This window comes from Sparus aurata, chromosome 18 (assembly GCF_900880675.1).
Source record: "Sparus aurata chromosome 18, fSpaAur1.1, whole genome shotgun sequence".
In the NCBI taxonomy this organism is placed as follows: Eukaryota; Metazoa; Chordata; class Actinopteri; order Spariformes; family Sparidae; genus Sparus; species Sparus aurata.
The window spans coordinates 10,368,096-10,510,663 of record NC_044204.1 but is presented as its reverse complement, the minus strand read 5'-3'; the positions used below and the strand labels follow the sequence as shown (position 1 = coordinate 10,510,663).

Sequence of the window (142,568 nt, the reverse complement as noted above, 5' to 3'; positions counted from 1 at the left end):
CGGAGTGTGTCACTTTAGGTCCAAACACCGGTAATCAGAGAATCGAACACTGTTTTCACTCACAGCATCAATAAAATACCCCGCAATAATTCGGGGATTGCTGTTGGTTTTGAACACCTCGAGCCATATCATCTTTCTAGAGAAGACATCTATGCACCCACTAACACATATGCCGTAAGGCTTCAACTTGTCGTACCCGTCCACATGCCAAACATAATTTGGACCACGGCTGACATAAATGCGCGGTCGCAAACGGTTGTGCGCACGGAGATCGACCCCATTTCTGTCCAGTAGTCTCATTAATTGGCGCACAGTTTCCCTGTCTGTGATGAGTCCGGCCATCCAACATTTCTGGTGCATCCATCGGTATCCGTGCTGTTGGCCAGATGTTTGCAGCTGTTGGGATATGAAGGAGGCCACCTCTGCTTCATCTGTTTTATTGCGTCTCCGCCAAAGCTGGTTCCTCTGCAGCTTTCTCTCCAACGTCCAAAGGCTTAACTTAATGTCATGTACTTCTTCCAATAAGGTTAAAATCTCACGATTTGCAAACCCACGTCTGAAGTAGTCTTCAATGATGAGATCCATTTGCGTTTTAGACTAGACTTAGCGTAGCTACGGTTTCGTTTCCTGATTAGTAGGCTATCTCATAATTGTGACTTAGCTATCTCATAATTATGACTTAGTATCTCATAATTATGACTTAGCTATCTCATAATTATGACTTAGTATCTCATAATTTTGACTAAGTATCTCATAATTATGACTTAGTATCTCATAATTTTGACTTAGCTAAGTCAAAATTATGAGATAGCTAAGTCAAAATTATGAGATACTATCTCATAATTATGACTTAGTATCTCATAATTTTTTTTCATAAGTGGCGGAAATGGGCTTCCATAAAATCCCTTGAGTTTGAGCCTCAAAAAGAGAATCCAATTAGGTATTCCTCACCTGAATCAATAGGATTACAGGGGGAAGTACTCAAGGGTTTAGATACCACGGGTGGAAGTCCTTAAAAAGGTTTGAAATAAAGGCCTGATCTGCGTAAAATGGTACCTTAAAAAAAAAAAAAAAAGTTTACTATTGTGTTGCATTGTTATGCTGTGTTGAATTGCTGAGAACTGTGCTGAATTGCTGTGGCTTGTCTTGGTCGCTGTGTTATGAGAATTGTGGTTGGTTCAAGGTTGTTGAATGTGAGAGTGTGGGAAGAGAAGTAGTCACAACAGTGTCTAGATTCTGAGGACAGTGGTGTCTTGGTGGAGCGAATTGTGGGAAACCCAACGGTAATAACGTACACAGCATCCACAAAAAAGGCTTGTTGCTCCGGTGAACTCCATACATCCCGGCTGGCCACTGAACAGAGAATCTATAGGGTCAGTTGTTTGGGTGTATTCCATATAAACTGACTGGCTGTTGTAGACGAAAGTTTTGTGAAGGGAATAAAGTTTTTGAGTGGAGGAGTGATTGAGGACACGCATGGCGATTGTTGAATACTTTGGAAGGAGCTCTGCCTCCATCTAGTGGGTATAATCTGACATTGCTAAAAGTAAGGTTGAAATTGGATTTTTGAAGGAGTTTTGCCTCCATCTAGTGGTCAAACCCGGACATTGTAAAAGTTTAATTAAAATTGGGTGCTTGTCCCCCTTGTGGACTAAAATAAAATGACACCCATTGGTCACTCTGCCTCCATCAAGTGGGCGCACAATAAAAGTGTAAAGTAAGACAACTGATGTAATCATCCTGTGATCATAAAAGATATTAGTATAAGTACATAGAGTAAATAAATTATAGACAACAAAACATTAAATCACAACAAAGACAAAAGAGGTAAAGAAGCGACTGTGTTTTGGACGGTCTGTGTATCTTTTGGTCATTCGATTTTCCTGTCAGAAACGGGTATTAAAAAACAAAAAACTAGTGGTTATTCGATTTTCGTTTTAAAATTTAAATTGAAATACAAGGCGTTTTTTCTATTTAATTGTCAAAAAGGGTTGAGCGAAATTATAAAAATGATTTGATATTCATTTTCTATTTCATATAACAAAAAATTAAATCACTAGAAATCAGAAATGGAAAAAAGGCCTGTTTTTTCATATTCTGAGACCGGATGTTGTCATTTTCCTCTACACATCTAAGGAGTATACTTGATATCAAACATTTTTGCTGCAGCAATGTGGAGAAATTCAACAATAAAAGTCCCATATTTATACCTGGAGATTGCATATTTGACCATATCTGAGCTACTGTAAGAACACTTGTGTAGAAGTCAGATATATCACCCATAGCTAGGAATTATTGAGCAAAGTGGTTTTACAGTAGCTCAAATACGGTCAAATATGCAATCTCCAGGTAGAAATATGGGACTTTTGTTGTTGAATTTCTCCACATTAGTGCAGTAAAAATGCTTGATATCAAGTACAGTTGTAGTCTTAGATGTGTAGAAGTGAAATATACCATCCATAGCCAGGAATCGTTGAGCAGTGTTTTTACAGTAGCTGAAATATATGAAAATATGCCACTTGGAGGTACAAATGTGGAATTCTATTGTTGAATTTCTCAACATTGGTACAGTGAAAATGCTTGATATCACGTATAGTTGTAGTCTTAGATGTGTGAAAGTCAAATATACCATCAGTAGCTAGGAAATAATGAGCAATGTGTTTTTACAGCACCTAAATATGGTAAAATATGTAATCTGGAGGCATAAATATGGGACTCTTATTTTGGCATTTCTCCACACTGGTGCAGAAGAGATACTTGATATTAAGTGTTTCTTATTCATCATGGCCGCATCAAACACTTTAATGTGACATGTCGTATTTTAAATGTAGGTTCGGATAATAGCTTACTGTTCATAATACCTTTATTATGAAAACCGACAGCAAATACGCTGTTTCTCCGCATTTACCATACTGCTGAGAATACTTGTACACTCGAAATTTAAGTGCGGCTGATTTGACCACGGAGCTTGACGGCCAGCTTGACCGCAGTTGCATGTCCATGTGTCACGGTAGATTACCCCGCCATAGCCTACTGTTTGTTCTGCAGCACCGTCCTGTAAATGACAACATCCGGTCTCAGAATATGAAAAAACGGGCCTTTTTTCCGTTTCTGATTTCTAGTGATTTTATTTTTTGTTAGCCTAGGCTATATGAAATAGAAAATGAATATCAAATCATTTTTATAATTTCGCTCAACTCTTTTTGACCATGAAACAGAAAAACGCCTTGTATTTCAATTTAAATTTTTGTATTTTAAAACGAAAATCGAATAACCACAGGTTTTTTGTGTTTTAATACCCGTTTCTGAAAGAAAAATCGAATGACCAAAAGATACACGGACCTTAAACCAAGGTACGTTTTAACCGTTTGTTTTTTTGGCATAAATGACACATTCAGAAACAGGCCGTTTGTTCGTTTTTCTAATTTTGGGCAAAAAACAGAAATCACCAATTCGGTTCCATTTCTTGTTTTTTGTTCGTACTGACAAAATAAATGTATGTGGCTATACAAGATCTTTAATAGATATTTGACCCTGTGTGTACTTCTCACTGTGTCGAAGAACAAGCTGCTGAAAATAAAGTGGTTCAACACCTCAGTCATCAGTGAGGGCTTCACTGTGCTCTACAGAGGATCGCATTCTGTTTCAGCAGATGCATTTGAACGAGACATTTGAATATAATAATGAAAAAAAAAAAAAATTCAGTCTGCTGTTCCTGTGATTCATTTTACAGTTATCATGAAAATTCTGCTTCTGTTTCTCAGGGTTGTTCTTTTTTTTTTTCTTCTTATAAATGTTGTCCTTTTATTTCACTTTCTCGAATCATATTTAAAGCACTAAATGTGTAAGGGATATAGAACGGCGGTCATTATCGGGAAAATAAGTCCCGACAGGACGAACCGAACCTGATTAGTCCTGAAGGGACTTATTTTCCCGATAATGACCGCCGTTCTATACATTATCCCGCTTATTACACGGCTACTTGCCAACACAATAAAAAAAACTTAATACAGTGTGTTGTTTTACAATTTATTTGTTACCGTTCATAGTGTTTTTCAGCAGAGAAATGGCCTATAGTTCGCCAAACCGACGACAAAGACGTTGAACAAAACATTCTTTAGAACACAGCTGATGAATCATCCGCTGAAATTCAAGTCCTCTATCCAGTCTTTTAAAACTGACTTGGCCCATACCGTGCTCTTTTTTTGGTGTTCAGTTCATTTCGATCCTCTTTTATATTATCAACGTCTCTGTCATCCAAAACTTTGTGCCGTTCCGCTTCTCCCTCTTCGCTGCTTTCCTCTCTTTTTCTTTGTTTGACCGGTGACGACAACTCAGCCTTTAGCCATGACTCGAAATCACCGTATTTTCCAAAAATATTAAAGTTAATGTGAAACTCATCCAAGCCCCCCCCCCCCCCCCCCCCCCCCCAAAAAAAAAAAAAAAATTCAAAATAAAGCATCAATGAATAATATGTAATCTTTATATGCATTACGCTCATTTAACTTAACGACGTTAGAAACACCTTGACACCTTTAATTATGCATGATTATGAGATTAGGTTACAACAGCAAGGCATCCTAAAACAAAGAACTGCAATGTTCATGCCATCTTTATTCAAAACAAAATTGCTAGCTGACATCGTCAACACCTCACCTGAAACTCTGTCTTGAGTCATCATCAGCTGCTCTACCTTCATGCTGCCGTTTTTCCTGTGTGCAGTGATTCATAGTTACTAGCCAGTTACTCACTAGTTTAACCCTTGTAATTGCTAACACTGGTTGAAAGACTAGAGGGGACACAGTTAGCATTACAGAACCCACAGTCAGTTAGCTACTAGCCTTCGTTCACTACACCAACACTGTTCTTTTCTTAACTAATGTTAGACTAGGAGCTTCCTTGTTGTGTCTGTTGCAGTGAGGGGGAGATTATTTTAAGCCATAAAAGGTTGATAGAGAAATCTTAAAAAAACAAATAAAATTATAAACCAAATAATCACAAACTCACTAAGACAAATATATATATATATAGGCTAAGTAAAAAACAAACAGTAAAGGGAGGGAGAAGATCAAACGAACTATGTACATTTTTACAAGATAGAGGAACATCCTAATCTGGACAAAGGGAGAGAGAGAAGATCAAACGTGATCTAGACTCAGCAGTTTAAGGTTATCACCGGTAAAGTACCAGTGGAACCGCGAAAGACTAAGAAGTCAGAGAATTAACAGATCAGAACAGAGTAAACGGCAGCTATCCGGAATCAAATCCACAGAGCGAGCGGCCGCGGCGTCCGCTCCTGCTGCCCCCGCCTGCGCAGCCGCGTGAGAGGGGAGAGACCCCGGTGCTGCTGCAGAGGAGCCGTGGACTGCGATGACTCTTAGCAGCATGTGAATTACAATATAATCTATTTCTCGCCTTTCCCCTGATGATCTAAATAAGTTGCTAAATTTGTCGCTAGTCGCTTTTTAGCAATAAAGTCGCTAAGAGGGTCTGAAAAGTTACTAAATCTAGCGAGAAAGTCGCCAAGTTGGCAACACCGGTTCATGTGCTGAGAACGTGATAACCCTTCAGCCAATCAAATGGCAGCATATATAAACGTGTTGCCTTGCAGGTTACACTGAAGATTGCGATGAGAGGGCACGTCGGAAAACAGTTCTCTACATATGCTTAATTCTACGAATGAGTTTGCAAAAAATATTAGGCTATACTCAATGCATTAGGCCTATGTAAAAAAAAATAATGTATTAAAATATATCAAAATATTAGGGACAACTCTGTCTTTCCCAAACTTTGGTTGCGACTTGTCCCTATCGTCCCTTACGCCCTTGAACTCATCCATACTATATGAGTACCTACGTTGTTTCCGATATGAAGTAGACAGATCAGCTTACGTCGCTTATCGACCGAATACGCTGAGGTGATAAGGGACCGGACTACTTGCGGAGCAAAGATTGCAGAGCGCGGAGTGCTACGAAATACATGAATCAGAGGCAAAAAGGCCACTTTCCTTGACGACGGTCAAATATGCTTAGCAACGGTCAATTAGGCTATACGAAAATAACTGACCGCCCAACGTCTAGAAGGCTCTTTAACCCTCCTATGATGTTCCGGTCAAATCTGACCGATTTACAACTTCATAAGATCCTAAACATTTTATTTTTTTTCTGATTGTCTCGAGGCTTTATGATATCCTCCACACTAGGCATTTGAACATATCAAATTTCTGATCAGCACTTTCAACGAATTTTGAGTCATCTAATCAATTTTGTAACACCCATGGTGTTCCCGGTCAAAATTGACCGGCATATGAAATGAATGGGTAATACTAGATTATGTTCATTCCTTAGATGGAAAACATCCCCATTACACCCACACATCTACATCCACAACCACAAACATCATCCCACCCTCACACACACACACACACACACACACACACACACACACACACATACAGTATATATTCCCCCACGCGTACCACACATTCCAGACTGAAGAATTAGATGTCATTTATGGGAAACTGTCTCTTTCTCGCGCTTATATTCCCACCTGGGAGCCACACACACTCTCCAGACCTAACAATGTATCATACCTGTTCAACGGCCCAATATATACTGATTTACACATTTCAAACTCAACAATTAGGTGTTTGTTATAGGAAACGATCTCTTTCCGATGCTTATGTGCCCATCCCTACACGTGAACCACATCTTCTCATAGATAATCTATATAAAACTTTATTTGTGCCTTTCTGTCATTTGACTCTGTGACCACTATGAGTAGGAAATTTACTGTAATAGAGGCTCTGGACCGATTTTTTGAATCAGATGAAGACGAGATGGAAGTTTAACTGGAGATAGAGGAAGATGTGTCAGTAATGGAAGACAACATCCATCCTGATTTTGATCCTTTATGAGACTGACCAGTCAACAGATGAAGAGGCTCCAGAGGAAGAGGCACATGGAGAAGAGGCACGAGAAGAAGAGGCACCTGAGGTGACATTCCAGTCCAAGGGTGGCAACTTGCTCTGGTATTCTTCCTCCCAGGACAGAGGAGGCAGAGCAAGAGTGGAAAACATTGTAAGGATGACGCCATGGCCAACACGATACGTAATATCTCGTGTGGATGACAACAAGTCCAGCTTCCAACTCTTTTTACCAGAATCCATGGAGGGAATTGTACTGGACATGACAAACCTGGGGGGGAAGTGTGTGTTTGGGGACACATGGAGAGAGTTGGACCAGGTAGACCTCCAAGAGAGTATAAATAAAACAAGTTAGCTACAAATGTGATGCTTATGTTTGCAAGGCACACTCCAACCTGATTGTACAATGCCACTCCTGTGTCCTATTCCAAGGCTGGTGAGCGTTCCTCCAGTTTATGTTTTCAATTTCGAGGACTAGACAATGGGTGGGGGTATTTCACACTGAGAAAAACAGCTATTGATGGATTTACAAAAGAATACGGAAATGTTATCAAAATGCACCCAGAAGAATACATTTTAGGTTGAGACAGAGGCGCACACACACGCACACACACACACACACACACACACACACACACACACAGATGACTATTCATATTGATTTTCTGATGTTCTGAGAATTTGGTCTCCGTTTTGATTATTATTATAATTTTCAGTGTCTATTCTTTGTATATTCACTGCAGTTATGCATGTTCACAACTAGTTGGAAACATTGTTTACAGCATTAAAGGGTGTTAAATAACATTTGGTAAATGATTATGTTCTAATTATGTTTTTTGTGGTAATTTAAGAGCAGTTAAACCTGACCGGTCAAATTTGACCGGGAACACCAAAGTAAGGGGGGAGAAACGAACATAATACAAGGGTTAAAGTGAATGGAGCATTCTACAGTATTAAGAAGAGCCGCGTAATAACAAATGTTATTTTATTATTTTATCATAACAAATCAGAGATTTCCTTGAGCGTCTGTATCCATAAATAAATCAGTCCTTCCTGGTTTTCACAAACAATCCAAACCAGAGGGTTCTGATGGCAGTCAGTCAGTCAGCACCATGTTTCTGGGTCCACTCATCATTTAAAGTTTTAGTTCGGGGCTCGGAGCTTGAAGGGCGTAGCATGGTGGCGGCTGGGACCAAGACATAGCGGTTCGAATGACGGCGGAGCTAAGGGGAGCTCGGCTCCCCTGAAAAGGACCTGAGCTCCCCTGAAAGCCTATACGACATTTAGGGGGAGCTCTAAAACACTGTTCATTTTTGTGTCACATATAAATTTTTATTTTCTGTAGGCCTGCATTAAGGTTCCTGAAATAAATAATAATAGTAATAATGTGTCAATGTTGTGTGTTTATTCGCTCATTACATTACTATTTCCGAACATCTGTCTCCACTAATAAATGCGCCGCTGTCCATGGTAGGCTACTGAAACAGAGCAAACGCACTGACAGCGTCTGACGCTCGCGTTTTGAAGTACCAATTGTTTTAAATGGCCGAACACGCACCAGAAGCGTTATGACGCGGAGATAAAAGCAGGTTATAAACCGTTACAGTCCGGCGGGAAGGATCGGAGCCTCCGCCTCAGCTCCGCCGCTCCTCAGCTGTTGATCCTCGGTGTGACTGCGGCTGCCGATGCCGCTGCCACGGCCGGGCTCGGCTGCGCTCTGACCGACCGGTAGCCGCACCGCAAGTCGGTGTCCGACTCATGGAGCCTGCCATATAAACCTAACAACAGCGATTAATTAACATAGTGTAGAATCATAATTTGGTGTGCTTTATGTGACTTTAACCCAGCTGGAAGAAAATGTAAAAGATGAAATGAGATGGCTGGTCCGCTGTGGCTTTACCGTTGTTCTGAGGAAAGTAGCAGCACGCACCTAACAGTTGCCCTCCTGCCTTCTGTAACTTTATAGGCTATTATACACCCCGACCATTATACATTGTATTATTACATTTGTGGGAAGTTATTACAATAAAGATGTTCACGTCCCCACAAAGAAATCCCTGCAAACGTAATAGTTATTACATGTGTGGGAAATCGCGTGTTACGTTTAGTAGGCAGCGGCTCTTGTGGAAAATGTACATTTGTGGGTTTATTAGGCTACATTAAATGCTGAAGATTTTTATTACGTTTGTGGGTTTATTGACGATGTTAAATGACGATGTCTGTCTCTTAGTACCATACAAAGCCTCCTGTAGGCCTGATGCAGAAAGACAATAAAGCCAAGAAATTATAATAGGGAATGTTGTACCTGCTCTAACAGTCTATGCACACAGCGCAGGTCTTGGCTATAATATCTTAAACGTAAACATTACTCAGTAGGCCTAGTGAGGGAAAATTAGCTTTATTTGTGATTAAAATATGACGATGAGGACCCCAACAATTGGCTTTCCTTTCCTTCTCAAACTATTGCATCTTTAAACAGCCCAATTTTCAAAATGTCGAAATTTCCCCGGACCCTGTTAAAAAAAAAGACTATCTGCGGGCAGTGATGCCGGTATCTGACCACTTTTTTCAGTAATGAGTGTCTAACACGTTAATATTTTTTTGCTTAGATTAATAAATGTATTCTTTGATTTTGAAACAGTAGCCTTATAATGTTGTCATTTTAGCCTCTCTGAGATGTCATTAACAGTATTAACTGTCTGTAGTAGTAGGACAGTAGAATGTTTTTCGCAGTTACCCTGCAATTGATCGCGTTGCTGCACATTTCCATGTATGTGTGTGTGCCATGTTTAGTAGCGGTGCGCACTGGAAAATAGGGCTCCCCTGAAAGTGGTATTCGAACCCTGAGCGGAAACATTAATTGTCTTGCTTGAACTGAGCGCATAGCCAAAAGACTGAACTACTGGGACAAAAACAAAACAACCAACGATATCTATGAATTTAAATCATCAGTAGCAGCCATGAGAAACATTTTACTCTGCAGAAAAGTTGGGAGAAGAAAGATTCACGTATTTATATCCCGGCCACAACACCGTGAAGTTGAGCAAACGAGCCAAAAAACAAACAAACACATTTCTCTCCTGAATGCCGAGAATAAACAGAGGAGCGCACGTACCTGAGAGGAAAAGAGCGAGCACGGTCCCGAGGAGAATCATCTTTGCTGTGTTCGGGACACCTGGGATGAGGTGAGGGGGGCTCAAGTAAGGAGAAGCCTCGGAGGAGCGTGTCGGAGCGAAATACGCACCAGAGAGGCAGCCTGTGAGCGTGTGAGTTTGGATGATTGTGCCAAGTCTCCAGCTCTCACACTGCTGGCCTTGATTGGGGGGCAGTAAGAAATGTTGATTGGCCACCAACTGCCACTGAGTTGAGAGCCATGGGGATGACGTTTTTTTGTAGAGGATTGAGAATGTTGTGTTGTGCTAGGAGATGTCCTCTAGGCGGCAGCTTAGCCAAATGTTGTTTACTCAGTAGTCAGAGTCTATAGAGTGGCGAACACCCGCCCTTCCATTTCTGGTACATGGGACCTCAGACGTTAATTATTATGAACGAGAGTCAATAGAGAGATAAGAAATGGGCTACTTTCTGCTCCCGTTTGAATTGTGCCATTGTAACACTAACATTAAGAGATGTTAGTCTGAGGCAAGGGCGCTGCCAGGGATTTTGGGCCCCATGAAAAGAAATCTAATTGGGCCGGCGAAAAAAATGTGATGCTTTTTTATATAAAACTATGCATTTTAATGATATTTGACTATCATTCCCATATTTGTGAAAAGAACAACATGACAGCTACTTGGTTACTGCTCACTGTCTCCCTTGTAGTCCTGCATGCAGGGCTAATTTATCCCCACAACTGTAGACACACAGGTGGTGGCATTGGATTTGGGGTGAAAAAATACATATATGTGGCTATATGTTTGTTGCGATTTAATATATAATACATTTCTGTGATTGTATTGTCACACAGTCTGCATGCACCAGAGGGGTAGTCCCAAACTACTGACCAAACATTCTATTTTAGTGATAGCTGACTTTGAACTGAAAAACAGTTCTGAAATAAAAAGAGCATATGCTCTTTTTATTTCAGAACTGTTTTTAATACATGAAAATCAGAGATGGACAGAGTACTCGACCCCAGTACTTGAGTAAGAGTACAAATACTACTGGTCAAAATTTACTCTGTTACAAGTAAAAGTAGCTCAGTCGACATGTTACTCGAGTAAGAGTAAAAAAGTACTTGCTTTTAAAGGTACTTAAGTATCCAAAAGTACATGCTTTTAAATTTACTTTAAGTAAAAGTAAGAGTAAGAGTAAATTTCTTATTTTTCACATCTATGAATTACTATAATTTTTTCTAAATGAATTTTAAGGACCTTTTAACTCTTGTTTCTGAGAATGAACTCTTTGAAACCACCTGCACTGATGTGCTTGCTTTTAGAACCACAATGTTATATAAAGCCTGCAGAAACACCTATAAAAACAAATAAAATGAATGGGATCACAGGAGGACAGCAGATGTTGCAGATGCAGATGTTTTTTAACAATCATTAAAACTGTAACCAAATGAACCTGCACCGTCCAACTAACTCTCTATCATTTAGCTAAGTTGGGAACTGGAACCCCCTCAAAGACCAATGTTGCCCCCAGACCACTGGTTGAGAATCACTGCTTTACAAAAATCTACATCTGATGCAGCCATTGTCGCGGTTTTGTGTTGACAAACACAGTCGAGAGCGTTGCTACTTTGGTGGTATCCTTATGGGGAGGGATGACGTATTCCCGCTTTTACGTAGATCCCAGTGGAGAGCGTGCACTGTGATAGGTTTCCTTCTTTGACAAACACAGCTTGTGTCCAATAGTATTTTAGAAAAAAAAAAAAAAAGAGCAGACCTGAAAGTAACGAGTACTTTTCAGCCTTCCTAGAAATTAACTCGAGTAAAAGTAAAAATATTTGTCTTGGAAATGTATTCAAGTAAAAGTAATAAGTACCAAAGAAATCTAATACTCAAGTAAAGTACAAATCCTCTGGATGTGTACTTAAGTACAGTACTCAAGTAAATTTACTCCGTTACTGTCCACCACTGATGAAAATCATAAATATGGATTATAGGCTATTTTTATTTTATAGGGGGCTGACAGACAGCTGCTGCTGCTGATGATGATGATGATGCACTTGACGTACCTGTTCGACCGACATGTTTATTTTAATTAAACTCTGCCTCATTGATCACCATGATCTTAAAGTTGGAATTATTCTCCACATCAGTTCTTGGCTTTCTTGGCCTACTTTTAACCCTCTGAAAATGATGGTGGATCATCTGATAGTAACATTACTGTCTTCTGAAGGCCAGCACGGGCCTCAGTTTTTAAGATTATTTTTAAGCCATAAGCATTGAAATGAATCCGCTGACACCAAACATGTCATGCTAGCTTACTGGGAAAGGAGCTAAATATCGCTCCAAATTTGAACAATTTTTACCGCGAGGTCTGCGACCTTAATATGAAATGATTACTTGTAATAATAACTTTCAGTCAGCACTTAATGAGGGATGAGATGAAGATGAGGAACCTGCTGCTGCTCAAACTGAGAAACTAGACTCATGGCTGTCTGACCGCCTTCAATCTTTACAACTGCTGACATTATCATTAGCTTTAACTGTTCTTAAACTGTGTTAGCTGTGAACTCTGAACTTTGTGAGGAGTTGCCTTCCCTCTCCTTGCTTTCTTTCCCTTTCTGCCGGTTCCTTTCGGTTAAGGCTCCCTGATTTTGCTTTCTTGGGGAAAGACATGTCTTGATGGGCAGCAGTCTCTCCACTCCTTAAGCTGTTTGGAGACACATCTTGGCGCACCTGCAGCTGCAGGGGTGGACTGAACCATTATGTATTGTGAGGGGTGAGAGGGGCCTCAGACAGCCTCCACTATTTATTTTTTTTCATACAGAGTAAAGTCTCTCATCCGATTTATTCTGCCAATTTTAAGTTCGTCACGACACTAATTACTTAGAAATTTAAAACATTTAAAAAATAAATAAAAATCAGTCTCAGTCCCACTTTTCCCCCCAGTTCGACGCCCCTGAAGAGGACTTCAAGGGGCGGACGAGCACGCCAGAGAGGTGCCGGGTTGGCAAGAGGAGACCAGGGGCCTCATTTATAAAACTGTGCGTAGGATTGACGTCAAAAGGTTGCGTATGCACGAAACACAGAAAGTGTGTAAGCACAAAAATATCCTGATTTATACGCCGATTTCCCTTTATAAATCACACTCCACTCTAAATGTGGCGCACCTGCGTGCGGGTCATACCACGCCCATAGTCGCCTATGAATATTCAGAGAAACGCCCCTAATTAATAGTCATTCATGACTGAAAGCATTCCGAAAGCAGAGAGAAAGGCGAAGAAGCGCAATTTCACCCAGTGTGAGGTGGAAGTTCTTGTCGGGGAGGTGGAGAAGAGGAAGGCTGTATTATTTGGTGGACAGAGTGTTGGGTCGGGTCACCAATGCCAAAAAGGCTTTAGAGTGGCAGCATGTGGCAGACAATGTAAATGCTGTTGCCTCAGAAGGTCGAAGTGTGGCCAAAGTGAAAAAAAAGTGATCAGTCATAAAAGTGGAAGCAAAAAAGCGCCTGTCGTCACACAGGCAGAGCGTCAGTGCCACAGGCGGGGGAATGGGCCAACCAGGAATTGGCCCCATCTGGCCCCCCCTATGAAAATGTTCTGGGGGCGCCACTGCCCTTCTGAGTGATGTGGTGATGGAGGTGGAGGGGGACACCGGTGCCGGCCCAATTCATTCTCACTCGGTGCTCTTATAGCAACATGAGTGCAGTTAGTGGCACCGATTACATTTGGGAAACCAGACATTGCTGCAAATTGCGCATTTTTATTTGCCTGTTCACCAACCATATAAGGAAACTTTATGTACTGCTGCGACAAACCAATTATACCTCCTAACACGTCTGGCATAACACGACTAAAGGTTGGCTGGGATATCCCTGACCTGACCCGAGTGTTGTGAGCACTTGAAGCGGGACTGGCACGGCGTGGTTTCTGCAGGTGCTCCTCTCTACGCTGGGCTCATCAGTCACTCATCACTGTTGGCCAGTGATGAGTGATGATCTTGCTGGTCTCTGGGTTAGTTCCGCTCCCTCCGTATCCTTCTGTTTGTCACATCCTCCAACAGTGCCAAAGCAGCCATTGTTCGCCATGATGCATAGTGATTACATGCCTTTATATACCCATCTATTAGGTAAAATCTGCTACACATGTGAGAATAATCTAATTGATTAACAAGATAACAAGATTACAAGATAATTATAGTCTTTATTTGTATGGCAACAAAACAAATGTTTTATGCGTTATGCATTGAAAACGGTGATGAAACGAAATGGTCTATGATATAGGATATTAATATATTAAACTGCATTCATATCAGTGTAAACGTAATTTGCTCTACTGTTGTCTTACTATTGTTCGAAATCATATGTTTCCCGTGTGCACTCCAGGGAGTATGTTTGTTTATTCATTGTAGAAAAAAAAATTTTTAATACATTTTCACACAGTTTCTCCCGTTTCTTTCTTCTGCCATTAGTGGCGCAGTTTCTCCTTACCCCAGTTATGTGCGTACGCATGGGTCAGAGTTTGCGTGGAGGACCGCACATTTTCCCGTCAAGTTCTCTTTTTATAAATCCCACGGTGTGCGTAGAGAGTGGCGTACGCCTTCTTTTGTGCGTTTATAAATGAGGCCCTTGGTCTGAGAGGCCCCGAGTGTGTTGAAGATGGGCCAAGACAGCGCGAGCACCGGCCGAACATAAGGAAACCCAGAGCGTTACCACAAGACGTACTTGCAGCGGCAGAGCATAGTGCTCTGCCTGGCGTGCAAGTATCCCTTTGGGCCATAGTAACGCTCTGGTGTGTGCAGTACTGGTTCACCCAATACCCACACTACGCACGTTGCGTAGGGCCCCGCAAACTAATCCACCCGTTTCCTCGGAAGCCTGTGGGGGCTGCCATGACAGATAACTACTTCGCCGGCGGATTTCTGTTTCCAGTTGCCTTGCAACTGCATGACTGACCGCTGCCGCCAAGCTAGCCCTAAACAACTAGCGTTATGTCATAAATGCTAAATTGTTTTTAAAATGAGCTCAGGTACAACATGTGCCACTGTTGGTTGCCACAACAATTACATTTTCAGAAACGTCTCGTGTAGAACATCAGCAACTTCGACAAACATGTCCGTGCCCTGCACCCTACACGGAATGCTGAGGAAGGAGGAACGGAGACTAGTGTCGCTCGCGGCTTTGACACTAAAATAAATATTTGGGTTTATGAATATCTTCCACAGAATAGCTGCTGCTTGACTGCATGACTTCCCTAACCCAGCAATGTCCGAGCAGCCGCCTGTCTCCACGACTCCACTTTCCTTCAGCATTATCCGCGCTGTATGTTTATCTTGACTGACGCTGTGGCTGGACTCCACTACTGCCTTCAGAAATATAAACTTGCTGTGTTTCTTCAACAGTCCTTTCCCTATTTTGTTACTGTGCAGGTAGTTGTATGCTTCTGTGCTTTTGTAACTGCGTAATTCTCCGCCGTCAACATCTTCAGAAAATATCAGATAATTAACTATGTCGATGTAGCTAACGTCGGGCTAATGCTTCATGTCTATGGCTGGTGGATAGTGCCAATGCAAGGATTACCAGGAGAAGGAGAAGGAGCAACCTCCCCTTCAGTCACAGCCTGACCGTGTGGATTTTTGAATGGGAGTGAATGGGACAGCAGATGAGAGACTGGCAGCGACCTCACGGCGAGTGCATTGAAAGAACGTGTATCGACGGCAACGTGACGACGGCATATGTTAGACTTACTAGAGATGAGCGAGTACAGCATTATCTGTATCTGTATCTGTCAATTATATGAATTATCTGTATCTGTACTCGGAGTGGGCGGGACCTCACCCGGAAATGGGCGGGGCTTAACCCGGACGTGGGTCTGGTTGTTTTGAAATGGCCGTGGCTTTAACCGGTATGTTATTTTAAGCATGCAATTGATATGGGTTGATCAGAAATTGTTATATTTATTGCTGATTAGAAAACAGAACAAGTTTTGCAACAATGAATACAACACATGCAGTTGCAATTATGAAGTAAAATGTAATGAACAAGAGTTTTCATACTCAACATAACTTTCTTTTTTTAACTTTTAATTTTTTTTTATGATCAGTGTGATTTTTTTTTTGGTTCTTTTTAATTTTTTTTATTTCCACACCAGGTGTGTGTGTGTGTGTGTGTGTGTGTGTAGCTTAATTTGTAATATTATTTATACCACTACTACCTTTATTTTTTTTATGAAATACAGCAAGAAAGTGTCAAAAAAACTGGTTAGAGCCAGCTGATGGTTTAAAAAAAAAAAAAACACCGATGACTGGCAGAGAGAGGGGAAGAGAGAGAGAGAGAGAGAGAGAGAGAGAGAGGGAGCCAGCTGACGGTTAAAAAAAAAAAAAAAAAATCTCCGACAGGCAGAGACGCAATGCAAGCCACATTCTACCAGGCACCACGTCTGAACGAACCCACGTTTATCAGAACTCTACTGGTTAATAAGTGAGAACAAACCGAAGTAAAGACAAACCTGAAGCTGACTAAACCCTAAACGTTAACGGAAAAGACCGCGAACCTGAATGACTCAGTGCGTTTACATGCACAGCTTAGTCAGATTACAGCCATAGTTCGACTATGCTACTCAATCGGACAACTGCAATTATCCGAGTATACATGCCAGTGAGAAAATCGAATTACTGGCCGAAAGCATGTCATACCCCGGTACGATAGGTGGCGCTATACCCATTTCAACTAGTGTTAACGGCGCACCTCCGGCTGACCTGTTTACGTCACCAGCTGCCTTAAGGCATTCAAGAAAGATGGCGTACGAAGAGCGAGACGAAGCTACATCTTTGTACACTTCGTATATGGTGTACATGATAATTACACAAACTAGATGCACTCTGGCGCTCTTTCTTGCCGTGATTTCGGAGGAAAGCCGCCGCCGCCGCCGTCCGTCTACTTCCGGCTCACGGCCCCGGGGAAAAATCTCGCGCCTGCGCAGAACGCAAAATCCGATCCGATCCGCTGGAAATGTATACATGCAGGAGTAATGCAACTTTGAATCGAATAATCTACGTGGTGTAATTCGACTATGAGAAATCCGATCTGGTCCGATTTTAGTCAGACAACGGTGTATACATGCATCTTAAAAATCCGTTCATAGTCAGACTAACGCAGTAATTCGGTCTTCTTGAGTGTCATGTAAACGCACTGACTGAGGGAGAGACAGACAGCTGTTCTGTGTGTGAGTGAGCAGAGCGGGACACAGAAACACATCTGTATGTGTGTAAGGGAGCGGCGCTGTGACTACTAGCCTGTCACAGACACAGTCAGCTACCCAATGAGGATTTTCAGTGAGGTTCCGGAAGTGAAAATGCCATTCATATTCTGCATATAGATTTTGATTATTGGCCATAATGTCGTAACCATCCAAAGTAGACTTACCACGAGCTATCAGATTGTCAAACGATGATATATGATCCTGTAGAAGCCACAAGTCCGTATGATATCAATCTTGTTTTGAGAAAAACATGTTTTATTCGCGATATCATGGATAAGTACTACACTACCCACAATCCTATAGTGCAACAGCAACGTCTCTGATTGATGGAGCTCACTGTTACCATGGAAATGTTTACCAAACCCGCGAATTTCATGTTAGCTAGTTACTGCTAACACTGAAGTCTACGATCGTTTACCACAGAGCGATCATGATTTCACTTTCTGACCTACTGCGTTCATTTAGTGATGAGGAGAAGAGTTTATTAAGGATTCAGCCAAACATGAAATTTGCGGGTTCGGTAAACATTTACATGGTAACAGCGAGCTCCACCAATCAGAGACGTCGCTGTTACATTCGCAATGGTTTATGGGATGAGTAGTTGCTTTACTCTTAAGATAATTATGTACACAGTCTTGTACCTTTGCTTTTTTCTCTGTTTTCCAACATTTTTTTTGCGCCGAATTAAATGTTTTATGGTCACGATTCATCTGCTAGCTGATTGGCTTGGTTCCAGGCCTAAAACTCTTTATATAAGGATTTTATGAAACGTCAATGGAGTAAATGAATGGCAAATTCACTTCCGGAACCGGAGCCGTTAAAAAAGTGGGCGGTCACTGTTGAGCTCTGTAGACTCGTATTACTCATAATACTCATACTCGGCAAAAGTGTCCGGCTAAACTCTAATGTTTAACGAACTACTTGTATTACTTATAATGCGAATATATAAATTGCTGTTTGCTAAAAAAATATTGAAATTTACAAAGTTATACGTAGTGATATGTTTCCCCCAGCTCCTTCCTGCCTGCTGAACATTCAGCAGTCTCCTCATTGTTTTGCCTCATTAAACAAAAAAAAAAAACAACACTACACACTAAACTAAACACTACATAACACGCTAACAATAGCCTCCAAACACGTTTAATGTCCCAAACCTCCAACTCTCAAAACTCGCCATCTCTGTTGCTGTCACCGTCACTGTCCCTCCGACAACTTCCCCCCTTTCCTAAGTAACCAAATCACGTAGTTTGCCATTTAATTTTGTGATTAGTTGGTGGGGCGCCTTTTTCCACCAATAAGAAAAGGAGTAGCACAAAGCAAACACTTCCTTGCTTCTTGAGAGAAGCCCGTTTTGACTGTTTCTTCCTGCACCAACCGCACAGCAAATGTGACCGCAATGTTCGCGAAAAAGCATGGCAGACATTATTTATCATAAGTCCGGTTTTTCTTGGCCTATCAACACGATTTAAAAACTGGTATATAGTTTGAAGGCAGCTCCAACACATACGTGGGAACCGAGACTTACGGAGAAACATTCACTCAAATGACTGAAGTATCAAAAGTGTCAATATTTTGATTTGAGAATCGATTTTAGAGGATAAAGATCGCGTATCGGAGGTATCGATATTACAGTATCGATCTGCACATCACTAACGCACACAGCAGCCTCACACACATTCAAGCTAGCAGAGGAAAGCTGCAGCAAGTCCGGAGGTAAAGTTGGCGTTTTCAAAGTGGAAGTACAGACACTACTTTAATCTCCTTGAGGTAAAAGGCAGGGACGTACATGTGAAGTGTATATTATGTCCCAGAGCGAAGTGTTTGTCCACGTCAGTTGTAAGCAACTCTAATCTGATGAAACATCTCTCAACGGCACACGCTTCTACAAAACTAGTTGCCAAAAACACCGTTGTTGACACTGTTGATGATGACAGCAGGCCAGGTGTGGCTAACATGAGCTCTGCTAACAAAGAAGGACATGGAGCTGTCCGAGCAGCTAAAGCTGGATCTTTCTACTCCAGCTTCACAAAAGCTTCACAAAAACTTGTGACACAGACTGAACTGAAGGTTCTGTGTAGGTACATGTCTGAAAAAAGTAACGCAATAGTTAGTTTCCCCGGTACCTAGTTACTTTTGTAGTGGAGTAATTAAGGAACTAACTCAATTACTTTTTGGGAGAAGTAACTAGTAACTATAACTAATTACTTTTTAATAGTAACGTGCCCAACACTGTTCATCATACTCATTCGTTACATCCAGATGTCCCCTGATGAAGAAGTGCACTGCCTTGGTTTCCTTGTTTCCCATGGCTCTATCTTGTGGGAAAGAGAGTGCTTACTGTTCCTGCCACCAGTGCACCAGTGGAGAGGGCGTTCAGTCACAGAGAGCTTATAATGCCCGCTCACCGAGTCAGGCTTAGTGCAAGGACACTGCCAAGCTTGATCTTTTTAGAAATGTAACCATTCTGTTTCATAAAACTTTCTACGTCTTTGGCCACTGGAGGACTTCTGACAGCGTGCTACTGGAAATGTCTGGCCCATAGCCAGCACATCAAGAGGAGAAGGACAACCAGTCCAATCTTAATGCAGGCTGAACAGTTGTAATTGTTTTATGTTTCCATCCTAGTCGGGTTGGTTTGTCAGCAGGATTACACAAAAGCTACTGATGGAGGATGGGTCTCGGCCTAACATAGACCCAATTCACTTTTGCTGTGGATCTTGATCAAGGGACGGATCTGGGAATGTTTTCTCACTTTCTTCATTAAAGGTCCTCATGAAACAGAAGGCAGAGTAGGCAGCGGCTGCTGAGAATTTTGATTAACATTTATAGTAGCTAACAGTGTTAGCACTAAATGTGAATTAATCCCACTGAACACAGCAGCTTAAGTGATGAGAAGGCTGCCAACCACACACGCAACACAAGGCAGCATTCGAGACCGACGGCTGCCAATTTGAGGTCAGGTAAAACGTTTTCTTGGCAACCCGAGGACTAACGTTAAGGCCTTTTCACACTGCCTCGCAGTAACTCGCCACCTTCAGTCATTTCAGTGAGGGGCAGGAGGCAGAGGGGTTAGGGTTAGCCCTAACTGTCAGATTGTATGACAGTTGCAACAAGTAAAGCCATCTGTTCATAAGGAGACTTAGCAGCTGGAGGATATTGGAGGGAAAACCAGAACAAATGGAATTCACAGTCTCCATAAAATGTGATCCGGTTTCACCCAAATCAGTGAATAAAGTTTTAAATGAGTGTTTTGAATAGTGATCAGTGAGGCCCGTCCACAGAAACACAGAAACACTGAGACACTGAACTCTGAGCTCTGTGCCGCTCGCTCAATTCTTAAAAGTGAAGACTGATTGATGCTGGATGACATGATATTATTGGTTGAAAGTGTACGTTAAAGCTTATGTAAGCACACGTGACATTTTGTTTTACCCGAAGAAGATATGACTGGATTCTGATATAAAGATACAAAGAAATAGATTTTAATTAATCTGTGTCTTTTTTAATACCCGTTTGATTGAGACTTGAAACCGACATGGCCATACACATTTAATACACTGTGCTAATTATGTGTAAACTTAGAACTGATAGCAGGAAGAAATCCTTGGAGAAAAGCATGGTTTGTTGTGATCATTCTAAAACACACAAATGTCCTTCAGGATAAAAGTAAGTTGATGTTCATGAACATCACTAACCTGTTAAGTAACACTGAGGGCTCTAACTACAAAGATGTTACAGTTTTAAAAGCCGATAACAAGAGTGAGATTGTGTCATGGGTTTCACAGAATCATGTTTTGATTTCCCCAGTTTGTGGACCTGCAGTATAATTTTCACTAATTGTAACTTGAATTTAGCGACATTCTGATGTTTCACATTGTGAGGATGTAAATTATGACATCATTGATGGCAGTATGAGCTGACGAGGTCAGTCATCACGATGACTCAGCAACAGCCGCGTGGGTCTCTTCTTCTCTAACGAGCATTTCAGTACTCGGTCTGTACTGCAGCTGTATCTTCATATTACAAGACAACATACAGTCAATATGTTTTCACTGTGTTTGGTTCATTTTTACTGTAACAGCCTTTTTAATGTGATCAGATTCCAAACAACTAGTCAGTGCTGATACTGTCCACTAACAGAGGTCATGCTTTGACTTCCTGAGAAATAGCTCTGCAGTGTTCCAATGGAAACCTGATAGCATGCAGCAGAAGAACCATCAGACACTTGAGACTTAACTTGTACTGTAACTCAGAGGGCTTGAGACTTGTACTTCATCCTGTTCGTGAGCGTGAGCGCTGCACACAGCAGAGACCTTTCATTCTTGTGAAATGACGTGTGCTCACAGTTTAAAGCCGCACAGAAGGTGAGCTGGAAGTATTGATTATATTTAATAACGGCAATTACAATAAGTAACTTGCACTCACAGCTTTGTATTGTAGTTAATAGCTGCATGGAATAATCCTGCAGTTATTTCACCTCAGGCCAGGTACTGTAAGCTTGAGCTATTTCTAAAAATTGCTAACTGAAAAGAGTCCTAATTGTACCTGTGTACAAGCCGGTGCTGCTGCAGCTGCCGCTGTTTTGGCTTTATAAATTACCTGAATCATTCGCCATTACAGGATTTCATTTTGCTTTTGCTTTTTTGTTCTCATATTTGATTAGCTTGCAGGGGGTTGAGGGCTGTACTTTTCCCTCACAACAGAAAATTATAGCATCCAAAATAGAGCTATGGACTTAAACCTATTGAACAGAATATTATGAACATTTCAAAGCACCCTTCTGTTGGAAACCCAGTTGGTTCATGCTTTTGCCCCTCAACTCAGAGTCGGCCAGCAGTGTTGGGAAAAAGTTCAGTTCACACATTTTAAAATGAACTAGTTCAGTTCATAGTTCATAATACAACATTTTGAACTAAGTTCACAGTTCCAAAAATGAACTAGTTCATAGTTCTTTTTTTTCCCAATATGTTGCTGCGGAATTATAGCCACAGCCCATATAGAACCACAGACAGCAATCATTTGTTCAGTTTTAACACTGAAACTGCAGCTCTCAGACAATACAGTATACTGCAAAACCAGGTTGTCCAGCTGCGGCTTGGAGATGAAGACTACTACTGTACGCCGTTAATGTGATTTGGGTGGTAGAGAATCTGGCTCGCCATTGCCATGTCTTTTGATTTTTTATTCACTCTCACATACCTTGAAAAGGCTCGCCGGGTGCTTTAGTTCAATGTGCCATTTCAGGTTTGCTGTTGACGTTGTTGATGTACAGAGTTGCTTCTTGAAACCCGGCAGGTTTACACAAAATGGTCAGATTTTTCCCACCTGGATCATCACTGACCTTTTCAGTAAATTGTTTTAAGTAATCATACAAAGATGCTGTATTGATGGTGGAGGAAGAGTCTGAGTTAGTGCTGCTGCCTTCATCTGTTTTTGCCTCCATGCTTGGCATTTTGATGACCCATGCGGCGGTGCGACTCTGTGGTGGCTGGTGTTGTTAGACTGGGTGTTTTTCCCGCTACATATTAAGGCCTGTTTACAATGTGTTTTAGCCAGGTTTTCGCCTGGAATGCTCTGTGGAAATCTGGCACTCTCTTGAACGAAGTCAAACTGAGAGAGAGTTCCGTTCACAAACGTCAGAATGACCTCGTTCACAATAACCTTTATCGGGCAGAAATACAGAACGTTCAGTTTATGTTCGTCCACAATATGAACGATTTCATGATCGATCGTTTACTGAACACATTCAGGCACAACACTGTCAGCCAGTGTTACGATTGAGTGATACACATCCAGGTAGTGTTCCAGTCTTTTCATCAGGATTTTAGCACTCAACAAGTTCAATTAAATTTAGTACATCTAAGCCAAATTTCATATTTATACATGGATATGAACATGTCTGTGTCATGATTTTGGTTTCCAGTTTAGATATTAGCTGCATCCCAGCGGACTGACGGCTCTCGTTAGGACCAACATGGTGGCTCGTTTGGAAACTTCCTCTCATGTTACCAAAACAGCTCAGAGAAATGTTGCACTGGACACCCCTGATTTGCATAAAGTAGCCAAATTTCAACTTTATATAAATGAGGAGGAGCAATGCGCCCAGCAGTACGACTGACTTCCAGCACAATGCAGAAGTTACACGCCTCTTTGCCTCTTTGTTTTGTTCCTGGTGTCTTTGAGTTTGCTCCAGGTGTTTTCTGAAATCCTGCCTATTTTGACCAAGATCCATCCTGGTTTGTCGTCATCCAGCTTTGTATTTCTCTTTAATTTCTTTTAGTTTTTTTATTTGCCCCAGTGTAACCATGATTAGCATAGCCTTTAAGCAAAGAAATATTAAAGAAAATAAGGTCAAAACTTAAACTGCACATAATTCCAGATTTAATGTGACCTAAATTAATGATATCAGGTGTAAGGAAACAACATTAAAAGTTGCCTACACTGTTGATTTATGTTATTTTAATTTGTGTACTGTTCCTTCACCAAGTGCAGCGATAACAAACCAATCAGTGTGGTTACAGCGCCACATGCTGGTGAGAGAGGAAAGAAACTATAGCTAATAGAGACATTGACAGGGACGTGGAGACGGAAAATAAGAGTCAAGAAGCAAGTTTGTGTTTACCCTTATATCTTTGCTGGATACTGTGTTTTGTTGCGTTAGAACGTGTATTTGGTGTGTGGAAAAGCTTCTTCTTCAATTACCATGCCATGTTGTTGCTGTTTTAATCTGAATGTGCACCTGGATTTGCCATTAGCTTAGTTAAAATAGCTTAAATAAGTTTTATATTGTGTTCTCAACAGCAGGAGCTGTCTGGCTCTCTCTGCCGGGGACAGACATTGTTTTTCAGGCAGAAGTGTGACGAAGAGTCGGTGGGACAGCCAGGGTGAGACACTTTTCTTCATGTAAGACACTGAAGACACGACCTGCTCCCACATTACTGTTGTTTGGTCTTGTAACGTGTCTTTGTGTCTTTTATTTGATGAGTGAAGGATCTGTTCAGTTGTCAGACTGACACACTGTGATGTTGTTGACAGATTGTGTTTGTTTCATTGTTTCTCCTTGATTTTTGTGCCTCTCCTGCGGATGAGTAGGCTATGTGCGGCGAGGCTTAAAAAAATCTAAAGTTAAAATGATAAATTAAAAAGTAAAAATGCATTAATGGGAATAAAGCCAACAACACCACCTAGGTTTGAGAGCCTAGGACTCCTAATAAAAACACAGGTTCTTAATTAAAATCAGGTTTAAGCAGAGCTAAAAATCACACGTGGAATCGACAGTGCACACAAGAGTTATTATAATAAAAATAGATGAACCCAGCCTGAAGTCTCTCCTGAGGATCCCACAGTCTCTGGATAGCCCGACTCTCAGACCAGGCCGAATTGGCAGACCCTCAACTCTCAGAAGTGGTGGAGGAGGCCCTCAGTCACTCCAGAGCAGACACACAGGGGACAGAGACACCAGCCAGGATAAACAGTCAGGCTACAGTCATTCAGGGTCAAAAAGGAGAATCCCAGGGTCTAAAATCCTGTTTAAAAATCCAACTGGTCTGTTAAAATAGGCAAAGAGGGTACTTGGCTACAACGTCCTGTTATTCACCCGGGCTGGAGTTGTCACACCGAACAGACACAGGCTCTGGGTTGTTCTTCTCCTTCTTCTCCCTTATTTTACCCTTCTTTCTTCTTCCTTAGTGTTCTGTTATATCCTTTTAATTAACCCAGTTGAGACAAGAAATCTCAAAATGATTCTCCTCCCTTCCCTAGATTTTCCACATTCTAATATACTCTTGTTATTTTCCCTTATTCCTGCCTTCCGCAACCCTACACTCATCATCTCCCTCTCGCTTTCATATCCAGGACATGCTACAATCACATGTTCCACTGTCTCCCTCTCCCCACAGTTACACCGACCAGTTGCATGTTTCCCTATTATATTAAGTGTGTTATTCAACGTACTGGGCCCTGTTCTTATTCTGCTCATGATTTCTTGTTCTGTTGTTCTCCTGCTTCACTGGAGCTCTCTGAATAAAAAGGGTTACACCTGCGCTCGCCACCACCTGTGGCTCCTTGTGTTAATTAGTCTGCTGCTGAGAGCCCATGTGTAGTTCAAGGTCAGTTCATAAAAAAGAAACACTACATACGATTCAACATAAATCCCAACTGAGTCATTCTATAATCAGGGGTAATTTCATTTCAACCAAAAAGTCAAAATATCAGTATTGTTTTTTCATAAATAAACTAGATGTTTCCATAATGTACAAGCTTAGTGTGCTAAATTCATTAACTGGCAAGCTTAAGGTCAAATTACTTTTTAAATATCTTAATGAAAATAAACATTTGATTCATTATTTGGTCACCTGTGTTACGGACAAATGTTGTGTCATATAAAACATATGAAATACTACACATTTAATGACACACTTTTTTGAAAGTGTTTGAGTCTATTCACCAGCAGTTCACCAGGGGTTTTGAGGTTATCTGTCAAACTTATTCAAAAATGTGAATTTTGAGCTTCATGATGGACATTCTGTGAGATGCCATAAAGAAGGATTAAAGATTTTTCAACATAAATCCACATTACGCTGAATTTAGTGTTCTTCATCATCCTTATGTAAGACTTGCCTCTCCAGAGATATCACCCATCTTTTTTGTTACAGTTTTTCCAAAGTTTCAAAGATTTATGATTATAATAATAATAATCATCATCATAATAATAATAATAATAATACATTTTATTTGATGGCACCTTTCAAGTCACCCAAGGTCACCTTACATAAAATAAAAGCATAAAATAACAACATCAAACATTACTAAAACCAGTCTGTTGCTGAGTTTTGCGGGCAGTCTGGGTGATGTTTTTAATGTGAGGGTGGATTTGGAGCCGATGACCAGGGCCTCGGTTTTATTGCCGTCTTCAGGAAGTTCCTGCTCATCCAGCTCCGGATGTCTTCCATGCAGGTGAGGTGGGAGGGATGGCAGCGGTGGGTTTGGAGGAGATGTAGACCTGTGTGTCATCGGCATAGCAGTGAAAGTGGATCCCGTGATGACTGAGGATTGTGCCCAGGGGGAGGCGGTAGATGATGAAGAGGAGTGGACCCAAGCCTGACCCCTGGGGGACACCCAGTGAAACACCCGAACACCCAGACTTGTGGTCCCTTATTTGCACAAAGTGTTGGCGGTTAGTGAGGTATGATGTAAACCGGCAAAGTGCAGCACCACTGATCCCAATGTCAGCCAGGCGATCCAGGAGTATTGTGTGGGAGATAGTTTTGAATGCTGCACTGAGGTCGAGGAGGATGAGAATGGTAAGAAGTCCGGAGTCAACTGCACGGAGTAGGTCGTTAGTGATTTTGACCAGGGCTGTTTCAGTGCCATCTAGTTATTATACAAAAACCACATGAAACACAGTTGACAGGAGTAACAGTTTGCAGGACAGGAGAACGAGAGAAACCTTTCTTAAGAAAAAAAACTTTTTGATTCAACAAATTTGAATTTAATTTCATATTTCAGCAAGTAACACAGTTGACAGAGATTTCTTGGACACATAAAGTGGATGATTTAATGCACATGAATGAGCAAAATAGATTTTAAAAGGCCTTTCTCATATTTTAATAATTATTTTGAACAAATATTTATTTAGGTATTTATATATTTAGGTTTAATCTGAAGAGCAAAACCTGACATTTAGCAAATCGGACAGCAAAGAAAACAACAAATTCAAATTTAGTATATGCATTTTTTGCTAAATAAATGGAAGGATCTGTTGACTTTTTGTATTAATTAAAAGTGTGCCCTGATGTAAAATTGATCATTGTTTGAAGTGAATAAATAAATAAATTGATAAATTGATAAACAAAGTCTATGGACATGACATGTACCCCTAATTATAGAATGACTCAACTAAGTAATCAAACCCTGCAATATAACACAAAGCAACACAACATCTATCTATAAATGCACGGAATCTCTGTCTGTCTGTGTGTGTGTGTGTGTGTGTGTGTGTGTGTGTGTGTCTGTTGGTCAAATATCTATGCAGATCAGGATCACACTGACCTGAGACTTTCAACATGGCTGCTGCGTGGTTCAGTGGCGTGCATCTAAGCATTTGTTTGGACTGCAATGATACCGTGAATAAATTATTTCATAAATGCTTTACAAATTCCGCCAAGCATAGTCCACCAGAGCCACCACAGTCACGTGCGCACCAGAGCCAATCACTGCACACCGTGGCCACGTGCGCACCAGAGTCAATCACTGCAGAGCTCAAGCCCACGACATACCTGAAGAAACAAGCGGATTTATACCTGCAGCGGCGCGAGCTGGACCAAGATTTTGCCGGCGGTTCGGTCCATTCTGTTCTGTGCATCTAAACTGACTGTTGTGGATTAATGAGATTAAACGAGTCCGGACCGAGTCTGTTCGGGTCTGAGGAGATCCGGAGACGCGCGGACAACAAAGTGGAATCGGAATCTGTGGATGTTCATGTGTAGCTAGCCGCTAGCTAGCTACACGGCCCACCTCCCGAGGCGACGGACCGGCCGCATCGGCACGTCCAAAACCGGACCTAGGGTAAATAATGTCTGCCACGCTTTTTCGCGAACATTGCCATCATGTTTGCTTTGTGTCTGGTGCAGGAAGAAACGGTAAAAACTGGCTTTTGTCACGAAAGTTTCCAAGCAGCAAGTTTGGTTGTTGAGGAACAGGAAGTTGTGGGAGGGACCTAGGCGGATGATTGACAGGCAACGACGGTTGGACAGCGATATTGAGAGTTGAGAGATTTGTTACATTTAGCATGTTTGGAGTGTGTAGTTAGTGTGTTATGTAGTGTTTGGTGTAGTGTGTTTAGTGTGTAGTGGAGTCGGTTTTTTGTTTAATGAGTCAGAACAACGAGAAGATGCTGAATGTGGAGCAGGCAGTGCAGCTCTTCATTCAGCCGGAAGGAGCACAGGCAGACCTGAGCATTGCCTGCATTTAAATGTAAATAGTTACATATAACTTTGTAAATGTTTTAAATGTATGCACAAATTTAGCAAACAATTTATATTTGCATTATAAGTAAAAAAAAAAATGGTTTGTTGTAAATATGTTTATTTGTGGTTTTCACAGTAAAAAAATCAAACTTTTTCTACTCAGATTTTATGGGTTTTTTGTGATTTTAGGTCCATTGTGTTAATACAGTTTGTCAAAATAAAAAAAATAACTGTACAGTCACACATGTGAGGTTGTGCTAAAAATAATGACACCGAGTAAATAGTTTTTAAGGTGAAATATAATGGCAAAATCAAAAATAGTCAAAAACAGCCAATTATACCCTGGAATATCGGATTTCACAACAAACCTAAATATCCCTGACGTCCCACCTTCAAACACAGCCTCATTTGGCCATCCATGAAAAAGCTACTTAACCTCCCACTTTTTTATAGGAATACACCTTTGTTACGGGCACTGCACTAGTACAATGTAACACAAAGAAACACGACATGCGATAGTACATAAACATTAAATCACAGCAAAGTGAACAAAATAACAAAACCTGCAACACTAAAACTGACCCTGTCACATACGCAGGTAAACTGTTCGTTATTTGTCTGTTTTAGGTGTGTTTATTGTTAATAATATAACATGACAGAGTTGGGCCTGGTGGAATCTGGGGGACAGTGTCTTGCGTTTGTGTCTTTTTTCAATAACCACAGCAGTCCAATTACTATTACAAAGTGACTGATGAGATTGCCGCTAAAAGAAGTGGTGTTTCTGACCATATTTTTTGGGCACAATGCTCTGAACAAGTTAAAGGCACCGGCTTGTCAATTCTTTTCATCGTTCAATTGGCACTGAGCTCGAGAGAGAGAGTCTCTCGCTGCAACATTGATTGTACCAGCCCACAGCAGTTAAGCAACAAGCCTGTGCTCATCAGAACAAAATTATTATACAAGTGGAAATGAAAGCAGCTTATAACGACTCATATTAACGTTTGTTGTCAGCCGGCGACCTCTAGTGGCTTTAGTGATTATTACAGCTGCAAAGGAGGAAGTGAGGAGTAGTGGTACAAAGCATGAAAAGTCAGTACAGGGAGGAGTTTATTTATATATTATGATATTTATGATATTTGTGTCAACACAAGAAGACAACACTGAGTTCGTTTAGCTTACTAGTGAAGTTACATCACATACATAACATAGCATATGGTACTTGGGTAACGGAGGTATGTTTGTACATTATTCACATGGATTGAACCAACCAATTATTTTAAACTGAAATCAGTATACAGTCAACAATTATATTGTCAATAAAATTATAATTACAATTATGTAATTAACAGTGTGTTGAAACTAACAATCTAATTAAATTTGCTTAATGTTGAACACAGCACCACCCACTGGCATCATGCAGGCTAGTTGTAAACACATGATCAGCTCCCAGCCAATTATAAGAACACTGCTTATGGTTTCCATTCCACTCATTTAGCCCATTTCAAAATAATGGCATCCTTTCAATCAGGATTAAATTCAAACTGTCCTCCAGCTGCCTTCAAAGGACCAGGCTGACACAGGATTATTAAGGCTATTGTACTTAACATACACTTAACATAGAATTATAAGGAACGTGTTGTTAATTTCATCTGCCAATCTTTTCTCCAAGTAGAAAACATACTCGGAGTTTCCTGTAACAGCCCTACTTACAAAATCAGTTCAATCTTTCCATCTTTTCCATCAGACTAAACCAAGAAACGCATAACTATGACAAATAATCTACAGAACTGACAAGACATATATATCCATCTACCTTTCCATCCGTCCGTCTACCGACCGTTAACTTTATTTGGGAGGTCTCCGCTGACTGGCTGTGGCGCAGAGCGGTGGTGGGGCAGGGGGCCGGACACAGCCTCAGTCTGATGACCCGCAGACAGCTCCAGGTGCGGCAGACAGCAGACAGCAGGCAGAACATGGCGATGACCAATACCAAGTTCAGTGAGGTAACTTTCAACTATCCCTTTTAAAGCTGGTAGTTTGTAAATCGGACAGAACGTGAGGAGGACATTCAACTCGTGTGAGCAGCAGCAGCGAGGCCGCGGGCAGCCTACCTGAGAGGGCCGCTCGGTTTGTATCGCTACATTGTTCATACTGTGAGGAACTAAGTGTCAATACTTTGTTGCACATGAGCGTTCGTACCGTGTGGAACACTCGGTACGAAACACTAACCAGTGTTTAGTGGCAGCTGCTCAGAGGTTTATTTGTTCGTCTTGTTGTGTGTGCTCTGTTAAACGCCTGTTAAACAACTGCTTTACTCGTGTGTTGGCTCCGTTCACGACACTGCTGCTTGTTCAGCCCCACCTGCAGCTCATTAGCCACATTAGTAAAGAATCAGTAGCCACATTAATAAAGAATCTGTAGCCACATTAATAAAGAATCTGTAGCCACATTAATAAATAATCAGTAGCCACATTAGTAAAGAATCTGTAGCCATATTAAGAGCACATCAGTAGCCACATTAAAGGAGAACTTCGGCCGTTTTTAACCCATATCCCTGTTGATTGAGGTTACCGAGTGCTGTCATTAGGAAAAATAACTAGAACATTTTGCACAATATTTACCGAGTATCAGAACAGCAGCTAAAGCGAACCTATGGGGGCAGACATAACCGAAAGTGAAACTTAAGGATGTCTGCCCCCATAGGTTCGCTTTAGCTGCCATCCTGATATCTGGTCAATATTGTGCAAAGAATTCACGTTATTTTTCCTACTGACAGCACTCAGTAACCTCGATCAACAGGGATATCAGTTAAAAACGGCCGATGTTCTCATTTAAGAGAGAATAAGTAGCCACATTAGTAAAGAATCTGTAGCCACATTAGTAAAGAATCTGTAGCCACATTAGTAAAGAATCAGTAGCCACATTAGTAAAGAATCAGTAGCCACATTAATAAAGAATCTGTAGCCACATTAGTAAAGAATCTGTAGCCACATTAATAAAGAATCTGTAGCCACATTAGTAAAGAATCAGTAGCCACATTAATAAAGAATCAGTAGCCACATTAGTAAAGAATCTGTAGCCACATTAATAAAGAATAAGTAGCCACATTAGTAAAGAATAAGTAGCCACATTAGTAAAGAATCAGTAGCCACATTAGTAAAGAATCAGTAGCCACATTAATAAAGAATCAGTAGCCACATTAGTAAAGAATCAGTAGCCACATTAGTAAAGAATCAATAGCCACATTAATAAAGAATCTGTAGCCAGATTAATAAAGAATCAGTAGCCACATTAATAAAGAATCTGTAGCAACATTAGTAAAGAATCAGTAGCCACATTAGTAAAGAATCAGTAGCCACATTAATAAAGAATCAGTAGCCACATTAATAAAGAATCAGTAGCCACATTAGTAAAGAATCAGTAGCCACATTAGTAAAGAATCAGTAGCCACATTAATAAAGAATCAGTAGCCACCTTAATAAAGACTCAGTAGCCACATTAGTAAAGAATCTGTAGCCACATTAATAAAGAATCAGTAGCCACATTAGTAAAGAATCAGTAGCCACATTAATAAAGAATCTGTAGCCACATTAGTAAAGAATCAGTAGCCACATTAATAAAGAATCTGTAGCCACATTAATAAAGAATCAGTAGCCACATTAATAAAGAATCAGTAGCCACATTAGTAAAGAATCAGTAGCCAGGTTAATTAAGAACCCGACAGGGTTTTACTAGAAATTTCGTCGCTCCAGACATTTTTTTATTTTTTACCTCTGATGCGAGAGTGCAATGGAACTTGGATCCAACTAAGCAAGTGAAAGATGTATCAGTGTCGACTTCACCGACGCAACCACAGAGAACATGTCAGCAGTAACTCTGACCTATGACCTCATGTCGTGTTTGTGTTATAAAACATGCGCTCACTCCTCTCCTCGCTCATAATGTGTTCATCTGTTAAATTAGCTGTGGCTTTATTAAATCTATACAAAAACTGATAAACAAGAAAACATCCAATCAATAACAGAAGGCAGTTCAAAACAGTTCCATCAACACAGACAAAAACCAGCACAGCCAGTTCTGTTAAGAAGGGCTGGTCTTCCCTCGTATATCCTCTTGCTGTTGCTGAGGAGCTTTTCCACCAAGCAAAAAACTTCTCTTTGTCACTTTCCACGATGCATGTTGGGTCAGGATCTCAATCACAAAATATTATAACAGCATCCACATGGTTATAATAGTCTGAGCGCAGAGACATGCTAAGATATACAGATAGAAACACGCAACAACCAAAAAATCCACAGATCTCAAGGTCATGATGTGTACCGTCACGCCCCTTTTGGTTAAGGCTTTTGATTCTCCTGCAGGTGCTGAACATTGAGCGGGTGAAGGAGCTGGAAACCTGGCTGAAAACAACCAATACGAAGCTGACTCAAGTTAACGGCCAGAGGAAGTATGGAGGACCGCCTGAGGGTGAGAGAGGCTACCCAGCTCCATATTGTTTGAGCCTTCTGCTGCATATAATTCATACTCAGTCAGAAATGAGAACTGAAGTGACCTTCATTACAAGATTATGACTATTTACAGGATTTTTAAAATGGACCTGCATTGGTTTGCATTTTATGACTTTGAATCGAATAAAATTTGTAATAAGTTTTCTTAAAAATGCTGAAAATCTTGTCTCTATCGTGAGCCCAATACTGTGTATCGTGTCGTCTCATGAGCTGAATGTATCGTGATACTCCTATTGCATAACGATGAATGTAGTAATAACCAGGTGACGTGACCCACCCCTATCTCCTCTCCATTGTGCTGTCAGTGTGGGACGGACCCACCCCAGGACCCCGCTGTGAGGTGTTCATCAGCCACATCCCGCGGGACGCCTACGAGGATCTGTTGATCCCCCTGTTCAGCTCCGTGGGACCTCTCTGGGAGTTCAGGCTCATGATGAACTTCAGCGGCCAAAACCGTGGCTTCGCCTACGCCAAATACGGCAGCTCGGCTGAAGCTACCAGCGCCATCCGCCTGCTGCACGGTCACCTGATGGAGCCCGGCTTCCTCCTCAGTGTCCGCCGCAGCGTAGAGAAGAGACATCTCTGTATCGGAGACCTGCCAGCCGTCACCAGTCAAGAGGACCTGCTGCAGGTACGCCAGCTCTGGGGCTCCTCTGTGTGATTGATGGTTTGTGTTTTATTTTTAAGCTGAAGTTGAAGAAAACTCAAATGAATTAACTGTCACACCCAGCAAAAAACCAAGAAAATCTACCACCTTTGAATATGATATGTATCTTAACTTGACACCTTTATGATGGAGGTCAGACCAGAAGTCAGTAGCCAGGTTAAATGTACTCACGTACTGGGGCAAGGCAAGCGGGACAGGAATTAAGGTTGAGTTGTGAGCATAAACTGTGGGAGCTATTGTGGCTACACACTGAAAATGGCAAGTTGCCCTAACACCTGGTTGCTGATGGTACACATGTAAACAAGCTTTGTTCTACACAGATTTAGCCATTTTAAGGCTTTAACCTGTCTGGCTTATAGGAGGCAGTTTTTGCTGAAGGCTACCTTGAAACCAAAACACTATCTTGAAAAATTTATATTGTTGTAGGCTGTATCTTGTCTTTGTAACTGCTTTGCTCCCAGGTGCTGCGTGTCCTGACCGAGGGCGTGGAGCGAGTGTCTCTGAAGGCGGGGCCTGGTATAGAGGGGGTGAGTGCTATAGTCGCCTTCTCATCCCACCATGCTGCGTCCATGGCCAAGAAGGTTCTGGTGGAAGGTGGGTGAGCTCCTTCTGATGGACATGGACTTATCCATGGGATCAGTGTATTACTGTAAATAACATCAGCCCTGACAGTATGTAGATATAATCCAAATGTTTTAATCAAGCAAACATATTTTCACAGTGTTCAAAGAAATGTGTGAGTGTAAGAGTATACACTTGTGTGAGATGACCTTAGACAGCCTGTACAGCTGGTCCAGTCTAATCCACACGCTGTATTACTACTTCTCTGGCTCTGGCACAGACAAGAGGTGTGAAAAAAGTCAGTTGACTTGACCACTTTGTAGATTTCCGACCAGCCCAGAGGCTGCTGCACCGTACAGATACTTGCTGGGAAGCCCCAGCACGGGCCCTGTGTCGAAGGGCTAGTGGCACTGGGCTGGACCGACTGCTCTTCCTATTGAGCCCGGAGGTTGTGGACGTATGTGTTGAAATACCCGTGAAGAGTTTGGATCCAGGAGGGCAACTGAGCAGGCGGTGACATGGTAGAGGACAGGCCACACAAAATAATCAGCAAAAAATGTCAGAATGTCTAAAGATTTAAACTCTACAGATGGACAGATATGAGAAGATGGTAAAACAGGAGAGAGCAATGATCTGTTGGAGCCCAAAGGTACGATGATCCAGATCCATTTTACCTGCACTCAAAGACCCATACTTCTTTATCCAACTGTAACTCTCTCTCTCTCTCTCTCTCTCTCTCTCTCTCTCTCTCTCTCTCTCTCTCTCTCTCTCTCTCTCTCTCTTTTGTGCGGTAAATGAGTAGTCAGTGTTTCTTTCAGTTTAGTGAGTCTAAAGTGTTTTTTTCAGGCGTTTGATAGTTTAATATTTGATAAGAGAGGCATGGGCATAATATAAGACATCATTTTCACACATGGTCCAACAGTCCAGATCTTGGCAAAAAATGTTTGCATCTCTGGACGGAAATAAATGTTTTGACATTGCATAAGCTCGTCAAAGCGACACCACGGTCAGTGCATGTCATAATCAAAGCTCCAACAAAAGACAAATCAATGTGTTTTTTAAGTGTATATTTATTAGTAGACGCCATAATAGAACTTGGAATGGGTTCAGTCGCTGTCTGGTCACCTGAAACAATAGGTTGATTTTGGTTAATGGGATAAAAACGTGAGAATCTTTGAAATGAGAAAATTCATGATTGTTCTTTAGATAACAGTTGTAATATTCATTAATCCCTTTATCAGCTGCTGTAGAAAATTGTTGGGTTTTTTTCTTCAGCATTCAAGAGGAAGTTTTCTCTGACTATCTCAATCAAGTGGCATTCTGCAACGAAGCCGAGCTCAGACGAGCCACTTCCTGCCCTGACGCCTTCAAGCGGCCTCCTGCCGTCACCCATCAAGCCGCCGCGCCACCTCCTCAACTCTCCACAGCCGTCCATCCTGCCTCCTCCCCTGGCCCGTCGTCCATCCACCCCACCGGGTTTCTGCAGAGCAGTGGGAGGACCCATTGTCCCCAGGTACCCTCCCTCCCCCAGCTCCTTCACCACCTCCTCCTCCTTCTCCTCCCAGGTGTCTCCAGGATCATCAGCATTCCCCATGTGGCTCCTGTGTGAGATAAGTGAGGCGACTGAGATACACTACAGCCACGCTGGGCCTGATGGGTTCCTCTACTACAGTTACAGGGTGTGTATCCCTGGGATAACCATGGCCTTTGAAGGAGAGGTAATGATTTTGCCAGGACCCGATGAGACCACCTTGATGAAGGAAGCCCAGCAGGCTGCAGCCCAGCAGGTGCTACACAAGGTGTACAACAAGGGGCTCACCCACTGACCAGTGTGTCACAAACGGCGCTGTTGTCGGTTCTGTTCTGTTAATGATCTTTACAGAAGATGTTTGATCTTATACCCAGTTTGTTAATTTATGCATGCTTTTATGAGTAGAGGACTTGTTTGTGTTGTTTGAACTTCTGTGGTTTGTTTTATGCATGTTTTTTATTGTGTGTTACTGTTCTATAGGTTCCTCATTTAAATTAAATGAGATTTGCAAAGAACGTGATGGTGGCGTTATTCATAAAGAGGGCTGATTAACAACCACTTACCAGAGGCAGCAGAGAGTCCGTCCTGTCCTGTTCTTCAAACGTGGTCTAACCAATCCAAACATGTTGCCGTCAGGCTAAAATAATCCTCCAGCTCATTTGATTCTTTCAGTGCAGTTTGAGATTGATGCATTAAACCAGGATAAGGTTACCTTTACATAATGGAATAAATGTATTCAATTTAACTTACTTGTATAGCATCATCTTCTTCTGATGACACTAATCACTGGGATTAATCAGTAAATAGACTTCTTCATCATCCACTGTGATATCCTACTTGTGTTTGTCCCCGTTTCCATCCTGAGAAGTGGTTAAAAAAACCTGCTCGTCCTGAGACACTATAAGACAGCCTCCTTTGAGAGGACTGCTGGTTGAACTCTTGTGCTGTTTATTCGGTAAATTCTGTCTCTGTGATGAAGTCGCTTTTCTATCTCTCAGTGAACATGTTGAAAACTTTGAGTCCATGTGTTCGGCTTTAAAGATCTCTGACATAAAATATAAAACCAAACCAGCAGATTAAACCACAGCGGCCTACATGATAAAACTCAAATGTGAGTGGGAAACAACCTGTTCACTGCAGCTAGTGTCTTCACCCAAAACCAATCATGCACAAAACGGCATCTCAGTCAGCAAGCAGCTGTTCTCAGCATTAAGCAAAACGATGAATGTTTTTATTTTTGGATACTTGACAGTACAGGCATGTTTGATACAGGTACACATGAGCCTTTGTTATAAGCAAAACTGAACCGCAGCAAATAATCCGATGTGTTCATGTTGAAGGTAAACGTCTGACGTTGGATCCTTGGACCTCGAGAGAAGAAGCATGTCTGGCTGAGCACAGCTCTGAAAAAGGATTTTTCTACTCTGAATCCGACCAAACTGATCTCCAGCAGCTTTCTGAGACTAAACAGATCGCTGATGTTCATTAAATAACAGGACATAAACTGTAACACATTTTCCTGGATGCTGTTCTCTAATGACAGTGTTCCTTTATAAAGACGCACATCAAACTTTCAGTTAGCTTCATTACTTTTGGCTGCCTGCCCTGTTACAGTGAGCAACATAATACCAGTCTTGTTTGTCTGGTATGAAAATGAGGCTGGATGTGTATTTATGGCTGCACGATGTCCAACATGCTCCTCAGAGGGCGAGACGGGAGATTCTGTACAAGAGTCTGCAGAGTGTGTGTTTAAAGCAGTCAGACGATGTGATGGGGTTGTAGCTGGACAGACGGGAGCAGCTAGGCCTCAGAGGTCCTCCTCCTGATCTCATCTATAAGGTCTGCTCTGGAAATATCAGCCTGTGGTATGAAAAGTACGGTTAGTTCTAACCACTGTAGATGAAATGGCTGTTTTTCAGTCTAATCACACAAGCAGCAACCTCCTAGGCTGAAACATGAAGCCAACATTGAATTACCAAGAGTTCCTCGAACATGTTTACAGCCTGGTGCAAGAAACAGGTGCTCTCTGTAGCTAATTTGTCCCTACATAACAACTGTTCAGGGGGTGAATTTTTATATACATCACTCATCTGAGTCGTATTAAGGCTTAAGGTTCTGCCTGATTCAGTGTGTAGCCACTTTGAGTGACATTAGGGACAGTGAGGGCTTCACCTCAGCTCACTGCAGTCACTGATCTTTACCTCCCAGGTATGTTTGTGGTGTTGGTGCCTTCTGGAGAATTGATTATGCTAATAACGTTTTGCTGTGCAGTGAATTGGACTACGATTCACAGGAGGGACAGACGGCAGTGCTTTGGATTAATGAGTGACCCTGAATGAGGTTGTTTTTAAAACTTTTGAAAAAACTACATTTATCCTCACTCTCACCTGCCATAACAAGCTGCAGAGGGACCAAAATCCACTTAACTTTCTGTAATTCTTTTTAGTTGACTACTGAATGGAGGGAAATGTACTTGGTAAAATGAAAAGCTTCTGCTGGATAACAGACAGAAACTGAGTCTCTGGTGAGTGCCGACTTTCTTCAGAGACTAAACTGAACACAAACACAGACACACACACCCTCAGTGCTGGTTCTTGTTCCCTTTCTTACAGCTAATGTACAGTAAGGTATTCTGACCGTTCAGGATGTTATTACATTGATCTTTTTGCTTGTTTTACTTTTACGATGTTAACTCTGACCAGGAACAGTAGAAACAGGGCTACTGTTCCTCTGTGTTTTTACAGATTTGTTTTTACAATACGTGTGTACAATCAACACAATTGTCATTCAGATGCTGCTTTGTATCTGCATGTATGACAGCAGAGATGCAGTGTGTGTCCTGCATCAGTGGTGTACCTCCTCTCTGGTGGCCACCACACGGAGTTTGACCACCCCGTCCTTCAGCTCCTGTTCTCCCAGTATGGCCACCAGGGGGATCCCAGACTCCTCGCAGTGCTGCAGCTGACTCAGCAGTTTGGGGTTCTTCTTGTACATCACCTCTGCCTAGACACACATATACACACACACGCGCGCGCACACACACAGACAGACCACCATATAAGGTGTGCTTTAATTTCCTCATTAGTAATCAGATACATTATTTGAGTGACTATTGAAAGATTTGGCTAGATGAGATCCAGATTGTGTGTGAAATGTGGAAACAAACGTGTGCAAAATGAGATCTTTCCAAGTACCTCTTTCTTTCAAATCACACTCGAACCTCAAGCCTCCACTTCAAAACAGCCAGAAGCTGTGTCATTTACAAGTGCTGCTCAACAGCTGTACTGAAAAGCCCTCATCCAGATGAATGACTCCTCAACTGAGCTCAACTATACCCAGTAATCAGCTTTGCATTGAAAACATAATTTCAGTGATTTATTAGAGTGGGGTCCTTAAAGCGAGGAGCCGGGGTAAAGTGAGAGAGAGATGACGGGCCACATGCGGTGCTTCACGGTCAGTAGCCCTTTTTGGATAGAAATGGCGGCACAGTTGCTCCAAGGTAAGGACGGTAATATGCCGGCCTGTCTTTCTAAAACGGAGGCGTAATATTCCTCCTTTTCCAAAAGCCGTCTCTGGGGTAGGCGTAAACATGTGACGTGACGTGAAGCTCGGAGTTGGGCTGTGAACAGTGACAACGAATTTGTCTTCAAAATAAGAGCTTTACATTGCACCCCATTGGAGTTTAGAACTGGGTTCTTAGCGGGGGGCTTTTAATTTGAAAGTAGCGACCGTTCTTAGCCTGCCGACACAACAACAAGCTAACACAACCAAACAGCTACATAGACTGAGGAGACGCTAGCATCTCCTGGATCTCAGTGGCTGTCCAGTTGCTCACCCTAATGTCCGCAGATGAAGTGATGGACTGACTGCTGTGATCAGCTGTTTCCTGGTTTTAAAACTCCTCGGCTGTGGGTCGCACTACAGTGCAGGTCATCAACACCTCCGCCCACCTCACGCAGAGGCCGGCACATTGCCGCCTCGTTTTTAGATAGCAGGCGAGGCGGCAATAAGTGTTCCCTCCGAGGCGGAAAATCGGCGGACCAAAACAGACCCCCAATTTGCCGCCCTCTGTCTAAAACAGCGGACCGAGCCGCCAAAAGGTGCTCTGGTGCTCTGTCTAAAAACGGCTACTGCCTAAGGTCAACTGTTCACCAAACGCACTCTTACACACCTTAATGCCGGCATTCCAGAGCTCGGTGATGAGTTTGAGTTTCTCCTCCAGCAGGTTTTTCTGAGCAGACGCCACCATGACCTGGACCTCTGTAGTACGAACCTTCTCTGCTGAGGCCTGGACGACACAACACTGTTACAGTCTACACACACTTATTATCAACACGCTCCTTCAGCCGCACACACTGACAAGTTACCTCAGCCTTCTGCTCCATGATGGAGAAGACCCTCTCGATACCGATGCTGACGCCCACGCACGGCACTTTCCTGCCCTTGGGGTCAAACATGCCCACCAGGCCGTCGTATCGCCCTCCGCCAGCCACGCTGCCCACGCTGACACTCTCTTCTCCAGGCGCCCCGTTTTGGGCCTCGGCGGTTACTGGGGCCACGCCTGCCTGAGTCAGCACTGCCTCATAAATGATTCCTGTATAATAGTCGAGGCCGCGGGCCAGACTGAGGTCGAACACGACCTGGAGACGATGGGAGTAGGTAAAGACAGAATAACATGGTAATGAGAGGATGTGTAGTGAAACAAGAAACAAATACAATGGAAACAAATTGTGAAAAAAAGAGTTATAGTGTGCCTGACTAGCAGCATGTCTCACCTTGTCTGTGACCTGGAAGAGCTGCAGGTAACTGAAGAGCAGCTTTATGTCAGAGAGTCCAGCACAGGCCAGCTTACTCTGACACATCTTCTGGTCCTGCAGGAGGCGCTCTGCTAAGTCCATTCCACCTGCAGCATAAACAGGAGCACAGCCAACAGACAGACGGCAATATTAGTGTTCATCTGGACTCCAACTTGTATCCACCTGATGAATGGAAGCACTTCATTTACTGTCCGTCTAGCTGCTAAATGCGCCACTGTGTTCACCTGCAGGACCCTACATTCACCCATTTTACTCACTTTGACCAGTCTACTAATGCAGGAACTTTCTCTGCACTGTATATGATGTAACCTCCCCTGCATGATGAGGAAGTCATTTGAATAATCCAGAATTAGGTGAAGGTCAACCCATGAGCTGACACACACACAGTCATACTGTAGGTGTGAGTAGCAGTTTTAGGCGCATTACACTGACTTTTAGAGCTGGTGTGGCTGCTGACATGCACGACACCAGAGGGATATTTCACTGACAGATTACATGATATTACTTCAGTTTATAAACTAAAATGGCACTCAGTGGAGCGCATAACTCCACCACAGTCCCCTTCAAATGAGCAGTCTGTAGTTTTCTAAAAGAAATGTGAATGAGCAGAGAAAGAACCTCATTGGCTGATTTTTTTTTCCTGCCTAAACAAACTAAACAAGCAAACGCTTTGTTGTCATGACTGAATATACTGAATAAACAAACTGACCTTAAAGGACAACACAATTTATACCATTTTCCTTTGTTTATATGTGGCGGACCCTGCCACCCCCCTAGCTTTAAACAGTGTTCTCGAACTTTATTTTCCTCTGAGAACACCTTGTGTATTCATATATTCTTATGGATAATGTTTGCATTATTTCCGCATTAGTATTGTAAATATTAAAATTCTGGGTTTGGATTTCTTCTCCAAAACTACATAGTGTCCCTTTAATACATAAGCAGTATTTAAATGTTGCAGCTTATTGAGGTGGAGCTCATGTTATCTTTGTTATTTACGATGTAAATTTTGGTCTGCAGTACTGCATCATATTTTACAAACTGATGTTGAATCAGTATCTGGTAACTGTAGCAGTCAGATAACTACTGTGGAGTAAAAAGCAGAATTCCCCCCTTTAAAATATGAACAGCAAACTGAAAATGATGGAAACATGTATTGTTGAGGTAGTGATTCCCATGAATTAACGAGACTCTGGCAGCCACCATAGTGCAGGTTGCTGCACTATGGTCTCAAATTGATCCAAAAATGTTTTTCAATTGTCATTATAGGGCTAAAGATCTCCAATGTTTTGCGCTGTTGCTTCGTAAAGTGTCTTTAATTCTCAAGCAGTCAACCCCCTCACATCAATAGATTGATATTGACTATTGATTATAGCTTATAGGCTGGTGCTAACATTGTATAGCCAGAGCTGTGTAGTTTAAATTGTGAGGACTGGACTAATCACCAGGCAGCAGAGTCTAAGCTTGGTGTTATATTTGATTATTTTCTACATTTCATATTCTCCACAATTTCTCCCAAAGTCCTCCAGACTGAGCCACCATAGTCTCAGGAAATCCTGTGGGAAACACTGGTTGAGGAACAGCTAATCAGTAGACAGTGAGACCACTGATGTCGCACTTCTGGTTGTGAATTTAGGGAAAGTCTCACCCTGCATACTGACGTACTCCCCGATCTGGTCAGCAGCCTCCTCTGACAGGCCCTTCTCATTCACCATTTCCTTCTTCACGTCCTCCCAGGGCATCTAGTTTGGACAACAGACAATGGCAAAACAAGATGTTCAGATGGTCCAGTATGTGGACATTTTACAATTTATTTCTCTATTTAAGTATGTACATTGCACTATGCATGTGAAAGGCAGCTGTAAACAAAGATGAATGGTTAAACCATGTCAAAAACAAATCCCATGTGGACATTTATTTTCTTTCTAAATTAGTCAAACACCAGAAATCCAAGTACATTAAGCCCTGCAGTGCAGTGAAAATCTAGCGTTCATACCAATATCTGACCCCATGAACCATTAACTTGACCTTCTGTCAGGGACCAGGGCTCCAAATGAGCGGCAGGCTTTGCAGAATTGAGTAGAACTGAACAGCACAGCAGGAAGTCTCTATACCTTATCCAATTTATCCACCGTTGAACAGATGGTGCGGAACTTGTCATCTGGAACGCCACACACGGCGAACATCCCGTCGAGGATGCGTCTGTCGTTGACCTGAAGTGGAGGACGCGGTTACAGAGATGACACCCACTGATCACAGCCTGCAAGTTTGATCTGTAGATCTCACTGACAAACCTTGATGCGGAAGTCACCAAGGTCCAGCTCGCTGAGGATTTCGTGCACAATCTTCAGACACTCAGCGTCTGGAATCATGGCGTCATACTGGCCCGCAATGTCAAAATCCTGAAACACACACACACAAATGGATTGAGTAACACACAGTTTCCTAGCAAAAGGGAGATTTAAGTGAATTCAACTAGGTCTGTAATCTAATCAGTCAAGTGTGAAAAGACATATCTGAAGATGACTCACACATTGGTAGAACTCTCTGTAGCGTCCGCGAGTCATGGCTGGGTTGTCGCGGCGGTAGACCTTAGCGATGTGGTAGCGCTTGATGTTGGTGATCTTGTTCATGGCCAGGTAGCGGGCAAAGGGCACCTGAAAGAGGGCAGGTCAAGGACAACACACCACTCTTTGCTTTGATGGAGGCATTCCATATTTTGATTTGATCAACTGAAACTATGACATTAATGACTGTTTATCATGGAACAAGTGGGACTAAATATAATGAAACCTTTGGAAATGGAACAATGACACCATTTTATTTAAAATTGTATCAATTCATTAAATCTACAAAATAATGTGACAGACAGACAAATGTATATTTTAAGGCCACATTGCGATACAGGATATATAGATTGACATTTGAAAATCTTCTCAAATAAAAAAAGTGTTAAGACTAAACAAAATGGAGTAAGGCTGTATTTTTAACCCTGTTACTGAATATTTCTCCCAATAGAAATTCCCCCAAATTATGGCAAAGCACATTTTTTCCAAACAAAAAAAAATGTAGAATAACCAGCAGGAGACCACTGATGTGTGGAGTGATTTTGGTGGCACTACACTCTGAATAATAGTGAAGTTATTGAATATTTTTTGTAGTTTCTCTTTTCGGTGTTGCACTTTGTAGACGGTCCCTGCGCCCTCGTCTCACAGCTGGCTGACCATACAGACCAGAGTTAATGTCCAGACGCTCGTTTGGATGAAAATACGGTTGTAGCTCGTTGTCTTCCTCACTACGGTAGGAAAGAGCCGTCAATTGTGTTTTAACAAGGTTGCACTTATGAGTTATTGATCCGTGAAGTTCGAATCTGTGAATATATTTCCAACTTTACCGAACTAAATCCTACCACATAAGTCAGTTACGTATCATATCAAACTGGCTGCGCTCGCTCGCTGTGCTGCAAGTTTCGTTCTTCTGTTTTGAGAAGCTGCCACTGTCTGAGAGGCTTTCACGTGAGATCATCGTGATGATGAGACTCCACCTGCGCGAACCGCGGACTCACTGAAGTTACTGTGAGTGACTACTGTGCACTCGGGTGGCTGTAATTCAAGGCAAGCTCGCTACGCTGACCGGTGGCCGTGCGATGATTTATTTTTTTCACGGGGTATCAAGGCCAAAGTGCGGCGCAACGGCGGCCACCAAAGTGTTTGTTGAAGAGTGCCGGGGTGTCTGTTCCAGCCCCTCCCCTCTCTGTGTATGAAGGAGGAGGGGCGCGGGGAGCAGTGCAGAGAGCTCCGGGTCAGCGGTTTGCCCGGAGCAAGGACCACAGCGCAAATTTGAACTATATCGATGTATGCGATATGGTCTAATTCCATATCACATTTCAAAAATATATTGATATAAGTTTTATATATATTTATATATAATATATTGATATAAGTTTTATATCAATATATCGCCCAGCCCGACTTCCAAATCAAAACTGCAAGTATTAGAACAGTCTGGTAAACTCAGACAGTTGCACCACTGTACTGTAATGCAGACTTTGAAACCAGGACAAGACCACACTATCACCATGATCAAAATCTAAGGCTATAAAGTCTCCTGTCACGATAACATTATCGTAAGTACTGCCCAGCCCTACATCAGTGAAGTGAGAGGTCTGCACAGAGACCCAAAGGATACTACAAGACAACACTGACCCAGCCAGTCTGTTCACCCTCCTGCCATCTGACAACACATGCAGCAGTACCTGCAGCCTAACCGCCAGACTACAGAGCAGGGATTATTATATGGCGCAACTTCACCATATGTCAATATAAACGGTATTGTCTAAAACTTTAACTCGCTTGTAGATATATCTTTAATAGTCTTTATATCACTTAGCCCCTACAACTAAACACTGACAGTATTTCAAAAGGAAAGTGATTTAATCTGCTTCTCAATGATTCACCGCTCTGAGGGAGCACACGAGCTGTAGTGCTGCTAATGCCAAGTGAGCAGGAGTGTCAGAGAGAGAGTGCACTTCAGATTTGATTATAATAAGTGGATTTACTGAGATATTGATTTATCACAGCACAGCAGAGTAACGTCGTCTGCCCTCTGAAGTGGGATGTCACAAACTTCTGTTTCTTTTTTTTCAGCAGTCTTTTGTCGTGTTGCCTGCGGTCCTTCCTCAAGCAGAGCTTGTTTTATTGTCATAATAACAACCACATACTGAGAACAATGAACATGAAATGTGTCCGCTGTGTGTAGTGAGTGTGTTACCATACCTGCTGAACTCTGGTTAAGACCTGGTTAAGACTGAATATTAGACCACCTGAGCACCCCGTTCACGTTCAGCCGGCTGATGCTAGTGACTGTGTGTATTTGAAGGATACAGTGAGGTCGTATCTGAGGGACAGCAGCTCTCCTCCTTGGTCTTTGAGGTCGTAGATGAGCTTGGAATCTTCTCCATACTTCCCTGTCAGGGTTTCCTAAACACCACACAGAGATAACAAACATTCATGTTCCAATATGGAGTGATCTTGTGTTTTCCACAGGCTTCAATGAGTGGCCAACCACGTTACGTTGTGTTAAAGTGTGTGTGAACATGTACCTTCAGTTCAAAGACAGGTGTGTCGATGGTCTCTGCTCCGTGGCGTTTGAAGCAGCCGATGATGGTGTTGAAGACTTTCTCTCTGATGGCCATCTGCTTGGGGTTGTAGTCCCTCGTTCCCTGAGACAGAAAGTCATTTGCTGTGTTTCAGTCTGACTGTGAAACTAATTGGACTAAAACTTGAGAAATGTTGCCAAACAACATTAGAAATAGGTTTGCATCCATCGGTAGGGTGGTAGTGAATAAACTAAGATCAAATATGTATTTTAAGAATTTAATGCTCTCCTAACGATAATGTTTCTTGGTGTCAGCTACTGTTTTTATAATTTTTCCATGTTAACTGAAGATGATAATTAAAAAATATGAATATATTATGACATAAAAGATCAGCAATGATTTTTCACATAATAACCAGATAAATGTCAGATTTCAACACTGTAGTCTCACCTTTGCTGTCTTGAGGACAAACTGATGTTTGCCATCATCTCCTCCCAACTGAGCCTTCAGCTCCAGCAGTTTGGCTACCTCTTCATCAATCTGAGACACACACACACACACAGAGGAGAGGTAAGGAGATCATAAGAAACTTTGTAAACAGTTACCGTAAGATGACATTTAATTACAGGATATTTTGCCACAAACACACACACACGCATTACCTGAGCAGCAGTGATCCCAGTGATAGAATGCACAGATCGGACACGTGTTGCAGTCCGACAGCCCGCCAGACGAGAGCAAGCACGAATACAAATCATGCCCAGCATGATCATTCCACAGCACACGGGAAACAAAAAGACGAGGGCCCAAAAAAAAAGTCCAGAAATTGGACAGGAAAAGTTCAGGAGTGCATCATGGGTACATCAATGTACAGTGGTATTGTCCAGGGCCAGCCACAGAAGCCAATCACAATGGTCAGCAGCAGGAGAGCCAGGAAGTGAGTTGAGCAACGATGTCCCCCAACGGTGAGGTAGGTGATGGTGATGATGAAGGAGGAGGCAGGCCGAGGTCATCCGGGGTCAGGCGGGAAGAACAGGAGAAAAGTGGTGAGCAACCCTAGCACTAGGGGAGGGCGGGGCATGACGCATCATCATCATCATCATCATCACAGCGTGGAGGATAGAACATGAAACGCACCAAGTCAATCAAAGCAGCGAGGTGGACACAGCCCACACACACGCACGCACACACTCACACACACACCACCCTAGTATCAAATCTATGTGTACAGTGTATTTAGTGTGTCTAGCAGTTTCACGAGATTCTCAAACGTGAGTTTCTGTCTGCAGCCTCCAGCTCATGCTCACAAAGAAATATATCAGTGTAGTTCCTTCTGAATTAGCCCTGCTAAGGCAGTGTATCAAACCTCTGTACTCTTTATCACAACAGCACATTTGTGTCCACAGTACTAAGTTCTCAAAAGTGTGGATTGACTACCAACTGATGGCATTGGATCCCCGATCACATTGGTCATCACGTTTACTCCTGATTACATCATTGTTTAGAGTAATTGTTGCACTTGCCAAAGAGCTAAATTCATCAGGCACTGCTGGATTTTCAGGCTTCATTCAGAGTTAAAAGTAGATGACGTAACAGCTGAGAAGTCAAAACCAAACAACACACAGGCAGTGAAGGACAGGAGAAGCTTACAGAGAGTGAGATCAGAACAGAGATGAACTGAGTCTGTGGACTGGTCAGCTCATCTCCTAACACATGCACGTTTTTACCATGTCACATTTGTATGGAATTATTTCCCTATCGCATCACACATGTTAAAATAGCGGGACGACACCTGAAGAAACCTGATTAGCCATTAGCAAGTATCTGATGACATATGCTAGCAGGTTATTGCGTCAGCTCCCTTTACACGTCTTGGATGGAGGCGCATTAAGTGACAGAGTCGTCGAAAGACCTCCCTCTGAAGATAAACTGAACTACACCTGATGTGTGGGTCGGGTGGATACTTAGCCTTTCACACCGCTACGTTAGCTCTAGCTTGTAAAGCTAACTCGACACAGCTAAGGAGCGCGGCCACTGCTGGCGAGCCGCTATCATCAGAGGTAACGCTAAGCTAACTGCACCTTGCAATGAACTAATGTGCACCGTACAATATGACAGGTGACATTTAGTAAATTATTGGTGTTTTGCTCTGACTTCGGCAATGAAATAGCAGAGGGAGAAGTTCTTTAATTAAAAGACTTTTTAATGGGTGTTTCGACTATGACAGGCGGCGTTTTGGACCTGATGGATGCCGAATAAAGCAGCGACTCGTTAAATCAGACAGCAGGGAGTCAGATGTGGGCAACATGATTTTCAAAATAATCTGACAGAGTTGGAATGACTCTGGTGTTGGGATTTACAGACAGCTGTGCAGAATGAATGGAGTTCTTGTTGGTGTACAGGGCTGTTCTGACATGCTCCTCACCGCATGTTAGGGACTAGCCTCACTCTGACGTCTACATTAACCTCTCAGTCTGAGTACTGACCTGGTCTTTGCTCGCCTTCTCTGACTTTAACTTCCGGACGACTTCCCCTTGGCTTTTAATCGCTTCTTGTATCTGTGCTTTGTCCTCCATGGCTTTTCATTGATGTCTTTCCACCGTCAGTTTCCCCCCGGCCTGCAGCTGTCAGGACTGTGGCAGTGTCGTGAAGCGGAAACGGAAAACAAGGCACACTTCCGGTCAGGATTTTCTAAGTAAAAGACTTCCGGCCGAAGCTGCAGGAGGCCCAGGTCTCCTCGTGACAGAACAGGGCCAGCCCCCAGTTACTTTGAGGATAGAAAAACTTTCAAAGAAACATGGAAAGTATGTTTTGGTGTTGTGATTGTGACTGAAAGCATCAGTAGAAACAGATATTCAAATATTCAAAGACATAAGAAGAGCTGTAATATATTATACCAGCACTAAGAACACTTGTGAGAAGGTTTGTTTAGTTTCTAGGTTACATTTGTGAGTGATTAAACCAGCGTTAGCTCAGGCCAAGAGAAAGGTCAGAACTGGACTGTTGTAGAATGTAAATTGCATGGTGATGGAAGGTGTATCAAGGTTGTTCAGACCTGGTCTCAACTTCTTTCTTGAGTGAGTCGATCCCAGGTGGACAGCTCTGTGTGTGTGAACCATGAGGAGGCTCGTCCATAGAGGCAGAGGAGGTTGGTCCTCCTCTATTTTTGAGAGGCAAGAGGAAGATCAATGTTTTTTTTAAGAAAGAGTAACTGGTTGAAATAAATCATTACCAAATCTCAGTATCATTTATAAAATATTATATATATATATATGTATATATATATATATATATATATATATATATATATATACATATATATATATATATATATATATATATATATATATATATATATATATATATATATATTATATCATTAAAAAAGTTTCTTCTTTGGAAGAAAATCCACTTAAAACGGTTCAACAGTGACAGCTGCAGACAGAGGAGACAGAGCAGTCTGTGAGAGGAGCAGGGAGCAGGAAGGTGAGGCTAGAGGAGGACGGAGGGCTTCTGTCCTCCGTGGGAGGGATCTCCTTCCATTCACTCAATGCATTCAGGATTTTTTCATGCTGATCTATGATTGGCTAAGACACGTAAAATGACGTGCTAAGGGAGGACGTCCTCCCTTACCAATCAGCAACCAGAATACAAGATTGACAGCAGGTTGGTCCAATAACAGTTCCCAAATTTCATTCTCACATTTATACAACCGTAAACAAAAAATACTTTTATGTATTTTAAAGCTTTCACTGCCAGCCATGCTCGGACAAGAAATATGGAGTTTTCAGCGATATTGGAATCGGTTTCAAAGGAAATATAAGCAAATTTCTGAAAGAAAAAAACTGTTCGGAGAAATCAGAGAGAAGCAGCCAGAAGGATAATTCATAGTTTTCGTTTTCAAAGGAAAATACAGGACTTAATGTTAGCGCAGTGGATAGAGCAGTTACTTGCAACGCAGGCGACCGGGTAACAAATCCCAGTAGAGGTACATATTGATATTTTTTTTGTCTTGTATATTAGCCATTTAATGAAATGTTTTTTAAAGAAGTCTTGTAAATCATTGTTTTATTGCTTAATTTTCATTGAATATAAGAAAGTAGGCATAAGTAGTTGACTGATGAAATAACATGACACCGTGGACTGGTTTTCCTCCTGTCCTCCCCAATTTTTGTCAGTCACCAGCCGCCACTGGTGTGAACATGTCCAAGACATGTTGAGGACACATTTGGGATCTAATCAGTCAGACCACATTCTCTTAGCAGCGTGGACGCACATATGTCCTGGGCAGTGTTGTGCCTGAACGCGTTCAATGAACGATCGTTCATGAACTCGTTCATATTTTGGGCGAACGTGAACTGAACATACTGTATTCTGCCCGATGAACGTTATTGTGAATGCGTTCATTCTGGCATTTGTGAACGGCGCGTTCTCACAGTTTAACTTCATTCAAGAGTGTGCCAGATTTCCATCGAGCCCTCCAGGCGAAAACCGGCTTAAACACACCGTGAACAGTAATATGTAGCGGAAAACACCCTATCTGGCTTCTTTCGATTAAAACGAAACTTAACTATTTCAGACAGAAACAGCTGCATACCAAACATGCAGTGAGGCATTACCAAACGAACACAGATTAATTCGTCCTGAACGGATATTAACACTGGCAACACCAGCCACCACAGAGTCGCACCGCGCATGCGTCATCAATGGAGACAAAAACAAATGAAGGCTTCACATCTGTTTTTTTATTGTGATATATTTAAAAAGTTTTGGAGTGATGTTGAATTTCATTTTTTTATGCTGCTCTCTGTCCATTCTCTTACCTTTAAACATATTATTTGCTATGTTAAAGGTTGAATATGTAATATGCTTATTAAAAGCTATATTTTTCAAAAATAATACATCCACGGGGTGTTTAGAGGGGCGCAGATTAAAAGTAATGCGTTTCCTTGAAAAATTATATTTAGTCTGAAATAAATAATTTAAGAAATTTTGACGGGTTCGACAATGACTTCCTGTTCACATCGTACCAGCCAAATAGCGGCCGGCATTGCGGGTTGCCAATTTCGCAACCTCGGCAATGCTCGGCAAAGCTCGGCACAGCTAGGCTGACACTGGGTAAAATGGCGGAGTCTGCAAGCTCTTCAGAGCCCCAGCGAACGGTGTGTTATCTATCCCAGCAGCTGAGTGACCGGAGAAGAGCAAAAACCAGAGTAAATATTGGTGAAGCATACGCTCGATGGACTCAGGTAAAGGATTTCCACAGCATCAAAACACACGGGAAAATGGCAAACTTTCTCCTGGATCGGTAAGCTAACTCGCTTGCTAACTTAGCTCACGTTACCTGTCGGTCAAACTCCTCTGCTATACTTATTTTCATTATATCATGTTGATCCTAGATATGAGAATACTGATCATGACCCATCGACTTCCACACCCAGTAAACGGAGGAAACGGAGGCGGCTCAATCCTCCTGCCCTGTCCAAACCTGGCAACCCGACCGCTGGAATTACCTTTTTGTTGTCGCAACTACAATCTTGAGACACTAGATGGCGGCATTCAGCTCATAGTCCATATTCCACCTTTAACCCAGAAGATAATGCTCTTGAACACATGATGAACTTTGTTATCCGCAAAATGTTTTATTCACAAACAAAAATGAGCAAAATCACTACCTAAATTTGCTCCTTTTCTCCTGGAACTGAGCTCTTTGCTTAAATCTCTGATTTTGTTAAGTAACAAAAAAAGTAATACCTTACTGAGTCATTATGAAAAGTTTTTCCCTGAAGCCACTGTCTGAACTGTCTATTTATTTATTATTTTATTTTTCCCTTTCTTCTTCTTCTTTTTTTAAAATTATTTATTTATTTACTTATTTATGTATTTTATTTTTAATTTGAACTCTAAAGCACCCGGCTAGCCTTTCAAGGTATGTGCAAGTGAATAAAAAATCAAAAGACATGGCAACGGCGAACCAAAACAGATCCTCTACCGCCCAAATCACATTAACGGTGTACAGTAGCGGCTCCGCTGTCTTCATCTCCCAGCCGCAGCTGGACAACCTGGTTTTGCAGAATATTGTCGAAGAGCTGCAGTTTCAGTGTTAAAACTGATAGAATAATAGCCGTCTGTGGTTCTATATAGGCTGTGGCAATAATTTTGAAAAATAATAGCTCCCATCAACATATTGAAAAAAAAAAGAACTATGAACTAGTTCATTTTCGGAACTGTGAACTTAGTTCAAAATTTTGAATTATGAACTATGAACTGAACTAGTTCATTTTAAAATTTGTGAACTGGGGTTTGAACTTACTCTCTGTTTACTCTTAAGTTTAAGGGTCTTGGTATGGTCACTGAAAGACCTAGTGTTGGTGTTTGTAGATAGTTTTATTTCAAGTTTGGCCACTGTTTTGTTACAAGTTTACAATGTGCTCAGTCTGATTAGCTTATTAGTATATATGACAGTGAGTATTAGCAACAACCTGAGTTATGCTAAAGTTTATTTAATTTAGCTATGAGTGCTCCTCGTATCAAACTCTGTACTTGGAATGTATGGGGTATTCATCATCCAGTAAAGAGGAAAAAAATCCTCACCTCCCTTAAAAAGGAAGGTGTTGAGATCGCGTTGCTGCAGGAAACCCACCTGGAGGATCAGGAACATCTCAAACTGAAACGAGACTGGGTTGGCGAGGCTTTTTTTTCATCCTGCACCTCCAACAGTAGAGGGGTGTGTATTCTAATCAACAAGAAACTGCCCTTTAAACTCGAATCCTGTGTCAAGGACAGTAATGGACGTTACATCATAATTAAAGGCCTACTATATGGAAAATATATTTCAATTCTTAACATGTATGCTCCACCTGGTCACCCTACCGATTTTGTCACGAAGGCATTTTTGGAGTTCGCTGAACTTGAAACTGAATGTTCTGTAGTAGGTGGCGATTTTAATTGCCACCTGAACCCACTTTTTGATAGACTGCCGGCAGAAACTGGGGCCCCTTCAAAAAGAGCTAGAGCAGTAGCAGATACATGTGATGAGTTTGGATTTATTGACATCTGGAGAACTGTTCATCCTGATTTAAAAGAGTTTACTTTCTTTTCCAGCGCTCACAGAACTGGCTCCAGGATAGATTACTTTTTTGTTCCTAAACTGATGCTATCATCTGTGGTGTCTTGTGACATAGGAGTAATTTCTGTTTCTGATCACAGTCCAGTATTTTTACAATTGATGTTTAATGAAAAACAAGGTTTTACTAATTCCTGGAGGTTCAACCCACACCTACTCAGCGACTCCGAATTCATCTCATACTTTAAGTCAGAATTTAAAATCTTTTACACCATAAATAAAACACCAGATATCTCCCCATCAGTGTTGTGGGAAACCTGTAAAGTGTATGCCAGGGGCCTGATTATCTCCTATTCCAAAAGTAAAAAACGCAAATCCCTGGAAGCCCAAACTAAACTAGAGGGTGAACTATCCAACCTTGAAAAGACGTATGCCAAATATCCATCTGAGGCTAATATGAAGGCTATGCTGGCCACAAAAGCATCTCTAAATTCTCTGCTTACCCATAGAGCCGAGCAAAGTATTAGGTTTGCTAAACACAGGCTATACGAGTGTGGCAATAAACCAAATAAATACCTTGCAAGATTAGTAAACAGGAAGAGTGACTCTCAGACAATTTCATCTATTAAAGACACAAATGGATCTAGTAAATTTGATACAAAAAATATTAATAAGGTGTTTAGTGATTTTTATAGTAAACTCTACACTAGTGAGGAGCCCGCGGGAGTACAGGATTTGATTGATAAATTCATGTCTGAACTCACTCTGCCTAAACTAACAGATGAACAAAGACAAGAATTAAACAAACCAATTATGAAACAGGAGGCTTTGGAGGCACTGCAGACCCTACAGTCAGGAAAAGCCCCAGGCCCTGACGGCCTTAGCTGTGAATTCTATAAAGAATTTATGTCAGAACTGATAGACCCTTTTCTGGAGATGTTAAATGACTCGTTTGTTAGAGGATCTTTACCTAAGTCCCTCACCGAAGCTAATATCAGTCTCATACTTAAAAAGGGGAAACCAGCTGATGAATGCTCTTCGTATCGTCCCATAAGCCTGTTAAATGTCGATTTTAAAATACTTTCTAAAATATTAGCACGGCGCCTTGAGAGGGTACTTCCTAACATAATTAATGTCGACCAGTCAAGATTTGTTGTTGGCAGGAACTCTTGTAATAATATGAGAAGGCTGTTAAATGTAATTCAACTGTCGCATCAGCAGAAACTGACCAGCATGGTGATAGGTTTAGACGCAGAAAAGGCCTTCGACAGAGTCGAATGGCCTTTTCTTTTTTCTGCTCTTGACACCTTTGGGCTGGGAGAAACATTCTGCAGCTGGGTTAAACTCTTATATAACAGACCACTTGCAGCTATTCGTATTAATGGGCAGACTTCTTCTTACTTTCCCCTGGGCAGAGGCACCAGACAGGGGTGTCCCCTGTCCCCACTGCTGTTCACCATAGTTATAGAACCTCTCGCGGAAGCTATAAGGAATAGCCCAGATATTACTGGAATATCTGCTGGTGAAAAAGATCATAAAATAGCCTTATACGCTGACGACATTTTACTTTTTGTAACTAACCCACAGACATCTGTACCAGCTGTTTTGGAAACAATAAAACAATTTAGTGAGTTCTCAGGGTACAAAATAAATTTTTCTAAATCTGAGGTCATGCCTCTAGGTAACCCTCGTTGCCCCACTCCATCTCCATTTAAATGGTCACCCAAAGGTTTCACTTACCTGGGGATTTCAATTACTCCATCACTCGAAGCACTGTACAAGGCCTATTTTGAGCCTCTTCTAAAACGCATTAGGGATGATCTTGACAGGTGGATATCTCTACCACTGTCTATGTTGGGGAGGATCTCCTTGCTCAAAATGAATATCTTGCCGAGACTCCTTTATCACCTTCAAATGGTCCCTATTTTACTTAACAATAAAACTATTAAGAAGGTGAACAGCTGGTTTAGTACATTTATTTGGAACAAAAAGAAGCCTCGATTAAAGATGGCTAAGCTACAGATGTCTGTGGAGAAAGGTGGTTTGGCCGTCCCTAATGTTAGACTTTATCAGCTTGCTGCACAGCTTCGCTACGTAGCTGATTGGATTAATGGTGACTCGGAATCAGTTTGGTTAGATCTAGAAACACTTAACGCAGGTAGCCCTTTGCCAAGTCTGTTATTCGCCCTAGATTTAAAAAAAATTAAGAGTGTCTCAGTTAATAATATTATAGTTAAAACAACTCTACAAGCCTGGCAAGCAATAAGGAAGCTGGAGGGCCGTGCAAATACATTGTCTTCTCTAGCTCCTTTACACTGTAACATTGATTTTGCCCCAGCCAGCACAGATGGTGGTTTTAACATTTGGAGAGATAGAGGGGTCTTAACCCTAGGGCATTTATTTCATAAAGGAGTGATGCTCCCATTTACGGAAATTGAAAAGAAATATAATCTACCTCCACATAATTGCTTCAGATTTTTCCAAGTCCGTAGTTTCATTAAGGATCGAAATAGTCATGTCTTTGACCATCGGACTTCAAAGATGGAGCGCCTGCTTCTCAACCGAGGCAAAAAATCAGTCCTTGGCCGGGGTTATGTTGAACTTAACCTTGCCAGCAATATGGATACAGACTATCTACGGCAGGTGTGGAATAAGGATCTCAATCTCAGAATTGATGAGACAACATGGTCAGAAATGTGGCAACGGGCGAAAGAGATCTCTATTTGTAATCGAACTAGAGAGACCCAGTTTAGGATACTGCACAGATTGCAGATTACCCCACAGCTCAGACATAGGATGAATCCGAGATTGACTGAAATGTGCTCAAAGTGTCACATAGAGGTGGGGAGTTACAGGCATTGTGTCTGGTCATGTATTTATATTGAGGAGTACTGGCGTAAAATTACCGACAAACTCAATTTGATTTTTGATGTCCGTCTTGACCCTGACCCTCAGGCTCTGCTCCTTGGCTTAGCCAGCCCTCATATCAAAGGATCTGATCAAAGAAGGCTGTTTAATATTCTTACATTTGCTGCCCGAAAAAATATACTCCTTAAATGGATTGATAATACACCTCCTACAATTATAGGATGGCATAAACTGGTTTTTGAGTTAATACCAATGGAATATCTGACATACAGATTCAAATGTAAAACGCCAGTCTTCTTCAAGACCTGGACACCCTTCTTTAAATATGCTGGTAAAAGACTTACAAATATTGTTTTAAAGGGAATGGTCGACCGCAGCGCTGACAATTGGCAAGATGACATCTTTGGGCCGTGAGGCTAGATTTCCACTTGCTTGGTGATCAATTGTCATTTATTTATTGCTCATATTTTGTGTTGTTGCATCACTGTCAATTGAAATGGACTGAACGCTCCTGTGTCTTGATTTTTGTGGCCACTGTTTGTTTGTTTTTGTTTGTAATGTGTTCAATTTGTATGTTTAATGGAAAACCATAATAAAAACATTATTCAAAAAAAAAATTTGTGAACTGAACTTTGAACTAGTTCGTGTAGAAAGTGAACTTTCCCAACACTGGTCCTGGGTCCGTTGAAGGACCACCTACTCAACTGACATCCTCTGTGAAACAAAAAGAAGATGAAGAAGCCACAGCAACAGACAGGATTACACTCACTGATGTCAGCAGCAGATTTTTTTGAACACACTGTCTGTTTCCACTGATCCAGCCACTGAACTACTTACTACAACATCACTAGACTCCCTAAACAAATCGCCTGATTACAGGAGTTGTCGAGTGAGGAGAAACTGAACAAACTCTGCAACGACAAACGCTGACAACAACAAAGTCTAAACTTGCATTTATTCTGCAAACATTATACATGAAGCTATTTCTCATTGTGTGTCTAAACATTATTTGCAGGTAGAGCAGGGATGAAGACGTGATGTCAGATGTGAACAGCCTCAGGGCCTACTGTCTAGTAGTTTAATTTCCAATAAATAAATTAAAAAATACAGTTATATTTTAGATCACATATCAGCATGTCTTTTGTGACCAAATTCCTAATGTTGGTCCTTTAATGTCTAAATAGCAATATACAGAATACACATGCAGGACTTTAAACTGGACATACAAGCAAACATCTTCCTGTTCAAACAGTGACCAAAGTAAGTTCATAACCAAAGTCCACTGTCTGTTGAGTGAGCAGAGCGCCTGTCAACATGTCTGTGAGTACAACTGTATCACTTTGTTTTGTGGCTGAATACTTTATAGACTGTATAGTAGCAACATCATGAGCGATAGGAAGAAACAAGTACAGTGTGAGGAGTTGTTAATAGCATGATGGACTTTGAACGTCAGAGCAGTTTCTTAAGCTGACTGTACTCTGGTAATTCAAGTGCTACTTTCAGATGCCTCTTTGCTTTGACAAGTGTTTGGAATATCTCTTGCATTAATGTGGTCAACAGGGACGTGCACATGATTATAGAGGGGCAGGGGCTCAAAGTCAGAAAAGGGCAGTATGTGCGCGCGCCAAAATTATTTTCAGGCCTTAATAACACAATATGTACATTAACTTAAAATTAGTAAACAAAGTACTAACTGAAAGCTAACTACTTAGCTGTGTATCCTGTGTAGCTGTGAGTGATATGCAACTGCCAATTCTTTTGTGTCAACAAATTATTGTCAACATGAGTTTATTCACATCATCATAATACTGAGGTTTGGAAGACATGCAATTCAGCTGCAATTCTTAAAAAGCAATCAAACACTGGTATATTATCAGGCTATTTATTGGAGGGCAAGTGCAAACTAGAAATACAGGCTACACATCTAAACATGTGACAAAACCAAGAAATGACTACTGTGACTGCTACTGTGGATGTTAGTAGAACAACAATGTTTACAACAGCAAAGTCACAGTGAACTCAATATCTGGAAGAAGTTTGAGATTTGTGGCAGATAAACAGCCACACAGACAGCTGTTAGATTAGATTATTATCTCTCATTAACAAGCAGTTAGCTTAACAAGGACAAATGGACACTCTTCTGAAATATAACTCATATTTAAGCACGTTGAATAAGTGAAAGGCGACTTGTTAGCCTCCACAAGGAAGTTACGTTAATGGTTTATAACTGACAAAGGTTCAAGTCGCTCCAAAGCCACTCACTTCTCGATGAGGCAGCGGCTTCTCTCTCTCTCTCTCTCTCTTTCTCTCTCTCTCTCTCTCTCTCTCTCTCTCTTTGTCTTCAAAATAAGAGCTTTACATTGCACCCCATTGGTGTTTAGAACTAGGTTCTTAGCGGGGGGCTTTTAATTTGAAAGTAGCGACCGTTAAAAGAGAGGGATAGAGCGGACAGAGAACACACACACACACACACACACCATATTACGAGGAAATAAGTACGGTAGATAACCATTTTATACCGCCGTTTTTGGACATCCCTTTGCACAACAGGATTTTATGTATTCATTAAAAAACACACAAAAGGGCACTTTATAATACGAGGCAAAAGGGGCAGGGGCTCAAGCAATAAATATATGATCAAATATATAATAAAATAATAAACATTTCTGTGATTGTATTGTCACACAGTCTGCATGCACCAGAAATGTTCTCATCTGTTTCTACTGCAAAGCAGAGGAGTGAGAGTCCCAAACTACTGACCAAACATTCTATTTTAGTGATGACTGACTTTGAACTAATATATATAAAATACCTTTGTGAGAGTTGCAAAGTCCCCGAAGAACCTCAGACTTCAGCGTATGAATCAGATATATTATATATTATATTATATATTAGACCTTATTTTTGGAATGGCTGTGTGCTCACAGTTGAAAGCCGCACAGAAGGTGAGCTGGAAGTATCAATTATATGTCATTACATGAAGTACATAACTGACTTGCTCTTGATAACAGCTTTGCATTGTCGTTAATGGTTACATGGAACAATCCTGAACAATTTCCTCTGGCGAGGTACTGTGAAGCATTTCTTTCTGAGAAACAGTTATCCACAATAATTGCTCATTGAATAGAGTCCTGATTTAGAGTGCACATAGTGCACATGATTATAGAGGGGCAGGGGCTCAAATTCAGAAAAGGGCAGTATGTGCGCGCGCCGAAATTATTTTCAGGCCTTAATAACACAATATGTACATTAACTTAAAATTAGTAAACAAAGTACTAACTGAAAGCTAACTACTAAGCTGTGTATCCTGTGTGGCTGTGAGTGATATGCAACTGCCAATTCTTTTGTGTCAACAAATTATTGTCAACATGAGTTTATTCACATCATCATAATACTGAGGTTTGGAAGACATGCAATTCAGCTTCAATTCTTAAAAAGCAATCAAACACTGGTATATTATCAGGCTATTTATTGGAGGGCAAGTGCAAACTAGAAATACAGGCTACACATCTAAAAATATGACAAAACCAAGAAATGACTACTGTGACTGCTACTGTGGATGTTAGTAGAACAACAATGTTTACAACAGCAAAGTCACAGTGAACTCAATATCTGGAAGAAGTTTAAGATTTGTGGCAGATAAACAGCGACACAGACAGCTGTCAGATTAGATTATTATCTCTCATAGTCTCAAGTAGTTAGCTCAACAAGGACAAATGGACACTCTTCTGAAATATGACTCATATTTCAGCACGTTGAATAAGTGAAAGGCGACTTGTTAGCCTCCACAAGGAAGTTATGTTAATGGTTTATAACTGACAAAGGTTCAAGTCGCTCCACAGTCACTCACTTCTCGATGAGGCAGCGGCATCTCTCTCTCTCTCTTCAAAATAAGAGCTTAACATTGCACCCCATTGGTGTTTAGAACTAGGTTCTTAGCGGGGGGCTTTTAATTTGAAAATAGCGACCGTTAATACAGAGGGACAGAGCGGAGCAGCGGACAGAGAACACACACACACACACACACACACACACACCATATTACGAGGAAATACATATGGTAGATAACCATGGCATTTTTATACCGCCTTTTTTTGACATCCCTTTGCACAACAGGATTTTATGTATTCATTAAAAAACACACAAAAAGGGCACTTTATAATACGAGGCAAAAAGGGCAGGGGCTCAAGCACCCCTTGGGCCTTATGTGTGCACGTGCCTGGTGGTCAACATAAAATGCTGCCAAGGGTTACTGAACCTTAAACGCCTGAACTGAAGCATAAGTACTGACAGGGGGCACAGCCTCTCAGGGAAATTATCAGAACCAACACATGCTATTCACACCAACAGGTGAACCTGTCTCTTTTGCTGTAATAACAGTAAAAGAATTCACTAATTGATCATCAGAACAGCTAGCCTGGTGCAAAATTAAACAGTTAATCCCCCAAAGTATCTTTTCCACACATTTCTTTTTCACATTTGTCCTGATAACTTGTTAGAGTTGTCTTGTAAGAGTGATCAGTGTGATCAAAGATTTACATTAAGACATTTGGTCCAAGTTTCAAGCAACTGTGACAAGTCATTGTTTCTTGGGCAAGTAAAGTCATAAGTTGTCTCAACTCAAGTCAAGTATTTTGTCAAGACAAGGCAGGTTCTAATTCAAGTCAACCTTGCTTTTTTATGTGTTTATGTGAAGATTGACAGTTGAGAAGCCATCAGGCAACATGAGTTGGCATGAAATATTAAAGTTAACTCTGTTTGTGTGAATGTGTTGAGTGGAAGACCCCCTCCACCTTAGCTAACACCTCTGCAGTTCTGAAACATGTAACATTTTTCATCTCATCATAGTCAGTTGTTGACTGTTTGCTTCAGTCACTCTGCTCTCCTTAGTTTTGTTAGCAGCAGGTCACTGTAGATACTGTATCAAAGGCAACTGGACTTGTTTCAGTTTCTTGAAGATGTTTCAGCTCTCACCCAAGAGGCTTCTTCAGTTCTAACTCACTGGTGAGGAGTTTGACGGCTTTTTAACCCTGTGTGGGAGTGTCCTTACAGAGTCGTTAAAGACACATGTGAGCTCTGAGTTTCAGAGTCGTTACTGGCCCCTTCGTTGTCGGTCGTTGGTCCAACCGGCCTTCATGTGGGTTGCTAAGGCAAGGTGAGCCCAGGTGTGAATATTATTATTGAAGGTGACGTTCATCCAGGGCGTCACTGGCCATACTACCAGACTACAGAGCAGCTTCCATCCCCAGGATGTGAGACTCCTGAACTCATCGTTAACACTCCACCATAAAAAATGTTCTCATGTAAAGCAAATACAACTTATAATGAGCACCTTTCTTTGAAAAACCTTTGGAGATTGGCCTCGATGAACCAACGTCATGTAACAACTGTTTTCTGTCCACAGGGTCCAGTCAGCATGGAGCTGTCCCCCCCTCCCTCAGGTCTAGAAGCAGAGCACGGGACACTCTTCACCACCGACTCCCTGCTCTTCCTCCACGAGCTCATCTCCACATTTAACGAGGAGGTGGATGAGGTAGGACAGCTGAAGATAGCCCTTTTCACTGAATGCACATAAGATATGTCTGAATCAGCATAAGATTTCTGCTCCACTCTGTTCAGGTCCTGCGGTTAAGAGTGTCCAGGAAGACCCACTTGGACCTGTCAGGTGAGCTGCCAAGCTTTCTGAAAAGTACCACACATATCAGGAGGGACCCAGCCTGGAGAGTTCTCCCCGTCCCCCCGAGGCTCCAGAGAAGACACGTGGACATTGGGGACCTGGCTCCCTGCGATACCCAGCGCTTCATTAAAGCTCTGCTGTCACCAGCACAAGGCATACAGGTAACCACCTCGATCAAGTACCTGACTACCTGACTGCTACTGTGTATCTTATGTTGTAATGCTGCCACATGTTAATATGGAAACCATTAACATCTGACACATACAATACTCTAACTAAGCTGACCTCTCTTTTGTCTCGGCAGGTTGACTTTGACGACGGGAACTGCCCCACGTATCACAACCAGATCAGAGGCCTCCATAATGTTTTGAAGGCGGTTCATAACCAGTTCCCCGGTAACTTCCCCCGACTTATTTCACATTGTTCCTCATGTTAGTGCAGCTACATTACTGCACAGGGACAAGAATATGTGTGTGAATTTTCCAGGTGTGGGACGGGGTCAACACCGTGTTCCACATACGCTCATGTAGCACACCGTTCATCCACCTCCCATGTGTTTACAGATGCTCCGCACATATCTCAGGCTCCGGTGCTGATGCTTCGCCCCCGTGCCTGGAACATGGTGGAGCACAACATGATGGTAGTCCTGCGTTTCCTCTCCGTCACTTCCATCAGTGTTCAGTGTGGAGGTTTGATCCACTCAGGGCAGTTTAAAGTCTATAATTAACAAAACAGGGCACAGCTATTATGCCAATAACCACACCAGTAAGGACGAGGATTAGAGCCACTGTGAAACATTTGTTTGAGTTCTCAGAATTCAGCGGCCCTAGTCCTCTTGTAGGATAAAAGCTTTAGATATTTTCCACTAATTTCATTTTTGTCAGTGTGGAGAAAGATTTTACTTTGGAAAAACGGATTTTTCAGAACATTTACAGGTGCAGTATGAAAGAATTGTCTTTGAAAACATTCAGAAATGGACCAAGATCTACGGAAGTTAGCGTGCCAACCAGCTAGCTTTGGCACGTCCTGGCCCAAAGCTCCTGTGCTAACATTGAAAACACCACCACTCCTCCCTCGGGTGCACTCAGCTCCCATTCTGGACCGCTAGTTGTACGGCTAAATGAGCTAACCGGCTAACAGCAGCTAGCAGCTCCTCTAGTGATATAATGCCCCTTTACTGTAGGCTATATGTTCGGAGATTAAACTGAACACCGTCAGACAAAATAAGCAGATTTCAGATACCAGTCTAATGCTGTCATAACTTACTGTGATGAAGCTCCTCTGTGTCTGTCTGTCTGTCAGGTGGAGGGCAGGGAGCTTCCTGCTCCTCTCTTTGACTTTGGACTCCTCATGTTTCACTGTGGAAGCACCCTGTTTGAAAACAACAGCGGACCCTTTTTCTACCTCTCAAAGGTAACACACACACACACACACACACATGCAAAATCACTAAGCAAATGAAGCTCTGCTGTTTCTCGTTGTTTTCCAGGTGGAGAGCTTCATGGAGGCCAGACTGTGGAACAAGATATTTGTCTGGACACAACAGAAGGTCTGCACACGTGTCAGTGTTTATGTACCTGTCAGTCATCTGGTCAGCTCAGTTTGACCACAAAATAATCCAATATCACAAATCACAGTCACTATCTGTTTTAACCCCCCCATAAGTGCTGAAGCATAGTTCAGCAGATGGGTAGCGGTCTAAATGACAGAGTTTGGCTGCCTTTATAAAGTTATTACCTGCTTGTTAAGTCTTGCAGCTAACGTTAGCAGTCCGATTAGCTGACTGTCATTAGGTCTCATGTTGCCAGGAGACAAACCCAGCAAGAAAATCACCTCCACACTGTATCCCCTGTCCTCAAATTGGCAGCCGCCGGACTCAGATGCTGTGTTCGGTCCCACTTGGGTTGTGTTTGGCCAGCCAACTCATCACTTAATGTCAATGTGTTCAGTCAGATACTTTGACAAGTAGCTGTATAGTGGCAGCATGAATTACATTTAGCATTACCACTATTGACTACTTTTAACACCAATCAATATCCTCATCAATATCCTGAAGAAAGTAAGAGAAGGTTCCTACTTGCACGCCATGCAACAGCCAAACTGTGTCACTTTAGTAAGAACAAATGTTATGTGTGTCTGTGTGTGTCCAGCTCGGCCTGCCACTGGGCTGCATCAAGGCGACGGTGCTCATTGAAAATGTCCTAGCAGCATTTGAGATGGAGGAGATTCTGTACGAGCTGCGAGACCATTCAGCGGGACTCAACTGTGGCATCTGGGATTATTCAGCCTCCTTTGTCAACAAATTTGGTGAGGCCAACATGCTCGCTCATAGCTTCTCCGTACATCCCTGTGTTTCCCTCTCAACCTAGTAGGTATGAGGGGGTGTTTTTGTTATAAATACATTACAATAAGGAAATTGTCCACAAAGACACATTACACTGAAGAGGGGCAGTCTGTCTCACTAAACTGAAGAGGTCATGTGTTTTTCCTCCAGGTCACAGGCAGGCCTTCCTGCTGCCCGACCGCAGTAAATATGTCAACATGGAGAAGCGCTTTCTGCGCAGCTACATGGACCTATTGGTCCAGACGTGTCACCGGAGGGGAGCGCTGGCCACAGGAGGAATGGCCGCCCCGCTGCTGCCTCCGGGCGCGCTCAGCGACTCCCACAGCAGAGTGTTGGCCGCCGTCACCAGGTGGGATCATACCCACTCACACACATGTATGATCATGAGAGCGTTTGCTGACAGACTGACGGTGGCTGTGCTGTGCTGACCCTGTCCCAGCCACTGAGAAGCACCATAGCCTGCAGAATGACACGGCCACTCTGGTTGTACAGGCGGTTGACAAAGACGCTCGCTGCAGTGTTAATCACACCCCACTAACAAAAGTCTCCTGAGGAAAGCACTGAAGTTACTTTTACATAAATTATAGGCTACGTACATTGTACATTTTTCTACATAAATTACACCTCTCTCTGAAGCTTTCTCAACTGATGAAGGCTGAGGGTTAGGGGTTAGGGTTAGGGTAAATTTATGAAAAAGGAAACGTGGGAACATAGGGCCTAATTTTAAAAAAAATCCTAGAAATGTGGGAACATAGGGCTGTGGGAACATAGGCACGTTCCCGTGGCAACCAGGGTGAAGGTGCATCACTTCCACCAGAGAAACGGAAATGACTTAAAGCAACATTATGTAGTAATTCGTATTTTGTGTGATTTGGCTCCCCCACCGTCTCAGTGCAACACAACTGTCATGAATACAAATCCCAGGTTTCTGTCACACTTTGTCAGACGTGATTTACCGTTTGCTGCTATCGACAATCAAATCTCAACCCTCGACAGACATTATCCTCACACTGCCTGTGTTATTTAGATTCAAATACGTTGACAGCTGTGAGACTGTTTCCTCCCCCCTCTTAGACTGAAGTTGCTGGAGATCAAGGCAGGCGTGGATGGCTTCATGGTGTATGACCTGGGTCTGATCGAGCCCATGCAGAAGGTAATCCATGGATCATGAGCCATGGAGATTTCTGTTAGAATAGATCTGCTAATAGTGACTTATGTTTTCTCACCGTGGTGATTCTTCCCCTCTTCCAGCTGTTCAAGCTCCACACTGAGGGTGACAACCAGCTTCACCAGTTTCGTAATGATGTCACTGTGACCCCTGATGACCTGCTGTCCATGCCTGCGGTCAGTCGATGAGTTGTCCCAGAAACTCTGATGTGCTGATGTTATGTCAAAGCGGTCTCTGTACTGTGTTGTACAGCTCTAACGACTTTGTTGGCTTCGTGTGAAAGAACAGGAAATGCTGTGTAAGTCTCTAATTATAAAGTATAGTTGGATGTGTTTTGTTTTATCCTTAGGGAGGCGTCACCCTGAACGGTCTGAAGTATAACATCGCAGTTGGTGTCCTCTTTATTAACGCTTGGCTGGCAGGTATGTATATTTACTTATCCTTGCATTCTCATCTTCGCGAGCAGACAGGATGGAGTGAGGCAGAGCGGGAACAAAGTCTCATTGTGTAGTCTGTTAAAACCACTGTTTCCTAGGTAACGGACACTTCTTCTACAGAGGCCAGGTTGAAGATTCTGCCACGGCCGAGATTTCCAGATCACAGGTCCGTCTCCAGCGCCCACCAAGGACATACTCTGGACTCATCCATCCATCTAGTTTTTAGTTAAATCACACTGGAAACTTGAGCTGTTTCAGTCTGGGCAAAGAGCCGATGGACTGACAGATTAGTCTCATAGCTACAAACTAATCTCCTTCTTCAGGTCTTCATCTTGACGTCATGAGTGACAGTGGCTTGGAAATACAAGAACACGCCTCTAGTTCAAATTTAGCTGAATCCTGATCGGTGTGCAGTGTTTGTGTAAGTAAGAGTATGTTGACGTTAAAGGTGTTTGTGTGGTGTCAGGTGTGGCAGTGGATCCGCCATCAGACTCGGCTGGAGGATGACAGCAGGGTGGTGAGCAGGCGGCTTGTGACTGACCTCACCAACAAGGTCATGATGGAGCTGAGCGCTCGCTGTCCCTCTGCGAGGTGAGCAGACAGGCCAGAGGGACTCTGCAGAGGAGAGACATGCGTCTGCGCTGGATCACACACCTCAGTGGAATCAATTCTTACCTAACATTGACAGACCTGTTATATCTGTCTTGTGTCTCTCTCTCTCTCTGTCTTCTTCAGTGCCAAACAGAAGTTAAACACCGCAGCAGACATGTTCCTGGAGGTGGTCCTGAAGAGAGATTTCCCAGAGTTCATCACCACCTACCTGAATCAGGACCACACCTTTCTCTGCTCCCAGAGCTGTGGACAAGTGGAGGCTTTGGACGAGGACACACACCGGTCCAAACTGTGACGGTCCTGCTGGAACATTGATGTTCTCTGTATCACACTGAGGACTGGACTTTTGACTTTTTTTTTTTATTTGCAACAGCCAACTTTATTTGCTTTAACTTACCATTCAAGTAAAAAGTGAAAATGGCTGTAGAAGAATGACACCATTCCTTCTAGTGTACCCCATAGGACCTCATTTCAGGGAAATATTTGTCAGCAGCTTGAGACGTCTACATTTCTGATGCTGTTTAAATCGTGCCGTGAGTTGCACAGCAGCAGACTGGAGTGTGCTGTGACCCTGCTGTGTGAGGATCCAAGTCTCAAAGATGTAATAAAGTTGCATATCCTTGTTAATGATATTTAAACAGCTCGAGTCTGCTCTGGAAATGTTTGTATTGTATTTTACACGTACAAGAGGACATTTCAACCAGCAGGAAATGTAGGAACAATAGGATTCGTACTCTGTGGACAGAGCAAGAGGTCTGGGGTGAGCAGATAGCTGCCTGGGTTTGATTTTGGTGTGTGGCCCTTTCGCGGAGCATCGTCCTGTCCCTCTGTCCTCTCCTGTCAGATTCTCTGCTGCTCTAACTAATAAAAGGCAAAAAAAAAGGCCAAAGTAATAATACACATTTTCATTTATTTTCCATCCTTCACCCCATCACATTATACATTTGTAAGTGCCTTCATATTGTGTACCAGGGTTTGAATCAACGTAAAGGTAATCCTGCATTAAAATGCCTAAAATCGACTGGACCTTTGTTCTACATGTTAAGTTGTGTACTCGCATTATCCCAAATGTTTCCAACAGTGTTCAACTAAAGCCACAAGTTTGCTCAAGGTGACGTTCCGTTTCATTTGGTTGCCGCTGCCACATCTTTCATGACCTCATTCGTGCCTCAAGGACTAATGGTGGTTGCTGTGTTCACTACCCCTAAAGTCCGTTTGAGGAAGGATCATTGGTGTTGATCCACCCTCCCAAAAATCACGGATGTGTTTGTGGTTGAATTCAGATGAACTTCTGAATCAACTCTCTCCCCCCCGCCCTCCTCTCTGTTACATGACATCCATGAAGTAAAGTACATTTCCCTTCCAGCTCCAGGCAGCAGTCCACATTACAGAACACAAACACCCGACAATGGAGGTCGCCGCTACGGATCCCTGCTGCAGTCAGGTTGATAAACAGGAGTGAAGATAAATTCACTTATTGATCTGGATCAGAGCAGACTCTGATGTGACTCCAGGTGTTTTTATTCCACCAGAAGGTCTGGATCAGCACCAACTCTCAGCAGATATGCCCCCTCTGCCCTGCCGCTTTGCTTTGCTAGAGAGCTCCCTACTGTTTAGAAGATACATTATGGTTGAATGAAAGCATGAAAATACTGAAAGTAATCGGAAATTGAGACTTTGAATGTAAAAGTTTTGACTTAAAACAGAAAGTTGTAAATCTAGTCATTTCAGTTTCACAGTAGCAGTTTTGTCTTGTTATATCAGTTTATTAATCTATCAATATTTGTTTTCATTAATCTTTTGGTAGCTTGTGTCACTTAAAGGAAATGGAAAGTGATCATTCATGTTCTGTTGAATGTTTTACTGACATTTTACAGACGACACACTGCACCTCAGTGACAGACCGACAGTGACTGGATCTCTGCACTCCCTTCAGAACTCCTTGATTGTAGATAAACAGGAGGGGTTAGGGTTAGTGGTGTGTAGGATCAAATTGAAGAGGAGGATCAGTGTGAGGTCTGTGTGTCACACCAAGCACAACTCACTCAGTCCTTTCTGAACTGCAGGGAGCGGGCAGCACGACATCAGCACTCTTTTCTGTCTAATCCGTTTGTGGCAAACAGCGGCTCACATTCTGAACAACACCACCACCACAATGCTACCGTTTGGTTTTGCAAACATTGTTTTATTAATCCATTTGTCCGGTTTGTAATATATAAATTACTTTTAAAAACGTGAGAAGCAGATGCACCTTCGAGAAGGACATGGCGTGAAAACACAGGAGTTATAGAAAACCTAGACTGTGTTCACAGAAGCCAGCCAAGGTCCACTTTTCCCAGAATCTTCTTTTGCCTCCCCATACCGTATTTATCAGTGTTTTTTCAGTTACAGAACAACTGTGGACAGGGCTGTTTTTATTGTTTAAAAAAGTTAAATGGGCATCGGTTTCCTCCATGTGCCAGCTCCTTTTCCTGTCTCTCCTGTGGTGCTCAGTCCATCCAGATCAGTGCAATGTGGGGGGGGGGGGCGACTCACAGCAGCCACAGCCCAGGGACTGGAGGGCGGGCGGCGTTAGGGAACTGGGTGTGTTGGCAGACTAAGGCGTCTGGCAGCGGCGTGTTCGCACCTCCTTCTCCTCCATCTCCCCCTTCTCATCATCAGAGCTCACATTTCGTTTGCCATGTCGTCATGCTCTCCTGCCGACAAGTCGCCGTTGGCACTGATTGTGGTGTTGTTGTCATGGTAACCAGGAGGCATGAAAGACAGGCTGTAGGGGTAGATCTTATGGCAGGCGGCGCGGTAAGCCTCGGCAGCCTTCTGCTGGCCCTCACCCAGCTGCCCGTCACGCAAAGCCTCAAGCACCTCATCGCAGATCTGCAACACAAACACACACAGTTTATCTGGGGGCTTGTGGAGAGGGTGTGTGATGTCTGCTACCCTTACAGATAAATCACCACATACCTGGATGCCTCTACCAGTCAGTGACTCGTCCAGCGCCATAGCTATCTCACAGGCCATATTATCAGAGGAAGGCTCCAGGTAGACCATCATCTTAGCAGCTAGAAATACAGGAGAGACGAGCAGGCTGACTATCACATTCATCTTCTTACACAAATCTCACTTTACATGTTAGACTCATGACCGAATAAAAGCCTGTGACTTTCACACAAAAGTCACTAGCATACACCCAGTCTGAAGTAGGTTGGCGTGTTCCAGGGTATAAATCGTCAGTTTGTGATCTCGGGGTTCTAGAGACTTGGCGAGCTGTATGGAGCCACTTGATGTTTTTCTGGTCCCCAGCTACTGCAGTTGTTTAGGAGAATGCTGCAACACTGTTTAACTGTGAAGCTCCAGAAATGTTTTGTGGACTACGAAACATCACCTGACTTTCCATCAGCATGGCAGGAGGACATAATGAAGGATACTGATCTTTTGGTGAACTGTTCCTTTAAATGATATGTTTAAACACACACAGTTCAACTTTTGTTCTGCATTAATAAAGAGATTCACCAGATATATTGTCTTCATTATTCCACACATTCTTCTTCCTTGACAAAACCAGGTGCCTACATTACCAACAATGCAACGTGGCCGGTGGCAGTTTGATCAGAGATTCTGGGTTGTTAAGCTGGTAGCAGCTGATGACATTAAAAAGCCTACACATCCTTGTTTTTTTTCTTTATTTAACAGACAGAGAGATGTCTCCTGTATTAAAGGAAGCTGTGTGTGTGTGCGTGTGTGTGTGTGCAGCGTACCAGCCAGTCGGTGTGGGATGGAGTTGGAGTGTTGGCTCAGGTAGTTCTTGTTGAAGCTCTGAGGGTTGCTCTCCCCAAACAGCCTGGAGATCTCCTGCTTCAACACCGTCCTCACTGCCTCTGCCAAGTCCACACTCTCACTCACTACACAGACACACACACAGAATAAAACACATGTAAGGAGCATATACATGTATTGACAACTTTTTAGAGAATGTTTCTTTTTTTCTTTTGACAGCTATATGTCCCATTAACCCTGTCAGGCATAACCAAAAAAGAACAAGCAAGGAAATCTAGGTATAAATAACAATTCCTTTAAAAGCTGTGCAGCCACGTTTTCAATAGAACAGTTTAAAACAGTAGTGCAACAGTAACTTGTGAATATGTAAATGAGTATAGGAAAATATTATAAATGAATATAGGAACAAATAATACTTTAAAAATGTACTCATGGAACTTGTGACTCAGCAAAGACATGGAGCACACGTCAGAGGTCCAAATGTCAGTAGTGAAGCCGACTGGCTGCACGTCTCTCAGCCTACATGAAATGTTCCCTCACTGTCTCATAAAGTTTGGGCAGAGCATTTTTGCCCTTTCACGTGATGAATCTTCATATGCTTTATAAGGTTTCTGGTGTCGTACAATCCCCTCCAAATTACAGCCCTGCACATGGAACAGTTTTACTGGTGGGGTTACCCAGAGTCAAATAACGCCAAATAGCTGACATGTTGCTAGCTCTCTGACTCACATGAGAACAACTTCTTCTTTACAGCTCGAAAAACAATAAAAAGAATTGATTTTCGGTGCGCATCGTTAAGCACAGCTAACAGAGCTGACTGGGGAGTAGCAGGGTCCCGTTTCTAAATTACCTGGTATCAGATCGGTGTGTAGATTGATGTACTCGCCGATACCGATACCTGCATTTTCAGCAGCATTTCCGATTACAGTTATCAGAATCAGAACAACTGTAGTCACAATGTAATGACAACATCAGTAAAGATTGGTTCCCTATAAACCGAAGATTAGATTTTTCTTTTCTAACATTAAAAAAAGTAAGAATTACAGCTCAAGGGAAGCCATCTGCCATTTCACAACCAGTGTTGCACTTTACCCTTTAGTGTACATGATGTGCCATCTAGTGGTGAGATTGTAGATTGCAATGATCTGAACACAGCTCGCCTCACCCTCTCATAGCAGTTACTAAAACTGTGACAAATGAGAATGTCCATGTCTCGATGAGTGTCAGCTTTGTCTGCTCTGGGCTACTGTAGAAACATGGAGGTGCACCATGACTGAGTCTGTGGAAGAGGAGCTACTCCCTCTGTAGATATAAAAGGCTCAATCTAAGGTTACGAAAACACAAACATTTTAAGTTTAGGGTGATTATGCACTGATGAGTACTGTTTTCCTATTCTGCCAATGGATCTCCCTCAATCCTTCTGGAGGTTCCAGATGTTCCAAAGTATAGAACATCTGTCCTTAGTGTGACTTTGTAACAGTAAGTTGGCTCAGATGTCACCATTAAACATCAGCTCACCTCCTTTGAAGAAGCGAACTAGACACTGGTGCAGCCAGGGGTTGGAAGGCTCTATGGCCACAGCCCTCTTTATTGACTGCAGCATCAGCAGGTACTTCTCTGGAGGAAAGAACAAACACAGTTGGGACTAGCGTACTCAGTGTTTGTAACATGGTAAACTGCGGCTCACAGCATCCGTCTGACCTTTCCTGAAGTAAATCTCGAAGGCCAGGAGGTGAGTTTCGATCTTGTTGCGCACCAGGTTCTTCAGAGGTATCAGGAACTTCACCGCCTCCTCCAGAGGATTCTCTGGCTGCTTAAACAAGTCAAATTATTAATAATTTTTTAATTATTTACCAATTTGCTCCAAGACCTTCTGATAGGACAGGTAAATATGAGCCCACCTTGGCCAGTTTGTCTGGTATTAGCTCCTCTTTTGGCCCTCCTATCTCCTCATCGTCATCCTCTTTCTTCTTCTTCTGATTCTTCAGCTGTTTCTCTTTCTCTGCATTCTTCTTCTCCTCCTCTAACTGGGCCTTCTTCTGGGCTCTTCGCTGTTTGTTGCGCAGTTTCTTTAACTCCTTGTCCGTCAGATTCTCTGTGGAAAGCAAAAAATTAAATGTTATTTTTAAATTTTTCTAACAATAGTGATATTTTACAGGTACTGTCAGCAAACATATTGTTTTGCAACAGCTCCTCTTTCACCAAGTTGTACCGTGAACTACGATACCATAGAACCACAACAACTAAAGCAGATACTAAAACTATCTCTGCACACTCCTGTCTGTGGGTCCACTGCGCCTGTTGTCCATGAAGATGAGCTAAACTGCACACTTAAATGATGACCTGCTCTGTTTCCAGCTGGGGACCTTTGTTGTTCGTCATTACAGATCTCTCTTCCCTTTCTTTAATGTCACCATCCTCTTTCAAATGACTATTAAATGCTCAAAGAAAGACAACACAGAATTATCATGCCTTTGTATTTACTATTATATGACTCCGATAGTTGAACAGATGCAACAGAGACCTGCAGAGATGGAAAAGGAGAGGGACAGCACCTGTCTCCATATTAGACCACTTGCTGACTGATTAATGGTTATTTAGTGTAACTATTAGCAAATACACTTGGTTTTATTTAGAAACAACCTAACTTTTTTCTTTCAGCCTCCCAGAGATGTCTATCTCCATACTCACTGTAAAACCACCTGGGTGCAACACACTTTATCATGGTATGTGCAGCGAAATAAAGCCACCACTGGTCAAACTAATGTCTCACAATAGGCAGAAGTGTACACACACACACATACACACAAACACAGAGACTGACCGGTGTTTGCCTGGCTCTCCTTGCTGTCGTCAGTCAGAGGTTTGTCGTGCAGGGCCAGGTACATCTGGATGGCGGTTCGAGCAGCTTTATAGTAGAAGGGATGCTGTCGCAGGACGTCCTCCAGCTTCAGCAGGTCTACGTAGGAGCGCAACGTCATCTTCCTCATGCAGTAGGTGTGGAAGTCAAACTGGTCATCTGTGATCTCCACAAAATGCTGATGACAAGGAGGCGAGACAGGGGAGGAAGGAGCCCGTGTTTAAATGTGCTGATGTTAGAAGAATGAATTTGGGGAAGCCACGACAATAATAACAGCTCTGAGATTGCTGCCTGTTGCAGTTTTTCTCACCACTGTTTACTAGTGTTTGTTCATGGGGGAAATGTGTCTCTGTTAATAAATTAATCAAGGAGTATGGTCTAGGCCTGCTCAATACAAATGATTATTGAATGATTATGTGGTATGCTCAGACCACCGACTGTATATAATAGTGGACAGAATCACCGTCACCATCCACAGGTTTCTGAAGCGGCCAGTTTATTAGGTACAGCTAGCTCGAGCTAATGCACTTAAACAAGTTCAAAGGGGGGAAGGGGTGATGCTGATGGTGCTGATAACTGTCAGAGATGCTCACCCTCTCGATCTCGTGGCACTTCTTCAGGGCCTCTCCGTACTTGTTCATGGCCTTATAGGCCAAGGCACACTCTGTCTGGAACCACATGCACTGCATCTCATTCAGGTTCTCCACTGCAGACGTCCCCTCCTGAAACCAATCACACACACAGACACACACACACACACACACACACACACAAACCTCCATTATCACACTGTGTGGCCAAAGACAAACTGTAGCCGGGGAGCTGAATTAGAGTCATGCTGGCCCACAGAAATGCTGCATGGAGAATCACCATGTTGGTTTGCCTCCATGCATTCAGACACACTGGGCCTTGTGCAGCAACATATTAGTATTCTTACCAAAACCTCCCTTACCAGTGATCCTCACAAAAAAAGATTGTTCAAAGTAAGCTTCAGGATGAATGTTGTAAAGTTCATTTCAAACAGATAAATAGGAGCTTTATGTAGAGTGTTTTGAAAACAACAGAGCAGGAGATGACTGACGTAGCAGTGTCAGTAGTGGTACTGGCTGCATAATAATAAGCTCTCAAAAACACCTCAGTAGAGCTCAAACTGTACTGACACTGCAGCAGCGCTGATCCTGTCTGCAGCCTGGATATAAGACTATAAAACAATCTGGCAACTAAAACTTGAAACATGTTCCCTCGCGACTCTTACCCGTGTGAACTTGGAGCACATCTCCTCTGCCTCTTTGACGAGGCCAGCCTTCAGCATGTACTTGGCACACTTGGAGTTGATGAATCTGTCGGCAGTGTCCAGAGCCTGAGCCTCGTCCATCCACCGAGCTGCTTCCTTTATGTTGCCTGCGTGCTGCAGGTCCGAAGAAGCATGGACGAATGAGTGCACGCTCATTTATTGCCAAACTTTAATTACAATGACTGACATGATGCTCAAACCTTGTAGATTTTGGCCTTGATGAGGAAGAGCTCGATGAGTGTGGGCGTGCTGTCGATGGCCGCGTTGATGTACTCCAGAGCGACGCTGGGCTGGTCTATGAAGTCAAAGTGCTGCGCCAGGAAGTACTGCACCCACAACAGGGTGGTCGGAGGCTCCTCCTTCCCATCATCTGTAAACACGTTTTGACAAGTCCCAATGACTGTGAGAACTCAGAGCTCAGGTACACTAACCTTTGCCTTTCTATGTGATCAAGCTGGATAATGTGACAAATTAATCTGAATTAATCTAAAAAAAAATCAAGGACAGTGAAGGGCAGCACTCACCATTTTCAGTAAACATTCGACAGCTTTTTAGTGACGATTCATAGCCAACTACTAACTCTTCAATGATTGTGACCTGCAGGGGGAGAAAACAAGTTCAATGGTCGTTTCGTTTCAGAGAGAGGTTCAGTGTAGATGCACAAATCTTAAAATAGCTTACCTTTTCTTTGTCAGTGTAGAGGGATTTGAGGGTAGTGAACACAGGTGGGCAGCCTTTACTCAAGTTTATCCTCAGGTAGCTGTCCAGACATTCACGAAACTTCTCCCCTGGCCAGCACAACACACAGTAAAAGGTACAGTGATGTGAGATTTGTACTGCCGCAGAGCACAGAATGGCTCATCAAGATGCAGCTCTCTCATCAAACAGCTACTGGAAAGAGTTTCAAACATAGTGATGATGAAATGAAAGGACATTTTGGTTTTAAAGGTCAGCAGTTGTCAGTCACGTGTGTCAGGCTGAGCCCACTGAGCTCAGCGCCGTGTCACTCTCATTCTAACTGACAGATTATTGGCACATAGCCTTTTCAGCCCTAATGATCATAATGTGCCCCGACATAATTCTGACCTGCCCAAGTATACATGAACTGGTCCTCGGTCAGTGTTACCACTGGTCCTTGTTAACCCAGTCCAGTTCGGTCCAGTGAATGTATGTGATTTTAAGTTATTCAAATATAATCAACGAATATGGTTTAGACCTGCTCGATTTGGAAAGTGTCATGAGATTACTTTTGATTGATTGACAGTGTTTCCCGCACATTGATTGCTTTGTGGCAGCATAACACAACATCAACACTGACCACCACATTGCGATTATCAGTCCCGACAGTGGTGTGTTTGTGTGTGTGTGTGTGTGTGTGTGTGCGCGCGAGTAAGTGAGTAAGTCAGTGTGTGTGTGTGTGTGTGTGTGTGGTCCTGGAGACACCTCTTGTACCAGGAACTAACACAGAAGTCATTTTGAGGACTGTGCCAGGTTTGTGTGTCTGTGGACAGATTTCTGTCAGAGTCATGAAAGATATAGTCACAAAACTTCACAGGTGTGAAGTTGAGATCAAAATGAAGGCAGAGTTCAGAGGCGGGTGATGTTCTAATCCATGAATGCTGTGACCACTGAGTACTCATGTAATGATGTAACAATGACTGCTGAGTACTGATGTAATATTGACTACTGAGTACTCATGTGATGATGTAACTGTTGTTATCCACTGCATAATGGGCATCACTAGATTCACTAGAGAGACTCTTTAAATGAACATTAGAATACAGCTGGGTTGTCCAGGTTAATATTGATGTTTATTCTACAATTTTGATGCTTCCTCCATCCAGATCAATAGTGACAAATATGACTGAAGGGTTCATCCTGAAGAAGCACAAAGCAGTTTGAACCAAAAATGTAAGCAAAACAGAGTACCGAGGAAACTGAGGACATATGCTCAACAGTGTGACCGGTGAGGTTATCCATCGGTCACAGACACTGCATGGTGGAGCTGCAGGCTGCACTGTGTTTACCTGTGAGGAAGTTCAGAGGTAGTCTTCGAGGAACCAGGCCTTTAGGAAACTTCACCCAGGAGTCTTCGTAAATCTTCTGACGCTCCTCTACACCTCCTGGAGAAACACAAGCACACACACAGTGTAAAGAGATCCATAGTGAACACACCATTATCACTAATACTGCACTCACCTCTGGCCACCCACTACCATAATGAATGATAACAAATATGCACATAGCAGAAAAGGCAGGAACCACAATGACTTTTAGTAGTAATAGTGACTGTGTAACTACATCAGTCCAGCATGGTGGACAGGTAGGCCTGAGGATGATGTTCACCTGGCTTTAAGGCCTTTTCCAAGCCCTGGTAGTAGGCCCAGTTCTCAGGGTTCCTCTCCTGGAGTTTCCTGTAGACCTCACAAGCCTCCTCGGGCCTCTCCAGCTTCAGCAGCAGCTCTCCTACACACAGAAACACACACACACACACAGAAACACACGTCATCTTACATAATGTGGGTTTTTTTGTGGGTTAGGTACTTTCAGCAGGCAACGATATGTAATCACTCTGAACTCTCCAGTACAGCACATTGGTGTGGGTATTTGATGACCTCAGCTCAGTACGCCCTGTGGCCCTGATCATTTCTGTCAATGCTGTCTGTGTAAGTTGACTGATCAGGCACACAGAACCGGATTTCTGGAGCGGCAGTTTAACCCAGAAAGTTTTGGCAGTGCACCAGCTGTTGTCGATCAGCTGTAGCATGCTTGGCAGCTTGGCCTGGTTATTCAGGCTCATGTAGCATTGCTGCCTCTGAATTGGCAACACTAACCAGAGTCCAGAGCTGGAGGATCCTTACATGGCATAACATACATATGTGTATACGTGAGCATGCAAGTCTGTATATGGATTTAGATCTTGTATACACACAGTCATGGTGAATAATTTTCATCCACTGATAAAGCACATGTATGTGTATACATGCTCCATCTGCCAACATGACTGAATAAAGAGATCAGTACAGACCTGTGTGACCACCATTTTTAACTGAAGTCGGGTTTGTCTATGGAAACACTTCTGACATTTACATGTTATGAGCCCTGGTGAACACGGCTGCCAGAGAAAGCCTTTTCAGCACCCACCTCTCGTCTCCTCCACAGCCAGTTTGTCACAGATCTGTTTCTCGTAGTTGTTGAGGTGATCGAGGGCCTCCTTGTACAGGCCGGCCTCCCTCAGAACCTGATTCTGATACAGCAGCAGTTCACTGTACTCGTAGTCCACCTTATCAAGAGACGTCTGGACCGACCGAAGAGAAAGGGATAAAAACATGTAAGTGGAGGACTCTATGACTTGCGTTGAAACTCTGTTGGACCTGCTAATAATCAATGCTGGTGGAGAGTTAACTCGGGAAAGCTTCCCAGAAGCCCTGACCTATCATAATTAAAAATCTAAATCAAATCAATGGTTTGCTTGGATTTGAGATGTAATAGCATGTCAAGCCTGTGTTATGTTCCTGTCCTGCCATGTGATGCCATGATCTGTATCTTATGAGCACATCCATCAATATAAATGTGTCAGTCTTAAGGGTGTGTTGCAGTCGAGCATCTTCTGCAATATACTGTTTGTCATCATTAGCCTCGGGTCAGTGTTCAGAGTTTTATAAAAATAGTAACGTCTCTGTTCGGGGACACTTCAGAACTTCATCCTCTAGCTCGCTTTCCCTATTCTGAGGCTGCTGAGGCTATTTTTGGTCCTTGTCAAAAGTTCAGCATGATTTCTTGGAGAGTTTCCAAATTTTTGATAAAAATAAGCCCAGAAGCAGGTCCTGGTAGCTCACTCAGCTAAAGGAGAATACATGTTTATAACAGCTTCAGTCTTATTTTGGTAGTTTTGGACATTATTTCGGCATCTGTAAAACGCAACACACTGCATTGTGGGATTTTTTAGCAGACTCAGATAAAAGCTACACTGGTATTGTTTGCAATCAGTCTCACAAAGCCGAGAGCGCGGCTCAGAAATCTGAAGGCCCACTGGGACCGGACTTATCTTTACATCTTATCTTTACTGAAACCCAGAGGATTCCCAGGGAAGCTTTTGGGCTCAAATACATAACACAGTATCTTCTCCCTCATGCTTCTGACTCTGTCATGCTGAATGCCCATGTCTTCTACACACCACATCCTGCAATTTCACAATGGTTAAAACAGCCAATTACTGACCAGAGACAATTGTATTTCCCACCTCCTCCAGACTAAATGAGGCCTTTAGCCTTTAGGAACAGATCTCGGTTTTGCGTTTAGATTTGTTTAAAGAAATCATCACTCCAGTCGAGCCTACCTGTTGTGTTTTGCGAAACTCCTCAACAATCTTGGCAGCCATCTCGAAGTCCTCTAGCAGGTGATAGGCTACAGCATATCCGATCCATGAGGCCCGCTGGGCTGGACGGAGCTGCAGCAGCTGGTAGCGAGTCTCCTGGAGAGGGAGAAGACCATCACAGCACACACACAACTGTAAGCAGTGATATTTGTGTTCAATCATCTTGTCCAACATTGACTCGTACTGGTCGGGCCACCTCTCCTCCATCTTCACCAATCTTTCCCTCTTGTGCAGCAGGATGGGTACCTTGTCTGCACGAGCTGTTGCCCCCAACCCCTTTCACCGCCTCTTATCCTGCGTCCTTCCGTTCAGACCTTACTCTAGACGCTTCTGTTTTTTAACCCGTCTCCTCTCTCTTGCGACCCTCACCCTGTATCCCTCCAGGTCCCTCATCTGGATCTGCAGCAGAGACAGGTCTCGCAGGATCTGCAGATTGTCCTTGTCCCACTTCAGGGCGTTGCGGTAACACTTGATGGCCTCATCATACTTTTTATCCGAGCGCTGCAGCAGGCCGTACACGTGCCAACCTGGTGGATTGAGTGAGTTCAGGAGGCAAACATTCAAAAAGGTGCACTATCCTGGTGTTTATATGTGCTCATTAATGTAAAAATCACACAGTCTTTGGATGGATTTGAAGACAGGTTTGTACTAAACAAAGAGCAGTCAGGCAGAAATTACTTAATTCTCCCAGAGGAGAAATTCATGTAAATTAAGTCAAAGAGTGAGTTTACAAATGTGTTTCAGAGCAAACTCAGGAGCTGAAGTGTTAAAGGAATTTGAATGTGAAACAGTTGTGTGCAGATGAAATCTGGGTGCCCTGAGGCTCTGATAGAAGGATACAGACGTGGCTCCTGAGGTCGTTGCGTAGGCCTCGCCTCACCAGATCGTAGGCCTCCTCCTTCTTGCCCAGACAGTTTAGGGTTAAACCCTTCATGGCCAGCGTCTCTGGAGCACAGAGCAGGGGTGAGGAGGAGAGCACGAGTTATTACAACAATGACACCATCTATGTTTACCATCCCAGTTTATTCACGCTGACTTACAGAATGACTGACAGAACACTGCATTTTACCTCTCAGTATCATGTTATTTTGGAAAAATGTAAACAATATGACCACCACACACATTTTAAAATCTGCATCATGACTCTTATTAAAAAAACAGCAAGACTAGAGGCAGAAATATATCAGCCAATCACAGCTAATCACCGATACATCAATACAACTGCATACAGCAGCTGGTGAATAACAAGAAACTGCAGCAGAGAAAAGACAAAGACATGTTTTTTAAATCTAAAAATGTAGTTTGTCCACTGGGGCCTGCTGAGTCTAAACTTGTAACAGAGTTACAGAGTGCTTTACATGATGGAACCAGCTTTAAACATTTCAGGACTCCAATGAGGCAACCAAAAACTAACAATTCAAAATTATAAAAATCAAAATGCAATGAAATGGCCTATATATTGTCATCAGATAAAAACAACAAATAAAAACAACCGATAAGACATAAACAGAAAGCTTAGGCTGCGCTCTGGCTCAGAGGGGAGCAGAAATACAACTGGGATAAACTATGAAGGGCTTCATAAGTTTCCTCAACAAAATTCTAAAACTGACAGATGTCGGGATCAGGTTGCGAGAGTGCAGACATGATACCTGAGATGCTCCTCAGCTGATAAAGACATGACTGAGTGGTTTTGTATTGTATATCCAGATGAGGAATGACAATTTGTAGAAAGCTCCTGGTTGCATGGCAACCAGTGGCCCCTCACACATGTTGCTCGGACTACATTCTGTCATCAGTGCTCGTGCTGTTAGCGTAAGTTAGCAGTTTCAGTGAACAACATGGAAAAATGCTGCATGGTTTAGAAGAAGAGCAAGGCGGTGTTGGACGTTTACACCGGAGCATACAGGCACATGTGTTATTGGCTCCAGAAAAATGGATCTATGGTTCACTGGACCTCCAGGTACAGGAGAAGTGATCTTCTTGATCCACAAATAGTTGAATTTAGCTTTAAAAGGAAGTTTAATGTTAAATGCTGTTATAAGACCAAACAGAAATCCTATGAGGATTTTGTGGATTTGTGTAAACCCACAGGGGCAAAAATTCACTTCAGTTTGCACATCTTATGGAACAACTACTACATTCACTACTCACACACAATAAGAAGGTGACAGTGAAGCATGGTGATTCTGACATTTTTGTTCTATTCAAGAAAAAGCTGGTGACTTACCTCCATGCTCGGCAAACTTTGGGTTGCCCAGGATCTGTTTGCAGAACTTTAGGCCGTTTCTGTACTGCTTGTGCTCGTAACATCTCTGCGGCAAAAAAGACAGAGCAGACTTTACATCAGGGCGTGCGAGGGCCCCACCAGGCTGCTGCACTATTCCTCCCAGAGCCCTTGGAAAAAGTGCATCAAGTTCAACTGGTCCTTCCTGCTGTGAGCGAGCACAGCATCACATGCATCAGAAACACTGCCTCCTCAACAGTCCTGTCAGCATGAGATTATAGGTGCTGAGATGGATGGACGAAACAGCACTCCAGAGAAGAGCCTTGATGATAGGATGTCATAATGAACCTGGCTCAGACCAGGAGCTCACAGTCCCCCCCAGTGGAAATGCTGCCAACCCCCAACAGACTGTATGAGTTATGCAGAGGACAGACACTGCCGGTACCCGGCAGGAGAACCGGTCCACACTTTGTTTTAACAGTTTTGTAGCATGTTTGACACATGCCGAATTCATATGTGGCTTAGTTAGTTTAATAAACGCCAATTGTTTGCTGTCCATGCCATGTTGTTATGAAGTAATAGCGCGTTTAACGTTAAATTACCAAAGTAGTCATTTAAATTTGGCTCGACAAGTAGCCGGCAGGACCCCGGGGTGAGCTGTTTGTGCTCAACTAAACGACAACTGCCGAGAGCCCACTGCAGGACAACATACCGATGAACTGACAGGGCAGCACGGCGAGTTTTCAAACTGCCGCTGTTAGCTCGAAAGATAACTCGGCTCCCCGCCTCAGTTATGTGCGACTGTCATGTGTCAGGCAGCTTTGTCATGGATACACTTCGGAAGGTGTTGCAAGGCCACAGCACTGCCCTGGAGCAGCACATGAGTAGTTGCGAGACACCTATGCTGTTTCTTTAGTTGCACTGATACGGCCGCCACTTAATAACAGAGACATGTTAACAACAATGCGTTTGGTGGGCTGAAACTGCTGGTTAGCGCACCGGCGGCTCCCCTAGCTACTTGCTCTTGACTGCAACAACTGACGGCTACTTGACAAACTAGCATTGACGTTAGCTAGCAGGCTAACGTTATCTCAGGCATGTAGCCTACCAATATTCTCTTGAAGAGAGCATTCTCCTTCGGCGGCAGGGTGATTGTGGGCATTGTGTCGGCTTCCTATGCCTCCGTCGGCTCACACATGAATAATATCCTCCCGGAGTCAGAGATCCTGGACTGTTTCAGTCTCTTCAGGCTCCTGTCTCTCACGTGTTGAAGCCGAGGCCCCCCTTCCGAGCAAAATGGCCGTTGTGCTTCTCCGGGTCAGGCTGCGCTCTGAGTCTGCGTGTGAGACACGGGCACAGATGTACCGGCGGAGACACGGCCCGCCGGTGATGTCTACAGAGACTCGGCGATTTTTATTCAATCATGTATCGAATAACAATGATCTGATATGTTAGAAAATAATACGACACTAAAAATAACACGTGCCTGTACGCTCTGGTGTAAACGTCTAACACCGCCCTGCTCTTTGGCAAACGATCACGCTGGTCGTTTATACAAATATTTAGACAGGTTAAAAAAATAAAAATAAAAAACTTGACTCTTATCGTCCAAGCAGTGAGTTTGGTGGAAGATGATATTGAGATGTATGAGAGTGACATGAAATTATTATTTTTTTTCTCACACAGGCAGAAACGTCCATCAGTGCAGTAGAATCCGTGTGACAGACATTGTATTTGAGCCATTTTGTTTACAGGGTGAGTAGACAGGCTTGAGTGTTGTCACACCTCCATGTCAGCATAGTCACATTAATGTACCACGAATTTAAGATGTCATCACGGGGATTTGAACGTGCTCCAGTTCACGCCCCCAAATCGGTTTGATTTGAGCTTGGAATAAAATGATTAATTTTCTAATGGAATTTGGCGCAACTTCTGCTACTAAGCCCTTAAGGCGAAGGATACTCAACTGGGTTATGAGGATACATTAGCTTCAAGTGGTAAAATCAAACTGTAACATCCACATATTTGTTGAATATAAAATGTTTATAAAATGTCTAGTTTTTATTATAATAACGGCAGATATGAGGTTGCAATGAGCGCTGCTGCGACCTATCGGTGATCGTCTACTCAGTCCTTCCAGGAAGTCCAATCAACCGCGGCGGCAGGATCGCAAATCGGATGAAGGGAGCTGTTCTTCAGGCAAAATGACTTTCAACCGGTTATTATCCAGCGCTGCACTCGTCAGCAGAGGTAAGTTGATGACACGATGCTAATTAATTAATAGTTATGCTTTCAAACGACCCGTGTTTCGTCTTTATAGTTACAACGTGGTCGCCGTGTTTATTTTGAAGCCTGACCTTAGCTTAGCTTAGCTTAGCTTACTTTAGCATTCTTGGAGCACTGCAGCTCCGCAGGTGATTCTCTCCTCCTCCTCTACAGCTTTGCATTTTATCCTAACTCGGTGCTTTCGACGAATTGTTTACCTATCGATAATATATTTTCATTCCATCAGTGTAGTTGTATAGTTAATCCGTCTTTACCCATAATCCGTTTCTCTCATACATGAAGGTGTATTACAGGTTGGTGTTTTCATGTCAAATCTCTTTCAGAAGTGAAGTACTTGAATGTTGCTCTGCTCACTGCGGCACCCACATTTGAAAGATGACTTAATTTCAACTTTTTGTAGTGTGATGGGGCTCTTCTTCAATTCGGCCAGCCTCTAATGACCACATAAATCTGTTACTTTATACCTCTTCGATCAAAAACATAGAGTGGAGCATCTTTCAGCCAGATCACATCGTCCATACCACGGGTTTTATTTATATTTATCTCCATGGCTCTTTCAATTACTGACTGCAAATGTGCTCATGTTCCACTGAACAAGTGTGGTTCCTCATGCTACTTTGGTGCTTTTCAGTTGGATCCAGGTCCGTGTTCACAAGCTCCAAGCCTGACACTGCCAACCCCAACTGGGTCCGAGTGGGTCTGACCTTTGGATCAGCTGCTTTCCTCTGGGGCCTGGTAAATAACCACAGCGTCACACGGAACATTCAAAGAACAGTGAATCTCTAGAACTGATCCATCCTTGTGAGAGTGCAGTAGTACATTCACTCAGGGATTCAGCATCATGAGTTGTAACTGTTTTGCATGAGACTTAACTGTTTTACACATTTATAACATGGCCTAACCAGCCGAGACATGTAAGCACGTCTCGCAGCGCGAGAGTGTAGGGGTGTAAAATAAAAATCTATTAGGCATATCAGGGCTTCCGGGATATGTCAGATAAACTGTGTGGAGCCAGCTACTTCAGTTGTTAAGGAGAATGCTGCAACGCTGTTTTACTGTGAAGCTCCAGAAATGTTTTGTGGACTATGAATCTTCACCTGACTTTCATCATCATGGGGGAGGAGATGATTAAATCGTCATTCTTGGCTGAAGTTGTCCTTTAATTGTTTGCCTGGCAGTTGGAGCGATTACAAACGCAGAATTTTTTTAAATATTAATGGCAGGGAAGAATTATTTACTATATATATTATAATGAGATGTAGTTGAATATGCAGAATGCTTTCATATAACCAGGTGGTCCTTTGAAATTGACTTGCGCTCTCCGTCTCCCACCTACAGCTCTTCAAGCAGCACAGTGCAGATGTACATGAGAGCAATGTGAGGAATGGCCTGGAATAACCCAGCAGTGGTATGTGCCTCTTTGTCTAGATGATGCAAAAATGTGAATATGAAATACTATCATTATTTTTATGATCTGATACATATTGTAATGTGTCATGGTCAGTGTGTCTTTGTGTCTTTCCATTTTCCTTGCAGAAGCAGGTCTTTAATTTTTTCTTCTTAAAATTCAAAAATAACAAATTGAAATATGAGGCATTCATCTGTTTCATGGTCAAAATGGATGAGCGGAAATAGAAAAGTGGTTTGGTGGTCATTTTCTATTTGGTGTAACAAAAAATAAAATCACTTAAAAACAGACATCTTATTTAAGTTAGAACACAACATTAAAAAAATTCTGATGCTGAGAGGCATCAAGCATAGTGGTCCTCACTCTGGAAGCCTCTCCCTACGGATGCTGTCACAGCAGCTTTTCAAACTATCTCCCAGGCCAGCTGCACCTTATTAAACAATCAAGAGGGCGCACACCTGGGCACAGTTGGTTAGAAAGGACAGGAGGGGAAAAGGGACAAAAAGCAGAGGGAACGCATACAGCTGTAACATGGTGTTTGGATAATTATTACTTATTTGCTGACATTCAGAAAGACTTCATTCAGTCATGTTGATCAGGTTTTCACAAATGATTGCTCACTTCATTCGTGAAATCTGTTCTCATGTTTTCCAGTGATTTTATTTTTGATATACAAAATCAAAAATGAAAAATCAAACCAGTTTTCAGATGAAACCAGTTGCTCATCCACTTGTATTTCAACTTCAGTTTTTGTATTTTGAAACAAATATCAAATAATGAGTAGGTTTTTTTTTGGGCCTTTTATCTGCTTTTTTATTGATAGAACAGCTGGAGATAGATAGGAAACAGGACGAGAGAGGGGGGAGCGACATACAGCAAAGGGCCCCAGGCCGGGACTTGAACCCGGGGCCGCCGCAGCGAGGAAAAAACGTCTGCACAAGGGACGCTCGCTCTACACACTGAGCTAAACGGTGCCCCGTTTTTTAGTTTTTGAATAACTGCTTCTGAGATAAAACTGAATGACCAAAGACACACTGACCTGTCATCAAGTGTGAAGGTATGACACTTATGCTGAACAAATAAAAGCTGACGCTGTCTTTTCCTGTCCTGTGCAGGAGGTGGTCCCACCCCGTCTCACGGAAGCACCTGTTTGTGTGTGTGTTTCTATTTCCACTGTTCCTGATTCCCTTGTGTAAAATAAACATGTATCATGTTAAGTAAAACACAAGTCTTGATCCTTTTTTTCACAGTTTCTGCAGTATTGACATTGATACCACCACACACTGAAGTACATTGCGCATGTTTAACTCTTACTTCTTTTATTTATGAACCAAATATCTGCGACACATGCTGTATCTCCATTAGACGGCTTTTATTTTAAAGAGAATATTAAAATAAATGGACAGCTCTCTGATAGAGAAGATCTGCTCCTCTTTGCAATGACTGCTTTGCATTTGTAGTTCATTAATGTGGAACTAGAATTATGACTGATAGCAGCACATAAAAGCAGATGTCAATACAGGAATGTCAACATGAAGAAAGTTGGAGTAGATGAAAAAAAATGTCCTCATGTTTTCAATGACCTTCCATATTTAGGAAGGATGAAAGTCACCCCAAGGTATGGAAGGTGATCAGTGTCACACATAAAAAGCAGCCAGAGAGCTGGTGTCATAGGTTGACATGATTGGGGATGAATCTAATGAGTCTAAAGTTCTAACATAGGAGGTGTAAACAGCTTTGGGCATGTGGTGTGTTTGTAGTATAGTGGAGTAAAGCTGCAGCTGTGACAAAGTTATTTGGATATGTTAACTCTATATGCCACATTAAGGGGGGCTGATGATGATGATGAAACATGGCCCTTTCTGTAGAGTTTTGTTTTGGGTCAACAGATGTTTCTGAAAAGTGCTTGTGTAGGGCAGGGTACTGTCACCAGACAGCTTTCACAGTTCTGTTGCTGGAAGCTATTAAAATTCGCCCTATGTTTTGACACACTGCATTGCAAATGTCTCACAACATGCAGTGAACTCTCTTTGGTTTTTAGCATAAGTATGATAGAGACTAGACAGTTTATCAAAGAAAGACCGAAATTGATTGAGACCTGCAGCCTTCTCAACAGCATCTCCAACACTCAGCTCCAAGTGGTGGTTCATACTGTGCCAGATGAAAATGTCAGGAAACTGGTTGACCACTCTGGTCACCACACCTGACTTGCACCATCACATGCAAAACAGACAAGCAGCTCCTTTAAAATGTCTTCTGTAAAGCCATGGTGAGATTTATTTAACAGGGCTGTATGAATTACTTCTGCGGTGGTGGTAGGGAGCTTTACAATATCCAAAAAGAATGTCAGTGGCTCTTCGCTGTTGCCTACACATGTTCTGACATAGATTATTAGTACTGATTTTTTTAGGGCTGCCCCCAAATAGTCGACCAAGCACTGGTCGACCAAAATTTCATTGGTCGATTGGTTGCAGGAAAAAAAACAAAAACATTTGGAGCCGTGTCTTGTCAAAATTAAGTCAAAATCTATGTGACTGGCGGCTGGCATGTGTATAAAAGGCTGGAGGGCTTTTAATTTGAAGTGCCAGATACAGGAAGTCGTGACACTCACTCACTGTCAGTGTTTTTTTTTAACATGGCAGGTCCCTTCGACATCGCGGTTAGACAGTTAACAATTAATAGCCAACCATGTTGGGAAAGACGTCTAAAATATGGGATCATTTTGAAAAGAAGAAGGATGACCCCAAGAAGGTGACATGCAAACTTTGCAAGAAAAACTTCGCCTATCACTCCTCCACGACGAACATGATGTACCATCTTGAACATGTAAGTAGCCTAGCTACCTGCCCATGGCAGCCTGAACATTTGAAAGCAGAGATAAATACATTTTATTATTGTTATATGCGCTAGTATTAGACTATTCGTGTGTACTGGGGAAGCTAAATTATCCAGCTCACTGTGTTTTACTTATTGTGTAAATCTCTCTACAGGTGCATCCACTTTACTGCGTATATATATATATATATATATATATATATATATATATATATATATATACATATTAGGGCTGTCAAAGTAAACGCGTTAATAACGCGTTAACGCAACATCCTCTTAACGCCGTTAATTTTTTTAACGCGCGATTAACGCTCGGTATAAAAAAACAAAAAACAAAACGCGCATTGAAAGATTTACGGCCGTCAGTGGCACCTGTAGTCTTGATCCAGAGGGTGGCAGAAAGGGAATCAGAAGAAGATGCAGCAGGGTTGGCGGTTCGGGAAAAACACGGTGGACTGAAAAATGAGGAAATTGAGAAAGGACTTACCGTAAAATACCAATTAATAGCCGGGGGGTTTAGTTGTTTCAATCACTTAACAGACCAAAAGGCAATTTGGGACAGGCGTTTAATTCCTTCCTCACAATAATCCTGGATGAAAACATTACAAACTTCTCCAGCTTCTCGGTGAATTCTCTGGCATCCTCCTGTAAGTGAAGTTGTTGCGGCGGAGGAAACGATTTAGCCAATCAGCACTCGCTGCAAACTCCTCATCTCTGCTGTCACTCACGGTGGCGGACATTTGTTTCTCCATCGTCCTGATCATTCTGCGGGACACTCTCTCGTGGCGTGCCCGTTTGCTGATAACTCATCCCCGCATGTTTATCTCAGGCTCCTCGCTAGCCTTCTTCCTCCCTCCAGCAGGCAGCCTGGCCCTGTTGATGTCCTCCTCAGACAGACGCTCAAGCTCCGTTTCTCTCACTCTCTTCTGGTCGACAGAGAAACATCTAGCGGCTGCTTCTCCCGAGTTTTCCTCTGCATATTTTAACTGAAAGTTTGAATTTCAAGTGGTACTTTTTATTGTTTTGCTGCACCGGAGCCATGGCGATCATCATTGTGATACTGACTGACAGAAAGCAGCACACTGCGTGAAAAAGGCGAAGAAGAAAAACGTGCAGTGTCAGTGGTCACCTCTTCTTCCTTAATTTTTAAAAAATAAAAAATTAGACCCGACATTTATTTGGAACCAGCGGTTATTTACCAAAATATACATCTGCACCGGCGTTTAAAGGGACCCTGTGGATAATTGAAACCCATATATTATTTGGTCATTTACGGTATGAACGGCAAACTACTTTCGAAACACTGCCAGATGGTTCGGTCGATAGGACAAAAGTTATCTGCATGTACTATCGACATGAAATGAGTTACCATCGAAGTACATTGAGTCTCAAATATCACTTGCAAGCCAAACACACGGCAGATGCAGAGAGCCCTCCCCCCGCCAAAAATGTTCATAATGCAAGCAGATTTGCCCTTTCTTATGTTGTTAAAAGTATTAAGAACATTAAAAAATACATCAAGGTACATTTAGAACAGAAAAAAATGTGCCAAAAAAATTGCGATTAATTTGCGATTAATCGCGAGTTAACTATGGACAAAATGCGATTAATCGCGATTAAAAAAATTAATCGTTTGACAGCCCTAATATATATATATATATATATATATATATATATATATATATATATATATATATATATCAGAGGAGGCTCGTCCATAGAGGCAGAGGAGGTTGGTCCTCCTCTATTTTTGAGAGGCAAGAGGAAGATCAATTTTTTTTTTAAGAAAGAGTAACTGGTTGAAATAAATCCTTACCAAATCTCAGTATCATTTATAAAATATTATATATATATTATATCATAAAAAAAAAGTTTCTTCTTTGGAAGAAAATCCACTTAAAACGGTTCAACAGCGACAGCTGCAGACGGAGGAGACAGAGCAGTCTGTGAGAGGAGCAGGGAGCAGGAAGGTGGGGGCTAGAGGAGGACGGAGGGCTTCTGTCCTCCGTGGGAGGGATCTCCTTCCATTCACTCAATGCATTTAGGATTTTTTCATGCTGATCTATGATTGGCTAAGACACATAACATGACGCGCTAAGGGAGGACGTCCTCCCTTACCAATCAGCAACCAGAATACAAGATTGACAGCAGGTTGGTCCAATAACAGTTCCCAAATTTCATTCTCACATTTATACAACCGTAAACAAAAAATACTTCTATGTATTTTACAGCTTTCACTGCCAGCCATGCTCGGACAAGAAATATGGAGTTTTCAGCGATATTGGAATCGGTTTCAAAGGAAATATAAGCATATTTCTGAAAGAAAAAAAACTGTTTGGAGAAATCAGAGCGAAGCAGCCAGAAAGATAATTCATAGATTTCGTTTCGTTTGTCCAACTATAGGACATAATGTTAGCACAGTGGATAGAGCAGTTGCCTGCCATGCAGACGACTGGGGATCGAGTCCTGGAAGGGGTACACATTGGTATTTTTTTTGTCTAGTATATTAGCCATTTAATGAAATGTTTTTTAAAGAAGTCTTGTAAGTCATTGTTTTATTGCTTAATTTTCATTGAATATAAGAAAATGTATATGTATATATATGTGTGTGTGTGTGTGTGTGTGTGTGTGTGTGTGTGTGTGTATATGTATATATGTATTCGTAGATTAGTCGACTAATCGCTCTAAATGATGACCACTGGTCGACCAAGAAAATCCTTGGTTGGGGGTTCAGTGACAATTTTTTTTCCTTGGAGAGACTGTTGCTTTGCACATTTTGTTTTCCCTGATGCAGCCACCTTTTCGTCGATCCACTCCTCTGCAACATGCTTGTGTTTTCCACCCATATCTGGTCGAGCAGCATCCACCTGTTTGAAAAAATGCAAAAATGCAGTCCCAGAATTACTTTCAGAAATAACCACATTTATTGCCATTCACAGAGCGACTCAAACAATGAAGAATGGAGTGAGTGAGTGTGTGTCAGGGTTATTATATTTTGTTATTTTTATATTTTTTAAATGTTCATTAGTTTATTTTAATTTATTTTTTAATTTCAGTTTAGTTTTAATTAGTTTAACAAGTGAAAAAGACTTTTAGTTTGGTTTGTATCTAGGAATTTAATTTAATTTAGTTAAACTATAATAACCCTAGTAACGAGACATGTTCTCTTAGATTCATCCTTCTTATGTTCTTGGGTGGTAATAACTCCTCATACACGTCATCTTCCTTTCGCTGTGTGGCATTAAACAGCCTTCATACCGCCACAGAGGGCAGGTCTGTCCTCCTCCTCCTCACGACTCTGTAGCAACCAGCAGCCATTCATCCAGCGTGTGCTGAAGCGGCAGCAGCCTCGTCGTAGCCCCGGAGAGCAGCGATGTTTTCCTGCAGAGCAGCCTGGCAGAGGTGTGGGCCTTTGGCACGGAGAGCAGCCTACAGGTTGCCCCGGGATGGTGAGTTTACTCAGCCAGGATAAAGAGCTTTAAAACGAGGAAAAAACACTTATATTGTATGTTTTCAACGATCTCTCTGCCTGATGACGTTTCCTCTGCGCCGACTCCGGACTGTGACCGCTGCCTCCGATAGTACACGTTGTTCTCTTGTCAGCCCGAGTGCATGCAGCAGCGTGGTAATGGCTGCCCGTGAGATGTGAAGGTCAGCCGGGATGTCTAGTTGAAAGCCGGGGCAGGAGCGGCCGTCGTTAGCGCCGAGGTGTTCACTGTCTGTCAGACTGGACGTGAGGCGGCTGTCCGCGGGGACACGGTGCGGGACGGCGCGTGTCTCCTCTGAGGGTGGAGCAGAGGAGACACCGCAACGTGCTCACCTGCCGCGTCCCCCCTCCTCCATACGTTACTTTATAAACGGTACGCGTTACATTTTGAAGCCCCTCTAATGGAGGCCCGACAGCTCCTATAGGAGAGGAGACACGAGGGAGGCCCGCGGTGAGGTGTCCTCTCTCTGAAGGTGAAGCGTCCTCTGCTGTTGACGTGAACGTACAGCATGTATACATTATATACGTTAGACTATGACCTTCAACCAGGCCGCGGGGAAACATGGTGGCCGCTGTCAGTCACGTGGTCTGTCGGTATGTCAGTGTGTGTGTGTGTGTGTGTGTGTGTGTGTGTGTGTGTACGTACGTGTGATGTATAGAGGGCATACGTCCGCGGCTGCTGTTAGCTGTCGCCGGTGTGTGTCCGCAGCTCCTCTTCGTCCTTAAGTGACACACGGACACTCAATGTGTGGAGGCAGCCTGGTGATGGTGATGATGATGATGAAGGACAGGGTCTTCGTCATCACCACACACCGTCACTCTGTCCGGAGAAAGGTGTCCACGCGCGCTGACAGTCCCGTTAGCCTCCTGAAGGCTAACGTGAAGCTAACGTTACGTCAGTGCTGCAGTGGAGCAGATGTGACCTCGAGTCTGTCAGTGCAGCTAACGGTGTCCCAGGGTAAAGGCCCGGTCCAAAGAGGAAATGCCCTTTAGTGTAGTAGGCCCATTAGTGATGTCAGCTGTGTCTGGGTTAGCAGCTCAGGTGGAGCGGCCATTTAAAAAGCTCCACATCACAGAACCATCTCCTCCATGTTGACCGACCTGTCCTGCTGGCCTCTCCCCTCAGGCGCCCTCTTCAGCTGCCTGCTTCAGGAAACCTCCTGACGGAGCTGGGAGCCTATAAAAAGATGGGTGCGTGACATGCCTTCTCACGGGGGCTGTGCTCGCTGCCAGGCTCTGCTGGGGGCCCTTAAAGAGATTTACCTCGCTGTTGATGTCTCCACTGTGCAGCCAACATCCGTCCAGTGATGAGACACCGGCGAGCCCTCCTGGTCCTCAGTGGGCCCGTTAACCACAGCAGGGTATCATGGTATAATCCTGTGACCTGTTGACCTGCCCCCCCCCCCCCCCCCCCCCCCCCCATGGATTTCACCAACTTATCCCCCCTACCCCATACATTGACTTGAGCCGATTAACTGGTGTAAATAACAGGGTGGTGTCGGTGGAGCCATTCATGCTGGGTAACTTCCTGAAAGTCTGAGGAGGATAAAACACTCAGAACTGCACACAGTAACACTTCATTTCTACAAGAACAACCACATCATAATGTGTCTGTCACAGAAGGCATTAAGTCCGCCCTGTAGGGGGGAGCATGACGGTGCAGGAGATGAGTATTAGATCGGTTATACAGATATTTAACACTACAGTCAAGGTCACCTTACATCACTGAAATCATACAGTCAACGAACAGAACTCTTAGCTATAAGACATGTAAGAATAACGCATACAATAAGCAGAAACGCAGTAATGAAACATACAAAAAATTAAAATGACGGTAGAGTGCATACCTCCACCAACACCCATCATGTCCCTTTTAATTCAATCGAACCTAATCCAATATCAAATAAAACCTATTTCAATCCGCTGCATCTGGATTTCAGTTTACCTGCCACCTAAACACACCTGATTCTATTCATCAACATCCATGCTTTATTCCCAGAGGAATTAACAATATGTTTGAAAAATCTCATAATGTTGAAGAAAGTGAAAACAAATTCATTATTATGTTTGGGTTTGTTTTTTTTTTTGTGTAATCCTGCTGACAAATCGACAAACCAAACAGACAACGGTGAAAACATCACCTGCTTGCCGGAGGTAATGACAAAGCACCAGCAGCGTCAGCGTGCTGGGATTGTTGGAAGTGTGGATCTGTGGTGTTTGCAGAGGTTTTAATTGAAAGCTGATGTAAGCCGTGTTGGTGGGAGGCGTTGACTCTGGTCCAGGTTTTTTTTTATAGTAAACAAAGCTCGCTCGCCTGCATTTCTCTGTCCCGTCTGCAAAGAAAGCGCTGGGCCAAACTCTGGGACAAGTTGATTAAAATTGCCCGTCAACTGCTTTATCACTTGAAATCGCAGTACAAAGTTGTCCGCACCTCACTGCAGTATTTTAAAACTGCGAGCATAACGGACCCAAAACCAAACTGTGTCTCTTTCTTGAAGGGTGTGAATAAGTGAAGTTCCTTGCAGGCGCCAAACAAGTGCTGACAGGCTTATTTTTGGCAATCCAAATCTATGGCGCTAAATCCAATCAGAGGAGGAGGCATCGTGAGCCAGTAGAGCGCCTTAGGGTGCTCTCTCACCAATCCCTTTCTCACCGAGAGCCGAGGCTTATGGGTTCGCGCTGCACATTATTCCTTTTAACCCTTGTATTATGTTCGTTTCTCCCCCCTTACTTTGGTGTTCGCGGTCAAATTTGACCAGTCAGGTTTAACTGCTCTTATGTTACCACAAAAAAACATAATTAGAACATAATCATTTACCAAATGTTATTTAACACCCTTTAATGCTGTAAACAATGTTTCCAACTAGTTGTAAACATGCATAACTGCAGTGAATATACAAAGAATAGACACTGAAAATTATAATAATAATCAAAACGGAGACCAAATTCTCAGAACATCAGAAAAAATCATCATGAATAGTCATCTGTGTGTGTGTGTGTGGTGGTGTGTGTGTGTGTGTGTGTGCCACACAGGAGTGGCATTGTACAATCAGGTTGGAGTGTGCCTTGCAAACATAGGCATCACATTTGTAGCTAACTTGTTTTATTTATATTCTCTTGGAGGTCTACCTGGTCCAACTCTCTCCATGTGTCCCCAAACACACACTTCCCCCCCAGGTTTGTCATGTCCAGTATAATTTCCTCCATGGACTCTGGTAAAAAGAGTTGGAAGCTGGACTTGATGTCATCCAAATGAGATATTACGTATCGTGTTGGCCCTGGCATCATCCTTACAATGTTTTCCACTCTTGCTCTGCCTCCTCTGTCCTGGGAGGAAGAATACCAGAGCAAGTTGTTGCCCTTGGACTGGAATGTCACCTCAGGTGCCTCTTCTTCTCGTGCCTCTTCTGCATGTGCCTCTTCCTCTGGAATCTGTTGCATCCATCCATCTGTTGACTGGTCAGTCTCATAAAGGTCTGGATCAAAATCAGGATGGATGTCGTCTTCCATTACTGACACATCTTCCTCTATCTCCAGTTAAACTTCGATCTCGTCTTCATCTGATTCAAAAAATCGGTCCAGAGCCTCTTTGACAGTAAATTTCCTACTCATTGTGGTCACAGAGTCAAATGACAGAAAGGCACAAATAAAGTTTTATATAGGTTGTCTGGGAGAAGATAATCTATTTTGTAAAGTGTGGTTCACGTGTAGGGATGGGCACATAAGCATGGGAAAGAGATCAGTTCCTATAACAAACACCTAATTGTTGAGTTTGAAATGTGTAAGTCTGTATATATTGGACCTTTGAACAGGTTTGATACATTGTTAGGTCTGGAGAGTGTGTGTGGCTCCCAGGTGGGCATATAAGCGAGAGAAAGAGACAGTTTCCCATAAATGACATCTAATTCTTCAGTCAGGAATGTGTGGTACACGTGGGGGAATATATACTGTATATGTGCGTGTGTGGGTGTGTATGTGAGGGTGGGACGATGTTTGTGGTTGTGGATGTAGAAGTGTGTGTGTACATGGGGATGTTTTCCATCTAAGGAATGAACATAATCTAGTATTACCCATTCATTTCATATGCCGGTCAATTTTGACCGGGAACACCACAGGTGTTACAAAATTGATTAGATGACTCAAAATTCATTGAAAGTGCTGATCAGAAATTTTATATGTTCAAATGCCTAGTGTGGAGGATATCATAAAGCCTCGAGACAATCAGAAGAAAAATAAAATGTTTAGGATCTTATGAAGTTGTAAATCGGTCAGATTTGACCCGAACATCATAGGAGGGTTAAAGCCACGAGGGTCTGTCCAGGGTCCTCCACAGTGGGGACACGTAGAGGCAAAGCAGTTCAGGGAAATGCATGATTAATGTTGATTTAATCACCCGTTTGTTCCATCTGTGATCGGTCACTGAAAGGAGCTCCTCTAACGCCATGTGAACACAGTAAAGGCTCTGTAAGGGAAATCTTTAGAGTGATCAAATAATCTAATGTGTGTCCCTTAACCCCCTCCAGTTGTGCAGCGGCGGCAGATGTCATCGGTTCCTGGTGGTTCTGGGGAGAACATACTCTACACCCTGCTGTGTGGTGGAGCCTTCGTTGGTGCTGTGTCATACGTAAGTTATATTGTTACTAAAAGTTCATCTTTTCAGCGTCAACAAAATTGACACTGACAGACATGAGGTGAGGTCAACAGCTCAGACATTATATATTTTTTTGATTACCCAATTATAAGAAGTATGGCCACATTGTCAAATGATAATTTACACACAGTAGTTTTCAGGCCACTGTAGGAAAAAAAAAAAGACTTAACAGGTGTTATTTCGAAATTCTGCCACTAAATGGGGCCTCCCATCGCCCCCTTTCCATGAGTAGCATGCACCTGCATCAGAAGAGGCTGTGTTTTCAGGATCGCCTAGTCCTGACACAAATACTACTTACTTAACTGTCCAACTAGTTGTTCTGTCCAAACATTCACACTAAGGTCTGCAGAATACTGCTGATTTAACGTAACTGACACTCGGATCAAACGCATACATGCTTTATATGTTTGAATGAATGGTGGCTTGATTGAATTATCATAGTCATTGGGTCAACAATGAGTTAATGTAAGGACGTAGTTGGGTGAGCCAAAATGGTGCCCAGTCCCATCAACAATAAACTCATGTACAAAAAAGGCTATAAGTTTATGTGGCAAGCTATGCAAGCTACCAGATGATTTTTTTGTAACAGTGCCCTTAAGACTATAACAGTGAGCTAACGCTACACACACTTTGGTTAGCTAACATGAACTTTTTGATAATTTTTATTTAATTTGTAATTTAAACCATTTGTATTTTTTTTTCCCCACGTTCTTGTTAAATCTAGCTAAATACTCTGTTGGTCATGAAACTGCTGCCTCTTCTACTGCAGTAGCATAATACTGCGGTTGGTTACGCTAGCCCGCTTTGACGTTGCTAGCGTTGGCATGCGTTAACATTGCTAATGCTAGCTATCTAAGTGTGACCAGTACAGAATGTGGGGTGCATTCTGTCAAACTGTACCGTTTTTTACTTTGTTTTGTTTTCCACAAACTGGCAACTACATTCTTTAATGACAATGTAACAACAGTGTTTGCTTTACCATGCAGTTAGCCCCCTCCCCCCCCCAACACAACACAACCTCCCTCAACCTCTTTTTTTTTTTTGCGTCAGAATTCTGAAAAAATCTCAATTTCTAACAGTGGCTCTCATCATCCTCCTGTAGGTTTACATCCATGTGGCATGTGAATCTTTTTAAGTGAGGACTGAGTTCTAACGAGAAACATCAGATTGAAACTTGTTCCTCTGTCCACAGGCGTTTAGCACTGTGACCACAGACCACGCCCGGTTCAATGATCGCATTACAGAAATCAAAGCCAGACCCAAGACAGAGTGGGTACCTAAACCATGGCCACCCAAGAGTAAGTATGAATATACGAGTATGCCGTATGAATGTACAGACTTCTGGAGTAACTGCAGCTAATAATCATTTTGTCTCTGTGCTGTAGAAATGAAAAGGTGCTATAGAGTCATCTCTAGTTGTGTGAAGATCTTTTGATTGCTGTTTACCAACCCCTTTGCTAAATGGTTAAATCTGTCGGCTCAGTCTGGATCTCTACCATGATTAAAAAGAACTTAGAAATGGGAGCTTTCATGGATGATTCTAAAATTGTAAGATAAAAACTACTCCAGATATAACAGGTTAAATCCACTGCTAGATGAAATCACAATGACACAAACTGACCATCTGATAATGACGCACCCCATGTGGAGAACAGCACAGTGCTGTGCCTGGTTCTGCACTGTGTGAAGCCCAGTGGCTCATACTGTGGACAGCTCCTGGTGCTGAAATGAGAGCCAGCAAACCAGAAAACTCCAATTGTTTGTTTGACTGAAATTAGTGAAACAACAGTTTTACATCTGTCCAGCTCAGCCTCACATTGTGTGAAATAACTGAGTTCACCCTTAGCAAAGGATTGTGGGAATGTCCCAGATTATCCCCTGCTTATTTCAGCAGTGAGGGAACGCCACCAATGGAGAGACAGTCTGTTGGTAGAGTTGTCTCAGCAGCTTAGAGACACACACATACACACACTCACTTGCACTCACACACGCACTCACCCTCCTGTCCTGCCTGACTATTATAGAACCATGCTTATTCTATTAGTTGTCAAAGCCGAATCGGAATCAGCTTTGTTTGCCAAGTATGTGTTCACATGCAAGAAATGTGTCTGAGAAGTTGACAGTGCTTTAGAGAGAAGACTGCAGCAGCGCTACAGTCCCTGTATAACCCCCTCTCTTATACAGACTCATTTCCTCTCAATACAAACATCCCTGCAGCACACGCAACTGTGTATTCTGAATGTTATCTGTGTCATCACTGATGGTTGGCTTATTTTGTTCTGGCTAGCACACAACAGCCCGTGTGCAGTTGTAGATGGATGACATCAGTAGACTTGAACCATATCTGAGCAGTATGAATAAAGCAAACACATTGACGGTGAAGGGATCGCAGCAGCAGCAGCAGCAGCAGCAGCAGCAGCAGCAGCAGCAGCAGCGTCACTGTGTACAGTCTTAACGTATTGGAAGAGAGTGTTCAGAGTCGGTCACTGCTCACTGCGGGTATGACCCATTTCATCCAATGCAATAAGGAAGAATCACATCTCAGACAGAGCATCGAAAAATCGAGTTAGTTCCACAGAACAAAATTCAATTCACATTGAAATCTAACAGTCTTCCTGTTTAATAATCTTTGACAATAAGCACATCTACAGAGTTAAATGTCAATCAGTGTGGACCATTGAAACAAATGGTATTTTGTGTATTAAAATCATTGTTTTTAAGGCAGTAACAGGTTAATTGTTGCAGTGATCAACAGTAAGGAGTAGCTGTCCCTGATGCTAAAAACCCTACCAGAACTGAGAACGTTAATTTGGGCTTTCCTAATAAAACTAACTAAGTTTTCCAGACATTTCCTCACTGCCCAACACCAAAGCAGCTACTGTTGATGCAGCTTGTTTCTATGTGAAACTTACACTGATGTTTGTGTTTGCTTGCAGGGGCGGACGATGAAGAGGGTGAGTTGTGTCATCGCATCATTCATTGTCACTGCCTGAGAACTTCCTGACTGCATCACTGAAATGTTGACCTGAGGTCCAGGAAATGCTGGCTTGACTGTGCTTGTAATAATTCCACTTGCAGAGCCAGCTCATGATCCCACCAATCACTGAATGAGTTTAGCACTCTTAGGTCCAAGATTAGACCGTGGGAAGGAAACTAACTAAGTGTTGTAAACAGAAATGATGATATCTACACCTAATAGAATAATGTGATTGCAACAGCTGATAGTTGTCACATCCAACACAGCCTGGTGCATTATGAGTAAGAATTTAACACTAGACTGTCACTCAGTAGAGTGTATACCTTCTCCAAGGGCCAACGTCCCCTTTAATTCACTCAAGTCTCATCCAGTATCAAACTCTACACCCACACATCACTGCTGAACCATGATTGAAGATTTCCACATCTAGGATCCACATGAAAATGCACTCCAGCCTTCTGAATATGTCTGATTTCTTTTTTTTCATCAAGATCCATGCATGATCCCCAGATGAACGAACCGAAATGTTTCAAACAACCTATCTCACAATGTGGCCAAAACAGTTTTGACACATGTCCTCCCGTGCGACCTCTGTCTCACCTCTCCTCACTTTACCCTTCTGGCCCAAAGACTTGGTCACCAGATCAGTCCGTCCTCTCTCTCCCTCCCACTCTTCACTTTGTCCTTCACATTAGCACAGGTAGGCTAGGCTTTCAGTACAGAACAGATATATGCCTGTAGAAGACATGTCCGCTTCAAGTTGGACAAACTAGTGACGTTGCCCTACCTTCCTCATGACGAAGGCTTCTACTCATACGGCTTTCTCCATTAGCATTACCAGTGCATCCCGCTAGCAGCAACATTACCATCTTTCACATGCGTAGCCTCTGGTTGAATGTAGATTGACTTCATTGTGTAAAATGAACGTGGCTTTTTGGAAAGCTAAATCTTTTCTTCCCTTATCTCTAACTCTCTGTGTCTTTACTCTTTTCAGTGTAATGCTAAAGCTAAGGTCCTCTGTGGCCGCATGGATATTCGTCCTAGAACTGGACTCTTTGGATCTGAACGGAAAAACAAAACCCCTCTCTCCTCCTTTCCTGTACCGCTAAGAAAGAAAGAAAACGAGTCCTCTTCCGAGCCTAAAAACCTCTGGACATTACTGTGAAGGATATTGATCCGGTGCTCCCTTTCTGCGTTTTTGTTGCCTCTTGCTGCTAAATGTTAATGTGTAAATCTGTGAAGAGGATTAATGGACTTGACATCAGTATCCACAATCCAGTTTTGTCAATGTACTATATCATGTCTGGTTATAAATGTTAAAGAATTAACTTTGTTTTTGTGGGACATTAGCCAGTCGGTCAACCGCTGTGCAGAGCTGTAACTGCTAACACACTAGCATGCACTATTGTGAGTGATAGTAAACCATTAGCATTGTCCACAGGGCTCTGTTAGCTGATTTTTGGCCCTTTTATACATACATACATCTTAACATATATGTATCTTACTGTCAGTGGCCGTAATCTACTGTTGTTGACTCCACGCCTGTGACAGCCGTGGCTGGAGGCATTATGTCAGGCCATTACTCAACAATTGAAATGATGATAACTACACATTTTTACACAAATGTCTTGCACTGTGTAGGGCTGGGTACTGAACTCCGTACTTTTAAGGGTACTGAACAAATTTTGCAGTACTACAGAGGAGCGATTTATAATAAATTAACCGGTGCTATAGCTCTGTGCCTGAGTGCATGTTTACAGTGGTGTTATAGAGAGTGGGAGAGAAATTCCTCACCAACATGCTGTTTTGTTTAGTCAGTCAGTTTATAAGTATGTGTGGCAACACTGAAAAGCTGAGAATCTCCACTTTACACAAGTTGTTGATGCACATGAATGGGATTAGTGGTTCAGAACTCATCAAACATTTTCGAGCAATAGCTATTTCCAGCCGAAACCTGATAATAGATTTGGCAGTTTAAATCAGATCTTTGTATTTGATTATTACGTTTTGTTTTTTTTGTCTCATTTGCAACAGGAAAGTGTTTTGAATTCGCTCCAGCTACTATCACTCCCAATAGTCAGTGATCATGTGTTACGCATCAGAGTCAAAGTTGATCCCTGTCTCCCACAGCTTGGTGTGTTTTTTATGTTAAAGGTAAATGTAGAATGGTAGAATTCCGGAGTTAAAAATTAAAGACGCACAACCCCCTGGGCTGTCTCGGTGTCTGTCTCCCTGTCAGACTGACTTTCAGACTTCCAGATAACTGATAGCTTGTTAATCGGATGGTAAGAACCAAGATTCAACTTCACCCCCTCTATACCCTCCACCTTAACCTGCACTCCTCTCCCTCCTCTTCCCTGCCCTCCCTCCCTCTCGTCTCTCTCATGCCCCTCCCTGTCTTTGAATTTGCATGCACACGGTGTAGTAAAGTTGTCGCCCTCTGGGTCTTTTCAGGTGAAGTATTCCCTGAGGCAGTGGTAAGCTTTGGATTATTTCCGGATCGACTGGAGAATGTGATCAGCTCTCAGTAGCTGTGTTTCCATCCAACTGTCTGTCTCACTTTTTACACAGTTGATCGACTCCTGTTAGACATACACTGGAGTCTGACTTTCCAAGCAAGTTGAAAACATTTAACCATCACAATATCCAAATTATGGCCCAGGACTGCTGCTGCCATCCCATTTACATCAAAAACATCAGAGGTGTTGGCAGCAACCAGCCACTGTCTCAAATCGGAGACCTTCAGAAACTAATAGTGCCCTAAGCTACTTCAGATTTTGTGCACCTCCAATACTGTCAGGCTGTTGGATTTTTTTTTAAATGCAGCAAAGAATAATACCATTATTTTTTTTAAATGATCTCCACTGCTCAATAAGTCAGGGTCAAACATCAGCGTTTGTAGGTCTAGAACCCACTTTGCTTTAGTCCAGCTAAAACCAAAGTGCATTACACTGTCAGTCACTGCCACTGTCACTGCTGTTCAGTGTGCAGGATCCTTTTCCCACAGACTGCAAAAATGTAATTCAGTAACTACTTTTGAGTCATTATCAAAAGTTATTATTGGCATTACGAAACATTTTCATTGTCTTTTCCCTTGTTGTCGGTCTCACACCTTGGATGGAAACACAGCTACTGATAATATATGAATCTTGTTTAATATGTCTTTTTAAATATTCAATCAAAATATCTAACATTTGAGAAGAGATGTTTTGCCTTGTTGATCTTCTCACATGCAGCTTTTCAGACTCCATGTGTCTGTAAGATACACAGTGACTGCACCAGTGAACACTGTAGTTAATTAAGACTACTGGCTGCTCAGTGTAGAAGACAACAGAATGTTTATGCCCTGTCAGACAAACCAATGCTGTGACTAAAACTGTCCCCCTGGTTCTTGTGTTCCAGGAGAGGAGGAGGAGGAGGAGGAGGCAGCGGCTGAGGCTGAGGCTGAGGCTGAAGAGACCGGTGAAGAGGCTGGTGGAGAGGCTGAAGCTGCCGAGGAGGAGGCCCCTGCAGCTGACGATGGCGAGGCAGAAACTGTAGTGGAAGAAGTCGCCGAGGTTGTTGCAGAGGCTGCTGAGGTCGTCGCAGAGGTGGCTGAGGTTGTTGCCGAGGCTGCGCAGGAGGTGGAGGCGGTGGCAGAAGAAGTGGTCCAAGTGGCTGAAGCTGTTGAAGAGGCTGCCGAGGCCGTTGCAGAACCACCAGCTGTTGCTGCCGAGGAGCCCGAAAGCAATGGTACGACTTCTTCCTCTGAGGAGGAGGAGGCAGCTGCCTCCGACGCCTGAGGTTCCACACATTCACCACAGGGAGACACACGCACACTACCAGACGCACACTTGATCTCTAAACTACCTTAACTAAAGGGTCGGTGACAGTAGGTCTTTCCTCCCTCACAACACTGGAAACAATAACACTGGGAACTTCCAGGCCCTGTCTAGAACCACTAGAGGTTAGCTGCTTCTCCTCAGGTGCCCGGTTCACCTCTTACTGATCATTCTCTTCTGTCGTCCTAGAATTGTATATTTTCCCTTTTATTTATTGGCGTGGGTATAGGGGGCAGCATTGTGTGCATTTCTTCACACAAAGAGGACATGGGATTTTTTCCGGTGTGCAGAGTAAATTACTTTGTATGATGTCTATATTCGTTCAGATTATTATGTTCTAAAACGAGGGAGGCCATCTTTTCAGCAGGTTCCTCTTGATTTCCAGCTGAACACCACAGTAAGGTATTTATGTGAGGCTCATTTGCAGTTATGGGTGAAATAAATGTGATCACTCTCAACAAAAACATCATGCATGCAGATTGGCCCCGATATTGTACAGTAAACGGCACTAAACCATGTTTATTCCCCCATGAGAATACCACAAGCTGTATTATATCTGGTCCAACCAGCCACACACAACAAAAGCGACATTGCAAGAGAACGAGCAGGAACACCCCTCAAATGCTGTCATATCGTTGGTATCGCTTTGTTATGAAGCCCCTACTGCCATTCGATGAGATTTGGTAAAACGCTGTGTTTCCTTGATACAAACCTCTGTAATGTTGTAATACTTAATGCCAGTTATCACAGAGCAGGCGGATGCCTGTTTATCCTCAAACTGTGGTCTAGTTGTGTATATCCTTCAGTAAGATGAGATGGTTCTGAGATGAGATGTGTACAAACCCTGTAACTGCTGCAGTGTGTTAGTGTCCTCAAGTGTAATGTGAATCTGTCAGAAATCATACAGACATAATTAGACTATTTAGTGATTCAAACCATATGTGATCATATTTTTATTTTGCTTATAACTGGATAACGAGCACTGTGAACAATTTGCGGTAATTCATCGAGCCATACAATAAAGCTTTTCTCAAACTGGAAAGGTTTACTGCAGTCTTTGATTTGTCTGAATTGGTGTTATTGCAGTCATTTGTATTGGAGCCGTTTTAAATAAGGACATTTCTATCCATTCATTTCAGTTCAACAATTACATTTCAGTGCTTTTTTTTGTCTTCAGAGAACCACAAATTACCACATTAGTATATTCAACATGTGAGGGAATTGTATAAGTGAACTAACCCAACACAAGCATGATCTTTTCATTTATTAAGAGCATTTTCACCATCTCCTCGCCGCTCTCTGAATTCAACTCTGCTTTGCTGTACTGTGCATCACAAATACACTTCTGTATTCATCAAGACACAACCCCTCTGTTTGCACAGTGATCTACCTTAAAGTGAAGTATTTGCATGTTAAAGCTACATCTGTTCCATATGTATTGCTAAAAACCTGTCTGTACTTTGCAGTGAGGATTTGAAGGAGGCATGCTGGGCGATTGGTGTCATGCCTGCGTTTTTAAATGTTAAACTGAATTACACTCGATATGTTGGCATGGCTGATATTTTCCCATTCTAGCTTATGCCTCACATACTATACCAATACTGTTGTGTGTATGTTGACCATTAGTGACAAGAAATTGTAGTGCTAAATCACAGAGTGCTGACTGGGTATTTTTCAACAAAAAAAAGAAACCAGTAATATCCTATGTCTCAAAGACACTTCTTTAAAGCAACATTAGAATATTGCATGATTTGGCTCCAACACAGTCAGAGTGCAACACAACTGTCATAAATACAAATTCCAGGTCTCTGTAACAAATGTAATGTTAGCTACTAACTCGAATCAAACCTCAGCACGTCATAACAATCTTATGTCTTCAAATTGTACACTATGTGCTGAGCAATGCTCAGCTGTTTTGTGCTATGCAGCAGTCATAGTATGTACACGTTTTGCACACAACTAATTTAACATAATCTGAACCAGAGACAGTAATGCCTGGCTGTAACATGCTACAAGCTAAAGGGCTGACTGGGCTTATGATCAATAACTAGCGAGTTGACAACTTTGCTAACAGTCAAACATATACCCAGCTTATATCACTCACCATTCATCAGCAACAAGTCCAGCTCTGCGTCTGTCTGCAGCCTTTAATTTAGTGAAGCTGTAGCCAGTGACTAAAAGTGAGTCTGACATTCTGCGCTTCGGTTCTGGTGCACATTCCGGCTCTTCACCTAAAGACTTCCTCCTAGTGGTCCAAAGCTGCAGTGATAGCGGTGTGAACTCCAACACTTGCCGGCAGTGTCCGTGAGACTAGTAAAGCTAACTTGCAGCTACAGTAGCAGCAGTTACATGTTGTGATCAATGTGTAGACTTTCCGTTGGAAACTTTGTATATTTTTAATCTTTATATGGGAGTTCCTTTATTGGTTTGTTGCACTGCTCTCTTCAATTTCCACTACTGCCTGTTATCATTGCACTTGCATGTAGACACATCCACCACATTTGCTTCACTCAATTCTCTAACCTGAGACTGGACTCACAAATGCCCAACAAATTACATCATCTAACCACCCTAAGATGTGTAGACTAAATGTAGGAAAATATAACTTGAATATTAGTGATGTTTGGATGGCTGGACTTTGTCTTGCAGTGTTGCTGGCTGCTGCCTCTACTCTAGAAGTGCCGAAGATAGCTGAAGCAAGTGAAGGCTCGGCACCCGTTGTTGAAGACCTCAAAGATGAAGAGTCCCCAGCATCACTGGAGGAAAAGCCTGTTGAAGAAATGTCACCAGTAGAGGAAGCTCCTTCCCCAGTAGAGGAAGCTCCTTCCCCAGTAGAAGTTGCTGCACCAGTTGTCGAAGAGGCCCCCGCACCAGTTGTCGAAGAGGCCCCCGCACCAGTTGTCGAAGAGGCCCCCGCACCAGTTGTCGAAGAGGCCCCCGCACCAGTTGCCGAAGAGGCCCCCGCACCAGTTGTAGTAGAAGAGGCTCCCGCACCAGTTGTAGTAGAAGAGGCTCCCGCACCAGTTGTAGTAGAAGAGGCTCCCGCACCAGTTGTAGTAGAAGAGGCTCCCGCACCAGTTGTAGTAGAAGAGGCCCCCGCACCAGTGCCCGCACCAGTTGCCGAGGAGGTGCCCGCACCAGTTGCCGAGGAGGTGCCCGCACCAGTTGCCGAGGAGGTGCCCGCACCAGTTGCAGAGGAGGTGCCTGCACCAGTTGCCGAGGAGGTGCCCGCACCAGTTGCTGAGGAGGCCCTAGCAACAGTAGAGGTGGCATCAGTAGAAGAGACACCTGCACTAGTTGTTGAAGCTCCAGCACCAGTTGTTGAAGTTGCCTCTGCACCAGTCGAACCTGATGATACAGCAGCTCTAGTTGAAGAACCATTCACCACAACAGTTGTAGAAGCTGCAGCAGCCCCTGTTGCAGAAGTAGCCAGCCCTGTGGTGGAAGAACCAGCAGCGCCTGCAGAGACCCGGGCAGAAGATCCCAAGAGAGAGTACATTGTTGTGGTTTTGGAAGGAACCCCTAAAGCAGATAAACAGGCCAAGGTTCTGGGAGTAGGGCCCATTACTGGTAGAATCATCCCAGCTCCAGAAGACTACGATGCCCCTGCTTCTGAGGTACCAGATAAAATTTAAGATTCCATGTACAGATGTTGATCAGTATTTAAGTGATGAGGAGATTTCTCATCATTCCTAGCCTTAGATGTTGTGGGTTTGGGCCTGATTTAAATGACCATCCACCAGACAGCAGTTGCAGAGACAATGACTAGAAGTTTGTTGTTGCACGGTGCAACATTATTTCAGGAATGTATTTCAATGGTGCGTGAGATAGTTTTCCACGCTGGGTGAGATCAGTCTGTCAGAACGGCAGTTAGTAAAGTAGTTTGCTAACATACAACTACTGGACACACCACCAACGATGTCATCATGATGTTTCAACGTGGACTTCGTAAAAAGCCAATTTAGTAGACATTTCCTAACCCTAATTTGTAGAATTTAACAGCAATTTTGGGAATGAGCTGAATAGACCATTTTTTATTGCAAGGATGCTTCAGTATGAGATCTGTAAAGACGTTTTTACCCCTGCTTGTCTTCATCAGTGTGGACTATATAACTAACATGGATTTTAAACTCTGCTATTCAGGGTAGGCGACGTCTTCTTAGGATGCAAATGCAGTAGTTCCAACTAAGGTACTGAGCCTCTTATTATTTCTAACGTACCATTGTAGAGAAGGTTGCGGAGATAGTGTACCTGATATAGAATTAGACATGTCCACGTTCCTATACTTAAGGTTCAAATACACTGTAGGAATGTAGAAAATAAATGGAGTGTATTTCATACAGTGTATATTACTGTTGACCTATGTATTTCTGTCCCATCACAGTAAATGACCCATGAATGAAGACTCTATCCTGCAGAAGAAGAGGATGTGCCTTTCTCCTACACTTGCCCCCAGCCCCCAACTCAAAGGACACAAAGGGACTAATATGTCGTTCCATTGTAAGATGACCGTAGTGTAAGAAGCGTGGGACCATCATGCTAACATATTCATGGTGCCCCTACAGCCCGATTACTGTGACACTCCACTCTGACTTGCATGTCTTGACTCCGTAGTCCTCGCTGAGCCCTGTCAGTAGTTCAACACAACCCTAGTTTCGTCTCTTAGCCACCTCACTCTTTCAACAACCTGTTACTGTTGCAGACAAACTGAGCCATTCACCTCATTGTTTTCTTGTGTACTGCCTCAAAAATCACTCCAGTGGAAACCTTGATACTCCTCCCCACATCCTGTTAACCCGGTCACTGCCCAGCCACTTGTGATGTGAACCTACAGTGTTATCTCTTTAAAACGAGGGCTCTCCTGAGTCACCAGCATTCTTTACAGTACCCGACCTCAGGTTTTTTCCTCTGCTACTCCTGAACTGTTGCTCTGGTTTATCCTTTTAACGAAGAAACACTTTGAGCACACTGGCTCAGTAGCTACCTTGTTACCTCAGTTCTTTCTCTTGTCTTTTAAATCACACTACAGACCTCCTCTTGATGCTATCAAAATGTTACAGCTCCTAGGCAAACAACATGATTGCTGAGCCACTAACCTCACCAAACACATTATTTCTTGGAATTTGATCACCAAGACACCTGCTGTGAGACTAAACACACTTGTTTGCCCTTATGTTCTTCCTTACCAGCTAAACACACACGCACACACACTCTCTCTCTCTCTCTCTCTCTCTCTCTCTCTCTCTCTCTCTCTCTCTCTCTCTCTCTCTCTCTCTCTCTCTCTCTCTCTCTCTCTCTCTCTCTCTCTCTCTCTCTCTCTCTCTCACTCTCTCTCCTGGACTGCTCTCTTTCGGTTAGAATGTGTGTTTGGCAGCACCCTAGTTGGCGATGTCACAGCATGTATTTTCCCTTGACGGTTGTTGGATAACACCAGCTGTGACATCATGAATCGGGTGTGGCCACATAGGAAACGTTTAGACCCATAGAGGCCAGAGCAGCAGGTGTTTTTTTTTTTTTTTTCTTGTACAGATTTAGCATTGTTACCTTTTTAAGATTAGTTTGTTCCTCCTCGTTTTGCAGACAATCTAATGACTATACAGTGAATGTGGTACATCCTGATAATATGTTGAAACCTCATTTGCACCATCCATATTCAATCATTATCAAAGTCAGAAATCCCTTCTTGCATTCTAATTCTCCTCGTTCGTCAATGATGCTGATTCAAAGAGAAGGGAGACTGGTTTTGCCCAGACTGCGTCATGGATCTGTGAGGACGAGGTGTTAGGTGGGTTGGGGAATACTTACACTATCATGCTCTTTCACTTCTTTCTGTCTTTCGGGGAGCTCTTTATTCTAGCTGTGTGGATGTAATTGAAAGGCTTGCAGCAAGTATGAACAGTTGTGATACTGGTGTGACATGAAATGTGTGTGTTTGGGAAGTGTTGCAGTATGTCTGAAGAAAGGTCTCTGTGTGAAATGCTTCAACAGCTCTGTTGTACAGTCTTCCGTCAGTCCCTCTGTCATATTTTCTTCACCTTTACTTTTGAATTTCTGTCTTTCTTAGCCTGACATATGGTATTTTGAAATAGATCAGAAGTGAGGGAAGAACTGAACTTGACGTGAGTACGTATTTTAAAGAAATTAGATGTTAAAAATGATGTTGTCCTTGGTGCTCAAAGGCACGTGTCTCTCATAGGATGTAAGTGAGCGTGGCTGTTTCACACATGACTGTTTTTCTTGTTTTCGCAAAATAAAGAGGGATTAATATAATTTCTGTCTTTTTGTTATTAAACCAATTTTTCCCAAGAACACCTGAGCTGACATGATTGTGTGTGTGATGTTCTTCACAAAACCAAGCAAGAGATGAAGTTCACATTGACTTACTTTTATTTACAAATTGAGATGGATGGATAGATGGGCTTAATGACTTTAGTTTCAGTTACGTGAGCCCAAATAAATTGAAAACCTATTTTTGACCAGCCTCTGATTGATGAGATGCTACATAACCACAGGTCTTTTTTTTTTTTTTTTTTTTTTTTTTAACTCTAGTGTCGTCAGCATCACTTCATTTCATAAGTCCCCAAATGTCATGGTAAGTAGGACCAAGTGACATATATGAAATAACCCCACAATTACTGTAATTAACAAAAAATGACTCCATGATTTAATAATACCTTTTTTCCAACATGCAGTTCAAAAAAATGTCTGCTAATTTCTTTCAGGAACTTTCTTTTTTTTTTTTTAGCAATTTACATTTTCACCAATTCAATAATCAGACTCTGTGTCTGACTCACGCACATACCTAGGTACTAACATGGTTGAAAGTATGATTTTTTTCCCCGTTATTAGTTTATTTGCTAATGTTTCGTTGTCTCAAAATATAAAGAGTGACGCTTGAGTGGTGTGAAGACATTATTATTATTAGGGCTCAATTGGCAATTAAAGAATTACAATTTCAAAATGGGAAATTCATTTCTCGATTATGTTGTATTTGGTCGTAATTATAATTTTTCTGGTGGCTAACTGTAAAAGAACATTTAGGGAAAAAAGTGTAACCAATCTGCTGAGATGGTAGAGTGTGCAAATCTTTAAAATGTGCCCTTCAGTTTAGTGACCTGCTGAAGTTCGACAAAAACTAGAGAGGAAAAACTGAAACTAAAGAAATTAGCAGCTTTTTATCGACTGCTTATTGGAAAATCGTAAAATATTGTTATTAGATCATGTTGGGATCATTTTAAATACATTTCGAGGTCATTATTGTGGTATTTTGGGGGTAAGACATAAGACACTTCAAACATGTTGCCTGGTAATAATGACTTAGGATGACATTTGCAGACCTGTACAATGAACAGTTACATGATGTCTTCTCTGTGCTCTTGTGTTGGTGGGCGGGCTCGGTTAGACAAAGCTCACACACCAATCAGGCTTTAGAAACATGTAAACCGGGATCTGATTGGTGGCTGGTTTGGTCACTCTCAAACAAATCTGTCTCCTTATGTCCTCGTGAAGCAACTAAGCTGAGTTTTAAATGTTAAACTGTTACTGTTTATTTTATTTAAAGGAGCACTCTGTAGTTTTGTTGAATAAATGTTAATGAGCAGAGAGAGATCTTCATTGGCTGATTTTTTTTCTGCCTAAACAAAGAAACTCTTTTTGTTTCCATGTCTGAATAAACCGAATAAACAAACTGACCTTAAAGTACAACACAACTTATACTCTTACTTTATAAATGTGGCGGACCCTGACACCTTTCGAGCTTCAGACAGTGTTCAGGGACCTTTTTTTCCTCTGAGAACAGCTTATTCACTGATGGAAAAAGTTTCTATTATTTCTTCACGAGTATTTAAAACATTAGAATTGGAACACATGGTGCTCCTTTAACTTTTATACAAGTAGCAGGGGGAACTGCTTAACTGACAATAGTAATAATGGTTAAAATATCAGTGTCCAGTAGTAAAAACTGTGTCCGTGTTCACCTGGGCTCCTGGCTGTGTTTAGAGAAAGACTTGTGTCCTTTCATGACGACAGTGAAATGAAAGCTTGGAACAGTTCATTGTTGATGCTGCTTATCAATCAGAATAACTGCTGAGCCAGTGGAGGAGTTACGAGTTTTCTAAGCGCGCAGCACTTACGAGGTTTTTCTCATTGTTGATGAGGTTTTGTCGTGGTGACGTCACGGCGGGCTGTATGTGTGTGCGTGCGTGTGTTTTGTAGCGAAGAGGTGGCGCGCCGGAAAGCTACAGGGCAGCCATAGACGAGCATTCATCTAAACTAAACTTCAGGGCCTTCGTCCGTGTTCACCCTTCACGTCTCACCACGGGCCGTCAGAACGAGTCCGCGGCGGCTTTTCTGAGGGACGGAGGACTCGCGAGCAGTTATTTGTGCGAGCGGAGCGGGCGTTTTGGCCTTGTCAACTTGGCTAGCGTTAGCTAACGCCAGGCCCAGCTAGTGCTAGCAGTGGAGCTTACTTTTCTCTTCTAAAAGCAAATCAAGGTAAGAGGAAAGTCCTTATTAGCATGCTCGGATTCATCACAACTCCGTATGCAGGTGCCATCATCATCGTGTATTTAGACCAGCCTCTAACGGCGTACTCGACCAACTATACGTTTATTATTTATGTTAGCTAGCTCTCTGCTAGCTGTTTCGAGCTCAGTAACTAACGTTACTGCTAGCCAGCGCCAATTTATTGGGGTTGTGTGGGATTTCCCTTTTAAAAGGAGAGTGCAGTTTTAATTTATCTTCGTATTATTGAGTATGCGAGCACGTTAGCAGACGTAGCAGGTATGTTGGCCACCGCCAGGTCTTGTGAAGTAAGTAGCAGACGCATTACAGCAAGCTAACAAGTTAGCTGCGGAGTTAGGAGCTGTAGCTCCAGACGCAGCGAGCACACAGACGTGCGAACCCGCGCAGAAAGTAAACACGAGCGGCTGGTGGTGATGCTGGTCGGTGCCTTCATGCCTGTAAACACACGATGGACGGTGGCAGTGCCTTCACTCGCTCTTCTGTCCGGACTGAGTCGTGTTGGCATGCAGCCAGCGGTCCGCTTTTCTCCTGGGCATCATGTAGTCCAGATCAATCTAATGTTTACGATCAGGTGTCAGAAACACTCCCTCTGAAATCTCAATTTAACCTCATCTTCGGCGATTTCACACAATCTGCACACCGAGCCTCTGAGCCGCTGCTCAACTTGCAAACACACTTTGAGCAATAATTCTTCAATATTTATAAGTTAAACTGTATTGTTTTCCCTAATGTGCTCATTCTCCTCGTCATGGTTTATTGCGGTAATCTGATCTTAAAACAGATCTATGCACTGTATAAGTATTGTGAAAGTCTCACAACACTCAGTCCATGAGGAGATGTTGACTGACTGTACTAAGAAGCTGCGATTCAAAGGGGACTTCTGTAAGCTTGTGAAGTCAGGCTGTATAGCTGGTCACAGCCGCAGCAAGGCTGTAGTTGTACTAACGATAGAGTGATGCAGAACCCGGTAGGTGGCGCCTGCTCAGACCTGTCAAAGCTGACCAATGAGGGCTTTTCCAAAAGGGGCTTCAAAGAGACACGGAAAGTTAAATTAAAGCTCATTAAAAATTCAGCAATTCCTAATCAGACATCAAGATGTTGTTAAGTTTATAAATGACCCAATTGTTATTTGGTATCCATTATTGATAGTCTTATTCTCTCGGGGGTTTTAGAGTGACATACTTGAGAATTCAGCTCAAGTATGAAGATATTGTGTTTTGTGTTAATGTGCGTTTGATGCTTTATGAAGGTCTTATTAACATATAAGCTGAACAACAAAGAGCACAACGTTACTGGGATTCAGTCATGAGGAGGAGAGCAGGTGCCCACAGGGCTTTCACATGACCCCAACCCCCACACACACCCACATACACACACACACACACACACACTCAATACATGCATATTAAAGATTACCAACAGTAGCTGGTGTTCTGTTATTTTAGTAATGTCTTTTCCATCCTGACCCCCTGTCCTTCTGTTTTGGTAGGAATGAGTGATGACCTCTGTGGTAGTGTCAGACGGTGGAGGGAACATAGTGGAGTATGTCACTGTGGTGGAGGAGCCCCAGCAGGTACGTCCCTATGACTGGAAGTCAATAAAGTTTTATGTTGTGCCAACGGTCATTGGGAGAAGAACAGTGAGAGTGAAATAAACTTTGCTTTAAAATGAACCTGGGCTAAAGGAGTGTTTTGCTCCAGCTGAACTGCATGACAATCAGCATCTTACTGGAAAGCTATCAAGGATCCATTTGAGATGGAGCTTTGACCCTGGACCAAAACCTCCTAACATCTGGCTTTTGTCTTTCATATGAAACAGTGCAGTTCCCATTTAAAACATGCAGCACAGATGATCTCGTAGACTTGTCAGGGCTGCCCTGATAATATCAAACATTGATATTTTTGACTTAAAATCTGAATGATCACATCGTTACTTTCTGAGCTGGACCACAACAACCAATGAGAGAGACATCGCGGAGCATGACGGTGCTGCCAAGCAAGAGTAAACACTGTTAGACAGTATAGTACCGTTGGCAGGGTCACCTCCAGTTCTCTCTGAAGGATAGAAACCCTGTTTTGAGCTCATCTCCCCGTTCATCCAGACTCATTCAACCTTCAGCTTTTTTTCTTTTTTTTTTTTGTAACGACATCAAGTTTTTGCACCACACTGACGTCTGCTTTTTTTGTTGATGTCTACTTCCCCATGAGATTAATTATACAAAATGTATTAATACTGAATGTGCTGTGTGTCCAAATTGCACCAAATTCCCACACGCCCATACTAGTGTCCTCGGCAACAAACCTGCCAGGTGTGAAGGTGATCAGATGAATGGTTTCAGGACATGCAAATAACTTACAGACTGCTCTAGACTTAGATTTGTAACAATTGCTTGTTTTTATAAAGCTATATACACTTTGCTTTCAGTCTAAACATGTGGAGGCAGTATAAAATGTTGACACAAAGCAGCCAGAGAGGAAGAAAACACTGATCCCATGCAAGAAGCAGTAGAGAGGTGGTGCTGCTTGAAATTGATGACATTGTTAACATTAGCGCAAATTCAAGCAAACGTTAACCAGTCCAAAGTTGCTCAGTTGGTCATTAGAGATCAAAATAAGATGTTGGTGGTACTACTATCAGCTGCCTGTGTACAAATGTTTTATTTTATACTTGAAGTAAACAGATTTAAAAGGACAAATAAGATCAACGGTCAATAATTCCACAATGCAGGTTTACGCTTGGTTTCACATTTGATGGACCTCGTTTTCCGGATTATCAATAATAACATTATACTCAGCAAGTGAATTGCTGTGATCTGAGAAAACGGTGACCTCACAGGAAATGTTCCCTTTATTCAAACTGTCCAGTGTGAGCAGCAGCCGGTTGAGGAGGAGGAAGAGGAAGAGGAGGAGGAAGAAGAAGAAGTGGTTCAGCAGGAAGTGGAGGCCGTGATCGTGGAGGGTGGAGAGGAAGTGGAGGAAGATGTGGAGGAGGAGGAGGAGGGAGTGGTGCTGCAGGAAGAGGGATGTCCGGCAGTGATCGTAGAGGAGGTGCCCAGTGCCCAGGTGGAGGAGTGCTACTCGGCACAGGTCCTGGTCTACGATGATGAGACGTTCCTGATGCAGGACGTGGCTGAGGAACAGGAGGTGGTCACAGAGGTGGCTGAGACTGGTAAGGCTGAGCTCTCAGTGTTCAATCTGACTTATAGACGTAGACGGGTGGCTTTATAACCAACTGGCTCACCTGAACTTCTCTACATGTAACAGGGTGATTTTAACATTTCAAAGGCTGTTCAGTTTGGAGCACACAACCCCAGCGGCTGGGGAATAGACTTTAAAGGGGAATTCCTGTATTTTTAAACATTAAGGAAACAATTCCTGTTTTACAGCATAGGAGGTATCTACAGCAGGACTTTCATTTAAGACCCAATCTCCTTTTACACCAACAGGTGACCGCTTCTGTTCTGGTTCACACACGATTTCGAATCATTCATAGCATTTCGACCGAAGATAAATTGTTTTGGAGCCGGAATACTCTGATCCCGGCGGTAACCAAAAATGAGCATGTTTTCCTTGATCTTAAGTGTGAACCGGAGAGTTGTTTCTTATTCTACAAGATGCTGTGCAGTGCCCTCCATTAATGATGTATCCTTGATTATAATGGATCAGCTCACATCTGGTGGAAACGCAGACTGTTCTTTTACTTAGACTAGAGTTCACATCTTCCAGCTGTCTGCAACTCTAGATTCTTACTGGAAACATTTCAGGATTATCACTGATTCTGTTGCAGGTGTTATAACACAGATAACTTCATGTCAGGAAACACTTTATGCAAATCTAGTCCTAAGTGAACTTTTTATTATCCCACATCAGTGTCGTTCACTGTGCTAAATGTCTTTAGACTGAAGGTCTCATCAGCGTTGTTTCTTTGATTCGGTCATTGAAATCAACTATAATATAACTATATATAAATATATCTTTCATTTGACTTTCTGAACTTTGCTCAAATGTTGTGTCACTTGTATTAGTTTCCACTTCATTGTGACAGTTCATTGAGCTGCTGTTGTGTATGACAGCAGTAGACTGCCCTCTGCTGGCAGGAGCGATGTCTGCCATTTAAACTTCATTACAGGAAACAGGAAGGGAGGATCAGACTGCTCTCAAACAAGGAAGTGAACATTTCAAAATAGTTGAGTTTGCTGTGCTGTAGAGTTGTAATTTAATCTTCTCCCAGCAGAATCATTGCGTTTTGATTGGATGATAGAAGTCTGGTCATGTAGCCTCTCCTCGGGGAGCATGTGCTGTTTGCAGAGGTGTGTGTGCTGACGGTCGTCTCTCTGCTCCTCTTCTCAGTGGAGATGTCGGGTCACGACATGGTGTGTTTTGACAAAACGTTTGAAGCAGCTGAAGCTCTTCTCCACATGGAGTCTCCTGGAGGGCTGCACAGCGAACGCAACACAGGTCAGTGTTACACACAGCAGTCTGTAAGACAAGAGGGCAATGAAGTGAACATTGATATCAGCAGTAACTGTTACCTGTGCATCTGAGATGTCAAGTGACTGCAGCAGTCAGTAGGATGTTGTTTCGCAGAAGTTGTACGCCATCCAGGTCCTAGTTGTTTGTATGCTTTCACTTTCTCTTATTCAACCCCGGACCTGTAGATGTGATCTACATATTATACAAAAAGAAGTGATTCATCACACGTTTATCTTGATGAACAGATTCAGTTAAAATAACAACAACAACAACAATAAAAAATGTTAATAATAACAATAATGAAATAAAAGTAAAATAATTCCAGTAAAACACAGTGTCTCTGTGGCTGTGTCACTCTACGAGCCTACAGAAAAAGAGTAGTGAGAGTGCTTTGTGTGCTCTGAACCCAGCAGAGGATGTGATGATGGAGACGGTGGTGGAGGTGTCAACAGAGTGTGGACCCATAGAGGAGGAGTCCTTCCCCATCCCTCCTGACTGTGAGCCTGCTGCCAAGAAGAAGAGAGGAGGTCAGTGTGGCCATCACACATCAGATGTGTAATGAGACTGTCTTCACGTTCAACATGTGTGCCTCATTTAGCATCAAACAGTTGTTGGTGCTGAAGCCAGTTGTTACTCAGGTCTCCATGCTGCAGCCTTACGCTATCCAAGTCACTGGAGGTGGGTTATATAGGTTTCACACACAGCTGGGCATTATTCCACACATAAAGTTGCCAGTGCTGAACTCATAGACAAACCATGAACAGCCAGCCTCCACACTGATTACCTGCTCTTGATTTGGTTGTCAAGTCACATTTTTTTAACCATACGTTTGTGTCAGCAGTGCAACACTGAGTCAGAGAAGCTGAGAACAAAAACATGGAAGTCCGTTTGAAAATTATATGAACATAACATTGTGTGTGTGTGTGTGTGTGTGTGTGTGTGTGTGTGTGTTGAGTGCAGGTGGACGTAAGCCCAAGACACACCAGCCTGCTTCCAATGGTTCCTTTGACCTGGGGATCAAGAAGAGAGCAAGAGAGGGCAAAGGTGTGTCACCGCTCTGAAATCAAAGTGGTTCACACACAACGTACCATATGTCGACTTCTGATTTAACTCTTATCTATAGAACTCTGTTTGGGAATGTGCTTTATGAGGCTATCTCAACATTCCTATAACTTATTACAACAATTTTAAGTAACAAAACCCCCCCTTTAATGACTACTTTCTAGGGAGGTGCCTCTCTCTTTTATAAGACGATCTGACATGTTTCTAGATACACAGGCTACGATACGATTCAGGGACGATGTTTTTTATTATGGAACAATTCTGTGTGATTTGATATGATCCGGTTTGGGTATGATACAAGTGGCATTGCTTCCATTCATAAGATATGTCATAAACAACCAGGGAAGACCTGGGAATCCTGTGCATTTTTCTTACAGTTATGTATATCTTTATCTTAATCTGCTCATACCTCAGTGTATAAAAACAAACATGTTGCATCTGAGGAACAACTACTTTGTTGTCTGGACCTCCATGAGCAGGGTCTCTCTGAGCTTGACCTGTCTGAATTGGACCTCTCTGAACTGAATGTCCATGACTGTCTGTGTCCTCTGCCTCTAGTAATGATCAGTGTATGAAATCACACCTATGATTAACAATCAAACAAATGTTTACCACTGATAACCAAACTCAAAAGTTGGAAATACTTAACAGTGTGCACTGTGCAGTCTACACAGGTTTCATCATAGTGTTTCTTCAGGTGAAAGCTAAGATTTGTTGTGCTACCACTGTACTTAACGCTGTTCTGAAGAGCTTACAACCAGCTTACATTTTGTCTAGCTTACATTTTGTCCAACTTTCCATCCTCCTTATAAAACCCAAATCTCTTTCGAACATTGATTTTAGATTTGACAGTGCATTGTAAATTTTGCCAGCGTTCTCAAAAGAATCTCTCAATGGCCTTTGAACTTTTACTAGTTTGAAGACGCTGTGAGGAATTGGCAACATAGCAGCTTCACTCAACTGATTGAATTCAGACTAGAACTATGAGAGATCTCCCAAGTTTTGGTCCTGACAGCCACACCTGTATGTGTCTGACCGTCAGTGTGTTGATCCGTCTCTATGAAGGTGACTATTAGACAGAGCTGAAGATTTCATGCTGTCGTGCTGTGTTTCCTCCAGGCAACACCACCTATCTGTGGGAGTTCCTGCTCGAGCTGCTGCAGGATAAAAACACCTGTCCCAGGTACATCAAGTGGATGCAGAGGGAGAAAGGCATCTTCAAACTGGTTGACTCCAAAGCTGTGTCCAAACTGTGGGGGAAGCACAAGAACAAGCCTGACATGAACTATGAGACCATGGGTCGTGCCCTGAGGTCAGCCAGTCCCCTCAAACACCTCATCCTCTCAGAGTCTGTCCCTGTCTCACATAATGACACAGCTGTGTGTGTGTGTGTGTAGGTATTACTACCAGCGTGGGATCCTGGCAAAAGTGGAGGGTCAGCGACTGGCCTATCAGTTCAAAGACATGCCCAAGAACATCAGGGTGATAGATGACGAGGAGGATGGAGAGGAGGTGGAGGACGGCGAGAGCGTGGTGTCCAGCCAGCACCTGGTTCACAAGCAGGGCCCTGCCAGCCTTGGCACCAACTCCCCTACAGCCACCCAGCCACAGCAGACCTACGTCACCGTCATCCCCAGCAACGCCACCACCAGGTCTCTGTGCACTGTTTGTCATATATCATAAATGTGTGTAGTAAGGTTAAACAACTAGTCTGTAAAACATAACAGGTCTTATGAGTGTTATGGGTACAGTATTGCTATCATTGTTGTATGGCCTGGTTCAGGTTAAACCTTGCAGGGACTGATTATCATACAACATTATTTATTACGTGTTTTTACCGTCATTGATAATCGTCCTGTCATGTAAATCAGAGAGTGTATCCTGCGGTCGTGGTGGAGCTGTGATGCTGTGCACAGCGGTGATGTAACAACTCCTTTCTGTGCTTCCTTCTGCAGGCCCATCCGAGCCATGCCACTGGTCATGACCAACTCATTGGGCCAGGTGACATTAAACTCCTCCTCCATCCTCACCACGGGAGTCCCAGTAACGATAGGCAACGCCTCTGCCAGCGCCCCCCCAAAACTGGTCATCCAGGCCCTGCCCACTATGCTGCCTGCCGGCTCCAAAGCAGGAGAGAAGATCACCATCATCACCATCCCAGCCAACCAGCTGGCCACGCTCATGCAGGGCAACCCGTCAGGCCACATCACGCAGCTCATCCAGGCTAAACCTGTCGCTACGCAGTTAGCGCAGGCTGCAGCTAAACCTGCCGCCACTGCACCCACGGTCCATCTAACGGCAGGCCGGCCGACACCGCAGCTCATCCTGGCCAAACCAGCGGCAGTGGCCCAGCATCTGCCACAGCTCTCTGTCCAGGTCAGTCAGCCTCAACCCGCTCCGCCCAAAGCCCCCATCCAGCCCCCGAAGCCCTCCAGCAGTCAGCCAGAGGCAGTGCAATCAGAGGCAGCGCCTGAGGCTCCGCCCCCCTCAAGTCCACCAGCAGCATCAGCAGAAACCCCATCATCCTGAAAGGAGCCTGGGCCACCAGGGGGGTGGGGGGGTACAGGAACTGACTGTGGACACTGCTGAGGAAGTGCAGAACACATCCCACTCCCCCAGCCGCCACAGAGCACAGTCCTCTGTGATTGGCTCAGACTGTCAGACACCCAGGAAGACGCCTGCTCTGACTCTGGAGCTGCTGAAGCCCCATAAAGGATTAAAGGGACTGTTGTAGACACACACACACACACACACACACACACACACACACACACACACACAGAGGTCCTTCACAGCTCAGAGACATGGGCAGCCTTAGATTGTAAATGAAAATGTCCTTTTTGTAATCAAATGTAATATAAAAAGCCTGACAGACTTTGTTGTAAACAGAAATGTACAAAGCATTTTTGATACTCAGCAGTATGTATCAGTACAGCCGTAGTTTGTTTCAGTCAATGGTTTGTCTGCAGACCTCTGTTACCCCACAGCACTGTCACACTCTCCCAAAACTTGTCGTCTTTTTTTACTGTTCATGCAAAGGGAGTGAAAGGATGTCAGTGTCAAGATAAGACAACTAAATGGTGTGCTCCACATTGAAGTATAATATACTATTTTTTTCTTGTACTATCAGTGTATTGAAGTAGATTTTACTGAAATATGTATTATAAAAAACATCAAATGTGAATGAAAACTGTCTGAAGTTGTTATTCAGCCATCTGGAAAATGAAATGCCACACAGCTGTGGCCACATTGGACAAGAAATACATGAATATAAAATGTGCAGGGTCGGCCACAGAGAGGCGCTGTGCTACTGAGTCTGATTAGTGTAGTGTAGACCATCACTGTCAGCTGGAGAAAAGTTTATTTCTCACCTCCATCTAGACATTTTTCAGGTTTTTAGATGTACACATGGAGTAGTATATAATTATTCTCCAATGAAATATTTGTATTAATTTTAATATTTTTGTCATTAGAAATTATATCAGCTTTGGGTGAAAAGTTGAATCTCTCAGAAATGTGCATGAACATCAGAATAGTTCAGCATTTGTTTTGCTCTAATGACAGCGTGCACTGACGCTGCATGCACTCCACAAGTTAGTGTAAAACCAGCTGACTAATTTTTGTCAGTGCTGTATCATAGGCAACTCTACTTATTTCAGTTTCTTGAAGAAGTTTCAGCTCTCATCCAAGAGGCTTCTTGAGTTCTAACTAACTGGAGGGTTTTAAACTGTGTGGGAGTGTCGAGTCGTTATGTGGGTTGCTAGGGCGAGTGAAGTGAATGGTTATTAAGCTGTGCGGTGAGGGAACTCAGTGCTGCATTGCAGGTGAGTGACAGTAATGTCATAGGCCACCTCTGTGCAAAGACGGAGGTTCCAGTTTGATATAGATGGAATTTTTTTACTCCTCTTTCAAACCATCTCTCTTTTTGGGCCAAGATGTTCACATTGTTGTCCTCAAAGGAATGATTTTTCTCCTTCAGATGTTAGTGGACAGCAGAGTTTTGACCTGAGGAGGCGGCCCTCCTGTGTTGTGCACAGTTTATGGAGAGGTTGTTTGGTCTGTGCAGTCCTGGCTGCACTGAGCAGCATAAACTCCATTACTCTGCTGTGACATCCCAACACACACTCTGTGACATCACAAGCTTTGTGAAACACGTGTCACATCATGCCGGGATAACATGAGTCAGCAGGTTTTGTACTCACTTGTGGAAACCATGCAGCTCGAGTGCATGGAGTGGGACAAACCGAATACTGAGATGCTCTGACATTCAGGGACACTCTTCAAAGGGTCAACCTTTCACTCACTGTTAAACTCATTATTTGTATTGAAAAAATAGTATCGCAGTGTACTGACAGCGACCTCAAGCTCAACACACACACCACAGTGACATTATGTGGCATTTAGAAAACAACTGCAGATGGCTAAAACATGAGCATATTAAGAGCCAAACACTAATTTAACAAACCATGTGTTGCACTGAATGATGCTTCTAGGTTGATAAGAGTTAATGAGAGGCTAACGGGAGGTACATGGATCTGTCAACACTAGCTGCAATCTGATGCTGCCTGAAAGGAAAGGACATGCTCTCTGATGTAAGGTTGTTATGCACTCCTACAAAGATAGTTTATTATTAACATGAGTGGAACATCTGGCAGACAGCTCTTTGACTTTTCAAGGTTCTTCTGGCTTTCCCCCAGATGTTGGAACCTGGCTGCTGGATTGTTTCTCCATTCAGCTGCCAAGTCCGTCTGCCATGCTCACTGATGAGACTGCGTTCCCAGATGGTGGTCTGGGTGTTGGATCTGGTTGAGTTCCGGACTCTGAGCAGCCCAGATGAACTGGAACACCATTTCTTTATGGAACTGGCTTTGTGCACAGTGTCAAGTAGAAACAGGAAAGGAAAAAACACTAACTGTTAAAGCAAAGTTGAAGACCACTGTCTAAACTAGGGCTGCTAAATATGATATAAAAAATATGACAATTATTTGACATACAATGTGATCATTGATCATTTTTCTGAAAAAAACTGAGGCTCTACCACTATCTCAGCCAGAGAGAATATCTGAGGTAATTCTTCAGGTTATATATTTATACATAAAATGTCAGACCTCCCTCCATAATACACCTCGCTGAGCAAACAAACCTGACTCTTGGACCTCTTCAGAGAGGCATTTTACAAATCATGAAAACTTAGTTAATTTGATCCAAAAACAGCAGAGAGCGCTCACTCGGACTTAGCCTACATCTAACCATTGTATACAGGAGGTCAGACCAATGATCTGAATATTTATCAACTCATTTCCAAACTATCATGTCTGGTTTAAATGTTAGAGGAAGTGGCAAACGGTCAAGTTAGCACTCCACATTGAACTCTTATAAATCAGGTTGCAGATGGGCCACAGTACTGACAGCAGCATCACCCGTCTTCAGTAATATCACCAGTGCAATGGATAGTAAGCATGACTGTTTCACTTTTTATTAATTTATTTGAATACCTCCACTACAGCTGGTCCTCAAAGTTTTTTGAAACACCTGAAATTGATTGGATTTGATGAAAAATTGTGACAGTTTGCAAATGATGTCATTGGTAAAAGACAGGCAGTCAAGTTTTAAGGCTGTAGATGGAGGTGTGCCACAGGGTTCTACTCTAGGCCCACATCTCTTTATTAACACATTTGGTGAAAAAGTTACAAACAGTACAATTCATCCATCCAGGGCCACAGTGTTTTATGTACACCATTGCCCTCTGTAGGCCAGGCAACTTGAATGCTGATTTTGGTTCTCTACAGCAAACATTACTTGATGTTGAATTACTGTTGAACCCAGCCAAAACAAAATGAATGCTTTTCTCTAGAAAACTGACAGTTCAACTGAAATACATATCACTACTTTTAATGCGACACTCATTGAAAGAGTTGCCTCTTATAAACACCTGGGGTTCTGGCTGGATGACAAGCTGTGCTTTAGATGAAACATACTGAATAACTGAACATGTCCTTAAAAGCAAAACTGACATTTTTCTATAGAAAAAATACATTTATTTGTTTTTATTTATTTAGGTTTATGTGATCTCTGTTGCTTTTCATACATTGCAAATGTGTTCTTACAGTTTTTATATGTGGGCATCATTGCAAAAGAGAGCGTGCTCTCAATAACCAGCCCTGTTTGAATAAATAATGTAATAATGAACAAACCAGAAAACAGAGAATGTGTGTGAAGTGTTCTTTAACAGCCGTCTTCACTTGATCAGTCCTACGTAATTTATCATCAGTAAACAGTGCTACAACAATAAGATTAAAAATGACTTTATTTCATATGTTAACATCTCTCCTCATGTTCAGTGTAGTCACAGCAACCACACTGTCACCAAAGTCAAACTGAAGAACCATCAAGGTTTAATTCAATGCAAAATAAATTAGTTTAAAACACTCCAGGAGCAGCTGCTCATCACCAACTGATACAAAGTATAAAGAATAATTTAAGAACAATAAGTGCTAATAGTTTTATGTACGTATTGGAAACAATATATAACCACAGAAATCTCTCGGCTGTTCACAACTCAGTGGACCAAACTCAACAGCTGTGATTTCACAATGTCTGGTGTTCCTGTTCAGATGCGTGCATCCTTACAGGAAGTGATGCAGGCCCTCTGTTTACTGGCTTCGTGGTGACGTCACGTTGTCTTTACTCTCCGATTTACCGTAAAGTGAACGTGTTGTTTTTGGACAGGCGGTCCACTCACTTAGTTCTGCTTTTGGTTCAGGCGGAGTGATGAGCAGTCTACATCAACCTATAGGACTCATCCCTGAATTTGATGTCACACAGCAGTGATAAATGGTCAGAGGGGTAGTGGTAGGAGGGGAGGCGGTCTGGGCCAATCTGCTCCTCTGTGGGGATGTCCAACAGGCACTCCACACTCAAAGCATCATGGGAGTACCAGATGTAATCCAGAGTGCTGCAGCTCTCTCCAGAGGGCCGGATCTTCCATGTGGTGTAAGCTGGCTCTGTCTCTCCGTCAGAACTCAGCAGCTTGTATGCAGAGTTCAGGCCGAGGGGGGAGGAGCTGAAGCGTCGGTAAACATCCTCTGAGGGCTCTGCATTAAAGTCCCCACACACAACTAAAGGGATGCTGCCTGGCATGGCCTGGCTCTGGCTGGTGCCGCCTCTGCCGGATGTAATACTGCGTAAACTTTGCAGCAAGTCGGCACCCTGTGCGCTCCGCAGTCTCTCCCAGCCGCTACGAGCTTTCAGGTGAGTGACGGCCACGCACAACTGCTGACCCGTTGCCTGGCAGTTCAGCGTCTGGACGATGGCGACCTGGTTGGTGGGCAGCATCATGGCCGACAGCCGCAGGTGAGCTGTTGCCTGCAGGGAGAAGCGTGAGCGGCGGTAGAACAGAGCGCAGCCATCAGGACCGTTATTCTGCTCTACATCCAGACAGGGAGACCAAGGTTTGGCCATGAAGCTGCCCTGGTAACCAAGGCTGGCCATGATTGGCTGAAAAGTGTCATAGTAGTGGTCCACTTCCTGTAAACACACAATGTCTGGGCGGTAGGTAAGGATTTCCTCCAGGATCAAGTACTTCCTCTCCTGCCACTTGAGAGCGTCCAGTGGACAGCGGACGAAGCCGTCCTTCCCCTCACCAAGAGCTGCAAACAATGAGAGAGAGATACACAAGATGAGTCCACAGCCATGCTAGCTCTGTGAGGCTGTGCAGCACTGACTTTAGCAAAATGCTTATATCTGTGTGTAGCATGGTAGCGTGCTAATATACACTAATAATGCTGTTTTTCCTACAACAAGGTACAGGCTTTTTCTTTTCTCCACTCTGTTTTCCACTGCAGCTGCCATCCGCTAAATGTAGGTGGGATTAATAGCAGATCGTCATCACACTGCCACGCCCTGTTCACTTTTCCAGTAGCTGAGGCTTATAAAAGAGGCTTATTTATCATGTTATATAAGAGTAAATCTGATCGCCATTGTGGAACGCCGGCCAACCAGAGAGGAAGTCAGTGGGCTACAATAAATGTACTGTTTAATCAGAGCAGGCCATACTCAGCAGGGTTCATCTATTCTACTGGGTACAGTGAATGTTATCGCAATCCTTCTAGTAGACAGTCTGGTCAATGAATTTGAATGCAGCTTCTAAACTTCTACATGTTACTGGAGTCCTCCACAGATCTCTACCTTGTGCGAGTATGTTCCACTGCATGACCCGTATGGGTGGGTTGCGCATGTGGTGGCAGTGTGCCATGCTGTTGGGATAGACCAGATCCCGGTGTGGTCTGGCCGGACGTCTCTGCAAGGCTTCCTCGCATTCTCTGAGAAGCTGGTCCGGGTCAATCTCTGCCAGGTCCTGGTCCAGGTCCTGGTCTGGGTTCTCCTCCAGGTATAGGTCTGGCTCTGTTAGGGGGACGCTTTTCAGGGACTGGGCCAATGTACCAAAAAACCTGCTACTGCTACTGCTGCTGCCACCCATTGGACAAACTGATGGAGAGGAAACAAAGGAGAAATGTGAGAGGGTGTAACATTAACGGTGATACCAGATCAAGACCGTCAGTGTTTGAATGAGCGTATTGACTTGGACAACTTGTGAATTCAACTTTTCCTTTGGACTTGAAGAGCGGCACCACGTGTTCTGTGGTTATCAGTGTTCTGAAGCTTCAGTGTCAGCTCTCTTCTGAAAACCACTGAACTAAGAAGACTCTGCACCTTCACTGCCAACATAAACAAAGACATGTCAACAGACTACTGTAGACAGAACAAAGGTTTTGTTGCTATTTTTGTTATTTTGAACAGTTCAAGTTTCAGAACGTACTGACAAACATTTGTTCAGACCACTCAGCAACATGCTGACAGTCCAAACGGTCCAGTACATACAAGTTTAGGAGAGGACAGCAACTGGACATTCAACTGTCTGTCCGTCTACAACAAAGTCACATTATACTGAAATTCATTTTTAGTTTTTATTTAGTTTCTGTTTGAAGTTTGAAGAAGATAATCAGACATTTCGGGCTGGGCTCTATGCTGATGTATCATCTCTATGTCATTTTTACAACGTGATTCATCTTGATACAAATCAACTGAGTCTGAATAACAACAGTCAGCAGAAGGAGGGAGGAGAGATCACAAAGGAGTCATGAAACAGAAAAAGCTCCCTCAGTCTCTCACTGCCTCTCTTCCAACAAGGCATACAATAAAGTTAATGTGATTTGTTTCTGATTCACTGCTAATCTCTGTTGCGAGAGTTTGGCCCCGCTTAACTTTGGCTAGTTACAGAAGTTGTAACTTATACCTGTGGCTTATCACTTGCTTTACGAACAACAAACTGGAAGAGAATAGGAGCTGAAACGCAACACAAGCGTGTATAAACCATTGACTGCCAGGAATTCTGGCTTCACAGGATTTCACGGGTACTCTTTAAGCCACTGACAACACACCATCTAAGATGTCATGTTTGAAATGCAGCTGACTGTGTGGGGGACAGAAACACAGACTCCCTCTACCTCCAACAAGTTGTTACTGCAAAGAAATGTAATGCAATTAAGCCATCAGAAGCATCCGTATGTCTCCGAGACTGATTTGGAAACCCTGACAGATATGGAACATGAGTGTACTGTATACACACTGTTTCAATGTTTAGGAAGGAGGTGCACTGGAAATGGTGATACAGGCTAACCATGGGAATTAAACAAATCAATGTGGATCCTAGAGATGATGATATGATGACAGTGACATTGATGAAGAGTGATGAACTGTAATAACCCAAATGCCTGTGTTGGCCTTACACATCCACAGGGACTAAACAGTAAGGGAGAACCTATGATGTTCGACTGTATGGTCTGATGGTTCATATACACACGGGTCCTAATATTTGCCTTATCCAACAGGCTGTTCACATTCAGTCAACCTCCATCCTGACTGAGCCGATCACAACTGGACACCCATCAGGTTACACCTGGCACTAACATGGGTCATACCTTTTGTGATCAGATCCAACTATTGAACCAGTAACCACAATTCCACCAGTGTGTTCACAAACGTGGTCTGAGTGATCCGATCACAAAACACGGCTGTCAGGTAGGTGGACAGGTACAGTACAGGTGACACACTGAGGCAAAGTGTCAGGTGTACTGTACCTGTCCACTTGAGATGGGAACACACAGGACGGAGTCGACACCAGGTCTGAACAGTAACAGTTACACCTTCACCTTTTCACGTCCTCACTGTTGCCTGCCTCTGCTCTACTACTCCAGGTATTGTATACAGCTGTGTAGTATAAAGGTCTTACCAGTGGCCTCCATGTCTGGTCAAAAGCTTTCCTCCTTCCCTCCTCCAACGTCTGAGCACCAGGACAATCCACCTCTCTGTGTGTCACTCACTCCTGCCTCTTGTCTTTTATCCTCTTCCTATCCATAGCTTGGTCCCTCTCTCCACATTGTGACTCATTCTTTATCTGTCTCATCCACCAGTACATCTCTCTCCCTCTCTCTCTGAATCATCAGTTCTCACCCCCCTCCCTTCCTCCCTCGCTCCCTCGCTTGGTGACAGAATGACCTCTAGAGAGCTGAGAGACAGCGTAAGCCTGTCTCAGACGCACAGAGAGGGAGGGGGGAGGGACCGGAGGACCAATGAACTCTCTTCACTATCACAGTAGCTGTAGTGAAGAGAGATGCTGACCGAAGAACTGGAAGAATCTTTTGAGGGAAAAAGGAAGGTGAAGAAGAGAAAGGAGGGCCAGACTCCAGGGGCAGATGGGTGTTTATTTGGTTTGTATTTGGTGCGTGTGTGTGAATACTGTGTTGGTAAGGATGTTGTCTAATTTATTAAGTACCTGGGTGGGGTTATTCTATTATAATAATCAAACCAACCATGGTGCGCAGATTCTGATTCTGATAATGATCTAACCAGAGAGAATAAAATAATACATATGATGAAAATCATATGGCAGTTACACCATCTGTTGTTTAACAGCAAACCGAGTCACCAGATTATAATATATATTTCATTTACAGAAATATGATGGCTGCTGCGTGCTCAGGCCTGTGAGAACTGACCAATCAGAGGAGCGTGAGCCTTAACGCCCTCCTTTAGTGTGTTTTGGGATTTTTTTTCATATTTTTGTGTTGATGATGAGCCACACTGTTCGACAAATATTTCCCAACAAATAACTTAATTTTGAGCTCAGAGTTGCAAAATTTAAGATAATATGGAATAATGGCGTATGACTATTGGGCATTCAGACAGAGGGTGAATAGAGCTGTTGCAGCAAAAAAACAGTATGTGATAATTAAAGCATGTAAATGTTTTCTAGTGAGCTGAAAGTGAGCAGAATATGATACGATATGTCAGGCTACTTTCCTGTGACTTTAATCAGCGGGATGATTTCATCTAACCTAATTATGTACAAGCCTGTCATTGTCCTGGTCCTTCAACTTCATTATTCACACATAGTTAGCTTGTGCATTCCAAAAGTCTGGACGCTGATCAGTTCCACAAAGTCATCAATCAACTTGCATTCTATCTGTTCTATCAGAGGAGAACAGCAGTGACAGGACAAGACTGAACTAGAACACACAACGCTGACAGATACTCACATTGACCAGAGCAGATGGAGGAAACACACACACACACACAGAGTTTTCAGTTGATCCCCTGGTTATCCCGCTAACGCTCTTTCTTTGAGCCGTGCCAGTCGTCCCCCCTGCTCTTGTTCCTTCACCCAGTCTGCACAGCTGCACTGAGTGGGAGCTGATGACACACAGTGTGACTCTCATGGGACTGTCTGCTGTGGCAGCCAGACCAAGGATGTGCCTCCGTCACTGACTGGCCTATTGAAGAATACCCTCCTTCTCCACACACACACACTCAAACACACACACACACACACACACACACACTACAGACTCACAGAATGAGAGATCTGCAGCGTAGGCAATCCACAGAAGAGACTCAGTGAACTGGAATGACAGTCAGCAATGGACTGTGAGGAAGGGAAAGAATTCCCATTACTTTATGTGTCCTTCCTCATTCATACGCCTCCAGCTAGGAGTGCCAGTATGTCCTAGTTAAAAAAATGCCACTAGCAAGTAGCAAGACAACCCTGGTTATATTCTATATTCTTCTTCTTTAAACAGCGTGAAAAGATCCAAACCATCAATTAAGAGTTCTCTTAATAAGTATTGTTGTCTACTTCCTCTGTGCTATAGACTTCTAGTGTTGTGTAAAACTACAAGAAACATGTCAGTTCCACTCTGTACCAGTTGACATATTCCTTTTATATCAGGGGTCAGCAACCTTTACTATCAAAAGAGCCATTTTTGCCCCTGTCCCTCTCCATAAAAATCTGTCTGGAGCCACAAAACACATTTGTGTGAATAAACACAATAAATAGAAACAGAGTAGCAATGCAGAACTACAATTCTGTGTGTAGGCTTCGCATTTTTAATGTCGGAGAATATAAAGATCACTGTAGGCCTGAAACAGAGATGATGATAAAAAATATATACACATTAATCACCCCTGTACTATACCATGAACACGCAGTGTCGTTTAGTACTGCTGCCAGAGATAATCACTAGCACAGTGAACGTGGATTAATCCACTGATAAAATATTCTTCACAAATGCAGCATCTCCTGTTTGAGTTGCATTTTCTGAAAACATCCTGAAACTTTTTCCTTTTACTCAAGCAAGCTGCTGTAGATAAGAAGGTGAGTGGTGCTGGTCTCTCTCTCTCTCTCACACTCACTCACACACACACACACACACACACACACACCAGACACCAAATTCCAGGTCAGCGTCTCCTCACGTATTAGATTAAGTGATGCAGGGTGGAAAATGAATGAGGGACTGTCCTGTATTTATCTGTCGTTTATGACACACTGAGCTGTCTGTGGAACTGCTGAATTCCACTGAAACAAAGACAGACTGACACAGTGATACAGGACGATACGGACAAACCTTCAATAATCATTACTTACTCATCTCTAATTCTGACTGATGGTTTTCCACGTCTGAATGAGCAGATGTGTTCATAATATCTGAATATATGCCTTCATTCACAGTCATCAGAAAGGTTTTCTGTTTCAGTTTGAGTGCTGTTGTATGGACACTGCAAAGCAACCTCGAGAGATTTAACTTGTGAATGGAAGCTTAAACAGGCCTGACTGATCCTATACATTCTCCCTTGACCCCTGGCTTCTTTACTGGATGCTTATGTAACTGGGCCCGACCAATCCCATTAGAGATGGGGGCCAGTAAAGAGTCAAAGGAGTTAGATTAAGAGTGTGAGCCTCCAGAGGCCTCAAACACAGAAACTATTAAAGTGGCTAATTTAAGGCACCACTTTGCTGCTTAAGGCCATTTGGGAATGTGCACAAGTATGCAGGTGTGTGTGTGTGTGCGCATGTGTGCGGCTGTGATCTGACCACAGTCATGAGACTAGAGACCTGACCTGTTTCCTTGTGAAGGTTCCTAAAATACACACATGTCAACCTGGTGAGAGCTGCTCCATTATGGTTGGGTGTCATTTTGGGTCCGGTTCCCATCTCATCATATCCTTGCAGAACCTCTCCTCATTCACAACATTTAGGCAGCAGACTCACTTTCACCTTTTTCAATGACACTCATCAACAATGGCAGGTCATAGCAGCTGTAGATACCTGACAATACTTCTTTTTTCTGCAAGCCAATGACCTTCCATGGAAACAGATCTTTTGTAAGGGCAGACAACGCTGCTCTGTATAACCACTGTGAGTACACTGTGTGTTACAGTTACACAGACAGACAAGTTGTCTCGACTGAAACTGTTTGGCTGATTGAGTCACGGCAATTTCAGGGATCAGGATCTTCAAAGCAGCAACAATCTATATAATCACCATGAATCAAATGACACGTTAAGACAATGTGAAGATGTGAGAGGAGTCGTTTGTAGTGATGAACCTACATTAAACCTTGGAGGCAGTTAGAGGATAGCTGGTGAACATAGTGGAGCATTTAGCAGCTTAAGAGACAGATGTTTTTCTCATGAGTTGATGGAGACCAAAAACAGAGCTCAAAGAGTGTAAATATCAGACTTCCATTCTTCAGGTTAACACAAACACAAATGATTCATGATATGAAATGAATGATCATAATTAATGAAAATGTTGCTCTGTGTCTGCTGAATTTCCAAATTAGCAACTGTTTCCTATTAACTAGAGTTGTCAGTTTCCGTTGCAAAATGCAAATGATGTGAAAAACAAGAGGAGCTTCCCTTTTAGTCCAGCACTGGTTGAATACTCAATACCGTGTTGAAGCACAATTAACCCCCCTTTTACCTATTGTACATAGGTCGTTCCTGTGCTGAACAAGGCTAACCTGTTTCTGCTGCACCCATGAGGATAAACAAACCCACAACAATTATTGCAGGTTCAAGGTAAACTATTATGCACATCACAGCTTACATAATGTAATAGCTCTGAATCATGCGGCTCGTAAGTAGAGGGAGAGATACATACCAATTGATCGAAATCATTGGCTAATATAGGCCTATCATAGAAATATTGCTATGGTATATATCTGGTTTATTAAGATTGACTTGACGGGAACTTCTGCTGCAAAGAAGATGGTCGGCCTGAATGTCGAGATCAAGCGTGCCAGAGAGAGTACCAGGCCTTGAAGACAGTTTTTGGGTGGCCAAACCCTGATGCCCAAAAAGACTTTTTCCTACAAGCCAACAGTGTGAAAGACGTGCCTGTAAAACGGTAGATAATTGTTTTGGAGCCTCACAACCCCCACAAATGACTCGTTTCACGGTCAGAATTTAAGCCATACGACCAATAAAATTTTGAAAGTCTAGAGGAGCCTTTACAGTTAAATCATTTTATCCCCATTCAAGTTAGCCGGGCGCTAAACCAGAAGTTAGCTGGCTTGGTCGGCGGGAGTCTCCAGTACACACGCTCTGTTGGTTGATTCTATAAGGGATCTGAAAGAATTTGTAACTGTTAAGCAGATTTGATTTTAGAAGCAAAAATAAAGCAAAAATCTGCTAGTAACTGTCTGCTAGTAACATCAAAATGACCCTATATTTGAAGGCAACAAAACCTTTGTATTACAAGATGGTGGCTCATAATCCTTTCCCTACATTTAAAGTAACCAGGAAAATGATTAACACCTCAGCACCAGGATGAACTCTAACCACGTCTGATCACCCGGCAGTTTTAATGTAGGACTAAATGCAGTGTCATGGTTTGCAGTGGCAGGAAGGAAAGTGAGGCCGCTCAAACAGATTACTAGACAGAGGTGCCTGCTTAAGAGCTACAAGTGAGAACATCAAGAACATCCTGTAACCCAGTTTCAGAGAGGCAATAAATAGAACTGGTTAGTGATCGGGAGCAGTGTCAGCCACCGTGGCTGAAGACATAAAGAAGAGAGCACCACCTATAGAAACTCCAAGCAACAGAGTAATTGGTTGATGGGTCTGTAGGGTAAAGTTACAGACTTTATTGTTCGTAGATGCTCTGCTCTCCAAAGATAAGCATGTACAGGACACATGCTAATTATTGGCCAACATGGACCTCAGCTCAGCTCAAAATGATGAGTTTATAATCAATTATTTAACCAAGAGATTTGACTGAAAATTAATTAACAATAGGGGGTTAACAGATGAACAGTTTTAATCCTCTAAACTACTTTGCTGGCTTTAGGTTTGGAGTGAGGATTTGTTCTGTTTTATGTATCTGTAAATGGAGGTAGAGCTAGGAAGGAAATGGAAATGTCATCTTCAGATCTGGGAAACTGTGATGAACACTTTCTGACATTTTATCAACTAAATGACAGAAAAGGTCCATCATAATCAGTGCTACTGTATGACATTTACTGTATCTAGCACTGGCTGGTTCCAGGCTTTGAATATGAGAAGTAATGTTTTTATTCTCTCTCTGTTATATCTTTCAGATATGTACTGTTTGTCACAAAAAAAACAACAACAGTGGAAGAGAAATAAAAGAATCCGTATGGAAAATAATAGGTAGATACAGCGCACTTTGTCAATGTATTAAATCCTGGACCAGACAGATGGAGGAAGAAGGAAGCTGATATCCATTTTAGGTATCAGAGCTGTGCAGTAAATGGAGCTTTAGTTCCTATTGTTCAGAAGATCTCTAACGGACCAGGAAATTACACATTTAAGGAATTATTCTGGGCTGTACACAAATACTGACCCACCCTCACGACCCTCAACCACTTGTTTCAGGTGTATATTGTTTATATTGAGACTGAGATGGCTCCATGTGCTGCACAGGGGCCAGAGGTCACAGGTCCGTCACATCAGCAGCCTCACACATGGGATGAAGACTGTTTGTCTGACTCAGCCCGGTTTACAGCTGAGGTGAACGTAAATTTACAACACTGTCAGTCCACAAAACAACTGGACAGCTTTGGACTCTCTGGAGCCTCCACATGGTAAAACCCGACAAGGAAACTTATTACGTAAGTAATACCACTACGTTGATAGTTTGAGGATGACGAGGCCTGCTTTAGAAACCACCTCTGTTTGGAAAGTGACACGTCAGACGGATGAGTAAGCGCAGTGTTTAACTAGGTAGAAAGGCCGACTCGAGTTAAAGTCTGACTTGTTGAACACTGGGTGAAAAGTGACGTGTACAGTACCTGCTGCCGCCCCAGCGGTGGGTGCACCGCTCGAAGTCCCCTTGACTCCCCCTCCTCCTCCTCCTCCTCCTCCTCCCGCGACCACACCGGGGTGACACTGCCGTGTCCCCGCCGGGGCTGACACAGCTCCCGGTGAGAAGGACCTCCTGGCTGTCGGTCCCCCCCGCGAAGACGCACATAGCTGTCCGAATAGAGCCGAACAGCGACGAGCTGGATTCATTCTTCACCGAGTCCGACAAATGAAAAAGTGTAAAATTAGTTGAGGCCGCTGTCTATTACCTGTACCGACCACACCGGGCCATTGACCGGAACAAAGCTTGAGAACGTTCCGTCCTCGCAGGACTCTTCGGTTTTTCGTGTGTGTGTTTGAAGTCCACAAAAAGCCGGCACAAGTTACATCACGCTACACCGGCACTGAGGGGGTGGCCAACGATGGGCGAGTCCGGAATGCTTTAGCGAGCTCACGGAAACACTTCAAACTGCCTATATAATATTAAAAGCGAACAGCCCGCATCTGAAGTTATCTAACTGTTATTTTCTGCTTTGCAAACGAACAATAGGCTACATTTAAAAAGGCTGAATACAGTTATCCCTTCCCGTCACCAGTGGTTCGTTCCGCACCGATACTTGTACCAAAAAGGCGGAAACCCGTGAGAACGGGGCGTTAACTTTCCACAAATAAGCCAATCAGCGTTCAGTGCGCTTTAAGTACAGGAATGACGCATGCATATACGGCTCTGACATCACCAGCGCGTCCCTCCACGAATGTTCCCTTTACAGCACTCCCTACCTCCTTCTCACATTATATCACCTTACCCAGAAAACATGTCGGGTAGATCGATCGGAGCAGGAAACACACTGCCAGCCTTCAACCTACACAAATAACAGGGTTACATTCAAAGAGCTCATTTGTTCTGTGACTGGCCATGACGTCAAGTTCTTTTTTATTATTATTATTATGATAACACAAATAATAACATTTGTTTCATTGACCCTCTATTTACAATAGTCTGTATCTGTTTCAGTTTAAAAATAAAAGTCTTCTGGCCAACGTTCAAATGAAATGAGTGTGGAAGAAGTGTTTACTTCTGATCTGGACTTAATTGAGACCAAATTAATGTTTTAAAGCCATTGCATAAAGCAGATAAAGTGTCAGGATCCATGGCTGTTAATTATTCACCAACCAGAGAGCAGTTGCTCCAGGTTTGTTTATGATGTAAAGTGGACATGAAGCCTTGGTATATTTGCACATGCTATACGTCATGATGCTGGAAAACAGAAGCAGAGAAAACATTGCAACCAGTAAAAAACAAGAAAAGTAATCAAAACAGATGGAGAACAACAAAACAGCTATATATCTCTGTTCTTTCCTTTTTATCAATCACACTATGTTTTTTGGCACTTTTGTTTTTATTTTTCATTTTCTTTTATCAGTTTAGCACTGTTTGGGCTAATTTGATTTAATTGATGGAGCTTTTTTTTTCTTCAGTCAGGACATTAAAAGCCTTTTTACCTGTCATATTAGATCAGTGAAATCACAGACCATATTCAGACGTTATCTAACCCCAACGTTTTAATCTGAAAACTGTCTGCATGAGAAGGCACAAGAACACATCATGACTTGCCAGTCCTCCAAACATTTTTGTCCCATGAACCACTTGGTAACCTGTTCTGCCTGCTCTGTTAAGCAATCTGCTTGTGCAGGTTTCAACATCAACATAATTTTTCTACCACATGATCTCCCTTTAAGATTTTATAAGCTTAAGGCTCTGGCGATACTATTCACTGAATCTTAGAGTACAAGTGTTGCTTATTTCAGATTGGTGACACATTTAGAATTGTTAGTTCAAACACAAGTACATGCTGCCATACTTTAATGATAGCATCATCGGGGATTTACCTGTGCTTCTGTAGCATTCTCACTACATGTGTGAAATGTTATTAATCACCCAGTAGATGGGCCAGCAACTCCACTGAATAATTAATCAACTGATTAATTAATTAGGAGGAAAATTAATCACACAAAATGAATCAGGTAAAAAAAATCACCATTACAATAAGCTCCGTCTCTGCCATGGAAGAAAAACGACTTGTTTCAAGATGTTTATTGGATGATGGATGAGGACCACTAAACATACAACTGAGGTCAAAAGTTTACACCCACTTGTAAAGAACATGCATATCATGGCAGTCTTCTGGTCACCCGATTTCTATGATGGACTGAGTGGAACACAAACAAGACGAAAATGTGTGAATGAATGAATGTTATTGAAGAAATTATTCAAAAACGCATAAAGGTGAATAATTCAGTTAGATCAATGAAAGCAAAAATCAATTAAGAATTAAATCTGCATCAGCTCTCAGCCAGGACGCACGAAGATGGATATTTGCTACTTCTCTGCGATGATGGACGTGCTGATGATGAGACGTACTCCTCAGTGCTGTTCCTCGTCTCTCTTGACACTCCTCCTCCTCGAGGTCAGAGGTCACTGGGTCTGTGTGTCTCTGTGCACTCCGACATGCAACACAAAGAGCCTTTTGATTAAAGCATCACACTTTTAATTAAATAATTTAGTTTTCTTGTATATTCCTGTTTGATCCACTACATTAGATTAATGGCGTCGCACTTCATTGACTTTTCCTCTCGGCTCTGTATCACCATCTGGTGGCCTTCTATTGAAAAAACAGGATTTCAATACTCAGCTCAGGAGTTGGTGGCTTCAGTTTTCTTTGTCCTCCTTTAACTATACTACTATTGTTGCCGCTGCGGCCTGTGTGCAGTAAGTACAGAACTTAGCATGGCAGATTTGAACAGTTTACATATTCACACCAAAAGTTAATTGTTGCCTATGAGAGAAAATTAAATCCTGGACCTCTTACATGTCAGTGTGAAGGAGCAACTCAGGGAATCAAGGTCCAAGGTCGAAGGGGATCATTTGTCATTATACAACATAACAAAGTTAAAGTTTGCAAACGGCAGACTGTGAGCAGCCGCTCCTCTTTCACCCTCATGTTTTTCACTAAGGAACAGGCGGCTATTTTCTATTTTCTTTAATGCAGGTTAAGATAAAAATCATGGCAAAACAAAGTAGTTTTCTTAAATTTGTTGCAAAAACACATTATGGGACGAGGAGGAGGAGGAGAACACAGCTCCAGTTCCCACATTGTTCTGTGGACTGCAGGATTCTAAAGAGCTTTGTAGAAGCTATTTTGGGACCATGGGGGTCCTGGCTGTAGGTGCACTTTCCTCCACAATCACCTGACCTCAGCCTTGTTGGGCACTAGTGGAGACACTTGGGAATCCGCCTGCTCCTGCAACAGTTTCTCCTCAATAAGTGGCAAGCAGTAACGACATGAACGCAGCTAATGACTCAGCCCTTCTTCCGGTGTGGCAACCACCAGGGCACAGGTAGCACATGTGGCCACCCACTCAAAGATGCAGACATAAACATTTCAGTGCCCACACTGAATATGAACTGCATTTACTGAAGTGTCCAGGTTGAGTGTGGCCCAGCACTGAGGATGTACAGGACCCTACCTGTTTCATGAAGGAGTCACAGAGATATGCTGGATTTATGGAAATCCAACAACATCTGTGACAAGAGAACATGTCTGATGGAGCTCCTGATCAAGTGCAGTAGGTCATGCTGAATTCACACACTGAATGCTCTACTTCAGCAAACGCAAGCCAAAAAAAAAAAAAAATGTGTTTCTATCAGTCACGTTCAACAAGCAGCTTGAAATGAGTGACTACACTACTGAGGGAAGCGGTCTTCCACTGTCTCAGTTACTGATTGCACTGATCTCATAATTAAAGGGCTCAAGGAGAGAAAGAAGAAAAAGGCTGTTGCTTAGTTGGGCAGTAAGCAAGTTGAATGTTGTGGGCAAAGCCTCACCCGTAATAGTCCAGTTGGTTAGCGCACAAATGACATATTACCGTTACCGAGGTGATAAAAGCACCAAATTTTACATGAAGCTTCTTTAAGACCTCCTGAATGATTTCAGCCTAGGAGCCCAGCTGAAATATTGAAATTTAGTGTCAAATCACTCACAAAACAATATCCAAGAAAAACGTTTTTTTGTTTTTTCCTCTCGAGTCAAACTTTCATGGTAATGGCCATTTAAGACCACTAAAAAAGCTTCCTTTTGTTAATTTGTGCTCTGGCCAGTAGATCTTCCAAATTATAAGTGTAAAATAGAGTACCAAGACATCTTAGACCCCAAAAAACCTCAAAAGCCCTGTATAATATAGGCGAAATTATAGAAAAAAGGCAGCAAAAATTGCTTAAATGTTAAGAGATCTTGGGTTTTCTCTTTTATTTTTTAATTCAACTTTAGGTTATTCATTTAGCCATCTACTGAGTTCATAGTTTGGCCATTAGTTCTGCATCACATCACATTAAATCCTATTTGTGTGTGACAGTACATAGCTAGACGCACTGCTGTTGAATCTGGAGGGGGAAAGCCCATGTAATGATGAAATGCAACGACTGGATATTCACAAGTGCTTCCTCTGTGAGGGTGGCATAGATCAAGGTGCTCTCCATGAAGTATCAACATTTGATGCCGACAGGAATATCCAACATTTTCAAAATTCAAAATGGCAGTTCAAACCATATTTCAACTCCCAGTTTTGATTAATTTTGAGTCAATTTAGATGTTTTAGACACTGAATCTATACAAATAAATTGCAGGATATTTATGAACACAATTATCCAAATGATGCAGAATATGTACATTTTAATTCACATAACATTACACTCTGAGGTGACATTGGAGGTAACAAAGGCAAGTACCATATCAAACTATGACTATGGCTAAATAATACAGAGAAAGGAGTATAATACAAGTTACAGTTAGAACACAAAAGTCCTGGAACAGATTTTAAAACAGAAGTATACCCAAAATTATCACAGCAGAAAACTAGAAAACTTTCATCAAGCAATAGCACCTTGTACTTCTGCTTCTCTGCACTATATAATCATATATTCATCATCAACATCTTCTTCTTCGACTTCATTTTTGTCGTCTTGCTCTTCTTGCTGTGAGTGTGTGAGCTGGGTGCAACATGTACTGTCATAGCCATTGCAGAAGCAGTAGCTGGTACAGGGGGCTTGCATCCAGGACAGGCATGATGATTTCCTTCCTTCTCACCTTCCTTCTTGTTCCATCCAAACTTGGTGATGTCCACAGCTGGTGGATCAGGGCGGTCTGCTGGTTTCCAAAGCAGCATCTGTAGATGGGCACGCCGTCCATGGAGGTGCACGTTGCGCTCTGTAGGCAGTGTCTTCAGTGCTGGGGGGTTTTGCACTTTTGGTATAAGTCATATCTGGCGACATTCAGAGATGCAGACTTCCTGCGGCTGTACAGAGCCAGGAAAAAAAACCCTCACTGTCTCTGTGATTTGCAAATCAGTAGCTCCCTCCTGTCCAATGAAGTGACGCAGGTCACCAGGTACTACTCTCATGGCCTTGAGCGCGGACACCTGCCCTTTGCCAACGGGATAGGAGGTGGTGTCACACCCTAGGGAGCATGCATAGCCACCTCTACATCTGCAGGTGACATGTGATACCCACCCTCCAGCACCAACAGACCATGAGCACAAACACATCAGTGTTGTCGCTGAGAATGTGGACCGTTTTAGCACCACGCCTGGCTGCTTTGTCATGAGTGACAATACTGTCTAACCATCTTGATGTGTTCTCCTATGTTGTGTGCAAAGGAGCTCGCCTACCCTCCACTCAATTGTCTTGTCCTTCATCACTTTATTGCGGCTAGGTAGGGGGGTTTTCAGTGACAGTTGTACTCTATTGAGCTCCCCCCAGCCCCTGCCTCTCGTGGTCTTTGGCAGAGACTTGCTCATAGCGGTCTAAGATAACAAATGTTTGGGTGATGTAGTGATCAAGCCGGTGCCCCATTCTGGCTGCGAAATCAGCCACAGTGCCTTACAATGGCCACACCAAGCGATAGATTGGCTGCAATGCATCAACGAGTGCAACGTGTGGTGGGTGGGGATTGGGAACAAGGATTTCAAGACGCTGAACAGACTTGTTACTGTTTCTGAGGCATCCATACTTACCGATGATGGATGCAGGGACCAGGCCAAGCTCGTAGATAAAAAGGTTGAGAGCTCCATTCTTCTCTTGTTCCCCACCACCACATGCCTTTCGCTCCCTTCCCTTGCTTGATGCATGTCTGCTCCCCAGACATATCTCCACTCAGTGCAGCTGCACCATCTGAGTGGCAGCACACATGGCTTCCAGCGAGAAGGTCTTCCTTGGCAGTAGCAGGGAGGTGCTGCATGTCGCGCAGATGCCATGTGATCAATCTTGAGTAGTTGTGATGACCAGCGGCAAAGAAATAGGGCAGCATCTCTTAAAGGCATGTTGTTGTTGCAGTAGCCAGTCACCCTCTCTTTTTGCTCGCCAGAACTTGTGCGCTATTAGGTTTGGGGTGATGAAGCAAAGTAGTCTAACTTCTTTTGGTAGCTGTGGTAACATTAAGGTCAGTGTAAAGCAGAAATACATTTGTGTTATGAGTTTGTCATACCACAGAAACATGTGTTATTGACCACTGAGCCAAATTTGAAAGATTAAAACAATTGCCAAGTATATAAAATTAGGTCTGAAAATCATGGAAAAACAAGCACTTCTATCTGCTGTGAAACGCTGGGGGCGTGTCAGTTAGAGGCGCTGGAACCACGTCAACGCGCGGGAGGGGATACTCCTCCGTGTACTGTACAAGGACGTAACCTACGGTAACAATGGAAGCTAGCAGCATCATCGGACGGACCCAGCCCGACCTGTTTGAGCCATCCGAGCCAGAAACTGACTCTGAGTCAGACACTGATAGTGCTCAGCCTCGTTCCTCACAGTCCATGTTTTACATTACACACCAACATAAAACCCTATATTGGTGCACATAAAATATTACCTGTAGATTATCACTGTGCTGTCAGATGGACTCTGCTCAGGGAATGAGGCCAAATCATGTCATGATTAAATGCAATAACATTTGCTAACATTACATGGGCATGACAGGATGCACGATGTAAAATCACTTTCAGGATTTGCACCTTCAGCAAAATGCTTTTAGTTGCCCAAATGTACAATATTTATAACATACATAAGCACACACTTACACTTAGAGCTTAGATCTGGCCTAATAATCAAGCCCGACCCTACCTGACCTGAGCCTGTGCACGTTATGTCCGAGCTGGCCCGGGTTGTCAGCCTGACTAGTTGACTGGTTAGCTAGCTGCAAACTATTCTAAGAGATGCTATGACTCGAGAGTGAGCGGAAAAACCTCCGAAACTAATGCGCTGAATGTATTTATATGGCTTCCGCAGCAGGGCCGGGTTTGTGCAAATCATGTCCGTGTTACGTAATGCGGCCATGATTTTCTGACCCACCCATTGAATCCTGAACACAGAAATCGTGAAACACAGTTTGTGAGCCTAGCTCCAAAATTAAATTCTAAATGGTTGAATGGCTTTGTACATGTTTTAAGGAAATACATTTATGACCTGTTTAATGTGTTTTGAAGAAAATGGCTAAATTTGCTTTACACAGACTTTATGTATGCACTACATACATACTGTAATCACTGTTATTTGCTTCTATTTGATCAACTTACTTGCATTGAGATGATATGATCCAAATATAAAAAGCTCTGTTTTGTCCATCTTTCCATCCAGCCAGTATTCTGCCTGATGCAGTTACCACAGTGACAATCACACAAAATTGAGCAGCCAAAAAACGCAAGCAATACTGAAGCAATTTGAAGAAAAATTAGGTCTCAACATTCACACCAGTGACATTGTGCTCTATTGATTCTGAAATGCAGGTCCAATGTATTAAGCATATAAATAACCTCAAAATCGACTCAAAATTAATAAAAATCGGTCCACCGGGAGTCGAAATATGGCCACTTTTGGTTTAAATTGTCATTTTGAATTTTGAAAATGACAGAAATAGATTCAGCATCCTTAATAACCCCCAAAACCACTCCAATATTGTCCAAATCGGCCAAGCAGTTGCTGAAATATTGCCCATATAGGCTAATGCTAATTAATGCTAATAATGCTAATTATGCAAATTGCCCAACATATACAAGTTAGCAACCAGCAGTTTGTTAATACTGGGGACCCGCACTGTACATTTCTAATATAAAACTTTGGTGTACTCAACATTTCCGGGTTCACAATGGGGCTCTATGGGCTGGCAAGACTGCTCACCTCTTTGCAAATGCACCTATAACGACTCATAATTATCAATTACAGGGCCAATAAAGATTATACTTTTTCAATACTTGTCATGTATTGAAGCTTTAGTAATGTAAAAGTTCATACACATAAATAAAACTATAAAATGTTCACTTTGGGATTCATTTGAATACTTTATCTTGTGCAGGAACTTGAAAATCACTGTGTTTTAAGCATATTTCATTGATATTGATATACTGCTAATATTGCTTTTTTTTTCTGAGGGCTCCTAGGCCAAATTTACACTATAGACCCTAAGGAAACACCATGCAAAATGTGGCGCTTTTATCACCTCCGTAACGGTAATTTCATTATGCCACCGGACTATAAGGACTCGGACCTGAAGTTACTGATGGAATGATGTATCCGACAAGGCAGATTGTGGAACTGAACATTCGCCTTAAGGCAGACATGTAACGGTAAATTGGCCGTTTTTATGTAGTGCTTTCTCGGTCTGAGCAGCCACTCGAAGAGCTTTACGACACAAGTCAGCATTCGTTCATTATTCATGACATGCAGACTGCAGGGGCTGACAATCGACCCACCGACCCTCCAATGGGTGAACAGCCACTCCACCTACTGAACCACAGCCCCCCTGAGAGGTAGGGGGCTGCTGCTTCCTGGCCTCGGTCAAATTCTTTTGGCGACAAGGCATTTATACATTTCCGAAAAAAATCAAGCCCTCGTCACTTGATTCATAACAAGCCGCACTCTTTTCAACTGTCGGAGAGGCACTGGCCTCAGGGTTATGGGCGGTGATGTCCCTGCTCTCGTTTGAAAGAGAGCTGACTGAATTGTTTGACCATAATGAAATCATTTCAGTGTTCAGCACTCAGCAAGTCCCACTGTCCCCCGCTGTGAGCATGGACAGTAAGCTGTAGTCTCCTACTGCCTGTCCTAATATTATGGTTTATTGGGTATAGTTTTTGTTGGATGTATAGTTGAATTTCACGCTGATGTTGATGTCTGCCATCTGTGTGTGCGCTGTGCCAGGCATCGTGATGCTGTTAATGTTCGTCTTAGTGCCAAGAGCATTTGTAATTAAACGGTGGTGCATTCACTGAAGTTGCAGTGGCCTATTTTGGACATATGTGTTTCAAAAGCTATCAGGTGTAATTGGTCTGGGGTGACTCTGGCCCGCCTGGTTATCTCTGTGCCAATACAAACTGTGGTTTCTGCCAATGCTACTGTCCAGGACGACTGTGCGGGATGATCCTGAGGTTCCTTCTCATTGAATAATGAACTAAGGCACTCTGTGAGGACAGCATTTATATCAGGGCTGCTCAAAGGGAGCTAGAGAGGAAACTGATAGTCAAGGGCAAATACAGAGAGGGGATTAAGGCCAGAATGGGACCCAACAGAACAAAAGATGTGTGGAATGAAACAGATGACAGGTTGCAGCCTGTCCCACCTTTAGTGCCCTGGGACTGATGTGTGGCCCACTGGCTTTGTTTGTCTGAGGAACTCCAGAAAGCACAGCGCATACTAGCGGCAAACTTTTCAATCTTTCGTTGAGGTTGGTCATGGTGTCTATACTATGGAAGACCTGCTGCATTGTCGACGGGGCTAAAGAAAGGACGTCACGATGCTCAGAGATCACAGACCTGTAGCACTTTTGCCGAATTGCCACGAAGGATGCGAGGATCTTCCTGACCCACAAGAACCTGCCACACTTGGAGAGACAAGGAAGCACTGTGAGAGCCATGCTCCTCAACACCATCCAGCCATGCCTTTTAAGGACACATTCACACCAAATTCGGTGTTGCGGTGATTGGCGCAGGGTGGTGAGGGAGTGTTATTACAATGACCGATCTGCCAACTGCCATTAAACAGCAAAAGAGAAGACAGGAAGCTTATAAATATACAGAAGCAAACATCACTTTGCTTTCTGTTTCAAAGAGACTTTAAATGAAGACAGTGAGAAGTAAGTTTGTGAGGTTTATTATGGGCTGAGACACATCCTCCATCCAAGTCTGGTGCTG

At 42.8% G+C, this 142,568-nt stretch overlaps 8 protein-coding genes and 1 long non-coding RNA gene across 19 annotated transcripts in view; 5 read left to right on the top strand and 4 right to left on the bottom strand.

The window, feature by feature from the left end:
• The window catches only part of gfra3 (GDNF family receptor alpha 3), a 63,116-nt gene extending 52,907 nt beyond the window's left edge, over positions 1-10,209 (bottom strand). For both annotated transcript variants that reach the window (XM_030395531.1, XM_030395532.1), the window contains exon 1: positions 10,041-10,209. In XM_030395531.1, the coding sequence (XP_030251391.1) occupies positions 10,041-10,080 (40 nt within the window). In that variant the 5' untranslated portion in view covers positions 10,081-10,209. The remainder of the gene's footprint in view (positions 1-10,040) is intronic.
• A 19,918-nt stretch (positions 10,210-30,127) lies between these two features.
• On the top strand, positions 30,128-36,043 carry dnd1 (DND microRNA-mediated repression inhibitor 1). The gene is made up of 5 exons (XM_030395694.1): positions 30,128-30,264; positions 32,623-32,728; positions 33,075-33,400; positions 33,898-34,030; positions 35,273-36,043. The coding sequence occupies exons 1-5, from the start codon at positions 30,184-30,186 to the stop codon at positions 35,821-35,823; spliced, it is 1,197 nt and encodes a 398-aa protein (XP_030251554.1). The 5' UTR covers positions 30,128-30,183; the 3' UTR covers positions 35,824-36,043.
• Positions 36,044-36,731: 688 nt separating this feature from the next.
• On the bottom strand, positions 36,732-48,120 carry hars (histidyl-tRNA synthetase). 2 transcript variants are annotated; one of them, XM_030397026.1, is made up of 14 exons: positions 47,930-48,079; positions 46,106-46,505; positions 45,894-45,983; positions 45,447-45,566; positions 45,229-45,324; positions 42,877-43,002; positions 42,640-42,747; positions 42,460-42,558; positions 41,994-42,087; positions 40,304-40,431; positions 39,896-40,168; positions 39,700-39,816; positions 38,385-38,531; positions 36,732-37,388 (listed from the first exon to the last, which is right to left on the bottom strand). In XM_030397026.1, exons 2-14 carry the CDS (start codon positions 46,214-46,216, stop codon positions 37,329-37,331), a joined length of 1,569 nt encoding a protein of 522 aa, XP_030252886.1. In that variant the 5' UTR covers positions 46,217-46,505; positions 47,930-48,079; the 3' UTR covers positions 36,732-37,328. The 2 variants fall into 2 exon arrangements, with proteins under 2 accessions (XP_030252886.1, XP_030252887.1); XM_030397027.1 differs by lacking the exon at positions 46,106-46,505 and having other exon boundaries at positions 47,930-48,120.
• An 8,543-nt stretch (positions 48,121-56,663) lies between these two features.
• Positions 56,664-66,636, top strand: ugl (ureidoglycolate lyase). Its single transcript, XM_030396488.1, has 15 exons — positions 56,664-56,697; positions 60,782-60,910; positions 60,997-61,215; positions 61,359-61,449; positions 61,618-61,694; positions 62,357-62,467; positions 62,544-62,603; positions 63,205-63,361; positions 63,549-63,747; positions 64,473-64,551; positions 64,650-64,742; positions 64,916-64,988; positions 65,102-65,169; positions 65,470-65,594; positions 65,739-66,636. The coding sequence occupies exons 1-15, from the start codon at positions 56,692-56,694 to the stop codon at positions 65,908-65,910; spliced, it is 1,659 nt and encodes a 552-aa protein (XP_030252348.1). The 5' UTR covers positions 56,664-56,691; the 3' UTR covers positions 65,911-66,636.
• A 1,143-nt stretch (positions 66,637-67,779) lies between these two features.
• Positions 67,780-81,580, bottom strand: LOC115568835 (N-alpha-acetyltransferase 15, NatA auxiliary subunit-like). Its single transcript, XM_030396487.1, has 20 exons — positions 81,254-81,580; positions 80,149-80,233; positions 78,762-78,866; positions 78,291-78,448; positions 77,883-78,017; positions 76,688-76,841; positions 75,890-76,009; positions 75,571-75,666; positions 74,225-74,331; positions 74,068-74,140; positions 73,744-73,913; positions 73,505-73,657; positions 72,843-72,971; positions 72,214-72,427; positions 71,291-71,484; positions 71,091-71,199; positions 70,908-71,006; positions 69,371-69,514; positions 68,577-68,674; positions 67,780-68,489 (listed from the first exon to the last, which is right to left on the bottom strand). The coding sequence occupies exons 1-20, from the start codon at positions 81,305-81,307 to the stop codon at positions 68,280-68,282; spliced, it is 2,607 nt and encodes an 868-aa protein (XP_030252347.1). The 5' UTR covers positions 81,308-81,580; the 3' UTR covers positions 67,780-68,279.
• On the top strand, positions 79,719-85,062 carry LOC115568838 (uncharacterized). Of its 3 annotated transcripts, none has more exons than XR_003981447.1 (6): positions 79,719-79,733; positions 81,832-81,900; positions 82,225-82,395; positions 83,063-83,166; positions 83,770-83,839; positions 84,955-85,062. It is a non-coding gene; the product is annotated as an uncharacterized LOC115568838 (long non-coding RNA). The 3 variants fall into 3 exon arrangements; XR_003981446.1 differs by lacking the exon at positions 79,719-79,733 and adding an exon at positions 79,867-79,881; XR_003981448.1 differs by lacking the exon at positions 79,719-79,733 and adding an exon at positions 81,701-81,715.
• A 4,871-nt stretch (positions 85,063-89,933) lies between these two features.
• On the top strand, positions 89,934-107,919 carry mgarpa (mitochondria localized glutamic acid rich protein a). 3 transcript variants are annotated; one of them, XM_030395787.1, is made up of 8 exons: positions 89,934-90,123; positions 94,685-94,785; positions 96,005-96,110; positions 97,749-97,766; positions 101,192-101,521; positions 104,260-105,227; positions 105,754-105,800; positions 105,995-107,919. In XM_030395787.1, exons 1-7 carry the CDS (start codon positions 90,048-90,050, stop codon positions 105,787-105,789), a joined length of 1,635 nt encoding a protein of 544 aa, XP_030251647.1. In that variant the 5' UTR covers positions 89,934-90,047; the 3' UTR covers positions 105,790-105,800; positions 105,995-107,919. The 3 variants fall into 3 exon arrangements, with proteins under 3 accessions (XP_030251647.1, XP_030251648.1, XP_030251649.1); XM_030395788.1 differs by lacking the exon at positions 105,754-105,800 and having other exon boundaries at positions 89,935-90,123; XM_030395789.1 differs by lacking the exons at positions 101,192-101,521; positions 104,260-105,227; positions 105,754-105,800; positions 105,995-107,919 and adding an exon at positions 98,784-99,999 and having other exon boundaries at positions 89,959-90,123.
• Positions 107,920-109,783: 1,864 nt separating this feature from the next.
• Positions 109,784-118,851, top strand: elf2a (E74-like factor 2a (ets domain transcription factor)). 2 transcript variants are annotated; one of them, XM_030396272.1, is made up of 9 exons: positions 109,784-110,103; positions 111,623-111,706; positions 112,998-113,301; positions 114,483-114,590; positions 115,019-115,132; positions 115,566-115,649; positions 116,787-116,979; positions 117,065-117,319; positions 117,623-118,851. In XM_030396272.1, exons 2-9 carry the CDS (start codon positions 111,632-111,634, stop codon positions 118,194-118,196), a joined length of 1,707 nt encoding a protein of 568 aa, XP_030252132.1. In that variant the 5' UTR covers positions 109,784-110,103; positions 111,623-111,631; the 3' UTR covers positions 118,197-118,851. The 2 variants fall into 2 exon arrangements, with proteins under 2 accessions (XP_030252132.1, XP_030252131.1); XM_030396271.1 differs by having other exon boundaries at positions 115,016-115,132.
• A 2,423-nt stretch (positions 118,852-121,274) lies between these two features.
• On the bottom strand, positions 121,275-132,935 carry nocta (nocturnin a). 4 transcript variants are annotated; one of them, XM_030396273.1, is made up of 3 exons: positions 132,323-132,935; positions 123,855-124,154; positions 121,275-123,316 (listed from the first exon to the last, which is right to left on the bottom strand). In XM_030396273.1, exons 1-3 carry the CDS (start codon positions 132,540-132,542, stop codon positions 122,448-122,450), a joined length of 1,389 nt encoding a protein of 462 aa, XP_030252133.1. In that variant the 5' UTR covers positions 132,543-132,935; the 3' UTR covers positions 121,275-122,447. The 4 variants fall into 4 exon arrangements, with proteins under 4 accessions (XP_030252133.1, XP_030252136.1, XP_030252134.1 ...); XM_030396276.1 differs by lacking the exon at positions 132,323-132,935 and adding an exon at positions 127,265-128,037; XM_030396274.1 differs by lacking the exon at positions 132,323-132,935 and adding an exon at positions 125,959-126,558.
• Positions 132,936-142,568: the final 9,633 nt, after the last annotated feature.

Coding starts and splice junctions, on each gene's coding strand:
- dnd1 (XM_030395694.1), top strand. CDS start 30,184: ATGACCCGCAGACAGCTCCAGGTGCGGCAGACAGCAGACAGCAGGCAG. Junction 33,401..33,897: donor GTCAAGAGGACCTGCTGCAG/GTACGCCAGCTC, acceptor CTTTGCTCCCAG/GTGCTGCGTGTCCTGACCGA. Junction 34,031..35,272: donor CAAGAAGGTTCTGGTGGAAG/GTGGGTGAGCTC, acceptor TTTTTTCTTCAG/CATTCAAGAGGAAGTTTTCT.
- hars (XM_030397026.1), bottom strand. CDS start 46,216: ATGATCATGCTGGGCATGATTTGTATTCGTGCTTGCTCTCGTCTGGCG. Junction 45,567..45,893: donor TTGTCCTCAAGACAGCAAAG/GTGAGACTACAG, acceptor TTTCTGTCTCAG/GGAACGAGGGACTACAACCC. Junction 38,532..39,699: donor TCTGGAATGCCGGCATTAAG/GTGTGTAAGAGT, acceptor ATGTGTGTCTAG/GCAGAGGTGATGTACAAGAA.
- ugl (XM_030396488.1), top strand. Junction 61,450..61,617: donor GGTTCATAACCAGTTCCCCG/GTAACTTCCCCC, acceptor ATGTGTTTACAG/ATGCTCCGCACATATCTCAG. Junction 63,748..64,472: donor GTGTTGGCCGCCGTCACCAG/GTGGGATCATAC, acceptor CCCCCCTCTTAG/ACTGAAGTTGCTGGAGATCA.
- LOC115568835 (XM_030396487.1), bottom strand. CDS start 81,307: ATGCCCACAATCACCCTGCCGCCGAAGGAGAATGCTCTCTTCAAGAGA. Junction 76,010..76,687: donor GGCTGTGGAGGAGACGAGAG/GTGGGTGCTGAA, acceptor TTCTGTGTGTAG/GAGAGCTGCTGCTGAAGCTG. Junction 75,667..75,889: donor GGAAAAGGCCTTAAAGCCAG/GTGAACATCATC, acceptor GTGTTTCTCCAG/GAGGTGTAGAGGAGCGTCAG.
- mgarpa (XM_030395787.1), top strand. CDS start 90,048: ATGTTTTCCTGCAGAGCAGCCTGGCAGAGGTGTGGGCCTTTGGCACGG. Junction 94,786..96,004: donor TCGTTGGTGCTGTGTCATAC/GTAAGTTATATT, acceptor CTCTGTCCACAG/GCGTTTAGCACTGTGACCAC. Junction 105,228..105,753: donor ACGATGCCCCTGCTTCTGAG/GTACCAGATAAA, acceptor TCTGCTATTCAG/GGTAGGCGACGTCTTCTTAG.
- elf2a (XM_030396271.1), top strand. CDS start 111,632: ATGACCTCTGTGGTAGTGTCAGACGGTGGAGGGAACATAGTGGAGTAT. Junction 115,133..115,565: donor TGCCAAGAAGAAGAGAGGAG/GTCAGTGTGGCC, acceptor TGTTGAGTGCAG/GTGGACGTAAGCCCAAGACA. Junction 117,320..117,622: donor CCCAGCAACGCCACCACCAG/GTCTCTGTGCAC, acceptor TTCCTTCTGCAG/GCCCATCCGAGCCATGCCAC.
- nocta (XM_030396273.1), bottom strand. CDS start 132,542: ATGAATCCAGCTCGTCGCTGTTCGGCTCTATTCGGACAGCTATGTGCG. Junction 124,155..132,322: donor CACCGCTGGGGCGGCAGCAG/GTACTGTACACG, acceptor CCTCTCCATCAG/TTTGTCCAATGGGTGGCAGC. Junction 123,317..123,854: donor GTGGAACATACTCGCACAAG/GTAGAGATCTGT, acceptor CATTGTTTGCAG/CTCTTGGTGAGGGGAAGGAC.